The sequence below is a fragment of the Chlorocebus sabaeus genome, chromosome 16 (genome assembly GCF_047675955.1).
Source record: "Chlorocebus sabaeus isolate Y175 chromosome 16, mChlSab1.0.hap1, whole genome shotgun sequence".
Taxonomy (NCBI): Eukaryota; Metazoa; Chordata; class Mammalia; order Primates; family Cercopithecidae; genus Chlorocebus; species Chlorocebus sabaeus.
This window is the reverse complement of record NC_132919.1, coordinates 73,498,388-73,626,750: the sequence shown is the minus strand read 5'-3', so window position 1 is coordinate 73,626,750 and position 128,363 is coordinate 73,498,388. Positions and strand designations below refer to the sequence as shown.

At 42.0% G+C, this 128,363-nt stretch overlaps 1 protein-coding gene across 4 annotated transcripts; it reads right to left on the bottom strand.

The window, feature by feature from the left end:
* Positions 1-20,970: 20,970 nt before the first annotated feature.
* NPEPPS (aminopeptidase puromycin sensitive) lies at positions 20,971-119,792 on the bottom strand. Of its 4 annotated transcripts, XM_073005374.1 has the most exons (24): positions 119,342-119,708; positions 105,949-106,033; positions 79,204-79,281; positions 68,898-69,019; positions 65,536-65,643; positions 62,664-62,864; positions 62,125-62,221; positions 61,979-62,012; positions 61,253-61,367; positions 57,410-57,574; positions 55,751-55,855; positions 55,277-55,337; positions 51,389-51,498; positions 47,172-47,235; positions 42,234-42,373; positions 39,612-39,746; positions 38,112-38,331; positions 31,260-31,402; positions 30,152-30,208; positions 25,718-25,825; positions 25,032-25,187; positions 24,824-24,918; positions 24,411-24,458; positions 22,293-22,468 (listed from the first exon to the last, which is right to left on the bottom strand). In XM_073005374.1, the coding sequence occupies exons 1-24, from the start codon at positions 119,600-119,602 to the stop codon at positions 22,396-22,398; spliced, it is 2,781 nt and encodes a 926-aa protein (XP_072861475.1). In that variant the 5' UTR covers positions 119,603-119,708; the 3' UTR covers positions 22,293-22,395. The 4 variants fall into 4 exon arrangements, with proteins under 4 accessions (XP_008011137.1, XP_072861474.1, XP_072861475.1 ...); XM_008012946.3 differs by lacking the exon at positions 24,824-24,918 and having other exon boundaries at positions 20,971-22,468; positions 119,342-119,792; XM_073005373.1 differs by lacking the exons at positions 24,824-24,918; positions 105,949-106,033; positions 119,342-119,708 and adding an exon at positions 94,208-94,226 and having other exon boundaries at positions 20,971-22,468.
* Between the last annotated feature and the right edge of the window lie 8,571 nt (positions 119,793-128,363).

Below are 128,363 nucleotides of genomic sequence, written 5' to 3'. Positions count from 1 at the left end.
AGATCAAGACCATCCTGGCTAACACGGTGAAACCCCGTCTCTACTAAAAAATACAAAAAACTAGCCGGGCAAGGTGGCGGGCGCCTGTAGTCCCAGCTACTCGGGAGGCTGAGGCAGGAGAATGGCGTGAACCCGGGAGGCGGAGCTTGCAGTGAGCTGAGATCCGGCCGCTGCACTCCAGCCTGGGCAGCAGAGCGAGACTCCGTCTCAAAAAAAAAAAAAAAAAGGTACCTACTGGTAGAATAAACTAAAAGTTGCAAATCATTGAAGTATGTCCACTGGGTCCCAAAACTGTAAGTTCACTGAGGCCTGTCTTCCTGGCCAGGTGTCACAGGGAATCCTGTACTCTGGCCCAGGGCTCTTCTTCTTTTCTGTTTTTATCTTTTTATATGTATAATTGCATAATGCTCTATTTTGATTATCTGCTTTGTACAATTTGTATGTATGCATGTGTCTTTTGTCCTGAGTTAGACTATGACTCAGGGTTTCTCAACCTTGATTATTTTGGACAACATAATTATTTTTTTTGCGGGGGCGGGGGTGGTGGTGGCAGGAAACAGAGTCTCACTCTTGTTCAGACTGGAGTGCTGTGGGTGATCTTGGCTCGCTGTGACCTCTGCCTCCCAGTAGCTGGGTAACCTCCTGAGTAGCTAGGATTACAGGCATGCACCACCACACCTGGCTAATTTTTTATTTTTTGTAGAGATGGGGTTTTGCTGTGTTGCCCAGGCTTGTCTCGAACTCCTGGCCTCAAGTGATCCACCCGTCTCGGTTTCCCAAAGTGCTGGGATTACAGGCGTGAGCCACTGTGCCTGCCCTCACATTATTATTTGGGGGGAAGTTGCCCTGTGCATTTCAGAATGTTTAGCAGCATTTCTGGCCCCTGCCCACTAAGTTCCACTAGCTCCTCTCCCACCAAATCATGGTGGGACAATCAAAAAAGTCTCCAGATGTTACAGAATATATCTCCTAGGAAGGAGTAAATCCCTCACAAACCCTCCCCACAATTGAGAACCACATTTATAGCTCCTCGAGGTTAGAAGCCATGTCATATAAATTCCTGTGTTCCCTACCTAGCACATAGTAAGCATTTTTATTGTCCAAACAATATCATTGCTTCATGAAAATAATAGCTTTTTTTTTTTTTTGAGACCGAGTTTCACTCTTATTGCCCAGGCTGGAGTGCAATGACGTGATCTTGGCTCACCGCAGCCTCCACCTGCTGGGTTCAAGTGATTCTTCTGCCTCAGCCTCCCGAGTAGCTGAGATTACAGGCATGCGTCACCATGCCCGGCTAATTTTTTTGTATTTTTAGTAGAGATGTGGTTTCTCTGTGTTGGTCAGACTGGTCTCGAACTCCCGAAGTCAGGTGATCCTCCCGCCTCAGCCTCCCAAAGTGCTGGGATTACAGGCGTAAGCCACTGCACCCAGACCCCCTTTTTTTTTCTTTTTGAGACAGTGTCTTGCTCCGTCACCCAGGCTGGAGTGCAGTGACGTGATCCTACTGTAACCTTGAACTTCCCGCTCAAGTGATCCTCCCAACTTAGCCTCCTCAGTAGCTGGGACTACAGGTGTGTGCCACCACACCTGGCTAATTTTTGTGTGTGTGTGTTGGGGGGTATTTTTTGTAGAAATGGGGTTTTGTCATGTTGCCCAGGCTGGTCTCAAACACCTAGGCTTAAGTGAACCTCCCACCTCCCAGAGTGCTAGTATTATAGGCATGAGCCACTGCAGGCAGCCTAATGTCTTTAAAACACATACTCTTTGTATTGTTCAAGGCTCTTTACATATAGTGACTCATTTAATCCTCCCAGCAACCCTCCCGAGATAGGTCCTCCTATTGTACCTTTTTTACAGTCAGGAAACTAAGACTTGGCTGGGTGTGGTGGCTCATGCCTGTAATCCTAGCACTTTGGGAGGCCGAGGCGGGTGGATCATGAGGTCAGGAGTTCAAGACCAGTCTGGCCAAGATGATGAAACCCTGTCTCTACTAAAAAATATAAAAAAATTAGCCAGGTGTGGTGGCAGGTGCCTGTAGTGCCAGCTACTTGGGAGGCTGAGGCAGGAGAATTGCTTGAACCCGGGAGGTGGAGGTTGCAGTGAGCCGAGATTGTGTCACTGCACTCCAGCCTGGGCGACAGAGCAAGACTCCGTCCCAAAAATAGACCAAAAAAAAAAAAAAAAAGAAACTAAGGCTCAAAGAGTTTAGGTTAGTTGCTTAAGGTCACCCAGCTGAGAGAGGTAACACCTGGGATCTGAACACTAGCCCAGGTAGTCTGGCTACAGATTCTGGGCTGTCAACCATTTAGCTATATACTGCTTCTAAATACAAAGAAAAGAAATAACTCATGACAGTGCTTTCAAAAAGCCTCATGTTATCCATCTGCCCACAAAATTTGCATAGACAAACATATGGTAAAAATAAAATTTCCTGGCCAGGCGCAGTGGCTCACGCCTATAATCCTAACACTTTGGGAGGCTGAGGCGGACGGATCACCTGAGGTCGGGAATTCAAGACCATCCTGACCAACATGAAGAAACCCCGACTCTACTAAAAATACAAAATTAGCTGGGTGTGGTGGCACATGCCTCTAATCCCAGCTACTTGGGAGGCTGAGGCAGGAAAATCACTTGAACCTGAGAGTCGAAGGTTGCCGTGAGCCAAGATTGCACCAGTGCACTCTAGCCTGAGCAACAAGAGTGAAACTCCATCTCAAAAAAAAAATAAAAATAAAAATAAATAAATAATAAAATTTCCTGTTCTGCCACAAGACACAATACAGTATAGCAAAGCATGTTGCAGTGTTGCTGAAATCTTCTAAGTTGTTTGAATGGCTGCATCCTAGTCTATCAAGAGGATAGACAATAAAGTAACGTAACCAGTCCCTTGTTATTGGGCATATGGGTTGTTGCCGATATTTTATTTGAAACATAACTGTTTTTGAAATATTTATATTTGGTAAAGTGCACCAATTTTAAGAGTACAGTTCAATAAGTTTTGACAAATGTATAAACCTGTGCTACCACTACCACAGTCAAGATGTTGACCATCTGATCACCTTTGTTCCTTTCTGTGGTAATGTGCTGGAGCTGGCTAGTACCAGCTCAGGAGAGCCAAATATGTACATCTCTTCCCAAATCTACATTAGTAACATCATGTTAGTAGCTCAAAGTTGGTCATGGTGGGAGTATTTACACCACAGAAAGCAGTAAGTACCACAAATCCAGGCTTTTTCTTTCTGTTTTTGGGAACCAATTTACCAGCACCATGACTTACCCTCCTTTGCAATCAACCCCCTATATCCTACAGCCACAGTCTCCTTGTGGACATTATTTTATTTTGTGTTCTCTAGAATTTTATATAAGTAAAATCATGCCATATGTACTCTTTGGTGCTTCTTTTCCTCAGTGTGTTTTTGAAATTAATCACGTTGTTGCGCATAGCAGTAGTTCATCCCTTTTCATCGTTTTCAGTTGCATAGATGTACCACACATTTATTCATTCATCTGGTGATGGACATTTGGGTTGTTTCCATTTGGGACTACTATAAATAAACTTGTCATAAACATGTATGTGCCAGTCATTGGGTGGACAAGTTTGAATTATTCTTGGAAAAATAACTAGGAGTAGAGTTGCTGGGTCATATGTTAAGCTTATATTTTTATATAAGGAGCTGCTTAACCTGTTTTCCAAAGCGGTTTGAGACAGGATTTTGCTATGTTGCCCAGCCTGGAGTGCAGTGGCCTACAGCCTCAACCTCCCCAGCCAATCTTCGCACCTCAACACCCCAAGTAACCGGGACCACTGGTGCATGCCACCATGCCTGGCTAATTTTATTTTTTGTAGAGACAGGGTCTCACTGTGTGGCTCAGGCTGATCTCGAACTCCTGGGCTCAAGTGATCCTCTCACCTTGGCCTCCCAAAGTGCTGGAAATACAAGTATGAGTCAATGTACCCAGCCAGTCTTGTCTTTTTAGTTTTAGACATCCTAGTGGGTGGATGTATAGTGTTATCTCATTGTGTTTATTTTTAAATTGCCTTTATTGTGGTATAACATTTTTTTTTAAAATGTAGGTTTTAAGTTTCTATGCTAATCTGATCACCATCACAATCAAGATAGTGAACATTTCTGTCACCCCCAAAAGTTCTTGTGTCATTTCCAAACGACTCTCCTCCTCCACCTCCATCTCTAGGCAACCACCAATCTGTCCTCTGTCAGTATAGATTGGATTTGTCTTTTTTGTCTTTTTTTTTTTTTTTTTTTTTTAGGCAGGGTCTCACTTTGTCACCCAGGCTGGAGTGCAGTGATGCAATCTCGACTCACTGCAACCTCCACTTCCTGGGTCAAGCAGTCCTCCCACCTCAGCCTCCTGAGTAGCTGAAACTATAGGAACGTGCCACCATACCCAGCTAATTTTTGTATTTTTTGTAGAGACAGGGTTTTGCTGTGTTGCCCAGGCTGATCTCAAATGCTGGACTGAAGTGATCCTTCTGCCTTAGCCTCCCCAAAGTGCCAGAATTACAGACATGAGCCACCACACCTGGCCAGATTTGTCTTTTTTAGACTTTTGTACAAATAGAATCATAAAACATGTAGTATTTTTGTGTCTGTTGTCATTTACTTAGTGTGAGATTCATCCAGTTGTTCCATGTATCAATAGTTTGTTCCTTTTTCTTGCTGAGTAATATTCTGTTGTAGGAATTTGCCAGTATTGGCTTAGTCATTCTCCTGTTTATGGACATTTGGATTGTGTCTGGGGCTACTGTGAATTAATGCTGTTTTGAATGTTTTTGTGTAAGTCTTTGTGTGGACATGTGCCTTTATTTTTTTTGAGACGAAGTCTCACTCTGTCATCCAGGCTGGAGTGCAGTAGCGTGGTCTCGGCTCACTGCAACCTCCGCCTTCCAGGTTCAAACAATTCTTCTGCCTCAGCCTCCCAAGTAGTTGGATTACAGGCATGTGCCACCATGCCTAGCTAATTTTTTTTTGTATTTTTTTTTTTTGCAGAGACGGGGTTTCACCATGTTGGCCCAGCTGGTCTTGAACTCCTGACCTCAAGTGATCCACCCACCTCAGCCTCCCAAAGTGCTGGGATTACAGGCATGAGCCACCGTGCCCTGCTTGGACTTATGCTTTTATCTTATTTCCACCTAGGAGTGGAAATGCTAGGTCATATGGTATGCATATATTTATAAGAAACTGCCAAACTCTTTTCCAAAGTTGCTATATTACTGTACATTTCTACCACAGATGTTTGAGAGTTTCAGTTGCTCCACATTCTCATAAACACTTGATATTGTCAGTCTTTTTAATTTTAGCCATTCTAATCATGGTATTTCATTATAGTTTAAATTTGCATTTCTATGATGACCTAATGAGGTCGAATTTTTTTTTTTTTTTTTTTTTAGGTGGAGTCTCGCTCTGTCACCCAGGCTGGAGTGCAGTGGTGCGATCTCGGCTCACTGCAAGCTCCACCTCCCTGGTTCACACCATTCTCCTTCCTCAGCCTCCTAAGTAGCTGGGACTACAGGCACACGCCACCACACCTGGCTAATTTTTTGTATTTTTAGTAGAGACCGGGTTTCACTGTGTTAGCCAGGATGATCTTGATCTCCTGACCTCGTGATCCGTCTGCCTTGGCCTCCCAAAGTGCTGGGATTACAGACGTGAGCCACCACGCCCAGCCAATGATGTTGAACATTTTTTACCAGTCTATTGGCTATTCATATATCTTATGTTGTGAAATATCTGTTTAAATATTTTGCCCATTAAAAAAAACTGATCTAGGCTGGGTGCAGTGACTCACATCTGTAATTCCAGCACTTTGGAAGTCCAAGGGGATTGGATCACCTGAGGTAAGGAGTTTGAGACCAGCCTGGCCAACAGGGTGAAACCCCGTATCTGTTGAAAATACAAAAATTAGCTGGGGGTGGTGGTACGTGCCTGTAATCCCAGCTACAGTGCCTGGAACAGGAAAAAACAAAATCGTTTAGACGACTTTAAACAGAGGATACATATTCTTAGAGATATAACAATGTTGTGTCAATGAAATAAGAACAGGTTGTTTTTTAAAAAGAACATTGGAGAATAAAACATCTAAAAAATATGATAACCATTAACTTTAATCAATGAGTTAGAAGATAAAATTGAGAAAATAGCTTTTTAAAAAACCCTAAAAGCTGGAAAATTTTTTTAAGAACTAAAGGTGGCCCAGTAAGACTAATATTCAGTTAAGAAGCACTACAGAGGGCCGGGTGTGGTGGCTCACGCCTGTAATCCCAGCACTTTGGGAGGCCGAGGTGGGCACATCACAAGGTCAGGAGTTCGATACCAGCCTCACCAACATGGTGAATCCCCATCTCTACTGAAAATACAAGAATTAGCCGGGCATGTTGGTGTGCACCTGTAATCCCAGCTACTTGGGAAGCTGAGGCAGGAGAATTGCTTGAACCTGCGAGGCGGAGGTCACAGTGAGCCGAGACTGCGCCAGTGCACTCCAGCCTGGGCGACAGAGTGAGACTCCGTCTCAAAAAAAAGAAGCATTACAGCTGGGCGCGGTGGCTCAAGCCTGTAATCCCAGCACTTTGGGAGGCCGAGACGGGCGGATCACAAGGTCAGGAGATCGAGACCATCCTGGCTAACACGGTGAAACCCCGTCTCTACTAAAAAATACAAAAAAAACTAGCTGGGCGAGGTGGCGGGCGCCTGTAGTCCCAGCTACTCGGGAGGCTGAGGCAGGAGAATGGCGTGAACCCGGGAGGCGGAGCTTGCAGTGAGCTGAGATCTGGCCACTGCACTCCAGCCTGGGCGGCAGAGCGAGACTCCGTCTCAAAAAAAAAAAAAAAAAAAAAAAAAAAAAAGCATTACAGTGATATGGAACAACATAGAGAAATAGAGAGAAAACAATCATCAAAGGAAAAATTCAAGTAGTCATCTCAGATCTGAATGGCCTAGATTTCCAAAATGAAAGGCCCAGTGAGTACACAATGTAATGGATGAAAACGTTCATTCAAAGACATATTATCATGTCATGCCGTTTCAGATCAATGAGTTAATAGAGGATCCTAAAACGGAAAAAGCAGGTCACATTCAAAGGAACAACGATGAAAATGGCATCATGCTTCTTATTAGCCATGCTGAAGGATAATGTAGGAATGCTTTCCAATAATTTATGATATATAATTTTATAAATTATTTAAATTGTGAATTCAGTAGAGTAAGCATATTTTCAAGGCCAGGTATAGTGGCTCATGCCTGTAATACCAAGCCTTTGGTAAGCCGAAGCTGATGGATCACTTGAGCCTCAGGAGTTCAAGAGCAGCTTGGGCAACATGGTGTAACCCTATCTCTACAGAAAAAAAAAAAAAAAAAAATGGTGTGCGCTTGGACTCCCAGCTGCTTGGGAGGCTACACATGGAGGTTCACCTGAGCCCAGGGAGATAGAGGCTGCCGTGAGCCATGATCATGCCACTGCACTCCAGCATGGGCGACAGAGTGAGACCCTGTCTCAAAAAAATAAAGCATATTTTCAGATATGTGAAATCTTATTTACTATCCGTGTACCCTTTCTCAGGAAACTACTGGAGGATGTGGTGCACCAGAATAAGAGAATAAACCAAGAAACAGGAAGATGTGATCCAGGCAACAGGATATTCCAGTATAGGTGAGAAATAAAGTCTCCAGGATGATAATGAAGGGAAATCCTAGGGTGATAGCTGGCCTGGCAGCAGGCCTAGGGAGCAATCAGTAAGGCTAGAGCCAGAGGACAGAAGCCTCCAGGAGGGAGGTACCCAAGAAATAAGATGAAATGGATACAGGAAAAATCTACAGTTTTAGTGAATGATGGAGAATAAATTCATGATTGGTACATAGAAACTAGCAAATAAATCCCAATTTTGTTTTTATGTATAATTGACTCCATGAAATTTTGTTAACAAAGAAACAAAACATAATCATAGTAGGCTAAATTGCCCAGTGGTGAATAATATTTACAGAGGCATAAACGAGTATGTCAATTTCCACCAAGCCCAGCATAACATGGGCTTTCCTCTTTAAGGTCCAAGATGGCTACTTCCTTTCCAACCACCCTGCCTGCACTCCAGCCAGCATGAGTCCTCTTTGTTCCAGCTATCCTGGGTTTCTTTTGGTTAACTGGGAATTGAATTAATGAAATTCAATTAGTAAATTAAAGCATTAAGTTAATACATGTTTGAATTAAAATATTAGTCTGGGCATGGTGACTCACACCTCTAGTCCCAGATACTTCAGAGGCTGAGGTGGGAGGATCAGTTAAGCCCGAGAGGTAGAGGCTGCCGTGAGCGACTATTGTGCCACTGCACTCCAGCCTGCATGACAGTGGGTGACCCTGTCTCCAAAAAAAAAAAAAAAGCCAGGCACAGTGGCTCACGCCTGTAATCCCGACATTTTGGGAGGCTGAAGTGGGCAGATCCTTTAAGGTCAGTAGTTTGAGACCAGCCTGGCCAACATGGTGAAACCCTGTCTCTACTAAAAATAGAAAAATTAGCTGGGCATGGTGGTACACACCTGTAGTCCCAGCCACTCAGGAGGCTGAAGCAGGAGAATCTCTTGAACCTGGGAGGTGGAGGCTGCAGTGAGCTGAGATCTTACCACCACACTCCAGCCTGGGTGACACAGCTAGGCTCCGTCTCAAAAAAAAAAAAGAGACCCTGTTTCGGGTGGAGTTCGAGAACAGCCAGGCCAACATGGTGAAACCCCGTCTCTACTAAAAATACGAAAATGAGCCGGATGTGGTGGTGGGTACTTGTAATCCCAGCTACTCAGGAGGCTGAGGCAGGAGAATTGCTTGAACCTGGGATGCAGAGGTTGCAGTGAGCCGAGATCGTGCCATTGCACTCCAGCCTGGGTGACAACAAGAAGACTCTGTCTCAAAAAAATAATATAATATAAATGCATCACTGAGTGTCCAGAACAGCAGGGTTTTGACAGAGGTTCCAGTGATGACTTGTGTGACCTTGGGTAAAGCACCCTCTGGGACTCAGGTCCTTTTATGAAAAATGGGAGGGTGGAAGAGATAATAAAAGCATCAACCACAGTGCAGCTCACAAGGATGTGGCAGTGCTGTGTAAGTGACTGAATGCTATGTAACCAGCTCAGCCTTCTGAGTAGCTGGTACCACAGACACGCACCACCATACCCACCTAATTTTTTTTTGAAACAGAGTCTCACTTTGTCACCCAGGCTGGAGTACAGTGGCATGATCTCGGCTCACTCCAACCTCCACCTCCTGGGTTCAAGCAGTTCTCCTGCCTCTGCCTCCCAAGTAGCTGAGACTACAGGTGCGTGCTACCACTTCTGGCTAATTTTTTGTATTTTTAGTAGAGACGGGGTTTTACCATGTTGGCCAGGATGGCCTTAAACTCCTGACCTCAGATGATCCACCCACCTCCACCTCCCCATTGCTGGGATTACAGGCTGAGCCACCGCGCCCGGCCAACCCTGTGGCTCATTTTTAAATTATCTGCAGAGATGAGGTTGTGCTGTGTTGCGCAGGTTGTTCTTGAACTCCTGGGCTCAAGCAAGGAATCATCCCGCCTTGACCTCCCGAAATGCTGGGATTGCAAGCATGAGCTGCTGTGCTTGGTGGTGATTTTTCAAGAAAAGCTAGTAATCTGGATTTTTATTTAAAATACCTTGATTTTTAAAAGCTGGAATGGAAATTTTCAAGCAGATTGAGGATTTTTGGCCTTCCCACATACTGGCCACATGAGAAAATAAAATAAATAAATAAATAAAATTTCAAAAATACTTTGAAAGCATTGTGTAGGTCAAGAAAAAAAATGCAAGTTTGCAACCTCTGGGGTGCAGTACTATAGAACATTTAGAGTAGTCAGTGTCCTCCCTGGGGAAGAACTGTGTCTAGTTTGTTCTACTCAGAGCTAGCAAGAGGGTTGTGGTAATGGTAAATCACATGCCTATCTGGGCAGAAGCTCTGCCCTCCTATCCTTGGGCAATGTTTCATATTTTGCAGGCAGAGAGGAAATGGCCTAAAATGAACCATTATGTTTCTCCACGATGGCATGTCAGGGCTGATCAGATTGGAGAGGTAAACTCCAGGTTTCTCATCCATTCTATGAAATTTGATTACTGGTTGTGCCTACTACTCGAAACCATCATAAGAATAAAATATCACATATTTGGAAATAGGTAGAATTTTCCCTAAAGTGTAATAAAGCAGGTACCAATTGGGATAATAATTTTGCCATGAACAGCTCAGAGGAGTGTAACATTTCTGGAATGATGGCAGCTTCTATAAAGCTGAGCTAGGACCACCCTGGCTAACTTGGTGAAACTCCATTTCTACTAAAAATACAAAAATTAGCTGGATGTGGTGGCACATGCCTGTAGTCCCAGCTACTCAGGAGACTGAGGCAGAAGAATTGCTTGAACCCAGGAGGTGGAGGTTGCAGTGAGCGGAGATCGCACCACTGCACTCCGGCCTGGGCAATAGAGTTAGACTCTGTCAAAAAAAAAAAAAAGCTGGGCTTAAACTTTGGCTATAAGAAATCAACAGGTGGCCGGGCACAGTGGCTCACACCTGTAATCCTGACACTTTGGGGAGGCCGAGGCAGGTGGATCACGAGGTCAGGAGATGGAGACCATCCTGACTAACACAGTGAAATCCCATCTCTACTAAAAATACAAAAAATTAGCTGGGCGTGGTGGCGTACCCATGTAGTCACAGCTACTCGGGAGGCTGAGGCAGAAGAAATTGCTTTAACCCGGGAGGCAGAGGTTGCAGTGAGCTGAGATCACACCACTGCACTCCAGCCTGTGCGACAGAGTGAGACTCTGTCTTAAAAAAAGAAAAAAGAAAGAAATCAAGAGGCAAGAATGCTTTGGTGATTCTGCTCTGGTGGGTTTGAGAAGGAGGCAGGATGATCTTTTCTGGAAGCGGTGTCGGGGAGTTGGTGTAGAGCTGAGAAATCTACATTGCCATAAATGGTGTGATCCTGCTCCAAACAGCTGCGTTCACCCCCAGGCTTCATAAGCCTCATACTGGTAGTTCCAACTGAAATAAACTTATGACCTTTCCATCAGTTCCCTGGAGTAGGTCAGGGTTTTAGAGGGTATTTCATATTCCCATTATGAGGAGATTTGAACTCTTGGGTTCTATTAAGAAAGCAGCACAACTTACTATTACCGATAATATAATCTTAGTAGTATTCCTATAATGCTTTATAACTTAAAAAGACCTTTTATTTGTATTATTCTCATTTTGCTCCCCGGTAACTATGAGATAACTGTTGTTATTCCCACTTTACAGGTAAGGAATCTGATGCTCTCCCATTGTTCCTTAGTTAGAGTTCTGAATATTTTTACTTTTTCCAGAGAATGGAGGCACACTGTGTTTCCTAGGCTAGTCCTGAACTCCTGGGCTCAGGTGATCCTTCCACCTTTGCCTCTCTTAAGTGCTGGGAGTACAGATGTGAGCCACTATGCCTGGCCGAGTTCTGAATCTTTAACAAGGCCCAAGTTCTTGCCAGCCTGGCTCTAGTCTGTCTCTCCAGACCCCTCTTGTACCACTTTCCCAAGAGCTTTCTGTTCTCCTTTCTTTTTTTTTCTCAGTTTTTTTTTTTTTTTTTCTTTTTTTTTGAGACAGTCTCGCTCTTGTCGCCCAGGTTGAAGTGCAATGGCACTATCTAGGCTCACTGCAATCTCTGCCTCCCAGATTCAAGTGATTCTTGTGCCTCAATCTCTAGAGGAGCTGGAATTACAGACGTGCGCCACCACGCCTGGCTAATTTTTTTGTATTTTTAGTAGAGACGGGGTTTTACCATTTTGGCCAGGCTAGTCTCAAAACTCCTGACCTTGGGTGATCTGTCTGCCTTGGCCTCCCAAAGTGCTGAGATTACAGGCATGAGCCACTGCGCCTGGCTGAGTATCCTTATTTATTTATTTATTTTTTTGAGACGGAATCTCACTCTGTCACCAGACTGGAGTGCAGTGGTGCGATCTCAGCTCACTGCAACCTCTGCCTGCTGGGTTCAAGCGATTCTCCTGTCTCAGCCTCCCGAGTAGCTGGGACTGCAGACGTGCACCACCATGCCCAGCTAATTTTTGTATTTTTGGTAGAGACAGGGTTTCACCATGTTGGCTGGGATGGTCTCGATCTCTTGACCTCATGATCCACTCGCCTCAGCCCCTCAAAGTGCTGGGATTACAGGTGTGAGCCACCGCACTCGGCCAAGTATCCTCTTTCTGAGACAGGGTCTTGCTCAGTCACCCAGGCTAGAGTGCAGTGACTGGACCACATCTCACATACCTCAACTTCCTGGGCTCATGCGATCCTTCCACCTCAGCCTCCCAAGTAGTTGGGACTATGGGCACATGCCACCATGCCTAGCTAATTTTTTTTTTTTTTAAGTAGATACTGGGTCTCACTATGTTACCTAGGTTGGTCTTGAACTCCTGGGCTTAAGCGATCCTCCCATCTCAGCCTGACAAAGTGCTGGGATCACAGGTGTGAGCTATTGCACCTGGCCCATCTTGGATTTCTTTTGCTTTTTTTTTTTTTTTTTTTTTTTTTTTTTTGAGATGGAGTTTCGCTCTTGTTGCCCAGGCTGGAGTGCAATGGCACCATCTTGGTTCACTGCAACCTCCACCTCCCAGGTACAAGCGATTCTCCTGCCTCAGCCTCCTGAGTAGCTGGGATTACAGCCACCTGCCACCATGCCTGTCTAATTTTTTGTATTTTTAGTAAAGATGGGTTTTACCATGTTGGCTGGTCTCGAACTCCTGACCTCGGGTGATGTGCCCACCTCGGCCTCCCAAAGTGCTGGGATTACAGGCATGAGCCACCGTGCCCAGCCCTCTTTTGCTTTCTTAAATAGGTCTGCTTCCTTCCTCTTTTTTTTTTTCTTTTGAGACGAAGTCTCGCTCAGTCGCACAGGCTGGAGTGCAGTGGCGCGATCTCGGCTCACTGCAAGCTCCGCCTCCTGGGTTCACGCCATTCTCCTGCCTCAGCCTCCCAAGTAGCTGGCACTACAGGCGCCTGCCGCCACACCTGGCTAATTTTTTGCATTTTTTTTTTAGCAGAGATGGGATTTCACCATGTTAGCCAGGATGGTCTCGATCTCCTGACCTCGTGATCCACCCGCCTCGGCCTCCCAAAGTGCTGGGATTACAGGTGTGAGCCACCGCGCCCGGCCACGTCTGCTTCCTTCTAACTACAGGCCCGTTGCACATGCTGTTTCTTCTGCTAATAACACTTTTTCTCTCCTCTTTGCCTGGCAACTACTCATCTTTCAGGTTTCAGTTTAACATTTTTCCAGGGAGACTTTCCTGAACCTTCAGGCTACTTTGGACTGTCTGGTATAGCACACTGAACTTCCCACTCCAGAGTCGGCACGCTTAAAATTACTCATTCGATATCCCTTGCCCCTGCTAGATCATAAGCTCCATTAGGGCAGAGACCAAGTCTATCTTATTTGATACTGTAGCCTCAGTATCTAGTATAATAGGCATTTCCTTCTGCAGTAAAAGCTTTTGCAACTATTGTCTGCTATCTGAATCCCATAGCCATTGAACAAAACCGTCAGAACCTTGCCTTGAATACTGCACTCAGGTTTAATGCTGTGGGGTTTTTCTGACAAGGTTCTTGCGATAACCAAGGTCTTCTGATCAGTGGCCAAAATGCACACCTGTCACATCAAATAGCAGCCTGTGAGGCTGGAGCACAGTGCCCCTGTATTATTTGATAATGACTAGAAAAGGCCAGTCCCCTTCTCACCAGCCTTCTGTGATGCGTACATACCAATGAGAACCTTTGCCCAGCATCTTACTGGGGATGGCTAAGGTTGGATCCTAAAGAACATTTAAAGCTACCTAGATTTTTCCTATCTCAGGTCTTTCCTGGGTTTAGTGCACACTTGGGTCATTTCTGGATGGGTGGCACATTTGTTTTATTTGTTGGAAGCAGTGAAGTGTAGTCACCAAGCTAATGGGGGCAACCAAGCCTAGGAGTCAGGGCAACACAGTTGCTCAGGCTGGCGTGACAAGCATCAGCAGGTAAGCAAGCCCCAGTGGGAGAAATGCATGGCCTCATTTCAACAGTGTCAGCAAGCTGAGGTCCCTGCACATTGGGAACCTATGAGAAGAGCACCCTCACCCCGCTTTTTTTCAAACCAGTCACATTTCTCTTTACCAAAATCTTTCTGAAATTCATCATCATATAACTTTCTGAATCTAGTTAATGGTGATATTAACCAAAATTTGTAGCTCAACACCCAGGCAATAGTGTATAGGATTGCAAGTGTTAGTTCCAAAAATAGTGCAGTTCACATCTCCAGTAAGGAAAGAACATTGAGTGAATTCATTACATGAGCGACTTAAACTAATTGAGCCAGGAACTTAAAGTCACATTCTTCAAATGTGTACACTCCACAAAACTGGCATTTAACATCAGGAAGTCAGGCTGGAAAACATTCATGAACCAGTGACTCTAAACAAGGAAGAAACACTTCTCAAGGTATGCATTTGCCAGCTTGTTACTTTGTTCACAAGTAGTCTTTAGTGATTAGCTTCATGCCTTAGGACATGGGTGGCAGCTCTGAGCATGGCACATTTAGCTTCATACAGCAAAGACTGAAAACACGTGGCTCTGGTTACATGGTCAGACAAGTGAAGGAGGCACAACCTATCTTCATTACTGAAAATACACAAAATGCATAGAGTATAAAAACGTAGATGAGTTTGTAAGAAGAGAGTCACTTTTTTTCCTTCAATTTTTGGAAAATGAATACAACATGTATTACATTCATGAAAAATAAAATTTTAAATTAATAGTGGTTAGTGATATAATGTTCTTAGATGAACAGCAGTTGGTTACAAGATTAGTAAAAAATGTAACTTTTTTGTTTTTTTGGAGACAGGGTCTCACTCTGTTGCCCAGGCTCTGTAGTGCAGTGGCACAAACATGGCTCACTGCAGCCTCCACCTCTTGGACTCAAGCGATCCCCCAACCTCAGCCTTCTAAGCAGTTGGGGCTACAGGTGTGTGCTACCACACCCAGTTAATTTTTCAAATTTTTTGTAGAGACAGAGTCTCACCATGTTGCCCAGGCTGTTACTTTCAGTGATACACAAAAAAATACACTTGCATATACGAAATGTAGCTCAGGGTGGTCCAACAGAACTTTCCTAAGTGATGAATATGATTTATATCTGTGCTGTCCAATATAGTAGCCACTAGCCTTATGTGGCTGCTGCACAGTTGATAGGTGGCTAGTTCAACCAAGCAACTTTTTTTTTGGAGACAGAGTCTTGCCCTGTTGCCCAGGCTGGAGTGCAGTGGCATGGAGTGCAGTCTCCACCTCCTGGGCTCAAGCAATTCTCCTGCCTCGGCCTCCCTAGTAGTTGGGATTACAGGCATGTGCCTGGTTACTTTTTGTATTTTTAGTAGAGACAGGTTTCGCCATGTTGGCCAGGCTGGTCTTGAACTCAAGTGATCCACCTGCCTTAGCCTCCCAAAGTGCTGGGATTACAGACATGAGCCAGTCCCAAGCAACTTTTTATTTAATTCTAATTAATTTAAATAGCTACATATGGCTAGTAGCTACTGTATTGATCACACAGTTCTTCCATTTGCTGAGAATAAGAAATTAAGAGAGGGCCAGGTTTGGTAGCCAAGAGATCTAAGTCATGTATTATTTCATTATTTATCCAGTAGTCTATCTACTCTGTTACTGTTATAAGAATGAATTAAGAGGCCAGGCACGGTGGCTCACACCTGTAATCCCAGCACTTTGGGAAGCCCAGGCGGGTGGTTCACCTGAGGTCAGGAGTTCAAGACCAGCCTGGCCAGCATGGCAAAACCTCGTGTCTACTAAAAATATAAAAATTAGCCAGACAGGTAGTGTGTGCCTGTAATCCCAGATACCCGAGAGGCTAAGGCAAGAGAATCGCTTGAACCTGGGAGGTGGAGGTTGCAGTGAGCCGAGATCACGCCATTGCATTCCAGCCTGGGCAACAGAGCAAGACTCCATCTCAAAAAAAATAAAAACTAAGGCCGGGCAAGATGGCTCATGCCTGTAATCCCAGCAACTTGGGAGGCTGAGGCGGGTGGATCACTTGAGCCTAGGAGTTCAAGACAAGCCTGGGCAACATGGTGAAACCCCACCTCCACAAAATCAACGAATTAAATTGGTGTGGTGGCACACACCTGTAGGCCTAGCTACTCAGGAGGCTGAGGTGGGAGGATCCCTTGAGCCCGAAGTTCAAGGCTGCAGTGAGCCGGAATCGTGCCACTGCACTCCAGCATGGGTGACAGAGACCATCTCAAGACAAAAAAGAAGAAAACAAAGAACTTCTTTGCACTTGTAGAGGGCACAGTATTAAGTTCATTCTATCACTTCTGTTTACATTCTGACTTACAAGTGCTCTGCTGATAGAAGAGGGAATTGACCTGTTAGAAAAGCAACAGCAATCTCATCCATTCTCATTCATCTCAAATATTTTAAGTGCTTCGTACTTTTTCTTGTAAGTTGTTTCCTTCCATCTCCCTTCTATTATTTTGTATGGTGTTCTTGAGACTTCTCCCACTAACCTAATAGCCATTCCACATACTGCTTTTTTCTTCTCCTTATTTTTATTACTGTTACTTTTGTTTGTTTGAGACAGGGTTTTGCTCTGTCACCCAGGATGGAGTGCAGTGGTACCATCATGGCTCACTGTAGCCTCAACTTACTGGGCTCCAGCAATCCTCCTTCCACCTCAGCCTCCTGAGTAGCTGGGACCACAGGCACATAGCACTATGCCTGGCTTTTTTGTATTTTGTATAACGAGACGGGGTTTCGTTATGTTGCCCAGGCTGGTCTTGATCTCCTGAGCTCAAGCAATCCACCCACCTTGGCTTCCCAAAGTGCTGGGATTACAGGCACAAGCTACCACACCTGACCCTATTATTGAGACAGGGTCTAACTCTCACCCAGCCTGGAATGCAGTGGTGCAATCATAGCTCAGTGCAGCCTCAGCCTCCTGAGTAGCTGGGACTACAGGCACATGCCAACATGCCCAGCTAATTTTTTTACTCTTAGTAAGACAAGGTTTTACCATGTTGACAAGGCTGGTCTCAATCTCCTGAGCTCAAGTTACCTTCCCGCCTTGGCCTCCGAAAGTGCTGGGATTACAGGTGTGAGCTATCATACCTGCACCTCCTTAACTATTTTTTATTTTATTTTTTTGAGATAGGGTCTTGCCTTGTCACCCAGACTGGAGTGCAGTGGCATGATCTCGGCTCACTGCAACCTCCTCCTGCTGGGCTCAAGCGATTCTCCTGCCTCAGCCTCCCAAGTAGCTGGGACTACAGGTGCGTGCCACCACACCCAGCTAATTTTTGTATTTTTGGTAGAGCTGGGGTTTCACTATGTTGCCCAGGCTCATCTCAAACTCCTGGGCTCAAGTGATCCACCTGCCTCAGCCTCCCAAAGTGCTGGGATTACAGGCGTGAGCCACTGTGCCTGGCCCCCTCCTTAACTTTAAAAGTACAAGCTAATAAGCATTAAGGAAGAGAATGTCTAGATTAGTACAAATAATGCAAGGTAATCAGTGCCCTATTAAGAGTTGCCCAAAATTGCAGTGTAATGTAATATACCTGTAAAATTTGTCAAATTGATGATGAAGGTTAAAGTTGGTTAGAGTAGGGGTAGGGGATGTCTCAGAGGACCATACTGGTACTGTCAGTCAAACCATGGCAAGGATTATTTTTTTCTTCCTGGTAGTCATCTTAATTGATGTATAGTATATCTGCTGTTAGCTGCTACAACCTCCCTTAAAAGCACAGATCATGATAGTAAACTATGTTCATTCTCTGCCAATTCCTCCTCAGTGTTGGGAACAGAAGCCCAGTAGTGAAAGCTACAGCTGCCAGATACTTGCAGTGGAATCACAGGAGCAATCAGAGTTCTTTATAAATGGCAGTAACAACTCACTTGACTTTCCTTCACCTGACACTGTCACCTATCACAACATTGGCCATCAAACTGGTAGAACAACCAATCCTCTGATTTGGTTTCCTAGGGAAAGCAGTTGTTCAGCTCAATATTTTGTTAACATCAAGGCTCTTATTCTCACATTTGACACCAAACACCTCAGTCATTTTGCTTGCACCAGGGTTGGTAGAAGAAGGCATGGTCCTTCTTGGGTGGGTATTTGGCATTGTCGCAAACACTCATTTAGAGAAAACCAACTCTGAAACTCTCAAACTAGTATCTAGTAAAGGAAGAGATTCAGTTCTATCAGGCAATATATTATTCAATCAAGAATGATGCTGTAAGTATAGATTCACCAGTATAAACATATTACCAAAAGTTTGGATTTTTATTTTTATTTTATTCATTTTATTTTTGAGATGGAGTTTCACTCTTGTTGCCCAGGCTGGTGTGCAGTGGCGCGATCTTAGCTCACTGCAACCTCTGCCTCCCGGGTTCAAGCGATTATCCTGCCTCAGCCTCCCGAGTAGCTGGGATTACAGGCATGTGCCATCACATCCGGCTTTTCTTTTTTTTTTTTTTTTAAGTAGAGACAGGGTTTCTCCATGTTGGTCAGGCTAGTCTCGAACTCCCTGGGTGAACCGCCCGCCTGGGCCTCCCAAAGTGCTGGGATTACAGGCGTGAGCCACCGCGCCTGCCTTATTTATTTTTAAATTAATTATTTTTTTGAGAGAGAGTCTTACTCTGCCGCCCAGGCTGGAGTGCAGTGGCGCGAGCTCAGCTCACTGCAACCTCCGCCTCCTGGGTTCAAGTAGATTCTCCCACCTCAGCCTCCTGAGTAGCTGGGATTACAGGCGTGCACCACCACACCGGCTAATTTTTCTATTTTTAGTAGAGATGGGGTTTTGCCATGTGGGCCAGGTTGGTCTTCATCTCCTGACCTTAGGTAATCCACCTGCCGTGGCAAGTGTTGGGATTACAGGCATGAGGTACTGTGCCTGGCCCATTTGCTTTTATTTAATGACTTGCTAAAAAACAAAAACAAAAGACATTAGCACTTACATGTGGCTCCATGATGTCTTTCTAGTAATTCTGGAAACTTTTTGGGTTATAGAATTTGAAGAATCTATTTAGAGCTATAGAACTCCTCTTAATCCTCCTCAAATTGTAGTCAACAGATTTATTCCTTGCTCCCTAAAACCTATCCTTAGAAATTGCAAGTTAAGAATTCACCCACCACTGCCCACTGTTCCAAAAAGCTTTACTGAATCTTATTAATGAAAAGTAATGTAAAACTCTCCATAGGAGGCATTAACATACTTGTTTCTTCCAAACCTTCTGATTTCCACTAATATTTGTAACCAAAATATATTAGGAAAAAATAATTAAGCTTTAATGCTATTGCCTGGCCCCATCTATGATCTTTTAATTGTGGAGACATGGCAGTTCCCTGGAAGACCACAGCCTTTGGAGACTAGCAAGCCTGGCTAGATCACTGGTTCTGATAGTTATTTTGCTGTATTAATTTACCTAACTTTTCTGAGTCTGCGTTCTCATCTGTAAAATGGGTGTATGACTTATGATAGGGAGCTACTTGAAAGACAAAACATCTGACACAGAAAAGGCTGGATTAAAAACCTTTAGAGACCCAAAGCAGCAGGGCTATCGTGCCCAAATCACTCAAGGTATTCGTAGGAAAGAACACAAACTGAGGAAGGTTTAATAAAGGACTATTTACAAAGACATGGACAGAGTACAGGAAAATCAATGAAGAATAATGGCATAATCCAGGGCTGGTAACTGAGTTGACCAGGATGGTCTCAAACTCCTGACCTCAGGTGATCTGTCTACCTCAGCCTCCCAAAGTGCTGGGATTACAGGCATGAGTGACTGCGCCCAGCTTGAGTCTTTTTTTTTTTGGAGATGGAGTTTTGTTCTTGTTGCCCAGGCTGGAGTGCAATGGAGTCTCAGCTCACTGCAACCTCCACCTCCTGGGTTCAAGCGATTCACCTGCCTCAGCCTCCCGAGTAGCTGGAATTACAGGCATGCACCACCACACCCAGCTAATTTTTGTATTTGTAGTAGAGACAGGGTTTCACCATCTTGGCCAGGCTGGTCTTGAATTCCTGACCTCAGGTGATCTACCCATCTTGGCCTCCCACAGTGCTGGGATTACAGGCATGAGCCACCACACCCCGCTCTCAAGTTCTCCTTCCTATTCCTAGATGTGAAGGAGCAAAGAGTAGGAGCCAGAAGCTAGAGGGGGCTGCTTGATAAGAGCTGTGGTCTTTGGTAAAGGGACACAGACAGCCTATGTGACCTGGCAATGAGAAAGCCAGAGTACTCTAACCATCTTTTCCTCATGTCTTTTCATCTTCTTTGGATATTACTAATTGGATAAACACAAGCTCAAGTCAGAGGGCAAGGGAGCCATTCATGCAGTCCATGTGGGTCAGCCCCCACTGGGGTCCAGAGTGGATGAAGAGGGGTTCTGAAAGGCAAATGGAAGACATCCAGTATAATCTCTCCCTGAATGTAATTCAAACTACTTATTACACAGAAAAATCATGTGTATGCTGAAAGTAAAATAACCTGTTTCCAGAATTTCTGATTGTAAAATTCTGAGTTCTTCTATTAAAACTGCATTTTTCTCAGTCTTTTTGGTGCCCCTGCTTCACTGGTGCCTTAAGCACATTTGGAGAGCCTGAGGGCAGCCCTGAGCATGGTGCCTGGACTAGGGTGCCTCAAAAGTAGGGACTGAGGAAGTCTCAAGTTCATTCCTGAATGCTGACTCTAAGAGTCTCCGAGAGAGTTTTGAGAATGTAGAACTGATTTAGAATGAATCTCAGGATTTTTCTGTTAGGATCTATAGATTAGGAATTAAGGAACTGGATTTTCTTGAATTTGAAAAATCCTATGATAGTATAACTTTGCATAAGCCTACTGAATAATAGGAAAGTTTTTAGTTTCTTGTCAAAGAGAATAAAGTGAATCAGGACATCAATTTCACATTGACATTTTTATTAACGCCAACTGTTTTTTAATTATTATTTTTTTAAAACAATAGCACAAAAATGTTTCAAGGAAGCAGTCTCACAATCTGATGACCTTCTGAAATACAGTTAAGCCACACCAAATATGAATTTATGTTAATAACACAAAAAAAAATTTTAAGAAAAAAAGAAAAAGGTAGGGAAAGAGGAAGGGAATGAGATTTAAATTTAAAACTCATTGGATTAAATAGGTGAGGCTTGTTAGTAGGATATACTGTTGAAGCAAACAGTGGCACACACAGGCTTACAGTCTGTTTTTTAAACCAGTTACCACTAATGTAGAAGCCCTGCAGCAGTTACCACTGACTTCTTGCACACATAAAATGAACCAGGAGAAACCAGTGTTGACACTGTTATGAAGAGGTTCAATAGTTGGCTTGTCAGACAACTAAGACCATTTTTAGCAGAATAACTCATTCAGAAAGGCCTGGCTGAAGATCTTTTTACTTCTATTGTCTCACCTGTGTGAATTTCAGGGTTCTTATAAGTCATCTTTAAAAAGAAAGAAAAAATAATGTGTATCAGTTTCTCTTATTTAACGTGGCTATGAAAGATGTTTCCTTATTATTTCTTTATCTCTAAGAAGGACACTGGGGAATGGGGGTTGGGGTGGAACTAAAGGGAGGAAAAAAACCAGAACAGGGTAGGTTTTTTAACTTTTTTTTTTTGGCCAAGGGGTCACAAAGAAGGGAAGGCAAGGAGGAAAACTACAATCCTTGGTTCAGATTGAGTTATGCAGGAAAATATATCTTCCTGGCCAGTCCCCATGCCAAAAAAAAAAAAAAAAAGCCACTTGGAATTATGCACTGACTCCAACTATGTTATGCCAGCTATCAGCCTTTTGTGTTTAAACATTCCCAGAAATGGATGCCACCCTTGACTTATAGGCTGCTTGCAGAAACCACTTCACAAAAATCCTCTTCACCAAGAAGCCTCTAGTTTCCTTTTGGTAAGTTATAAAAACAGAACATCTGTCATTAACAGTAGAGTGTTAAATACTTTTAACCACTGACAAGGCTTCAGAAAGTTTCACAGTTTCGTTATGCTCTATTTTATTACTATCATATTTACATTTTTATTTTTTATTTATTTTTTGCTGAATTGCTGATTTTCCTTTTTCAATAGAATTTAATTCTGGAGTGTGAGCAGGAACCAGTTAACTACATTCATTGTCCAACCCCCACTGGTTTGAAAGAAGACTCCAAATTCTTGGCATATGAATCAGCTGTTCAATAGCTCCACCTTATCCCTGCAGCGAAGCAGCACAACCGCCAATGGCGGCACCTCAGGATTCACACTGTAGGTAGTGAGGCCTTCCGCTGAAGGAGGTACTGGTGGATGCTCTCAGCATCTCGCTTTAGCCAAGCAGCATTCAGCAGAATATTTTCACAACACTGCTGGATGGTACGCTCAGCTGAAGGAGCTGGGTGACTCTCGAAGAAAGCCTGGTATAAAACAACCAAGAATGCAGGATCATTACTAGCAATAAGAAGTTAATATTACAGGTTATGAAAAAATAACCACTGGTCTATATGAAGGATGCATAACCTTCAGGCATGAGAATTTACCACTGCCACCCTCAGGCTAAAAGAAAACAAGCAACTGCATATAGGAATTCTCCCCTTAAATATTATATGCTTAACAACCTCATCAAAAGTTAATAAAGAGACAGAACCTACTGCTTTTCTTTTAGGCTAATTGTGTAGTAGTAAATATAGTTTTTGGACTGAAGACTTGGAACTTGACTAGGCTTTGTCATCTACTAGCTTGTGAATGAGAAAATTAACTGTTCTAAGTCTCAGTTTTTTCAACTATGAGAAAATATTTACTCCAGAAGATTAAAGAGACAATCCATATAAACATTTGACAAAACACCTAGCACAGAGTACTTAAGGATTCAACACATTTTGGCTGCTTCAAATAAAGATTAATTTGTAAGAGATGATAATACAAAGAAGTTTAAATTGCTGCTGTGCCCTAATAATTTAACATCCCAGAGTCTTTTTTTTTTTTTTTTTTTTTTTTTTGGAGATAGGGTCTCACTCTGTTGCCCAGGCTAGAGTGCAATGAAGCGATCATGGCTCATCGCAGCCTCAACCTCCTGGGCTCAAGTAAATCTCCCACCTTAGTTTCCTGGGTAGCTGGGACCACAAGCATGCACTCCCAGGCCTAATTTATTTTTCCTTTTTGTAGAGATGGGGTTCTAGCATGTTGCCCAGGCTGGTCTTGAACTCTTGAGCTCAAGCAATCCTCCCACCTCACCCTCCCAAATGCTAGAATTACAGGAATCCAACATTTTTAATACAGTAAAACAATTTCTAAGTTTATATATTTATCACAATGCTTAATGATTAAAAGTTGAATAAACTTTTCTAATGGTTTCACAGAAAACAAAGCAACTCTTAAACACCAACTGGCAAAATGATGGGGCTTTTCCTTTGAATTAGTCACCACAGGAGTGAAAGACAGAATGACTAATCCATCTGATTAAACATATATACCTTTTAGAAATCAATAACCTTATTTACAGAGATGACAATTGCTACTGTTCCAAGACTCCTAAACATGGTTCAGTTCTCAGGGCCTCAAGTCTTTTTCCCTTCCATCTCAGTAAGTAGTACCAACATTTACACACCAGAAACCTGGGGATTATCCTGGCTTGTTTTATGCTCACAACAGAGAAGCCAATCAATAAATATTGTTGAACTAATGGTTAACAAATTCAAGCCCCTGAATCTCCTTCATTACTCCGTCTCCTCCACTACTGCCACGACCCTACTGTAAGCTATTCTATCATTCTTGCTGGGAGAGTTAAGCTTCCCAACATCTTCTCTTCCTCATTCCAAACTATTATCTACATTGCAGCCAGACTGAAATTTTTATAACACAAATCAGATCAAGTCACTGCCTTGTTTATAAACCATTTGAAGGCTTTCCATCATTTTTAGGAATTTTTTTTTTTTTCTTTTTGAGACAGAGTCTCACTCTGTCACCCAGGCTGGAGTGCAATGGCATGATCTCAGCTCACTGCAACCTCTGCCTCCCGGGCTCAAGTGATTCTCCTGCCTCAGCCTCCCGAGTAGCTGGGATTACAGGTGTGCACCACTGTGTCCAGCTAATTTGGAGTTTCACCATGTTGCCCAGGCTGGTCTTCAACTCCTGACCTCAGGTGATCCACCCGCCTCGGCCTCCCAAAGTGCTGAGATTACAGGTGTGAGCTACCATGCCCAGCCATTTTTAGGAAATTCTTACGGCCCTGCATGATGTCTTTCTCTAAACAAAAACACAGAGATGCTACAGTACATTATCCCAACACTATAATTACAATCAGGTTATTGTTTTTACTTACTAGATTGAAAAGTGAAGAGTAAACAGTGTTTTCCTTACCTTAACCTCTCCAGCCATTTTATCAACTGCAAATCCCTCAACTGATAGCTGTAAAACAATGGTTTTAAATAGTAAGTGAAACTAAAAGAGGCTGGGAACAAACTTCCATTTACCCTAAAAACAAATCATTATGTTCTCTGCCAATCTCAGTCTGTTATAAAGGATGTGTGATGGGAGATGGAGAAGTCCTTAAATAAAGCCAGTAACTATTTAAGGAAACTCTTTTTTTTTTTTTTGAGACGGAGTTTCACACTCATTGCCCAGATTGGAGTGCAATAGCCTCATCTCACCACAACCTCCACCTACCAGGTTCAAGCAATTTTCCTGCCTCAGCCTCCCAAGCAGCTGGGATTACAGGCGCATGCCACCACGCTCGGCTAATTTTTGTATTTTTAGTAGGGACAGGGTTTCACCATGTTGGCCAGGCTGGTCTTGAACTCCCGACCTCAGGTGATCTAGCCACCTTGGCCTCCCAAAGTGCTGGAATTACAGGCGTGAGCCACTGTACCTGGCCACAGGAAACTTTTAAAGAGCAAAGACCACAATGTATGGGTGTAGTGAATCATGGATGTCACTCAATAATATCCATGATTAGCAAGCTACTCAAAATTTTTCACATACCTTTATTAGTCTGGATATTAAGAATCCTCCCTGGTATCGGTTATAAAGTTCTTCCCAATTGTCCTTTATGAATTTCCAAGCAGCTTTCCTTCCATGCTTGCTGCCTCCAGCTACTCCACCAATTACCGATACAGTGTCCTGTGGACGTACCTCTTCCTAAAAAAAGAAAGAGCTAAAAGTCTAGTGTACCAAAAACATATTCTGGTACCAGAAAGTGCAACATACTGTTGACACTGAAGTAATCACACTGAAGACACTTATTCCTTGTTTTAGGAATAACTGGCACCAGAAGTTGTCAGCAAAGAGGATAATGTTTAACCTAAAGATCAACCAAAATAAGAATGAGGTACTGAGACAGGTTCAGACAGACAGACTGCTCAACAGATACTTGCTTAGGAGCCTATAGGTTTAAGAAAGGAAGAGACACAAAGTAAGCAAAGGCATAAGCCAGTTTCCCAGTTTTCAAGAGTCCCTGTCCTCACAGTTTCCATTCTGGAGAAAGAATTCTGATTCTCGCCACTAGTGGGAGAAAAACAGAAGTCAGTAACAAAAACTCAAGCCAGTTGATCTGGAAAAGGAAGCTTTAGTTAGGGTTAAGGCAGCTCAAGAGGATCAGAGCTGAATCAGAGACACTTGTCACAGATGGCTAATGATTCACTCTAAATGCAGTTTTCACTGTAACTTACTGAAAGTGCAAACGTGAGGACTTTTTGAATCAGGTCAGGCAAAAGAGTAGCGCCAAGGACTCTTTCGATTCGGTTTTTCTCTTCTTGCATATCTGCTTGTTTATGAAGCTACAGGAAAAAAGATAAAGATTGGAATAGTTAACTCTCCCTTGGATGTTCTGTATATAATTATATGAGCTTCTTCCCCAATAAGGTAAAACTTAGGTTCTATATTCTCACTAGGTAAGAATGGCAGAACATTACATTAACAAAAGAGAATACTTTTCAAGATGCTTTGGGCCGGGCGCGGTGGCTCACACCTGTAATCCCAGCAATTTGGGAGGCCGAGGCAGGTGGATCACCTCAGGTCAAGAGTTCAAGATCAGCCTGGTCAACATGGTGAAACCCCATTTCTACTAAAAATACAAAAAAAAATTAGCCGGGTGTGGTGGTGCCCACCTGTAATCCCAGCTACTCGGGAGGCCAAGGCGGGAGAATTGCTTGAACCTGGGAGGTTGCAGTGAGCCGATATCGTGCCACTGCACTCCAGCCTGGGCAAGAGCGTGAGACTCCGTCTCAAAAAAAAAGAAAAAAATGATGCTTTGGCACTAAATTTGTCATCTGCTGTTACACTAAGTAAATCACTAGATGTAAATGCTCACCAGATGAACAGCCTGTCATTAGTTCAGACTAGTTTAACATCAAGATCTAAGAGGTAAAATCTATCATAGCCAAATTCTTTATATTATTGATATCTGGCTAATGTTCTGTGTTAAAAGAACAAACTAATCATTAGTAATCTTATACCAGTTCATCAAATTAATTTATAATAGTGAAAAACTGAAAATGAATACTGTACTTATAAAAATGCATTACTTAAAGTTATATTTTAAGAATATCTCATGATACAAACATGTTCTTATATTTAAATATATGTAAGAAAGTAGATAAAGGAGAATGATCCTAAATTTAAAAAAATATATATATATATGGCTGGGCACAGTGGTTCACGCCTGTAATCCTAACACTTTGGAATGCTGAGGTGGAGGTTGCAGTGAGCCCGTATTGTACCACTGCACTCCAGTCTGGACATCAGAGCAAGACTGTGTTTCCAAAAAAAAAGGGGTGGGGGAGAACCCCTGGAAATACATCAAAATGGTAGTATTAATTAATGATGGTTTCTGATCAGTGGGATTATGCATCTTCACACTTTTTAACTGCAAAAGCAGCACATACTGAATGCAGAATATCTGAAAGACAGAGAAGCATAAAGAAAAAAATAAAATTACTACTATATGTACATTATCAAATCTGGAATGAGAGCATGTTATACATGCTGTTTTTGCTACCTGCTTTTTAAATTACAGGTAAGTTTTATTTTCCTCTTTACACTTTTCTAGTCTCTAAATCTTCCATAGTAAATATATAAAATCTTTTTTTCATAATCAGAAACAAATGTTATAATTCTTAAAAATTAGAACTATAAATGTATAAGAGCTATGTCTCCAAGACAATTTAGACTCTTTTGATCTTTTCTACCCTTTAAGATTTAACACTGACCAGAGTGTCGTGTCTGGAGACCTCATCAAAGCTCTCAGTTTCTTCTTCCTTTCCTTTGGACACTTTTTTTTTTTCCAATAAACAATTTTATAAGAACTAGAGATGGGGTGTCGCTATGTTGACCAGGCTGGTCTCTCTCTCTCTCTCTCTCTCTCTTTTTTTTCGAGATGGAGTCTTGCTCTGTTGCCCACGCTGGAGTGCAATGGTGTAAGCTCACTACAACCACACCTAGCTAATTTTTCTATTTTTACTAGAGCCGGAGTTTCTCCATGTTGCCCAGGCTGGTCTCGAACTCCTGGCCCCAAGTGATCCTCCCATCTCAGCCTCCCAAACTGCTGGGATTACAGGCATGAACCACACCAAGCCTGGCCCCTTTCGACTCTTGAGAAGCAGTGCAGTAAAACAGAAAGGACCTTGGGAGATCTGGATTCTAGTCCCAGTTTAGCCTCTAGCTGTGTGATCTTGACTAAGTCCTTAATCCCTCTGGGTCTCAGTTTCCCCATGTGTAAAATGATGTGGGCGGACAGATAATTTCTAAGGCCCTTTTCAGCTCCAATATTCAAGGTCTGAACCTCTGGCTTTCAGGAAGCATCCTCCAAAGAGAACCTGTTATTCGAGTCCACTAGATGGCACTCTAACACCATATTTCAAATATACTTTGAATTAATGTTTTTTAACGTTGCCACATTATTCCTAAATTACCATCATAAGACAACTCTCCTCATCTCTTACCAAATGGCTTCTTGAAGAACCATGATTCAGCCTTCATTAGAGCTATTTCCATAGTGAAGCTGATTATCGTGAACTCCCTTGTGTTAAATAAATGCAAACTCTTAATAAATACACATACTTGTGGAAAATCTTAAAAGTGCCATGACATGAAAATGTCAAAGTATCTGCCATGAAATTTTCAAAACCCCTTTTTTCCATATCATCGTGGAATAGATGAAAAAAATATCAAATATCCCATTTCATACATATCATTTATAGTACACAGGTTCACAGAATATTAAGACTGAGAAGGGACCTAATGGTCAGGTGGAAGGTAAACCCAAACTTTTATTTTTTTTTAGGGTCTTTTTTTAGACAGGGTCTTGCTCTGTCACCCGGGATGGAATTCAGTAGTGCAGTCATAGCTCACTGCAGGCTTGAACTCCTGGGCTCAAGAGCTCCTCCTGCCTCGGCCTCCTGAGAAGCTGGAACTACAGGTGCATGCCACCATGTCCAGCTCTCCCAAATATAACTTTTATATTCTTAGAAAGTAGGCCAGGCATGGTGGCTCACGCCTATAATCCTAGCACTTTGGGAGGCTGAGGTGGGCGGATCACAAGGTCAGGAGTTCGAGGCTAGCGTGGTCAATATGGTGAAACCCTGTCTCTACTAAAAATACAGAAATTAGCTGGGTGTGGTGGCAGGTGCCTGTAGTCCCAGCTACTCGGGAGGCTGAGGCAGGAGAATCATGTGAACCCAGGAGACAGAGGTTGAAGTGAGCCGAGATCATGCCACTACACTCCAGCCTGGGCAACAAAGTAAGACTCCGTCTCAAAAAAAAGAAAGTAAATCTATTACAACATGGGTAAAGCAGTACATTTTGAGGCACAGTTTCTTAAAGTTTATCTTTTCAGACATCCTAATCATTTTTCAGAGGATTTGTTTAAAACCAAAATATCAGAATTTAGATCTGCAATTATGATCATTAGAGCTATTTCTACAATGAAGCTGATTATCATGAACTCCCTTGAAGTCAGAAGAGTGTTGTTAATCCATGAAAGGTAGAGATAGTAAAGCACATCCCATTTCTGTCCTAAGCGTGGATCTTTTAACAAATGGGTTTTTAGGCACGTTGTGTACATTTTATTTAATGATTAAAAGTAGATTCGGCTACCTCCACCTCTCATGTAGCCAGTACACTCAAGCCATTTCCTTATAGACCGGTAACTATGGATAGGGACTGGAGATAGCATTTGCTTCACAGTACTACTGTTGATTCAAAGTTTCAAACAGACTGCTGCCATTATGAGGATATGGAAAGTTTTATCTATATTTTGTCTAAGTCAGAGTTTAATTATATGCTAACTACCCTGGGAAAACTAGAGAGGCTATGAAGGCAGGTGAATTAATTTCTTGTCTATTAATAAAGGACCCCAGCATAGCTCAAATGCTTGAGACACTTGATCATCATCTGTCTATCCCTTTTCTAAGCACAAAAACAAACCTCCTAAACACAGAACCTAAGCACAGAAACAAGCCTTTTGCTTACAACGGGCAGAACCCCAAGTTTACACTGAAGATAAAATTTAAAGAAAGTGACTTGTTAATCAAAACGAACATGATTTCAGTGTTAAAATTTCAGCTGGGCACAGTAGCTCATGCCTGTAATCCCAGCACTTTGGGAGGCTGAGGTGGGTGTATCACTTCACCCCAGGAGTTTGAGACCAGCCTAGGCATGGTGAAACCTTGTCTCTACAAAAAACACAAAAATTAGCTGGGTGTGGTTATCACACTCCTATAGTTCCAGCTACTTGGAAGGCTGAGGCAGGAGGATCACTTGAGCCTGGAAGGCTGATGCTGCAGTGATCCATGATTATGTCACTTTAGCCTAGGTGACAGAGTGAGACCCTGTCTCAAAAAAAAAAAAAAAGATTTCAGATGTATAAAGTGAGTAAAAAAGGTAGGGAAAAGTAAGATGTCTTTGGCATCATACTGATAATACTGATATAATAACATATATAGATAGACATATAATTCTCTCACAGTTTTAAAATACTTGCATGTCTACAATATGCATTTTTCTTTTCTAGGACTTTTTTTTTTTTTTTTAAACCATTTAGAGGTGTACTGTGTGTCTATCCAAGTTCAAAAGCAGGAAATGGGAGTCTTCTTAAATATACTTACTTTTAACATAATGTCTAAAGTAGTGCCATCACCATGCTTTAAAACAGTCAGATAGACCTACAAGAGAATACAGGGACAAAAAATAAGTCATTTGATTAAATATACCTTGTTTCAAGTATTCTAATACTAAGAAAAGACAGAAAGCCAGTAAACAATATTGTAAATGTTGGCTTGCTGCGGTGACTCGCGCCTGTAATCCCTGCACTTTGGGAGGCCGAGGCAGGCGGATCACCTGAGGTCAGCAGTTCGAGGACAGCCTGGCCAACATGGCAAAACCCTATCTGTACTAAAAATACAAAAATCAGCTGGGCATGGTAGCAGGCGCCTGTACTCCCAGGTACTCAGGAGGCTGAGGCAGGGAGAACTGCTTGAATCCAGGAGGTGGAGGCTGCAGTGAGCCGAGATCGTGCCACTGCACTCCAGCCTGGGTAACAGAGTGAGACTCTGTCTCAAAAAAAAAAAAGTAAATATTATAAATGTGGATATTACACACGAACTATAGTTAAGGAGCTAGGAGTGCCTGTCAGCAACCACAAAGGTAAATGGCATGTTGTACCAGCAGAGCACAGCAGCTATCATGGGTATGTGCACAGCTAATCACATTTCAGCACTGCAATGCTGACTGAGAAACTTTAAACAAATAAGAAGATGGCTCTAAACCACTTAAATGGTATATATTAAAATAGAGTTAGATGTGGTTTGTGGGTCAGTTCTTAGGTCAATTTTGGCATTTAAAAAAAGTTCCAAGCCAGGCATGGTGGCTCACACCTGTAATCCCAGCACTTTGGGAGGCCAAGGCAGGTGGATCACCTGAGGTCAGGAGTTCGAGACCAGCCTGGCCAACATGGTGAAATCCTGTCTCTACTGAAAATACAAAAATTAGCCGGCCGTGGTGGCGGGTGCCTATAATCCCAACTAGCCAGGAGGCTGAGGCAAAAGAATCACTGGAACTGAGGGGACAGAGGCTGCAGTGAGCCAAGTAGCCACTGCACTCCAGCCTGGGCGACAGAGCAAGACTCCATCTCAAAAAAAAAAAAAAAAAAAGTTCCATGCTTCACAAAATGATGTAGTTACCTATAAGTTAAGGGAATTTATCATGAAAACCTACAGGACTCCTCAGATCAGCGGAGAGAATCTGTTTTCCTTCCACGTGGTCCTTAAACCGACGACGGGCTTCTTCTAACGTTGCCTTATGTCCTGCTTTTCCTAGTTTTCCCAGAACCAAGCCCCTCAGGAGTGCATCTAGATGACCTGATTTGAGAGGTAAAAGAAACATAAGACTACTTGAAAAGCTTATTTTTATAAATTTGTCATCTAGATATCTTATAATTGTGCTATACCAACTCTATGGTCTTGAACAAACGCACTCAATTAACTTAATACCTGAGAGAATACTTGTTTTACGTTTATCAAATCGTAAGAGTGATACGCTAAACAGACTAGACAAGCAAATAAAGTTGCTGACTTTCTCTGCAGTCACAAATGCCAACTATCTGAATTTACTAAATGTTTACTCAGTCTAGTTAACTACTCTGCTAAGGATTATGTGTGAAAAGGACAGGCTTACATCATGTAGTTTTGACCTAAGGTTCAAAGAAAGATCACATATGGTACTAGTATGTTCTATGTATAATAAATTGAAATCTTAGATTTTAAAAATGAAAATCTGATGGGTCCATTCCTCCAAGACACACAAATAGCCAATAAGCATATAAAAAGATGTTTAACATCATTAGTCGTTAGGAAAATGCAAATCAAAACCACAATGAGATACCAATTCATACCCACTATGATGGCTATAATAAAAAAGATAATACCAAGTGTTGGCAAGGATGTGGAGAAATTGGAACCCTCAAACACTGCTGGTGGGAACACAATATGGTATAGCCACTTAGAAAATCAGTCTGGCAGTCCCTCAAAAGGTTAAACATACAGTTATGGTCAGGCACAGTAGCTCATGCCTATAATCTGAGCATTTCTGGATGCCAAGGCAAGAGGATCACTTGAGCCTAGGAGTTCAAGACCAGCCTGAGCAACACAGCAAGACCGTTTCTACAAAAAACTTAGTAATTAACCAAGCATGGTGGCATGTGTCTGTAGGCCTAGTTACACAGGAGGCTGGGGAGGGAGGATCGCTTGACTCCAGGAGGTTGAGGCTGCAAGGAGGTTGAAGCTGCAGTGAGCTATGATCACACTACTGTACTCCAGCCTGGGCACAGAGCAAGACCTTGTCTCTTTTTTTTTCTTTTTTTTGAGATGCAGTCTCACTCTCTTGCCCAAGCTGGAGTGCAGTGGCATGATCTCAGCTCACTGCAGCCTCCGCCTCCCAGGTTCAAGCAATTCTCCACCTCAGTCTCCCGAGTAGCTGGGAATACAGGGGTGTGCCACCATGCCTGGCTAATTTTTTGCATTTTTAGTAGAGACAGGGTTTTGCCATGTTGGCCAGGCTGGTCTCGAACTCCTGACCTCAGGTGATCCACCCAAGTTGGCCTCCCAAAGTGTTGGGATTACAGGCGTGAGTCACTGCCACCCAGCCGATTGTCTCTTAAAAAAAACAAAAGGAAAGACGAGTGGTGGCTCACGCCTGTAATCTCAGCACTTTAGGAGGCCGAGGCAGGTGGAACATGAAGTCAGGAGATCGAGACCATCCTGATCAACATGGTGAAACCCCGTCTCTACTAAAATACAAAAAATTAGGTGTAGTGGCACGGACCTGTAGTCCCAGCTACCCGGAAGGCTGAGGCAGGGGAATCACTTGAACCCGGGAGGTGGAGGTTGCACTGAGCTGAGATCATGCCCACAGCACTCCAGCCTGGAGACAGAGTGAGACTCCGTCTCAAAAACAAAACAAAACAAAACAGTCATCATATGACTCAGCAATTTTGCTCTTAGATATATATCAAAAATAAATGAAAGCATATGTCTACACAAAAACTTGTATACAAATGTGAATAGAATTCATGATAGCCGAAAAGTGGAACCAGTCCAAATGCCCATCAGTTAGTGGATAAATAAAATGTGCTATGTATCTACACAGTGGAATATTGTTCACTTGTAAAAAGGAATGAAAGGGGCTGGATGTAGTGGCTCCCGCCTGTAATCCCAGCACTTTGGGAGGCTAAAGCGGGCGGATCACCCGAGGTCAGGAGTTCAAGACCAGCCTGGTCAACATGGTAAAACCCCGTCTCTACTTAAAATACAAAAATTAGCTAGGCGTGGTGATGCAAGCCCGCAATCCCAGCTACTCGGGAGCCTAAGGCAGGAGAATCTCTTGAGCCCGGGAAGTGGAGGCTGCAGTGAGCCAAGATCATGCCACTGCACTCCAGCCTGGGCGATAGAGCGAGACTCTGTCTCTGAAAAAAAAAAAAGAATGAAAGGTGTGGGCATGGTGGCTCACACCTGTAATCCCAGCACTTCAGGAGGCCAAGGCAGGCAGATAACGAGGTCAAGAGATAGAGACCATCCTGGCCAACATGGTGAAACCCCATCTCTACTAATAATACAAAAATTAGCTGGGTGTGGTGGTGCACACCTGTAGTCCCAGCTACTGGGGAGGCTGAGGCAGAAGAATTGCTTAAACCTGGGAAGCGGAGGTTGCAGTGAGCCGAGATCGCACCACTTCACTCCAGCCTGGCAACAAAGCAAGACTCCCTCACAAAAAAAAAAAAAAAAAGGAATGAAGGACTGATGCATGCTACAACACAGATGAACCTTGAAAATATTATGCTAAGTGAAAGAAGCAGATATAAAAGGCCAAGTATTTTATGATTCTATCTATATGAAATGTTCAGAATAGGTAAACCCATGAAATATAAAGTAAATTTGTGGTTGCCAGGAAATGGAGAGTGACTGCCAGTGGATACAAGGCTTTTTTTTGGTGGAGGGGGAGGGACTGAGAGTGGGGAGGGTGAAGAAATTGTTCTGGAAATATGGAGGTGATAGTTGCACAATCTTGTGAACATACTAACAAATACTGAACTGTATACTTTAAAAGGGTGAATTTTATGGTATGTGAATTATATCTCAAAAAAAGTTAACACCCAGGCAATAAATGATTGAGAAAAAAAAAAAAACAGTTAACGGCACACAAATCTGATGAATTGCAGCGGTACAATGGATAAATAAAATGTAGTATATTCATATGATGAAATACTACTTAGCAATAAAAAGCAACGAACAACCTGGATATATCTCAGAAACATTATGCTGAGTGAGAGAGGTAGGTTTAAGAACAGAACACACATTATATGATTCTATGTATATAAAATAAAAGAGATAAATATTAATGTAGGTGAAAGAAATCAGAATGGCATGTGCCTGTGTGGGGTGGGCAGGGGAGGCTCAAGTAGTAGGGACCAATTAGGAAGGAGCCTCAAGCAGCTTTCTGGGGGATGGAAATGTGGTATGTGTTTGCCGAAAGTCACGGAACTGTAACATTTAGATTATGCATTTTGCTGTATTTAAATCATAATTTAACCAAAAATAATTTTAAGAAAACCATCAGAGATCAATAGATAACTACACATTATTGTGATGATTCTTACAAGAAGTAATTTATAATTCTGGCAGCTAGGAAACTGAAGGCATTCTCCCTATATTGTAAAGATGGTTTTGAAGTCAAAAAGTGTCACATTATCATCATGAAAGAAAAGTGCAACACCCATTAATTTACCTGCATCTGTGTCCATGTACTCCTATCTTGTCACTATTCATCTGTGCTCCTATCTAAAACCAACTCCTTAACTTCTGCACTGGATCTCAACTCCTCTTGATTATTCAGCTGTCACTACAGCAATAACCCCTCTCTCTCACAACATGAATTTTTCCATTACTACTGCATTATGTTCAAATAGTTGCAGAAAAATGTAGTATAAAATCTCCCAACTTAAAAATTCCTTCCTTTATCCCACCTCTCTCTCGCCTACCCCTTCTCTGATCTTCTCAGCAAAACTCCTTTAAAAAGTTGTCTAAGTGTGTTGTCTCCATTTCCTCTCCTTCCATTCTAAAGAACCTGCTGCAAAAGTGGAGAATTCATTATTGTTCCCCACTACTACACAAAAATTGTTAAATGTAATATTGAATTAGGCTTCATCATTCTATTTGATTTAGTGTAGTAGCATCTGACACAGCTGATCACATTCCCTCTGCCTTCATCTACTGTTTCTTTTCATCTACTGTTTATTTAAATTCTGGGATACCCCTTCTCTCTCCTGGCTCTCCTACTTCTACCTTACTGGCCAGTCTGTCTCTTTTGCTGATTCTTCCTCTTCTACACAATCTCTAAATCCTGAACTCAGACCTCTTTTTTCCACTTATACTCAGTCACTGGTTGATCTCACCCAGTTTTGTTTTGATTTTTAAAGACATGAGGTATCACTATGTTGCCCATGCTGGGCTTGAACTCCAGGACTCAAGTAATTCTCCTGTCTTAGCCTCCTGAGTAGCTGGGACTACAGGCGTGAGCCACCATGCCCAGTTAATTTTGTATTTTCAGTAGAGATGGGGTTTCACCATGTTGGCCAGGCTTGTCTCAAACTCCTGACTTCAGGTGTTCCACTCCCCTCAGCCTCCCGAAGTGCTGGGATTACAGGTGTGAGCTACCACGCCTGGCCCTTGATTCCCTTTTACACCCAAATATGCTTCCATGCCAGGCACAGTGGCTCATGGCTGCAATCCCAGCACTTTGGGATGCTGAGGCAGGAGAATTTCTGGAGTCCAGGAGTTCAAGACCAGCCTAGGCAACATAGTGAAATCCCATCTCTACAAAAAAAAAAAAAACAAAAAAACAAAAAAACATAGCTAGGTATGGTGCATGCCTGTAGTCCCAAATACTCAAGAGGCTGAGGCAGCAGGATAGCTTGAACCCAGTAGTTTGAGGCTGCAGTGAGCTATGACTGCACCGCTGCACTCCAGCCTGGGCAACACAGCGAGACTTTGTATCTTTAAAAGAAAAAAATGTTTCTACGGCAGTCTTCCCTATCCCTATACATGGCAACTTCATTCTTCCAGTTCTGCAGGCCAGAATTTGATGACACTTCTCTTTCTTTCCACCACACAGTCCATCCTTCACCAACAGTTTCAGTTCCACCTTCAAAATATACAGAGACTTTACCACCTTTAAGTTCTAGTTGCAACCAGCATCTCAAATGGATTGCTAAAATAGCCTTCTGAATGGTCTCCCTGCCTCCTCTCGTCTTCTTTTAGTCTGTTCTTCAGAAAGCCGAGTAAATCAAATCAAGTTCCCCTGCCCAAAACTCCCTAATTAGCGTGTCATATCACTCAATGTGAAAGTCAAAAAACTTCTCACTGTAGCAAACAGGTTCTATAGGATCAGAAAGGTCTCCCATTGCCCTCTCCTACTCGATCCTGTCCTGAACTCAGCAGCTTTCTTGTTATTCCTCGAATACCCTAAGCATGCTCCCATCTCAGGCCTTTGTACTTGCTGTTTCCTCTATCTGAACCACTTTTCTTCTAGGTATCCTCATAACTCTGTCCTTCATGTCTCAGTTTATGCTCAATATCACCTTATTAGAGACAGTTTCCCCAAACACTTTCTAAAAAACAGTGGCCCAGCACTCCTTATTATCTGACACCTTTATTTTTCTTAATGATACTTCCTGCCACCTAGACCTTATACATTTAATTATTTGCTATGTCTCCTATTAGAATGTAAGCCATATAAGGCAATATTTGGGTTGCTGCTGTATCACCAGCTCTTAGAATAGTATATGGCATTTACTAGCTACATAAATATTTGTTGAATCAATGAAGAAAAGACATAGAAGCTGGGACCAGGTATAGTGGCTCACACCTGTAATACAGCACTTTGGGCAGCCGAGACAAGCAGATCACTTGAGGTCCAGAGTTCAAGACCAGCCTGGCCAACACGATGAAACCTCGTCTCTACTAAAAATACAAAAATTAGCCAGGCGTGGTGGTATGCTACTCGGGAGGCTAAGGCAGGAGAATCGCTTGAACCCAGGAGGCAGAAGTTGTAGTGAGCCAAGATGGCGCCATTGCATTCCAGCCTGAGTGACAAGAGTGAAACTCTAGCTCAAAAAAAAAAAGGACAGAGCTCTAGGTATTGCTACTATTTTTATTACAAAAGACTTCCAGATCAAGACTGATCAGGAGGAAACACCACCTTTAGTTATCAGCAGATGATAAAAAATAATGATATGTGAAACCTTTAAATAATCATTCCCAATATTTCAGTGAGAGCAAAAAGAGTGAATATATGCTTACAGAAATAACCACAGAGCAGAGAACACATGTAGAAAGCAAATAATTTCCTTAATTCAAAAAGCTGACCCCTATGTCTCTCAGCGCCTTTACAAGTTATACATAAAGGTGCCTGGTATTTACGGTAATAATAAATAAAACTTGGGAGGCGGAGGCAGGCAGATCACCTGAGGTCGGGGGTTTGAGACCAGCCTAACCAACATGGTGAAACCTCGTCTCTACTAAAAATACAAAAGTAGCCGAGCGTGGTGGTGCATGCCTGTAATCCCAGCTACTTGGGAGACTGAGGCAGGAGAATCACTTGAACCTAGGAAGCGGAGGTTGCGGTGAGTCGAGATCGCATCATTGCACTACAGCCTAGGCAACAAGAGCAAAACTCCGTCTCAAAAAAATAAAATAAATAAATAAATAAAACAACCTAAAATTCCCTTTAGCTTTTCTTGACTAAAAATAGGCCTTTGGAATTCTGCAAAAGACTTTTATTTCCACCATGTGCACAAATTATATTTAGCAATGAACACACATAACCACTACTGTTTCTATGTTGGTAATCCATGTAACTTCACCAACAGACTTAAAAGACTCAAGTCTTAATTTCTGGCTTGCTGAATATATAGTAACATCCCATAGATATAAAGATGATATTAATTATATTGTTAACCACATAAAAAAGTACCAACTTCTGCCTAATTCTTTCTCCATTTAGTATATGCATTACCTTCTCCAGGTTTGGGGTCCCAGCCCAGTCTCTCCCCTATAGGTGAAAAGACATCTTTCACAAACTCCTGGATTTCCTCATAGAAGTCTGTGTGGGACAAGAGAGTTGAGAGAATCCCCAGGTTACAGCTCAGGTCGCTCCATACAGTATAATTGGGCTCATTCACAAAAGCCTCCATGACTTTTAGAACCTCTACAGTGCTAATGATTCCAGCTCGAGCCTGGGATAGGAAAAAACATAAATTAACCTAGTCTTCAAACAAAACCAAAAAACATCAGCATGCATTTTTGGCATTAACTACTGCTAGCAATTTCTTTGGTTTAAGGAAATGGGACTGTATAAGCTCAGAACACTATTAGAATAAAAATCCTATTCAGACAACATTCCTTCTTTACTCTTTTGTTATTATTATTTTTTTTACAGAAATATTAGAATGAATCATTTGCTATTTATACAAGAACTACTTTAAAAAATTAAACTAAAAGTCCCACCAATTTGAGAACAACAACAAACCAGTTAACTTCTATTTCTACTCAGTTTCTGGGGACTTGGTTTTGTTACTGTTTTGAAATTTTTCATACTTTCAGAAAAACTGCAAAAATAGTTTGAGCTTTAGTTTTTGACATTCTTTCAAAGCTGGACCTGCAAACTGTGTCAACTTAAGCCTCTCCTTTACTCATTTCTAAAAGAACATAAACTAGAAGGCACTACAAATTCAAAGTCCTTTCAAAACTAACAGAGTTAGGAAAAAGAACTTCTGTTACGGCAGCCAGCTGCACAAACAGCTCACTCTCCTGGGACAGGTCTCTCTCGGCAATTAGATCAGCAGATGTGAGGTTTTGTGCATCAATGCTAATCTGTGTTTACACAAAGGCAGAATCCAAAACCAATGACTGCAAAGGGGAGGGAAAATTTCCAGTCCAATTTAAAGGAATACTAGGAGGAATATGACAATTTTATCATAAAGACAATTTTATCTGGAAATTACCTAACCTATGCTGAAGTCATAAAGAAAATAATACTAATTGCTGCTTTAAATCCTTTCTGGAAGAAAGCCAAATATAAATATAATTCTAAAGCTAATGGGATACAATTTGAAATAAGAACACAATGTTTAAAAATTCTAGCTTTCCCAGCAAAGTACAACCACTATTTAGAAAAACATAAAATCACTCTGACTTAATTATTTTAAAAACCTATCAGTAGGGTCATTTCTTCAAGGCTCATATTTATTTCTACTGAAAAGAAAGGAATTTTTGCCTTACAAAGGATAGTTTAATTAAGAGTTTCAGAAAGCTGGCTCAGGAGTAGTGAAATGGGATTTAAATTATATAGCCTCAATCTTGTCATATTAAAAATCAGTCATTTGCTCTAGTCCCAAAGGTGTTTTTAACCTTCATGAAGACCCATATTCTTCTAATTATGTTTCAGACACTCCAGGAAAAACAAAATCTTTTAATCAGCAAAATCCATCATATTACTTAAGTCACAGATGCTTACCAAGGAGAAGAGGTCATTCTGTAATCCAAGTCGATCCACAGGGGGCAGAGAAAGGTCACGAATGCCTGGTAATAAACTTTCCAGCATGGCAGAGCTGTACTGGGTCCGATAAAACCCAACTGTTCCTAAGTTTAACTGCAAAGATATCCAGTAAGTACTATTAAACAGCTCCATTAATTTTTTAAATCAACCTTTTGTATGTTTACAAGGAGTTCTGGTTTTAGATATATATGGATGAAAAACAATTAAGACCATCTATGCCAACTAATGAATTAAAACAAGACAACACATCAAGAAAGAATGAATATGCAGACAAAAGAAAAGGGAAACTTGAAATTGTGGGGGCCAAAGTGAGAGACAGTAGAAAGAATATGGAAGGGACAAAATAATGTGGGTAAGTTTCTATTTCTAACCTCAATTTTAGGTTTACAGAAAATACTTAATATATATAAAAACACTTGGACAGTGGAATCTCTAAGAAAGCTTAGCCCTTTACAAACATTGATCTTATAAGCACAGAGACTGAACAGAATAACAATTTTCAGATCCCAATTTTAAAGAATTACATGGACCTAAAAGGCAATTTCATAAGATTTTTGGCGTGAGGTAATTACTGACTGCATTATTCTTTTATTATAATTTTTTTTTGAGATGGAGTCTTGCTCTGTTACCCCGGCTGGAGGGGAGTGGCGTGATCTCAGCTTACTGAAACTTCCACCTCCCAGGTTCAAGTGATTTTCCTGCCTCAGCCTCCCAAGCAGCTGGGATTACAGGCACCCACCACACCCAGCTAATTTTGTATTTTTAGGAGAGACAGGGTTTCACCATGTTGGCCAGGCTGGTCTTGAACTCCTGACCTCAGGTGATTCATCGCACCTCAGCCTCCCTGGGATTACAGGCATGAGCCACTGCGCCTGGCAACTGCATTATTTTCTATAGGCTATTTACCAATAGCCAAAAAATATTTTTGAGAACATTTATATTCAAAATAGTTTAATGGTAAAACAGTAAGATATAAATATTTTACTATTTATATGTAAATATTTTTAAAACCACCCCTACAATTTTAATGCAACTATCACTTTATCGATTCCCTTTATTTAACTTAATCAAAATTGTAGTGTACATAACTTTTTACTCATTTATAAGAAATTTTTCATATTGCTACAACATAATCTTCCAGATTATAATCTCAAATGGTAATATTCCAGTGAGTTTATTTTAAATATATATTTAAAAAAGTAAAACAATGCCAGGCATGGCGGCTCATGACTATAATCCTAGCTACTCCGGAGCCTGAAGTGGGAGGATCACATGAGCCTAGGAGTTTGAATCTTGCAATATAGTGACACCTCCAACTCAAAAAAAAAAAAAAAGTTGATAAACAGAAAAATGGCTTCTTTTTTTTGGGGGGGGGGGGCGGGAATGGAGTCTCGCCCTGTCATCCAGGCTGGAGTGCAATGGTGCGATCTCAGCTTACTGTAACCTCCGCCTCCTGGGTTCAAGTGATTCTCCTGCCTCAGCCTCCTGACTAGCTGGGATTACAGGCACACGCCATCACAACTAGCTAATTTTTTTTCCGTATCTTTAGTAGAGACAGGGTTTCACCATGTTGGTCAGGCTGGTCTCAAATTCCTGACCTTGTGATGCCTGCCTCGGCCTCCCAAAGTGCGATTACAGGTCTGAGCCACTGCACCTGGCTGGCTTTTTTTTTTTCAAAAAAGCACAAATGTCTGATACAATGTGTAATTCCTATTAGGAACATATAATTAAGAGTTTGTAGTAAATACTTTTATTATGAAAGGTACAGAGTACAGAATAATGAAAAATAATTCTTACCTATTGGTATTTCTGTGAAATGGTTTTGAAATACCAGCTAGGGAATTTTACACTTCAGTGACACAAACCGATTATTATATATGTCTGCTCTCACTGGATTATAGTACTACACATATGGTGACAACACATCATTGAAGTTAACCTTTCATTATAATGGCAGGAGAGTTTGAAGGTGTGAGACTACAAATATTTTGGTTCATATAAGCTTACACTCCATCTACTTTTTTTTTTTTCCCCCTTAGTCCTATGCCTTTGGATCTGCTTCTCTACCACTACCTTCCCTAACATCTGACAAATGTCTGGACAATACTATTTGAAAATTCATCCTGGGCCGGGCGCGGTGGCTCAAGCCTGTAATCCCAGCACTTTGGGAGGCCGAGACGGGCGGCGGATCACGAGGTCAGGAGATCGAGACCATCCTGGCTAACTCGGTGAAACCCCATCTCTACTAAAAAATACAAAAAATTAGCCGGGCGAGGTGGCGGCGCCTGTAGTCCCAGCTACTCAGGAGGCTGAGGCAGGAGAATGGCGGGAACCCGGGAGGCGGAGCTTGCAGTGAGCTGAGATCCGGCCACTGCACTCCAGCCTGGGCGACAGAGCGAGACTCCGTCTCAAAAAAAAAAAAAAAAAAAAAAAGAAAGAAAATTCATCCTAAATTTCACAAAGGAAAGCTTAGTTTTTTTTTTTTTTTCTTTGAAACTACTAACCTGAAGAATTTAAAGCCAGTCATAAGATGTATACATTAAGTGAGAGAAATCTGTTTAGGTAAGATTCTGAACTCACCTTCACCCATTGGTCTGGTTTGACATTTTTCAAAACCACATTCATCTCTGGCTTGTCCATTAGAATTTTTAGTTTGGCCTGGTTGGGGTCTTCACTAGTAGAGATTGTGATAGGGACCATCCACTGGGGACAATCTTCACCTAAGCAAGAGAAGAACAAATAAATTTTGCACTGGGACAAACAGAAGGTAAGGTGGAGAGAGGAGTGGTGGTGTTCTAACCAGCAGCCTAAGCCTAACTGTTAAGTCAGTAGTTCATTCTTAGTGGTACATGAACTCTTCCAGATAACCTGAATAGTATCAGTGCAAAGGAAGGGATAATCTACTAACAAAATCACATGTTGTCTAAAAAAAGAAAGCAGTTAACTCACTTGAAGAATCACAAATGCAATGACTTAAACTTAATTATCATTTTCTCCTTACAGAGCAAAGACAGCAATTTTACTGTTAAATTGTGAGGAGGTAAAGGCTCTCACATAGCATTTATTACTATATATGTATATGTATTTTTTTTTTCCGGAGATAGTTTTGCTCTGTCGCCCAGGCTGCAGTGCAGTGGCGTGATCTCAGCTCACTGCAACCTCCACCTCCCGGGTTCAAGAGGTTCTTGTGCCTCAGTCTCCAGAGTAGTTGGGACTACAGGTGCGTGCCACCATGCCCAAAAACATACAATTTTTTGTGGGTTTTTTTTGTACGTTATTAGTAGAGATGGGGTTTTGCCATGTTGGCCAGGCTGGCCTCGAACTCCTGGCCTCAAGGGATCCACCCACCTCAGCTTCCCAAAGTGCTGGGATTACAGGTGTAAGCCACTATGCCCAGCTTTCATATATCATTTAAAAACAAATTCTAAGGTACAGGCCTTAACAGGTATACACACTGCTGAAATATCAAAGGGTTGATTTTTATTGTTGTGATAGACAGGATACATCCTGGGAGCTGTAATGTTCCATCACAGAGGAATCATATCTAAAAGCCAAAGCTTTTGTAAGGCAGAAACACTGTCTTATATATCAGACAGCAAAACAGACTTGGCATTAAGATGCCAAACAAAAAAGAGTCCTTGCCCAGTACATTAATGGAAATGGAGCTACTTTAATAAATGACATAGCTTTATGCTATCAGGTTAAAACACAAAGTAAAATTTCTGCAATACTGGGATACTGCAAGTTTTAATGTTGCCTCTATTGGTCACAGAGTATTAGAAAAACCCATCAGTACTACAATGTAGATTATAGGTAAGAGGCAGAAAACGGCAACTGTAACACGTACAGATTTATTTGGATAATAAAACTGTCATCTGACTTGTTAGATATTTTTTTTCCCCCCAGACAGGGTCTCGCCCTGTCACCCAGGCTAGAGTGCAATGGCACGATCACGGCTCACTGCAGCCTCAATCTCATGGGCTCAAGCAGTTCTCCAACTCAGGCTCCCAAGTAGCAGGGACTGCAGATGCATGCCACCATGCCAAGCTAATTTTATTTATTTTTTGAGATGAGGTTTTGCCATGTTGCCCAGGCTGGTCTCGAACTCCTGGGCTCAAGCAATCTGCCCACCTTGGCCTCACAATGTACTGACACTACAGGCGTGAACCACTGTGCCCAGTCTTGTTAGATATATTCATTAAAAGAATAATTCTGTAGACGGGCACAGTGGCTCACGCCTGTAATCCCAACACTTTGGGAGGCTGAGGTGGGCAGATCTCGAAGTCAGGAGTTCAAGACCAGCCTGGCCAACATGGTGAAACCCTGTCTCTACTAAAGATACAAAAAATTAGCTGATCATGGTGGTGTGTTCCTGTTAATCCCAGCTACTTGGGAAGCTGAGGCAGGAGAATCGCTTAAACCCAGGAGGCAGAGGTTGCAGTGAGCCAAGATTACGCCATTGCACTCCAGCCTGGGCAACAGGGCAAGACTCAGTCTCAAAAAAAAAAAAAAAAAAAAAAAAAGTAACTCTAGGCTGGGCATGGTGGCTCACGCCTGTAATCCCAGCACTTTGGGAGGAAGCTGAGGCAGGCGGATCACCAGAGGTCAGGAGCTCGAGACCAGCCTGGCCAACATGGCGAAACCCTGTCTCTATTAAAAATACAAAAATAGGCCGGGCGCGGTGGCTCACGCCTGTAATCCCAGCACTTTGGGAGGCCGAGGCGGGCGGATCACAAAGGTCAGGAGATCGAGATCATGGTGAAACCCCGTCTCTACTAAAAAAAAAATAGAAAAAATTAGCCGGGCGCAGTGGCGGGCGCCTGTAGTCCCAGCTACTCGGGAGGCTGAGGCAGGAGAATGGCGTGAACCCGGGAGGCGGAGCTTGCAGTGAGCCGAGATTGCGCCACTGCACTCCAGCCTGGGCGACAGAGCGAGACTCCGTCTCAAAAAACAAAAACAAAAACAAACAAAAAAAAAAATACAAAAATAAGCCGGGGGGTAGTGGCACGCGCCTGTAATCCCAGCTATTCAGGAGGCTGAGGCAGGAGAATGGCTTGAACCTGGGAGGCGGAGGTTGTAGTGAGCCGAGGTTGCACCACTGCACTCCAGCCAGGGCAATAAAGCAAGACGCTGTCTCGCCCAAAAAAAAAAAAAAAATCAGGCCGGGCAGAGTGGCTCATGCCTGTAATCTCAACACTTTGGGAGGCCAAGGCGGGTGGATCACAAGGTCAGAGTTCAAGATCAGCCTGGCCAAGATGGTGAAACCCCGTCTCTACTAAAAATACAAAAATTAGCTGGGCATGGTCATGGGTGCCTATAATCCCAGCTACTCGGGAGGCTGAGGCAGAGAATCGCTTGAACCTGGGAGGCAGAGGTTGCAGTGAGCCGAGATCACGCCACTGCACTCCAGCCTGAAAGATAGAGCGAGACTATGTCTCAAAAAAAAAAAAGAAAAAGAAAAAACTAATTCTAACTGCTAAGGAAGGTTAAGGGCAGAAGGCCATACGTCTTAACTGAGTTAAATGTATCAGATTTTTAGTGGGTGGAACATGACAAGGCATTGATGATTTTCATATATACCTCCCCTTTGTTGAGAACTGTTGTTTTAAAGGAAGCAAGAAAGATATAGACAAACACTTTACTCCTTGATTTTTTCAACTAATCTCTTAATTTCCTGGGTAAAATTTTATAGGTAAAAAGAATCTAATGACATATGGAAATATATGAAAATGGTAGTTAAGAGCATAAATTCATGGAGTCCAATTATTTTGAATTCCCACTCTTTACCTTCTTAGATAGGTGACCTTAAGCAATTTAACTAAGCTATGCTGCAGCTTCCTCATCTGTAAAATAGAAATAATGTGACCTACCTTATAAGGAAGCTGAGAGAGTAAAATAAGAGCCAGTTATAGTATGTAGCACAATGACTGGTATATAATAAATGTAAATAATCACTGGACTTTACTCACTTATTTACTTATTATGCCCAAGCATTAAAAAAAAGAATTACCTACCCCCCCTCCACCTACCCCTCACCCCTGACACATAAAGTCCTCTTTTGGAAGATTAAGGCTAGAGACGTCACTTCCTGGGTATTACTAACTTTCTTCATTCATCATAGCCTCCAATAACACACAGAAACATGGAATTTCAAAAACTAAGAAAGTGACTAAATACTACAAATACCTTGTGAATCTCCTTTTTTATTTCCTAAATTTTTTTCTTTATTTTGAGACAGGGTCTTACTCTGTCACCCAGGCTGGACTGTAGTGGCACAATCATGGCTCACTGCAGCCTTGAACTCCTGGGCTCCAGTAATCTGCCTCCCTCAGCCTCCCAAATACCTAGGACTACAGGTGTGCACCACTATGCCCAGCTAAGATTTCTCTCTTTTTTTCTTGTTTTTTTGAGACAGAGTTTCACTCTTGTTGCCCAGGCTGGAGCACAATGCCTTGATCTTGACTCACTGCAACCTCCGCCTCCTGGGTTCAAGCGATTCTCCTGCCTCAGCCTCCCGAGTAGCTGGGATTACAGACATGTGCCACCACGCCTGGCTAATTTTGTATTTTTAATAGAGACGGAGTTTCACCATGTTGGCCAGGCTGGTCTTGAACTCCTGACCTCAGATGATCTGCCCACTTTGGCCTCCCAAAGTGCTGGGATTACAGGCGTGAGCCACTGCGCCTGGCTTTTTTTTTTTTTAAGAGACAGGGTTTCGCCATTTTGTCCAGCCTGCTCTCAGCCCCTAAATTTATTTTTATTTTTAATTATTTATTTATTTATTTATTTTGAGATGGAGTCTCACTCTGTTGCCCAGGCTGGAATGCAGTGGCATAGTCTCGGCTCACTGCAACCTCCGCCTCCCAGGTTCAAGCGATTCTCCTGCCTCAGCCTCCTGAGTAGCTGGGACTACAGGTGCCTGCCACCACGCCCAGCTGTTTTGTATTTTTAGTAGAGACATAGTTTCACCATGTTGGCCAGGCTGGTCTCGAACCCCTGACCTCTGGCGATCCGCCCGTCTCAGCCTCCCAAAGTGCTGGGATTACAGGCGTAAGCCACCGTGCCCGGCCCTAAATTTCATTTTTTGTTCTAATATCATCATCTTGCTTTTATTTAATTATATTAAAACTTAAAATTTTTCAGCTGGGCACAGTGGCTCACGCCTGTAATCCCAGCACTTTGGGAAGCTGAGGTGGGTGGATCACTCCAGGTCAGGAGTTCAAGACCAGCCTGACCAACATGGTGAAACCCTGTCTCTACTAAAACACAAAAATTACCCGGGCGTGATGGCAGACACCTGTAATCCTAGCTACTAGGGAGGCTGAGGCAGGAGAATTGCTTGAACCCAGGAGGTGGAGGTTGCAGTGAGCCAAGATCACGCCATGGCACTCCAGCCTGGGCAACAGAGTGAGACTCCTTCTCAAAAAAAAAGAAAAATTTCCTATTAGTTGGAATACTACTGGTATTAGTTAATATCCAAATTCATCAATCATATCCCACTTACAGCCATTTACCTACCAACATATGATCCACCGGCACAGAACTTCTTTTGGGACAACCTCAATAATCTGTCATCTTCTACCTAAAGAAGCAGAACAAAGGCTGTAATAGTACTGACACCATTTGGGGTTTTTGTTTTGTTTTTGAAGAGGAGGGAGACAACATTTCTGTGACAAATGCTGGAACTAGCACGACCAAATGTCTCATGAGTATACAAAGTACAATTGTGATGAAGACGGTAATACTACAGAGAAAAGTCCAAATAACTAAAACACCAGAGGCAACAATGGTAAGTACATATGTTTACAAAATACTTCAACAATATGCAGTCATTTGTGTCATTTATTAGTTACCACATCCTGGATTTCAAATAACACAAGATAAAACAGACTTAAGATCACCTAAATCAAATGTAAAATTGGGCTAATGAGCTACATGGACAAACTTACTACAAGAAATAGAATTGAAAAACTAAGAAAAAATTTAAGTGAGAAAGCAATGGCCACTTTGATGCCATAGGGAAACTATTAATGAACGTTAACACTAGAAACTAATTATATAAATAATCAGTTATATATCACACAGATTTCCTTGAAAAAGTTGAAAGCTTTTATATTGATTCAGAATTAGAGCAAAAATATTTAAATTTGGGGAATGTAAAGTGAGAAACAGATCATAATCAAGATATGTTACACAGCTTTCCTATTCTTTTTTTTTTTTTTTTTTTTTTTTTGAGATGGAGTCTGGCTCTGTCGCCCAGGCTGGAGTGCAGTGGCCGGATCTCAGCTCACTGCAAGCTCCGCCTCCCGGGTTTATGCCATTCTCCTGCCTCAACCTCCCGAGTAGCTGGGACTACAGGCACCCGCCACCTCGCCCGGCTAGTTTTTTGTATTTTTTAGTGGAGACGGGGTTTCACCGTGTTCGCCAGGATGGTCTCGATCTCCTGACCTTGTGATCCGCCCGTCTCGGCCTCCCAAAGTGCTGGGATTACAGGCTTGAGCCACCGCGCCCGGCCAGCTTTCCTATTCTTAAAAGAGTTAAGAGTTGGCTGGACACAGTGGCTCACACCTGTAATCCCAGCACTTTGGGAGGCCGGGTGAGTGGATCACAAGGTCAGGAGATCGAGACCATCCTGGCTAACACTGTGAAACCCCGTCTCTAATAAAAAAATATAAAAAATTAGCCAGGCACGGTGATGGGTGCCTGTAGTCCCAGCTACTCGGGAGGCTGAGGCAAGAGAATGGCGTGAACCCGGGAGGTGGAGCTTGCAATGAGCCAAGATCGTGCCACCGCACTCCAGCCTGGGCGACACAGTGAGACTCTGTCTCCAAAAAAAAAAAAAAAAAAAAAAAAGAGCAACAGACAGGCCTTTAATTTAATTAATATATTTTTAATTTATTTTTAGTTTTTTAGAAACAGGGTCTCACTATAATATTGCCCAGGATGATCTCGAACTCCTAGGTTCAAGCAATCCTCCTGCCTTGGCCTCCTAAAGTGCTAGGAGTATAAGTTTGAGCCACTGCACCAGGTCATTGGCCTTTTATTACAATGCAAAATGGAGGAGGAGTTCGGCTGTGCCTCTACACAAAAAACAACAAAAGAAAGCAAGACCTTGAAAGCCCCTGGATGGAAAGAGTTTCAGTAACACTTAGAAGTGTGGCATTAGTGTTCTCTGTTCTAATTGATAAACCATTATTTCTTAAAAGTGTGTTCTGCTTTAAGAAAAAAATTACAGATTAATAATCTGCTTTATGTGTAATCATTAACATTTCAATAGTTTTGGGTTTGTTTTTTTGTTTTGGTAGAGACAGTGTCTTACCATGTTACCCAGGCTGGTCTCAAACTTCAGAACACAAGTGATCCTCCCAAAGTGCTGGGATTACAAATGTGAGCCACTGCAACTGGCCAATAGTTTGTTTGTTTTTTAATACATGGTCTTGTTCTGTTGCCCAGCTCACTGCAGCCTTAACACCTCCTGTGCGCAAGCGATCCTCCCAACTCAGCCTCCCAAGCAGCTGGGACTATAGGCACGTGCCACCATGCCCAGCTAGTTTTTTTTACTTTTAGTAGAGATGAGGTCTCACTATGTTGCCCAGGCTTGTCTTGAACTCCTGAACTCAAGCAGTCCTCCCACCTTGGCCTCCCAGTATTGTAAGTACAGGTGTGAGCCACTGTGCCTGGCCCAGCCAATAGTTTAATAGTTTTGAGGGAATGAAATGCCCAGAGGTGAAAAGTAACAATAATTTTTGTATGTTAATATTCTTTTTTTTTTTTTTTTTTTCAGACGGAGTCTCACTCTGTCGCCCAGGCTGGAGTGCAGTGGCCGGATCTCAGCTCACTGCAAGCTCCGCCTCCCGGGTTTAAGCCATTCTCCTGCCTCAGCCTCCGGAGTAGCTGGGACCACAGGCGCCTGCCACCTCACCCGGCTAGTTTTTTGTACTTTTTAGTAGAGACAGGGTTTCACCGTGTTAGCCAGGATGGTCTCGATCTCCTGACCTCGTGATCCGCCCATCTCGGCCTCCCAAAGTGCTGGGATTACAGGCTTCAGCCACCGCGCCCAGCCTAATATTCTTAAAAGAGTCAGTCTATATGCAGTGTCAACATCAAATTCAATTAGTCATCTCCTATAACAGATTAGTCCCAAGTGCAGAAAAAAGACTGCAAAGAAATAGAATGGTCACAATGGTAGGTCACTAAACTTACAGGTATTCTTTTCCACTAAACATCATCCATCAACTGCTTTCCCTAAATTGCCTTTCCAAGTTATTGCAGCCAATCTAACTGAGAGGTCCTCCAATGTGCACACTTCAGTGTAAAATCCAATCATGTTTAAAGTTAAGATTTGGCTCTGAAAGGGTAATCTGCAAGCTTACATATGAAAATGTTCCATGTAAATTTGGGAGCATTTTGAGTGCAAGAATTGGTTTAAATGTCACCTAGAATACAAAAGTGCAGAAAAGCAAATTTGTAACTTAGAGTGCCACATTGATAAATTATTTGTAAAACATACTTAGCTTTGGCTGGGTGGGCAGTGGCTCACACCTGTAATCCCAGTACTTTTGGGAGGCAGGGATGGAAGGATCACTTGAGCCCAGGGGTTGCAGACCAGGCTGGGCGATATAGTGAGACCTCATCTCAATTTTTTAAAGTATAAAAATAATAATAATAAAATACTTAGCTTTGTGGACAATGTAGGACCACAAGAAAAAACACATACTAAAAAAGAACTATGAATCCACTTCCCTAAAAATGAACAGGAATTAATTCTCCATGCAGCTCACAAAACCATGGCAACGAAATTGAAGAGAACAATTTCATTTAATGAAACTGAGTTAAGATCACTTTTTGGTAGGCATTAAAGGATGATGTGTAATTCTTAGTCCTTTTGAAGTATAGCTCATACTGAAGTACTCCTCTCTGAATTCAGATAACAGTCCAATTAATGAATTGCAATTCTAATCAAAATCACACTGCTGTCCAACCAACATTAAAAATCTACTTTACACAATCGATATTATAAGTGAGTATGAAATTTTACCAAATGTTTTTTTCTACATCTAATCAGTGATGATGTGCTATTTGCATTTGATTCTGTTAATGTAGTGATTATAAATCAATATATTGATTTTTTTTTTTTTTTTTTTTTTTTGAGGCTGAGTCTCACTCTGTTGCCCAGGTTGGAGTGCAGTGGCACAATCTCAGCTCACTGCAGCTTCCACCTCTTGGGTTCAAGCAATTCTCCTGCCTAAGCCTCCCAAGTAGCTGGGATTTCAGGCGTGTGCCACCAAGCCCAGCTAATTTTTGTATTTTTAGTAGAGACAGAGTTTCACTACATTGGCCGAGCTGGTCTCAAACTCCCGACCTCAAGTGATCCACCCGCCTCGGCCTCCCAAAGTGCTGGGATGAGAGGCATAAGCCACCATGCCCAGCCTAATTTTTTAAAAAATGTTAAACCAACCTTGCATTTCTAGAATAAACCATATTTGGTGGTTTTAGAATTATATCAAAAATTTACAGTATTTTCCCCAGAGACAAGACAAGCAGGTAACATTTTATTTTCTATCTTAAGTACATATAACTTTAATGATGCAGGCAGTAAAATTACTGAGAAAAGAGTAACAGCACTGGTTTAAATGTCACTAGAAAACTTAAAGTACAGAAAAGCAAACTTGATACATTGTACTGAATTTCATTTAATACAATATCAGACAAATGGAAAGACTTTATATGTTTACCTGTTCAGCTTCCACATAAATGAGGGGAAATCCCATTTGTTTGGTCCAGGTATTCATCACAGCTGCTATAGGTTTACCACTTGCATTTTCTAAACTTTCCCAGAGATCCTCTAGAAGATAAACAATGATAATCTAAAATGTTTATATTTTTATTTTCCTAAACAAAGCAAAATTTTATTTAACTTTTGACACTACACTGCTGACTAATTCTTTGGTTCTTTCAGGTTCAGGAAACAGTGGGCCAAATTAACATTCCCTTTGCCAGCCCTCTTCTGCAACTAAGTAAATTCTATCATAAAAGCTGGTATTTTTTGAGATAGGGTCTTACTTCGTCACCCAGGCTAGAGTGCAGTGACATAATCACAGCTCACTGCAGCCTTGACCTCCCAGACTCAGGTGATCTTCCCTCCTCAGCCTCCTGAGTAGCTGGGACTACAGGTGCACACCACAACACCTGGCTAATTTTTTTTTTTTTTTTTTAAGATGGAGCCTTGCTCTGTTGCCAGGCTGGAGTGCAGTGGCATGATCTAAGCTCACTGCAACCTCTGCCTCCCAGGGTCAAGCAATTCTCCTGCTTTAGGCGCCTGAGTAGCTGAGATTACAGGAATGCACCACCATACCCGGCTAATTTTTGTACTTTTAGTAGAGATGGGGTTTCACCATGTTGACCAGGTTGGTCTTGAACTCCTGACCTCAGGTGATCCATCGCCTTGGCCTCCCAAAGTGCTGGGATTATTGGCGTGAGCAACTGCACCCAGCCCATAATTTCTTGCAATTTTTGTAGAGATGGGGTTTCACCATGTTGCCCAGGCTGGTCTCAAAGTCCCAGGCTCAAGCAATCCGCCTGCCTTGGCCTCCCAAGGTGCTAGAATTACAGGTGTGAATCATCACACCTGGCCAAAACTGGTCTTTTATTCTGAGATATACTTAATCATTCTAATTTATAAGAAAAATTACAAATTATAATAAATAAACAGATGAGTTAAGGAGAAACAAAGAAAGAAATTGAAACATGTTCAAGATCACGACTAAATAATCACTGACAAACTTAAGACCATTATACCCATTCAATTAACCTCAATTTAAAAATATCCAGGCTGGGCGCAGTGGCTCACGCCTGTAATCCCAGCACTTTGGAAGGCCAAGGCGGAGGGGGGGATCACCTGAGGTTCAGAGTTCAAGACCAACCTGACTAACATGGAGAAACCCCATCTCTACTAAAAATACAAATTTAGGCTGGGTGCGGTGGCTCACACCTGTAATCCCAGCACTTTGGGAGGCCAAGGTGGGCACATCACCTGAGGTCAGGAGTTCAAGACCAGCTTGGCCAACATGGTGAAACCCTGTCTCTACTAAAAACACAAAAATTAGCTGGGCATGGTGGCATGCACCTGTAATCCCAGCTACTTGGGAGGCTAAGACAGGAGAATCACTTGAACCCAGGAGGCGGAGGTTGCAATGAAGCCAAGATCGCACCACTGCAATTTAGCTTGAGAGACAGAGCAAGACCCTGTCTTTAAAAAAAAAAGAAAAAAAATACAAAATTAGCCAGCTGTGGTGGCGCATGCCTGTAATCCCAGCTACTCAGGAGGCTGAGGCAGGAGAATCACTTGAACCCGGGAGGCAGAGGTTGTGGTGAGCCTAGACTGTACCATTGCACTCCAGCCTGGGCAACAAGAGCGAAACTCCGTCTCAAAAATAATAATAATAATAATCGAAAAAAATCAAAAAGTTAAAAAAAAAAAGTAAATTTAAAATGTTACAGTAAGCTAAGGTTAATTTATTATTCAAGAAAGAAAAATTACTTTTATAAATTTAGTGTAGCCTAAGTGTAAAGTATTTATAACGTCTACAGTAGTGTACAGTAATGTCTTAGGCCTTCATATTCACTCACCACTCACTCAACTAGAACAACTTCCAGTCCTATAAGCTGCATTCAGGTGTAGCCCCTTATTTTCTTTTGAGACAGCACCTTGCTGTTGCCCAGATTGGAGTGCAGTGGCCCAATCACAGCTCACTGCAGCCTCGACCTCCCAGGCTCAAGTGATCCTCCTACCTCAGCCTCCTAAGTAGCTGGGACTACAGGTGCATGCCACCACACCTAGCTAAGTTTTGTACTTCTTATAGAGACAAGGTTTTGGCATGATGCCTAGGCTGGTCTTGAACTCCTGGGTTCAAGCAATCCACCTGCCTCGGCCTCCCAAAGTGCTGGGATTGTAGGCATATCAGTCGGCTGGTGGAGCATCTTTAATACCGTATTTTTACTGTACCTTTTCTATATTCAGAAATGTTTAGGTATACAAATACCACTGTGTTATAACTGCCTATGGTATTCAGTATAGTAACATGCTGTACAGGTACTTTACAGCCTAGGAGCAACAGGCTATACCACATAGGCTAGGTGTATATGGCCTAGGACATACTATGTAGGTTTATGTAAGTCCATTCTATGATGTTCACATATTGATGAAATTGCCTGACAACATATTTCTCAGAACATATCCCTGTTGTTAAGCAACACATAACTGTATTCCCTTTATTTTTTATTTTTTCAGAGACAGGGTCTTGTTCTGTTGCCCAGGCTGGAGTGCAGTGGTGCCATGATTGCTCACTGTAACCTCAAACTCCTGGGCTCAAGTGACCCTTCCCACTTAAGCCTCCTGAGTAGCTAGGACCACAGGTACATACCACCACACCCGGCTAATTTTTTTTTGTATTTTTTGTAGAGATGGGGGTCTCGCTATGTTGCAGGCTGGTGTCGAACTCCTGGGCTCAATCAGTCCTCGAATCCTGGCCTCCCAAAGTGCTAGGATTACAGGCGTGAGCCACCATACCCGGCCCAGACTCTTTAAATTGGCAAAATATTCAGTTATGGAAAGCAGAATGCTGGAGGATGACGAAAGGGATAATGAGTCCTGATTCATGTTGACCCAATGACTTGTTGCAGGTTTAGTATCCCTTATCCGAAATGCTTGGGACCAGAAGTGTCTTCAATTTCATATTTTTTTTGGATTTTGGAACATTTGCATTATACTTACTAACTGAGCATCTATAAGTGGAATATCCAAAATCTAAAATGTTCCAATGAGTATTTCCTTTGAGCACCATGTTGGCACTCAGAAAGTTTCAGATTTTGGGTGGAAATTGAACAATGAGAACTGGACACAGGACGGGAACATCACACACCGGGGCCTATCGTGGAGTCGGAAGCTGGGGGAGGGATAGCATTAGGAGAAATACCTAACATAAATGATGAGTTAATGGGTGCAGCAAACCAACATGGCACCATGTATACTGATGTAACAATCTTGCACATTGTACACATGCACCCTAGAACTTTAAAAAAAGAAAAAGAAAGAAAAGAAAAAGTTTGGCCGGGTGCAGTGGCTCACGCCTGTAATCCCAGCACTTTGGGAGGTCGAGGCAGGTGAATCACAAGGTCAGGAGTTCAAGACCAGCCTAGCCAATATGGTGAAACCCTGTCTCTACTAAAAATACAAAAATTAGCCGGGGGGCTCCTGTAGTGGCAGGCGCCTGTAGACCCAGCTCCTTGGGAAGCTGAGGCAGGAGAATCGCTTGAACCCAGGAGGCAGAGGTTGCAGTAAGCTGAGATCGCGCCACTGCACTCCAGCCTGGGCGACAGAGGGAGATTCCGTCTCAAAAAAAGAAAAGAAAAGAAAAGAAAAAGTTTCAGATTCTGGAGCATTTCAAATTTCAGATTTTCAGATTAGAGATATTCAACCTGAACACAGCTTCAAATAAGGCTAATTTATTTATTACATGGATCCTGACCTTGAGTTAAGTATTCAGAACAAAAGTAAAATGTCCCAGCCTGGATAGAATGACAATACTTTCTCTCCATTTCTATCTCAAGCTATTAAAGATTACCTGTGGCAGCATTCTTTTGTTGGAACTTGGTTAAATACATGTTCATTCCTTTCTTAAAGTCCTGAGAAAACACAATTTTTAAAAATCCAGATCTCAGAATTTATAGTATATTTGTATATTAGTAATCAAAAACAAACTTACTCAAATACTCAAGTATCAGATACACTGAAATATATATATCCCTCTGATGCCTACTGCCTTTTATTTAATAATGCATACTCTATGCCTTCTATTCTTGCTCTTAAGTTTTACACCAGCCTCCCATTCCCACTCCTAAACATACTTGCACATCATTCATCTAAGAGACCACACTAGTCAACTTCAAATAATTGAATTCTCATTCTTTTTGGTCATTTAAAAAAAATGACAAGCCAGAAACTATTTGGGAACTTAATCCAAATAAAGTGAGCCTTTTTTTCATGCAAAACTCTATGATTTCACCATAAAAAACGAAATATTAAATTTTTTTTTTACCTTATCCCCAATGTAGTCATGCAGCATTCGGATGACAGATGCACCTTTGCTATATGATATAGCATCAAATATCTCATCAACCTCAGAGGGATGGCCCACACTGACCTGGCAGACAGTGTGATTCAGGGTTATGACAGGAAGCAGACAGCCTGTAATACTGAATTACATAAAACGCTTTCTAGGAAAACCCTTCTAACTTATATTTTTCTGCCTTTAACTCACTCATAATGTATAATGATGGTCCTCAAAAAAATGTAGTAACTAGTAATACTAAAGTTGAATAGAACTTGATTCCTGTCATCCCTTAGAGCCTGGGTTCTAGTCCTGGCTTTGTTCTGCTGGGAGAGAAGCCACTATGGTTCTGTTTATTCTTGGGGTAGTTGCAGAGGAGTGATGAGGAAGACATGGAGGTGAAGAACATTAGATTTCTTGCACTAATTGTAATGACTTACAATTATATGGAGCCTAATAGGATTATAACTCTAGTTCTTTAGATACAAAATTTATATATATAAATTGAACTAGGGATAGGCTAAGTCAAGAGAATTAAAGTATTCACAAAACAGACCCTGACAATAAAATATGTCCAGAATTTTCCTTGATATAAACAATGGAACCACAGTGTTAACCAACACATATGATTTCTCCCATACTATTCTTTTTTTTGGCAGAGTTTTTTGCTTTTGTTGCCCAGGTTGGAGTGCAATGGCACGATCTCGGCTCACCGCAACCTCTGCCTCCCAGGTTCAAGCGATTCTCCTACCTCAGCCTCCCCAGTAGTTGGGATTACAGGTATGCGCCACTGTGCCCAGCTAATTTTATATTTTTAGTAGAGGCGGGGTTTCTCCATGTTGGTCAGGCTGGTCTCGAACTCCTGACCTCAGGTGATCCACCCGCCTCAGCCTCCCAAAGTGCTGGGATTACAGATGTGAGCCACCGGGCCCGGCCTTTTTTTTTTTTTTTTTTTTAAATAGAGATGGGGGTCTCGCTATGTTGACCAGGCTAGTCAAACAATTCCTCAAGTGATCCTCCCATCTTGGCATCCCAAAGCATGAGCCACCGCACTGGCCCTCTCCCATAGTATTCGACAGAAATGTATTTAATGAATGTGTATGGGTACATAGGCCTTGCTCTACAAAGACCAAATTTTTTTTTTTTTTTTTTTTTTGAGGCGGAGTTTCGCTTTTGTTTTCCAGGCTGGAGTTGCAATGGCGCAATCTTGGCTCACCGCAACCTCCGCCTCCCGGATTCAAGCAAACCTCCTGCCTCACCCTCCCGAGTAGCTGGGATTATAAGCATGTGCCACCACACCCAGCTAATTTTGTATTTTTAGTAGAGATGGGATTTCTCCATGTTGGTCAGGCTGGTCTCCAAATCCCGACCTCAGGTGATCCGCCCACCTCAGCCTCCCAAAATGCTGGGATTACAGGCGTGAGCCACTGTACCTGGCCAGACCAATTTTTTTTACTGCCTACCTTAAAAAGAAATGTTAATTAGAACTTAAGACTTATTAGCTTTTCAAGACTAGAAATATGAACTAGTAAAATCACCCATGCTATTTTCTCTTCTTTTCAAAGTCCAAAGTATCTATATAACAAATTATGTATTTCATTGTAAATGAGAGCAGTCATAGGCTAATGGTTAGAAAGTATGGCTCACTTCAATAGGATGGCTGTTATCTAAGGCATCAAGCTCCTGGGCACGGGTGTAATCAGCAGAAACAAACTGAGTCCAGATATCATACTCTGGGAAGCAGTGGTCTACACACAGATACTCAATCCAGGATGCAAAACCTTCATTTAACCAAAGATGAGTCCACCATTCCTAAAAACAAAAGATGAAAATACTTAAAGAAAATGAAATGATTGTCATTCTACTAATCTAAAACACTCACATGTCCCTTCCACTATACTCCAAAACTTACAATTTAATGACCTAAAATTCAGTTCAAAACATTTGGCAAAGAACTCACATTTCTGAAAAAGAGGGAAGACTAAAAGAGATGTCAAGAAAGGCCAACTGGTGATATTAGAATTATATCTGAGAGTCATTTTCTTTTCTTTTCTTTTTTTTTTTTTTGAGACAAAGTCTTGCTCTGTCACCAGGCTGGAGTGTTCCCCAGTAGCTGGGATTACAGGCATGCATCACTATGCCTGGCTAATTTTTGTATCTTTAGTAGAGACGGGGTTTTACCATGTTGGCCAGGCTCGTCTCAAATTTCTGACCTCAAGTGATCTGCCTGCCTCGGCCTCCCAAAGTTCTGGGACTACAGGTGTGAGCCACCACACCTGGCCAAGGGATATTTTTATTTTATTTTTCTTTTTTTGAGACGGAGTCTTGCTCTGTCGCCCAGGCTGGAGTGCAGTAGCCGGAACTCAGCTCACTGCAAGCTCCGCCTCCCGGGTTCACGCCATTCTCCTGCCTCAGCCTCCCAAGTAGCTGGGACTACAGGCGCCTGCCACCTCGCCCGGCTGGTTTTTTGTATTTTTTAGTAGAGACGGGGTTTCACCATGTTAACCAGGATGGTCTCGATCTCCTGACCTCGTGATCCACCCGTCTCGGCCTCCCAAAGTGCTGGGATTACAGGCTTGAGCCACCGCGCCTGGCCGGGATATTTTTAAAACATCGTAAATAACTTATCCCCCAAACCCAGACAGGGTCTCATTCTGTTGCCCAGGTTGGAGTGGCAGTGGCACCATCATAGCTCACTGCACTCCTTGAACTTCTGGGCTCAAAAGTGATCCTCCTGCCTCAGCCTGCCAAAGTGCTGGGATTACACGTGAGCCACTGCACTCAGTCCTAAGTAACTTTTTAAATACCAAAGGTAGAAAAGGAAGAAGAGGGGGAAAAAAATAAGCCCATACATGGAAAAGGAAAAGACAGCAGATAAATATAGGCAAATGGAGGTGGAAAATATAATCATGTAGAATTTAGTATATAGTAAAGGATTATCTCTGAAAAACAAAAAAAGAAAACTATCAGAGCCAAATAAAGAAAAGTAGAAATGACTGGGGAAAACCTCTGACTAATGACTCAAACTGAAAAAGAGTACTGCTTATATAAAAATTATGTGAAATTAAACAGAAACGTAGTTCAGTAATGAATGGTGTTTAGGCACTTATGGAATATAAAATTATCACCTGTTAAATAAGAATGTATAGTAAATGGAATGGACAAAGAATATGAGTGACAGATAAAATCAATTTAAAAAAATTTTAAAGATCTTAATCTAAATTTTATTAAAGTTGATTAAGCCTATTAGTAAAAGAAAGCAGGCCAGGCATAATGGCTCGCTCCTGTAATGCCAATACTCTCGGAGGTCAAGGCAGGAAGATCACTTGAGCCCAGGAGTTTGAGACAAACCTGGGCAACACAGTGAGACTCCGTCTCTAAAAAAAGTTTAAAAAGTAAATAAAAAAATTAGCTGGTCATGGTGACACACACCTGTGTTCCCAGCTACTTGGGAGGCTGAGGTAAGAGGATTAAGTAAGCCCAGGAAGATGAAGCTGCACTGACCCATGATTGTGCCACTGCACTCCAGCTTAGGTGACAAAGTGAGATCCTACTCCTCACCCCCAACCAGTCCCCCCAAAAAAGGCCAGGTGTGGTAGCTGATGCCTGTAATCCCAGCACTTTGGGAGGCTGAGGTGGGAGGATTGCTTGAGCCCAGGAGTTTGAGATCAGTTTAGGCAACCTTGTCTCTACAAAAGGCAACATAGTGAAACCTTGTCTCTACAAAAAGTGCAAAAATTAGCTGGGCATGGTGCCACACACCTGTAATCCCAGCTACTCAGGAGGCAGAGCCAGGAGGATCGCTTGAGCCCAGAGGTCAAGACTATAATGAACCATGATTATGCCACTCCACTCCAGCTTAAGTGACAGAGTGAGACTCTGTCTTAAAAATATATATATATTTTGATATTAAGTGATAAGTGGCTATTTGCCTAGTAGCTTCCTAAAATAAACTGGTATAAAATGAAACTTATTTTCCAACCTATCCCTCAGTCCTTGGAATTTCAGTTCTAATACCTAGAATAGTTACATAAAACCAGTAAAAAGTTGTTTAATAAGAATGTACACATTTCCCCTACTAAAATTTATTGCTTGTAGTTTCAAAATAAAATAATACAGTTCTCTCAAAGCCAAGCAAAAAAATTATGTGGTACAAAGTAGCAAATTTGTTGCATTAGAAGAAAAGGCCATTTCTTCACATATTTGAATACAGGAACCAACACATAGTTTCACATGAAATTATATTTCTTTTCTTTTTTTTTTTTTTTGAGATGGAGTTTCGCTCTTATTGCCCAGGCTGGAGTGCAGTGGCGTGATATTGGCTCACTGCAACCTCTGTCTCCCAGGTTCAAGCGATTCTTCTGCCTCAACCTCCAGAGTTGCTAGGATTACAGGCGCACACCACCACACCCGGCTAATTTTGTGGAGTTTTTTTTTAGTGGAGATGGGGTTTCGCTATGTTGGTCAGGCTGCTCTCGAACTCCTGACCTCAGGTGATCCACCCGCCTCAGCCTCCCAAAGTGCTGGGATTACTGGCGTGAGCCACTGTGCCCAGCCTGAAATTATATTTCAAAGAATTGTTTTCACCTGTAAAATTTTAAACATCTAAAATAAAAGGAAAAGATTTATTTTCAAGGGTTGACTTTCTGTAGAAACTCTCAGACATGTAATAGTTGAACCATATGTCTTATTTATATGACATATGGACTCAATCTACATTCAAATCAGGTTCTGCTCTTTGGCAGCCTAAAATGCTGTCAGGGAATCTAGCTGGCTCCAGAATATCCAGTTATTTAATTGCAGAGGTACATCTAGTTCACTTATTAAATCCTGTGTTCCCAAGCTCTAACACAGTTGGCATTCATAAATAGTATTTATTTAGAGTAAGAGTGAAAAATCAGGACTGAAGGACAGAGATCATTTACTGAAAACATTATAAGGATTTCAAAAGAACAGTTGGAATTGTAATACAGCTTTATTCTGCAGTTACTTTGCAGTTTGTTTACTTTTATTTCATTAAATTTCAACTTAACATTTTAGGCAATGAAAAAACTGACTCCTAAAAACATTTCTCTCTAATTAAAGATCTCAGTTTGTTATTCATCAGGTTACTTTTCAGCTGTGAATCAGATTAACAAGTAAGACTCAAGAAACTACAGTTAGTCTGGAATCTCACTGCATGATTCATTCATCTACACCTAAGAGGAATATTTTTCTCTCACCCAAATTAGTACCTTGACTTTTCCCATTTGCAGACAAATTGTAGAACAGTTTAGGAAGTGTTTGTTGAATAAAGACTGTCCATATGTCCTTGTTCAATGCAGAGATTCTGATAACCCCTTTCAAAGTGGACCTTTTAAAATAATACTTTTCTATCACTCAATCATTTTTTGGCACAGTGTTGCAGCCAAACTTGAAATACTATGTAGTCAAAATATTGTGGAGTAGGATGAAGATAAATATATTTGAGCACTTAAAAATATTAAATACCATAGTAACAAGATTTCCAAACCATTGATGGGCGAGTTCATGTCCCACAACCAGAGCAACCCACTGGCGGGATGAAGAACAGGAATTTTTTGGATCAATAAGCAATGCAGTCTCCCTGTGTTTAAAAAAAAAGAAAATTTAAACAATAAAAGTGGGCATGCATAAGTTGGGAAGATTCAGACAGTAAGTGAGATGGACAAGTTAGGCTTTAGAGATATTAGGAAAATATTTCCTAATGTGACACAAGTTTAATTATCAGTTTGTACACTTAGCTCATCTAAGAAGGCAATTGAAAGTAGAAAGCAAAAACTTGTTTACAGACAGACTCTGCTTTTAAAAGTTATTCAACTCACATGTTTATGTTGTGGTGACAGACATGTAAAAATTTGGCTAGAAGATATGAAATTAGGGAAGGTTCTCCAAGCTGGATAAATAGCTATGAAACTACTGGCAGGAAAGAAAGGCACTGCAATGAGAAACTTAGCCAAGAATATATCTACAAATGCTACTAACGCCAGATGCTCACTTTAAAATCTTATACCCTCAGACAGTAGCACCAAAGGGAGGGGTCTCCATCTGCATTCTTGAAATGTGCATGGACAGGGGGAAGGTAGAAAAATTTACACCAGATCAAAAAGCAGAAGCTACTCAACTGTGATTAGGAGGGAAGCCCTTTTGAAATCAGTGATTGAAAAGATAAGGCAGGGTAATACATCATTAACATACCTATAAGTAACAAGGCCCCAGTTCTCCATGGCACCTTCATAAAATAAATATAAACATTTATTGATATATATACATACTCTTGCATCAAAAGTCACACAATTTTAAAAAGTTATTACAATTCGGCAATAAAATGAAATTTACTTTACCAGCTGCAAAGTCTGCAATAGCAATGAGATCAATTTTAGGTAGAGGATAAGGAACATTGAAGTAGTCCTTATAAAAAGGCAAGGTTTTAGCAGCAACCTATAAAGGTATAAACAAAATAACCATCTAATAAATATTTTATTATAATTCATATTGAAACCCACAAAGGAATCCTGTTGCAAGCCAATGTATCTTAAATTACTAGAAATGAATCCCGGGGAGCCCTACCTCCGAAGACTGCCTTAGCTCCAAACTTTGCATACAATGGTCAAACTTTAATCCACTTATAACTTGATATGAAAAATGTAACTACGTATTTCCCCACCCATTCCCTAGAGAAATCACTCTTATATTCTCTTATTATTTTGTAAAATAACAAAACACCAAGGTTGGCATTTCCAAAATTCTATTAAAAATAAAAACCAAGTAGCACAACTTTCAGATTAAATTATAAATAACTGTACTAATAATTGACCAGAAATGTAAATTCCCCAACCTGGAGTTATGGACTGTTGGAACAATCCTCTTCAAGTACATTTACCTCTAACGCAAATTTTCCTTGCTCTGCTTTGCCAACAGGAGTGTAAACACGGACACACACACCATCTTTTGACCTTGTTTCTACAAAGTCATATTCACCCACAACAAATGCCACCAGATATGTAGACATAACAGGTGTGCGGGCAAACTTCACTTCCACTAAATTTTCATCATCAGGGTATGGTTTCCGGTCAATTACATTCTTTGAGAAATAAAAAAAAAAAAAAAAGAAAAATGTAAATAGGTTTACATTAATACCGTAGAGCAAATACCAGCCCAAAATAGTAGGCTTTATTGCATCTCTTTCCCCCTTTCTATTCTAGCATGGCTTATTTCTCTACCCCAATTCATCCAGTGCTTTTATGCTGTCTTTAAGAAGGAAAGTGGTCTGATAAAACACTCATACTAAAAAGCTGAAGGCTGAAGTGTTAAAACTACCAAGGACCTGTGAAAGAAAAGAGGAATGGACTTTTCTTGAATACTTATTATAAGCCAGGCATTGGGATGATTTAAGTAAGGGCTTCATACTTTTCAACTGACATAAGTTTAGGAGAAAATGACTATTAATAAAAATAAAATAGGGGCCAGGCACAGTGACTCATGCCTGTAATCCCAGCACTTTGGGAGGCCAAGGCAGGCAAATCACGAGTTTAGGAGATCGAGACCATCCTGGCTAACACAGCGAAACCCCATCTCTACTAAAAATACAGAACATTAGTGGGGCGTGGTGGCGTGCGCCTGTAGTCCCAGCTACTTAGGAGGCTGAGGAAGGAGAATGGTGTGAACCAGGGAGGTGGAGCTTGCAGTGAGCTGAGATCGCACCACTGCACTCCAGCCTGGGTGACAGAATGAGACTCCTTCTCAAAAATAAGTAAATAAAATAAAATATAATTGCAGAATCTCCCATTTCAAAGGATACGAACTTCTAGATCTAGGGCATTTTCTACCAAAGTTGGCTCTAAGCTTATTTGAAGAAATTTCAACTTTACCTTTGGAGTCCCTAATTTCCTTTGGTGTTCTCCCTCTTTTTCCTATTCAGGCTCTGTTTCCTCAAGCTCTCTTCTTCCTTCCAAGGAAGACTTATTCAAGAACACACTGATAAATTCACTCAGACTAAAGTGTGAATGAATATTTCCGTTTAATATATTAGCCTCCTCTTCTAAGAATATGTGAGAAGAGAATGACATTCTATTTATGAGATCCTCTCCCCTAGTAAATACGTAAAAGACAGTTATTTTCAGGTGCAGTAGGTTTCTCCATGTCCCCCACACAAGACTGTCCTAGACAATACACTTCAGGTGGCGAATGCTTACCCTGTTTATGAATGAGATCAATAACACTGGTGAAGAGAATACATTCCAAGAATATAAACAGCCAGAAACCTAAATATACTTCAATATGCAGCTGTATCTTTTGAATTGTTTTAACTTTTTAAAAAAATAGAGACAGGGTCTTACTCTGTTGCAACTTTTTTTTTTTTTTGAGACAAAGTCTTACTCTGTCACCCAGGCTGGAGTGGAGTGGCATGATCTCAGCTCACTGCAGCCTCCGCCTCCCAGGCTCAAGCAATTCTCCTGCCTCAGCCTCCCAAGTAGCTGGGATTACAGGCACCTGTCACCATATCTGGCTAATTTTTGTATTTTTAGTAAAGATGGGATTTCACCATGTTGGCCAGGCTGGTCTTGAACTCCTGGTCTCAAATGATCCACCTGCCTCAGCCTCCTGAAGTGCTGGGATTACAGGCATGAGCCACCATGCCTCTATATTTTTTTTAAGAGATGGGGTCTTGTTCTGTCACCCAGGCTGGAATACAGTGGCGCAATCATGGTTCACTGTGGCCTCAAACTCCTAAGTTCGAGAGATCCTCCCATGTTAGCCTCCCAAAGAGTTAGGATTACAGGCATGTGTCACCGTACCTGGCTAATTTTTAAGTTTTAAATTTTTTGTAGAAATGAAGTCTCACTATGTTGCCCAGGCTGGTGTCAAACTCCTGGCCTCAAGCAATCCTCCTGCCTTGGCCTCCCAAAGCACTGAGATTACAAGCAAGAGTCACTGTACCTGGGTTTCTTTTGACATTTAATAAGTCAAGACCTTTTTCTTTTTCTTTTTTTTTTTTTTTTAAGATAGGGTCTGGCTCTGTCACCCAGGCTGGAGTGTAGTAGTGTGATCTCAGCTCACTACAACCTCCGCTTCCTGGGTTCAAGTGATCCTCCCACCTCAGCCTCCCAACTAGCTGGGACCACAGGTATGCGCAACCACACCCAGATAATTTTTGTATTTTTAGTAAAAACGGGATTTCGCCATGTTGGCCAGGCTGGTCTTCAAACTCCTGACCTCAAACGATCTGCCTACCTTGACTTCCCAAAGTGCTTGGATGACAGGTGTGAGCCACCACATCCAGCCCAAGACCTTTTGCTTTAGTTATTATAAATCTATTAAACTTGTCACTTAATTTACCTCTCTAAATTAAAAGAAGTAGATAATCTTATAAATGTATTTAACAAGGAATTTGACAAGGAGGAAAATCCTCCAAAAATAAGGCTATCAAGAAAAAGAGGTCTTGGCTGGGCATGGTGGCTCATGCCTGTAATCCCAGCACTTTGGGAGGCTGAGGCAGGAAGACAGATTGAGCCCAGGAGTTTGAGACCAGCCTGGACAACATAGTGAGACCCCCAACTCTACAGGAGAAAAAAAAAAAAAAAAAGAAAGAAAGAAAGAAAAAGAGGCTTATTGAAAATAAAGAAAACTAATATTTATGTTCCTATAATATACCAGGACCGTGGTAGGTGGTTTCATATTATCCCATCTAATCAGCAAACTAAATCTGGTAAAGCCTATTAAAATTTTAGATAAACTTATAAACACATACATACCATGTTTGATAAAGCTACTCTGTCTTTAGGAACAACCAATGAGATATCAAAAGTTGCTTTGATAGCAGGCTCATCCCAGCAAGGAAAAGCCCTCCGGGCATCAGTAGCCTTAAGAAAGGAATATGAAATATAAATACCTTAGAATTAACCTAACAAGTTATTTCATAAAGCAGTCGCCATTTCCCTCTGTCATTCATTCATTCCCTTGTTCAAATATTTACTTTCTCTTCAGTGCCAGGCAACAAGCTAGGCATTAACTAGAAAGAAAAGACAACACTTGCTACCACTGCCATTCCAGCATAAAAATTATCCAGGAACTGTGTCTGCTATGGATTTTAACAATATATTATAATTATTTACAATTAAATTTTTGTTTACATTTTAACATTTCAAATTTAATGCAAATGCCTTCAAATCAATAATGTTAACATAACAGCACAGAACAGTAAAGAGTATGCTGTAAGAATTCAACGTTGGGAAAACATAGTAAGTTGTCTCTCTGGTTTTTATTTTTTAATTAAAAATAAAAATATTCTTAATCTTTGATGTGCTTTGTTCTTTATCTGGAATGGCAGCAATAGGAATAAAGATAGATACGCTATCAATTCAAAACAGGTCATTCATTTAATGGCACTTGCATGTGCTACACATAAAACTGTCACCTACTTGAATCCTTATTCTTCCATTAAAAATTTTAAGAAGAGCAAACTTATGAAAGCAAAATAAAACTTAGTGGTTCTGCGGGGTATCAGTTATAAAAGAAGGAAACTTTAGTAAACAGAATGTTCCATTTATTTAGTAAATAAAATGGAACCAATGACAAGATTCTGTATCATGAAAAGAAACAACAGGCCAGGTGTGACGGCTCACGCTTGTAATCCCAGCACTTTGGGAGCCAAGGTGGGTGGATCACCTGAGGTCAGGAGTTCGAGACCAGCCTGGTCAACATGGTGAAACCCCCATCTCTACTAAAAATACAAAAATATGCCAGGCGTAGTGACACGTGCCTGTAATCTCAGCTACTCAGGAGGTTGAGGCAGGAGAATGGCTCGAACCTGGGAGGCGGAGGTTGCAGTGAGCCGAGATCCAGCCTGGGTGACAGAGCAAGACTCCGACTCCAAAAAAAAAAAAAAAAGAAAAACGAAGAGGTAGAAAAAGCTTATAGAAAAGGGTTTCTCCAAGGAAAAAATTTTAGATGGCTGACTACATTCTCAAAAACATTAAATAATGAATTCTATCAATGAATAAATAAGACATCTGAAAAGAAGGGAGAGTATATGGAAAGAAATGGCAGCACAGAAGCATTTAAATTAGAAGCAGCAGCAGTAGAGAAATGAATTTATACTAGAGGAAATTAAACTAATGACATAGATAACAAGATTTAAGTTTGAAAATATCTAAAGGACAAAGTGATAAAAGCAATTAAACATACATTTGAGAGACAGATTCTAGAGCTAAACAGTATTAACTGAGAAGGGAATGGAACAGATATCACAGTGAAGATATAACAGAAAAACTCACGCTGAAAAAATATCTGAATCTAAAAATCAATAGGGTTCACCAAGTACTATGCAAAAATCAATGAAAAGTGAACACTTGGTTTAAAAAACAGTTTAATTTTCAAAGTCAAGATATAATTTAACAAGCAAGCAGGAAGAAAATAAAGCAAAATGAAACAACATCTTACCTACAAAGGAAGAAGTAACATTTTAGTCTGTGACCCCTCCTCTTGAAAAGAGATGTAAAAGACTTCGGAACAATATTCACAGACTTTTGAAAGTGAAAAATTGTAACTACTCTTACAATTGAACGAGTTGGGCCTATTACTCATGGCAAGAGATAACTCACACCATAGGAAACCACTGGTGTCTCCGTAAGAATGTAAGAAAGAACCCATCACACGATTTGGGATTTGGTTTACATGATTTGGAAGAGGGTCTAAGTAAGCAGGGATTCACTCTAGACTGAGTGCTGCAAGAAGTCCTATGAGGCAATTCGATGGGTAGGTATCTCAATAAATCTTAACTATACGGAGGCCAGACTAGAGCAAATCTAAAACTAATTGGTAAAGAAGCAGTAGTCACTCATTTTAACTGAGAGATGGAGATGTTTGTTATTTTGCAGGTAGCATAGTGATCTTGTATGCACTGTGCCTAGGCAAAATTATGGATGCCCTTGTCTCACCTTATTACGGTCTCAAGTAGCTTTGTCTAAAGTTGGTATTCTGTAATATTATGTCTAATAGGGAGAATAACATGGGCTAGCTGTGAGTGCCAGACAACTTCTGGATGTCAAAAGTCGCTCTTTTTACTTTTTTTCCATCAACAAATCTATATACCCACTAAATCTGGTCATGTATAAAGGCAAATGAAAAATTTTTCAGATATGCAAAGGCTCAGGAATTACATTACCCACATACCTTCTCCTAAAAAAAATTAAAACAGACATACATCAGCCAACCATTCCAGGATGAAGTGTTCAAAGCAGGTAGAGACAGGCATTGGAATCATTCAAACATAGAATTAAACCTAAGTATCTGTGGCAAATATTATTCTAAACAGAAGGTAACATAAAATTATTGAAAGAGAAGATACATCAGGTAAAACAAATTAGGAGTAAACTGGATAAAAAAGTTCAAGTTATCCCAAACAAGCAAACAATATAGGGATATGGGCAGAAACATAAGAATGGATATCATGAATTATTTCTTTATCCATATTGAAATTTATATAAATAAATTTAATTAGATTTAACACTTAAAAGTACGACTAGCAGATTCAAAACAATTTATATAATTTGCAAATACTTGATAAATAAAAATCACCCTGGCCTACGTAGGACAGTAAATATATATACACACACACACACACACACACAAACACACACAGACACACACGCACACACACACACGGAGAAAAAAGAAAAAAAAATCAAAGACAGCACAGATACTACAGTAAGATAAACAAAAGATGTCAAAGAAGGAAAGGAATGCTAGAAAACAGCTAATAATGCTGTAGGAAAAGCCATAGATATCAAACACTAAGAGGACAATTTTAAGAAAGGTACACAGTTTACAGGCAATTCAGGCATCAAAATGTGTCATGTGTTTCTGTGTGTGTGTGTGTGTGTATAACTGTATATAATCACTCCCCACTCCGTACCCTTAATTCCCTCCTTTCTGTAGGCTAAATATAAAATAAAAATTCTATTTTTATTAGATTGTGAATTATTATTTATTAGTTGTGAATACAATCATGGCCAAGGGCACCTAGCCTCAAATAATCACCCCACATAATAAAACGCAGCTTTGTCAGAATGCCTAATTTAAGAATAATAATATTTTAGAGAAGAAAAACCCATACCTCAAACTGTGTTACAGCAGCATAGCGCACCTCTCCAGAAGGGGTAGTATATTTACTTCTATAGAAACCTTTCATTTTGTCATTCAGCTCTCCAACAAAATCTATCTTTAAGGTTCCTGTACCTGTGATTGAAGATAAATAAAACACACTTTTATGGAGATGTTAAACACAGTTATCAAAAATATATCCTCAAGACACTATATTCAGTTAGCTATTTACAATGTTCAAATCATTCCTTCTTTTTCAAATATTCCTCCTGGCAATGGAGAGAATATAGTACTTACTAAAGTAAAAGGCAGACTAATCCTAAAATAACTCTTGAAAGTCATGTTTAGGGTTACTGCCTAGAAAGTTATTAACTTAGCCTGAAACTACCAATATGTGAAAAGAAGAAGAAGAAAGGAAACAAACATTTATTTTCAAATGCCTGACATGTGCTATTGTGCATGGTGCTTTTAAAATATATATAATTACTTATAAACCTGGAAATAGATATTGTCCCCATTTTTTCAGATGAGGAAACTGAGGCTCAGAAGCTAAATAACTTGCCCAATGTCATACAATTAGTAAGTAATGAGAATAGGATAAAATGTTTAAGTCCAGAATTCATGCTGTCTGTCAATTATACATGTGAATTGGTCCTTTTACACAACTTCATGCATAGAAAGATAAATGTAGCCAATTATTCTATCATCAAGATAAGACACTAAATGTTTACTCCAAATGGAACACTGATTCCATAATTTTGTAAGGAGCTATAGGGAAGACTAATGATCTGATGAGCAACAGGGCATAAAACAAATTCTTACAAGTCACCCCAATCATTTGAAATCTGACAAAGAAATACATTTAATTAATAAATTATTAAATGCAAATAAAAATACAACTTAAATATGTATTCTATTGTTGTATAAGAGCAAAAATAATTTAGACAAAAAATGTGAGCTTTTTTGAGTTTATTAGTTTCTTTTTACAACATAAAAAATTGTAATTATTATCTAGTAATCATCTGCTAAATACAGATGCACGGCAAAACAGTAATCCCATTCTGTGTTTTACAAATCAAGTCACAAAAAAAGTAGAGGAATGTTGACTTTTTAGTTGATCCTTTTAAAGGCCCTACTTATATCAAGATTTAAAGCATGAGAAGTCTAATAAATCAAAGATAGGGCATGACTATAAAGTAATTAACCAATCATACCAAACTTTTATATCCTAATGTTTCAAATTGTCATTTTGGAATGCTGAAGAGCAATAACATTTGACATTGTTCAAAATGTTATGACTTTCTCTTTTTTTTTTTTTTGAGACAGAGGCTCACTCTGTTGCCCAGGCTAGAATACAGTGATGCAATCTCGGCTCACTGCAGCCTCCGCCTCCTGGGTTCAAGCAATTGTTGTGCCTCAGCCTCGTGAGTAACTAGGACTACAGGCGGGTACCACCATGCCTGGCTAATTTTTGTATTTTTAGTAGAAACGGGGTCGCCATATTGGCCAGCTGGTCTCAAACTCCTGGCCTCAAGTGATCCGCCCACCTCGGCCTCCCGAAGTGTGGGATTACAGGAATGAGCCACTGTGCCCGGCCCCTCTGACATTCTTTTGAATGATCTCAAAGTCAAATATTCATCTTATAAAATTGAATTTGCTTTTGGAAAGGACCAAAAGTTACAAGGAGTCTACAGAATAAGTGAATGACAAACTACAAATTGTTTCTAGCATGATGCTTCAAACTGGTTCTGAAAGTAATTTAAGTGAAAATTTCAGACTTTTAGAGCAAAGTCATCACCAACGAAAGTACTATATTCTTAATGATTCTGAGAAAAACACAACTCAATTGAAGCTTAATTGAATAGACATTTGTAATGTTTATTTTTTAAAAATCAGATATTTGTGAATATCTAAAGAGGACAATGAATACTTTTTTCTTTAAAGAGAATGACAGGTTACTGGGACAGTATATATGAATATAGTAAAATCATTGATAATTCTAAACGATGCTAAAAATTAAACTATAAAGCAAAATTTAAATTAAAAATTTTTAATTTCTATTTTCTTTAGAAATTCACTTAGTTTTTTAAAAAAGCAAATGTATTCACATTAATAAAGTTTGCAAAGAAGGTCTAACAGATTATAAAAACCTACTACCTTTAATGGAAACTATATGATGGAATTTTATGTTACAATTCCATAAGTGGAATTGCCCAATCTGTTTCACTAAGTCAATCAACTGTTAAGATGTTTTTTAAAAAATAATTCATATTTCATGGTAAATCTACTTGCATTTTTTCCTAGTTGGAACAAAAGTGGATTTAAAACTCATAACTAAATAAGAAAGGCTGCTTACACTTTTACTCGGTTTTAAATCTCCAAGGCCATCAAACCATAACAAGATATTGACAGTGACCACTTCCAAAAAGTGGCATACTAAACAAAATACAAAGTATTGGAAACCGAGTTATTACCTGAAATTCAAACAAAACACAAGTTAAAGTATTTAAAAATCATTAATAAATTTAATTAGTGTCACATTATATGATACCAATTACAAAGTATTTACTTACTATTCAAATAGTAGAATTTTAGGGCAAGTAGGAGAAAAAAATGACTTTTTAATAAACTTCATTTATCAAATTTACACCATATTAATGAACTGATTGCCAAATTGTCTAATTTTATACCTATCAATACACAAAATTTACACCACTTCCTCAAATTAGATACCTTATTTCATATCCAATGTGTGAAATATTTATCTGTTTGGGGTTATAAACCTTTTGAAACATACATCAAGCTCATTTATAATGTAAACAACTGAAAAATTGGGACTTCCATCAAAAACCTTAAATGTTTAAAGCTTAGGAGAGTATAACAATTGTAAAACCTGGAGTAAATCTTGAAATACTTTAATAATAAGAAATTTAATGAGCCTACTAAATGCTATAAAAATAAAGAGATTAATTTATACAAAAAGGGAATAAAGGTCTTTGCCTTTGTGTCACGACTTCTTTTTTTCTTTTGGAAATGGAGTCTCAGTCTGTCACCCAGGCTAAAGTGCAGTGGTGCAATCTCGGCTCACTGCAACCTTCGGCTCCCGGGTTCAAGCAATTCTCCTGCCTCAGCCTCCTGAGCAGCTGGAACTACAGGCGTGTGCCAACAGGTGTGACTAATTTTTGGTTTCAGTAGAAAAAGGGTTTCGCCATGTATCACCACTTTTTATTACCTTGTTTTTGACTCTTCAAAACGCTGACAACTACCAGTGTTTCTCCATATAAAAGTCATTCTCAGGACCCTTAGCCACTAATTCTAAGGTGGTTAGACCTTACAATAATTATGGTAATTTAATCACTATTCCAGAATGGTGCCAATTTCAGAAAAGTAGGTTTTACTTAGCTGTATAATAGCTTGCATTACTGTTAAATTTGATGACGCTAAACACAAAGGTTATTAATGTCCTCCTAAGATAAGCTCAGTATTTCCTTCAATATCAGATAGATCACTTGTGCAATCTGTCTTGAAAAATATTAACTTCATTCTTAAAGCAAACCTTGGGAAAATGTGAAAGCCAATGATTTCAAGCAGATATTCAATAATTCAATATTGTTGGCCAGGCGTGATGGCTCACACCTGTAATCCCAGCACTCTGGAAGGCCGAGGCGGGCGGATCACGAGGTCAGGAGATCAAGACCATCATGGCTAACACGGTGAAACCCCGTATCTACTAAAACTACAAAAATAAAATTAGCCGGGTTTGGTGGTGGGCACCTGTAGTCCCAGCTACTCGGCAGGATGAGACAGGAGAATGGCGTGAACCCAGGAGGCAGAGTTTGCAGTGAGCTGAGATCATGCCACTGCACTCCAGCCTGGGCAACAGAACAAGACACCGTCTCAAAAGAAAAAATAGTAATAATGACAATAATAATTCAATATTGTCACATCTGCAAGATAATTTTTCTGTTCTAATATTTATATCAGTTGTTATATTAGCTCGAAATTGTTATACTGGCCAATAATGTCAAAAATTATGTTAAATTATACTATACTAATGGTCATAACCTTCTCTGACTTGTTTCTGTTATTATTTGAAATAGCTTCACCATTTAGCATGTCTGCTGTAAACAGACCTTATCAAGAATGATGCATCTCTTATATACTGCTAATAAATGGCCTCCAATATTGACAGTTAAGGGGAAGAGAAGAAAGGTGCAGAACATTATGTATGGCACAGTGATTTCTGTGTTCTTAAAAAGTATAAATGCTTACAAAAGCAGGGTATTGTTTTGAAAGGAAAATTTCATTTCATTCCATTGAGGAATGGAGACGAGAAAGAAGACAGGGTAGAATGGCAAACAAAATTTCACTGATAGCGTTTGAATTTCAAACTATGTAAATGTACTATGTTTTTGAAATATTTAATTTGAAAAATAAAGATAGCACAATGTGGTGGTTAAAAGTGCAGACTTTTGAGTTAAACTGCTTGGGTTTAAATCCCAGCCATGCTACTTACTAGCTATGTTACCTTGGACAAATTATTTAAGTTAATGAAATCATTTTTCTGCCTTAGTTTATCTATAAAATAGAAGTAACAGAATCTGGCTGGCATACTGGCTCATGCCTGTAATCTCAACATTTGGGAGGATGGCAAGATCCTCACTCTGAGGTAGGAGGATCACCTGAGGCCAGGCATTTGAGACCAGCCTAGGCAACATAACGAGACCCTGTCTCTACAAAAAAAGTTTAAAAATTAACCAGATGCAGTGTCATGTGCATGCAGTCCTAGCTACACGGGAGGCTGAAGTGGGAGAATCACTTAAGCCCAGGAGTTTGAGGCTGCAGTGAGGCATGACTGCACCACTACACTCTAGTCTGGGTGACAGAGAGACTTTGACACAAAAAAAATCCACCTCAAAAGGTTGTTGAAAGGATTAAATAAATTAACATTTTCGAGGCACTTAAAACAGTACTTGGCACAGATTATGTCTCGTGTGTGTGCGTGTGTAATACATATGTTCTATCATGTTAGAAGTTTCTGTCTACTCTTCCCTGAATTCTAGCAAATAAACTGATTCTTTTTGATAAATATAGAATGTTTAACTTTTTAAACTGAATGAACAATGGTTACCATATTTCCTAATGCTGAACAATTCAATCTATGCTTTTATTTTCTATACTGGCTAGATTTATATATCTTTTGGGACTATTTTTAAATATCAGTTTTTAAATATTTCTGCCCCTCACTTATTTCATTTGTTTCTGCTCTTAAACCTTTCTTCTGCTTTCTCCAAGTTACCTTTTCTTTTTATGAGTTTAATGATTAGCTAATTAATTTTCAGTCTTTCTTCTTAACTAAATATCCTAACATTTTATCTGCATATGAAACATGTTTATCCCTCATGTTTCATACGTGATAATTTCATTATTCAGTTCTAAATATTTTCTAATTTCCATAACAAGTCTTCTTTGACTCAATTATTCAGAGGTATAATTTTTCCAAATATATAAGAAGGGATTTTTTTCATTTCTCTTTTTCTATTGACTTCTAATTTTTTCACAGTGTAAACACAGAATATATATAGTCTGTAATGATATAGATTTAAAACTCTAAAAATTTTTAAATTTCTGCCAGGCGCGGTGGCTCACGCCTGTAATCCCAGCACTTTGGGAGGCCGAGGTGGGTGGATCATGAGGTCAGGAGATCGAGACCAATCTTGGCTAACACGGTGAAACCCCATCTCTACTAAAAATTCAAAAAATTAGCTGGGCGTGGTGGCGGGCACCTGTAGTCCCAGCTACTCAGGAGGCTGAGGCAGCAGAATGGTGTGAACCCGGGAGGCGGAGCTTGCAGTGAGCCGAGATCGCGCCACTGCACTCCAGCCTGGGCAACAGAGCGAGACTCCGTCTCAAAAAAAAAAAAAATTTAAATTTCTATCAAAGTAACAGTTCATAGTTTAAAATATGTAAGCTCCAGGTCCTGCTCAACACTATCCTACTCCCCACACCCTGCCCTTAGAAGCAACCAATTTCAAACTCTGTGACTTCTAAATGTCTTGCTTACATAGCTCTTTTTTTCTATGACAGAGATAGTCTTACTCTGTCGCCCAGGCTCGAGGGCAGTGGTACAATCACGGCTCACTGCAGCCTTAAACTCCTAGACAAGCAATCCTCCCACCTCAGCCTCCCAAAGTGTTGGGATTACAGGCATGAGCCACCACACACAGCCTATTTCTTCATTTTTCAACTTTAGACATTTTCTCTTTACTGTAGAAAGTCATGCTTTAGCTAACCCATCCCCCACTCCAATATCTTTTACAAAGAATCAAATTTTCCATGACCTTGCAAATCTGAAAATATCTTTATTATACTCTGAAATTCAAAGTTGGGCTAGGCATGCAATCTTAGGCTGAAAATCAGATTCATTTTGTATTTTGAATGAACAGCTTCATTAGAGTCTAAGTTTCCACTGTTTCTAACGGTAAATCTAGGACTACTCTGATTCCTAAATTGTAAAGGTAGTATGCTACCCACTTCCCTCCTATTGCCCCCTATGCCAGACAGGAACTTTTTGAGAGTTTTACTTTATCCTAAAAGTTCTAGAATTTGAGTCAGTGTGGGACTTTTTACATTTTTTAAGCTAGTCTCAATGTTGTACCTTTGCAAACTGAAGGCTCCTGCTCTATCAGTTCAAGGAAAATTTCTTGTCTTTTTCAAAATTTCTCTTCTGGCCAGGTGCAGTGGCACACGCCTGTAATCCGAGCATTTTGAGAGGCCGAAGTGAGCAGATCACCTAACGTCCGGAATTCGAGATCAGTCTGGCCAACATGGTAAAACCCCAACTCTACTAAAAACACAAAAATCAGCTGTGGTGGTGCATACCTGCAATCCCAGCTACCCAGGAGGCTGAGGGAGGAGAATCACCGGAACCCGTGAGGCAGAGGTAGCAGTGAGCCAAGATCGTACCACTGCACTCCAGCCTGGGTGACAGAGTAAGACTCTGTTTCAAAAAAAAAAAAAAAAAAAAAATTCCCCTTCCCATTTTCTCTGCTTTCTGTTTTACTACATGGATGTTGGTTCTGCTGGACTGGTTCTCAAATCTACTTTTCTGTTTTCTATCTGTTTTTCCTACTGCTTAGAAGTTTCCTCAACTTCATCTTTAAAACTTCTACTGGGTTTTTTATACGTATTATAATTTTCAAGTTTTCCTGCTGTTAATTCTTCCTATCTGATGGCATTCTGTCCTGTCCTTGTTTAATGAACGCAATGCTTTCTCTTAACTCTCTAAGGACAGTAATTAGCTTTGGGATTTTTTTTTTTTTTTTTAACTTTCTTTAGATTTGTCTTTGCTTCTTCCAACTTCCTTTATTTCTGTTATACTTAAAGTTTTGCTTTTTGCCCTATCTTTAATTAGAAACTTTCCTCAAACGTCTGCTAAATGCTACCCCAGGGACTCTGGGATTGGTATGCTATTTGTTTTGGCCAATGAAATGTGAGTAGACATCAAGTATAACACCATCATACAGAAGTTTTATTTTTTATTTTATTTTTTATAGAGACAACGTCTCACTGTATTGCCCAGGCTGGTCTCGAACTCCTGGGCTCAAGCAATCCTCCCGCCTCAGCCTCCAAAAATGCTGGGATTACAGGTGTAAGTCACCACGCCTGGCTATGCAGAAGTTTTAAATGTGTCTTTGTGGTCTAGCTTTCTCCCCATACCTAAGCCTCTGCCCTCTGCCATGCATGATACAGACAGAGGCTGCTCACTCACTACGGTCCTGGAAAGACAGTTGGGAGCCAAGTGGAGCCAGCAGAGTTGGTGATATGGCTGCATATGATCAGCAGTCTTCATGGCTCATGTGTAAGAAAGAAATCTCGTGGTTATAAGCCACTAAGATTTGTGATCCTATTTGTGGGTTAAATTACACACATAAATTTATATATACATAGGAATATTTCTAGACAGATTTACCAGACAACGGAAGTAGAAGAAATCAGAGAATCTCCCTCCTTTTCATAATATATTCTTCAATAGCTTTTAACACATGTTCATGGCAAAACATTTTTCATTTTGTTTTGTTTTTTGAGACGGAGTCTCGCTCTGTTGCCCAGGCTGGAGTGCAGTGGCACAATCTCAGCTTACTGCAAACTCCACCTCCCAGGTTCATGCCATTCTCCTGCCTCAGCCTCCCAAGTAGCTGGGACTACAGGCACCCACCACCACACCTGCCTAATGTTTTGTGTTTTTAGTAGAGATGGGGTTTCACCATGTTAGCCAGGATGGTCTTGATCTCCTGACCTTGTGATTCGCCCACCTTGGCCTCCCAAAGTACTAGGATAACAGGCGTGAGCCACTACGCCCGGCCCATTTATTTTTATAATAATTACACATAAAAGGCCTCCAAGAGCACTGAAATAAAAGACTAAACATCTCTGATTTAAGTTTTTTTCTAAAAATAATTTTATATTAATTCAATAGAATCTCAGTAGGAAAATTCTGAAAATCAGATAAAAGACATAAATAAGAATAAAAATCACCAATTATGTCAATACCCAGACATAACCCAGACATAATTATCATTTTATTTGTGCCATTTAGAGACATGATTCATCACCTTAAATATGTAATTTTATATTCTGCTTTTCAATTTTACATTGTAATAAGCACTTTACAGTGTTAAGAATTCACAAACCTCACTTTTAATTGCTAAGTATATTTTACTATATAGATATGTCATTCCTGGCTTAATCATTTTCTTAGTGTTGAACAAATATATTAATTATAATTTTTTACTACCATAAGTAATATCTCAGACACATCTGGGCATAAAGTATTTTCTGTATTTATGACTTTTCCTTGGGATATATATATTCCTATTAGCAGAATTGCTGGGTCAAAAGACGTGAGCATATTTAGGCTCTGGATATATTGCCAGGACACTTTTCAAAAAAATTACATGGATTTATACTCCCCCCAGCAATATCAAGGCAGCCATATCATTGGGAATTTTAAAAATTTCAGCTCACATGAGAAGCAAAAATTTCTCGTTACTAAGAGGCTCAATATCTTTTCACATGTTTATTAGTCATTTACATTTTTTTCTTTTGAATTATCTGTTCCTTTTCATTTGTTCATTCATCAAAGTCTTAGTACTTCACCAACTGATTTATATATAATTTCTTCCACATACACTAAGCTCAGAAAGTCTATTTCTTTGTGCTTTTATACCTAACAATAGTAACATATCAACATATCTTTCTTTCTGTGCACTCTGTAACATAATACCTATCTGATCTCTGGTTGTACATTAAAATCATCTGTGACCATGCACTTCGGGGATTTGGATTCAATTAGTAGAAGATGGGGAGCTAGGTAAAGGTATTTTGTTTGTTTATTTTAGACAGAGTCACACTCTATCACCCAGGCTGGAGTGCAGCGGCACGATCTCGGTTCACTGCAACCTCCACCTCCTGGGTTCTGGCGATTTTCCTGCCTCAGCCTTCCGAGTAGCTGGGATTATAAGGATGCACCACCACACCGGGTAATTTTTGTATTTTTTGGTAGAGACGAGGTTTTGCCATGTTGACCAGGCTGGTCTCTAACTCCTGGCCTCAAGTGGTCTGCCCACCTTCGCCTCCCAAAGCGCTGGGATTGCAGGTGTAAGCCACCACGCCTGGCCTAGGTAAAGGTATTTTTAAAAAGGTAAAACTGAAAAACAATCCATTACATTCTAGAGTAGAATGATCTTTAGTTTTTGTCCTGTTTTTCTCGGCTTGTTTGTTTAAAGAGAACATAGAGTGACAGGAGGTGGAAATCTTGCTTTTCGTAGCCCAACTTCCGTAGAAGGAAATGCTGGTGGCCCAAAAGTTGCAATAAAACTCTTTAAAAAGCTCTTAATATGGCTGGGCACGGTGGCTTATGCCTGTAATCCCAACACTTTGGGAGGCCAGGGCGGGCAGACTGCTTGAGATCAGGAGTTCAAGACCAGCTTGGCCAACATGGTGAAACCTTGTCTCTACTAAAAACACAAAAAAATTAGCCAGTGTGGTGGCAGGCGCCTGTAATCCCAGCTACTCAGGAGGCTGAGGCAGGAGAATTGCTCAAACATGGAAGGTGGAGGTTGTAGTGAGCCAAGATCATGCCACTACACTCCAGCCTGGGCAACACAGTGAGACTCTGTCAAAAAAAAAAAAAACAGCTCTTAATACTTTATCTGTTAATAACAATGAGGGAAAAAATGGCATGCAATAAATTTCTCTGGAAGAAGTCAGATGTCACTGTATTCATCATGAGATTTTACAAAAGCCATGTCTCTCACCTGTTTGCAGAGTACTAGGGAAAGACAAGGTGACTTTTTCATCCTCATTCTGATAGTTAAATCCTGTAGCATGTATTTCTGGAATAAGAAAAAAAAAATTACTTCACAATTCTGACTGGCCTGACAAGAAGAAATCAAGATTGTAACATTTTCAAAAGCAAAATCTCTACAAAGACTAAATATTCTTAATTTGGTGAATTAAGTTCCTATTAGCAAGAGTTTCATTTCAAATTAGCCTATTCTAGGCTGCATTACCTACATTAAATATGCTCCTTAAAAATAACTACAAATTCTTTATAAATTCACAAATATCAGTGATGTACAAGAAACAAGGCTTTATAAATGTGATGCTTTTCTATCAGATTCCTGTGTGACAATAATATTGTGATATTGCCATCTTACTCATGAACATTTGAGACGTGGCAACTTGCCAAGATTTCAGTGGTAAAGATACATCAAGAAAAGGTCTGTTCCCCCAAAGATAAGTAGCAATTCAAACTAAGATATAAATCATACCCACTTCTGGTAAAATTCTTTGTTGTGGCTGGGCGCAGTGGCTCACACCTGTAATCCCAGCACTTTGGGAGGCCAAGTCAGGCAGGTCACCTGGGGTCAGGAGTTCAAGACCAGCCTGACCAACACAGAGAAACTCCGTCTCTACTAAAAAATACAAAACTAGCCAGTTGTGGTGGTGCATGCCTGTAATCCCAGCTACTTGGGAGGCTAAGGCAGGAGAATCGCTTGAACCCAGGAGGCAGAGGTGGCAGTGGGCCAAGATCGCATCATTGTACTCCAGCTTAAACAGCAGCAGCCAAACTCCGCCTCAAAAAATATATATATATATGATTTGTTGTTACATTAAAACAGGTGTGCAAATTGAATTAAGGCTTTGACTTACTTTCTGCCAGGAATGAGAAGACACTGCTTATTTGACTTATTTGGATGCTTGGACATGTTAGGGAAATAACCAAAGAGACCAACTTCCAACTATGTCCTATCCCCATTCCAAATGAAAAGCTGGCCAATCAGGCCAGAAACGATGGCTCACACCTATAATCCCAGCATTTTGGGAAGCCAAGGAGTGTGGATCACCTGAGGTCAGGAGTTCGAGAACAGCCTGGCCAACATGGCAAAACCCCATTTTTACTAAAAATACAAAACTTAGCCAGGTATGGTGGCAAACGCCTGTAGTCCTAGCTATGTGGGAGGCTAAGGCATGATAATTTAGAATCACTTGAACCCAGGAGGCAGAGGTTGCAGTGAGCCAAGATTGTGCCGCTGCACTCCAGCCTGGCTGACAGAACAAGACTCTGTCTCAAAAAAAGAAAAAAAAAAAAGTATAAGGGATGATGTAGAAAAGCTGGAGCATATATTGCTAGTGGGAATGTAAAATGGTGCAGCCACTTTTGGAAAACAGTTTGGCAATTCCTCAAAAGGTTAAATATAGAGGTATCATGTGATACAGAAATCCCATTCCTAAGTATATATCCAAGAGAAATGAAAACACATGTCCACATAATGTTTGTATACAAATGTTCACAGTAGCATTATTTATAATAGCCCCACAATTAAAACAACTCAAATGTCCATCAACTGATGGAATAGATAAAATGTGGTATATCCATACAACTGAATGTTATTTGACAATAAAAAGAAATGAAATAGCTGACACATGCTACAACGTGAATAACCTTGAAAACATTATACTAAGAAACCAGCCACATATTTGTCCATAACAGGGCAATCTATGGAGGCTGGTAGATTCATGGTTGCCTAGGGCTAGGTGATAGAGGGGAAACAGGGAGGGTACTTTCTTTCTGTAGAGTAAAAAAGTGTTCTAAAATTGATTCTGATGACGGCTGTATAACTCTGTAAATAGACTAAAAACTACTGAATTGTATGCTTTAAATATTAATAGATTACATGTATGGTATGTGAATTATACATCGATAAAGCTATTATTGAGGCGGGGAGAAGGGAAAGTATTACAGAAAGACAAGGGAGGGGAGGTGGGCATGAGTACCTTATCAGTCACAGGATGATATGGGTAACAATGATTCAGATTACGTAACGTATTACAGGCAAGACGCCCATAATTCTTCCTTTCTTTTATGAATCACCCAAACATAGCATTTCAAATGTTTCTATTGTCACTATGGTTCACACATTTTTATAAAGCCAAAATCTCTACAAAACCAATTAAGAAACTATAATTTCAGATTTTAAAAGGCCTTTAATAAATCCTCGAATCAAATCTTCCTCATTTTATAGTGAAGAAAATGAGACGTATAAAGTTAATGGTTTGTCAAATGTTAACTAGCTAGACTACAACTCAGTTTCCTTACTTCTATTGCCAAAATTATTCCTACAGTCATAAGCTAGCTCCTAAATTTGTTTGGTTTTGTTTTGTTTTTTTGAGACAGGATCTCACTTTGGTTGCCCAGGCTGGAGTACAGTGGCGCTATCTCAACTCACTGCAGCCTTTCCCATCAGGTTCGGGAGATTCTACCACCTCAGCCTCCAGGGTAGCTGGGACTACAGGCGTGGGGTGCCACTAGGCCCATCTAATTTTTTGTGTTTTTAGTAGACACAGGGTTTCACCATGTGGCCCAGCCTGGTCTCAAACTCCTGGACTCAAGCAATCTACCCACCTCAGCCTCCCAAAGTGCTGGAATTACAGGGGTGAGCCACAGTGCCTGGTCCAGCTCCTAAATTTGAATAGAAATCAAATTTGACAAGAATCACTTCAATGCTTAAGAATGTTCCTTTCTGGGCTGGGTGCGGTGGCTCACGCCTGTAATCCCAGCACTTTGGGAGGCCAAGGTGGGTGGACCATGCATGCGTGGTGGTGCATGCCTATTAGCTACTCGGGAGGCTGAGGCAGGAGAATCGCTTGAACCTGGGAGGCGGAGGTTGCAGTGAGCCGAGACTGCGCCATTGCACTCCAGCCCGGGAGACAGAGTGAGACTCCGCATCAAAAAAAAAAAAAAAGAAAGAAAGAAAGAAAAATACCTACAGCTATTGAATAAAAAGGTAAACCACCCAATTTAAAAATGGCAAGACTTACACTTCACAAGCGAAAATATATAAATGGCCAAAAAAAAAAAAAGCACATAAAAAAAGTGTTCAACATCATTAGTCATTAAGGAAAGGCAAATTAAAATCACAACGACATATCACTACACATCCACTATTAAATGACTGACAAGGCCGGGCGCGGTGGCTCAAGCCTGTAATCCCAGCACTTTGGGAGGCCGAGACGGGCGGATCACAAGGTCAGAAGATCGAGGCCATCCTGGCTAACACGATGAAACCCCGTCTCTACTAAAAAATACAAAAAAACTAGCTGGGCGAGGTGACAGGCGCCTGTAATCCCAGCTACTCGGGAGGCTGAGGCGGGAGAATGGCGTAAACCCAGGAGGCGGAGCTTGCAGTGAGCTGAGATCCGGCCACTGCACTCCAGCCCAGGCGACAGAGCGAGACTCCGTCTCAAAAAAAAATAAAAAAATAAAAAATAAAAAATAAATGACTGACAATAAAAATGTTGCCCAGGGCCAGGCATGGTGGCTCTTGCCTGAAATCCCAGCACTTTGGGAGGCCAAGGCAGGAGGATCGCTTGAGCCTAGGAGTTCAAAACCAGCCAGGGCAACACAGGAAAAATAAAAAAAAATTAGTCAGACATAGTGGCACAAACCTATGATTGCAGCTACTCCAAAGGCAGAGACAAGAGCATTGCTGAAGCCTACGAGTTTGAAGCTAGAGTGAGCCCTGAGCATGCCACTGCACTCCCATCTAGGTGACAGAGTGAGACCCTGTCTCAAAAGAGAAAAAAAAAAAAATGTGCAGGGTGTAGCACAATAACTAGAAGTCATGCTGCTGGTGCCTCTTTTACGATTCAAAGACCGCAAGCATTTTCCAACCCCAGGGTTTCTGAAACTGCTTGCAAAGTCTTTCTCCAGATATCTAAACACTTTATGTCATTCAGGCCTCTGCTGAAATCACTCTTTTTTTTTTTTTTTGGAGACAGGGTCTCACTCTGTTGCCCAACCTGGAGTACAGTGGTACCATCTCAGCTCACTGCAACTTTGACCTCTCAGGTTCAAGTGTTCCTATCAACCCAGTCTCCCAAATAGCTGGGACTACAGGCTCCCACCACCACACCCGACTAATTTTTTTATAGACATGGGGTTTCACCATGTTGCCCAGGCTGGCCTCAAACTCCCGAGCTCAAGCGATCCTCCTGCCTCAGCCTCCCAAAGTGCAGGGATTACAGGCATGAACCACCACACAAAGCCTCAAATCACTTTTTTTTTTTGAGACGGAGTCTCGCTACGTCGCCCAGGCTGGCATGATGTCGGCTCACTGCAACCTCCACCTCCCAGGTTCAAGCGCTTCTGCCTCAGTCTCCCAAGTACCTGGGACTACAGGCGCACACCACCACGCCTGGCTAATTTTTGTATTTTTAGTAGAGACAGGGTGTCAGCACGTTGGCCAGGACGGTCTTGGTCTCTTGACTTCATAATCTGCCTGCCTCGGCCTCCCAATGTGCTGGGATTACAGGCGTGAGCCACTGCACCCGGCCTCAAATCACTTATTTAAAGATCTGTTTTAGGCCAGGCGCAGTGGCTCAAGCCTGTAATCCCAGCACTTTGGGAGGCCGAGATGGGCGGATCACGAGGTCAGGAGATCGAGACCATCCTGGCTAACACAGTGAAACCCAGTCTCTACTAAAAAAAAAAATACAAAAAAACTAGCCGGGCGAGGTGGCGGGCGCCTGTAGTCCCAGCTACTCGGAAGGCTGAGGCAGGAGAATGGCGAAAACGCAGGAGGCGGAGCTTGCAGTGAGCTGAGATCCGGCCACTGCACTCCAGCCCGGGTGACAGAGTGAGACTCCGTCTCCAAAAAAAAAAAAAAAAGATCTGTTTTATCAACTTGAAGAACAATCCTCACTCTATACCCTCTTGTGATTTTACAGCACTTATCACTACTTTATATCGCATATTTGCTTGTTGCCTATCTTCTTAAATATCAGAAATGTTGATGCTTGGTTTTGTTCACAGCTCTACTTCCAATGCTAGCGGTTTCTGGCACATAGTGTGTGTTCTGTAAATAGCTGTAGAATGAATGAATCATTCAAAAGCAACAGACTAAGTAATTATGTCATGGAGATCATTAATGTTACTCATACGAAATATATTAATGAAAAATCACATTTACTAATGTTATGTGAATAGAGACATGGCAAGGGATAAAATTTCCAGTCACAACATAATATATGGATTCAAATAAGGATCTCTCTCAAACACCTTAGAAGATAATAATTGCTCTGGAACTGTTAGATTGTCAAAGAGTAGAAACCCATAAATATTGAAGATGCATATGAGAAGTCTGAGGAGGTTTCACTGGAGAAAAAAGTATTTCTAAATTAATGTTTACATTAATACTAATATGCAATTAGTATATATATTATAGTAATACATAATACTGATGATAAATGAATATTCACTAATAACTAATATAGTTTGCAATATATTCATATTTGGAAATGTATACATATGTAAATTAAGCATTGTAAATAGCCACTTTATATAGTGTATCAGTACAACTTAAACTTGATCAAAAACTTTTTAAAATGTAATATGACGGAATCTTATAAGGTATACATGATTATTCAATTCACTAAGCCTCTGTTTCCACACCTATAAAATTAAAATCATATCATTACCTAATTCTTTCTTTTTAAAATTGAGAGAAAGGTCTCACTATGTTGTGCAGGCTGGTCTCAAACTCCTGGGCTCAAGCACTGGCAATCCTCCTACCTCAGTCTCCTGAGTAGCTGAGATTATAGGAGTATACCATTGTGCCTGGCACCTGCTTCTTAATTAAAGATTGGGGGCCAGGCACGGTGGCTCACACCTGTAATCCCAGCACTTTGGGAGACTGAGGTGGGAGGATCACTTGAGGTCAGGAGTTTGAGTCCAGTCTGGCTAACATGGTAAAACTAAACATAAGAAAATTAGCAGGGCACAGTGGTGTGCACCTGATCCCAACTGCTTGGTTGGCTGAGGCAGGAGAATCGCTTGAACCTGGGAGGTAGACGCTGCAGTGAGCTGAGATCGCACCACTGCACTCAGTCTGGGCAACAGAGTGAGACTCCATCTCAAAGAAAAAAAAAATTATGTAACACACACAGCACAGTTTCTGGTTATTGTTAAGAAACACTTTTCAGGGCCGGGCGCAGTGGCTCACGCCTGTAATCCCAGCACTTTGGGAGGGCGAGGCGGGTGGATCACAAGGTCAAGAAATCGAGACCATCCTGGCCAACATGGTGAAACCCCGTGTCTACTGAAAATACAAAAAATTAGCTAGGTGTGGTGGCACGTGCCTGTAGTCCCAGCTGCTCGGGAGCCTGAGGCAGGAGAATGGCGTGAACTCGGGAGTCAGAGCTTGCAGTGAGCCGAGATCGCGCCACTGCACTCCAGCCTGGGCGACAGAGCGGGACTCCGTCTCAAAAAACAAACAAACAAACAAAAAAAACATGGCATTATAAAATGACCATAAGCAAAATCAAAAGAAGAATTAAATACTGGGGAAAAAAATGCTCCAACTCATGATGGAAGGTTAATTTCACTCACATATAAAGACATCGTTTTAAAAAATCAATAACAAGAATAACACTTCAATTAAAAATGGACAAATATGAATAAATTACAGAAAAAGGAAATACAAATGGTTTTTTAAATATAATGAAAAGATTTTTTTTACAATTAACTAATTTTTTTTTACAATTAACTAAAGTTGGTATTTCACTAGGACGATTTAGCAGATGAAAAGGGTTTAAGTTTAAAACACCATTTCTTCTTCCTTATTACATTTCACTTTTTAAGGTTAGCCCTCTAGAAACACATACATATATATACACACACATACACTCTGCATCAAAAAAGCCTTCCTACATTAATACTTGAGCATGATAACCTTACAATGAAAGGTAAATCATTAGTTGAATCTTGTGGAGAAAAATCAAATTGCTTTTCCTCTGCTCTTACACCACAATCATCAACACAGTAGACTTCTGTGACCAAATGTGTGGGGATTTCTCCCCACCAACAAGCAAGCAATCAGTTCTGCAGCAGATACCACCAGCTGAGCACCTTCTAATCCAATTCAATGTTAATGCTATCTACCTGGAAATAGCATTAGATCCCACAGGCTGAGAGAGGGCTCAGTCCCACAAGACTTTCAGACACTAGTTGTAAGGCCAGGCCTCATCCAGAACTTCTCACGAACCAGCTTCAAGTCAGTATTCCCATGATCCCCTTCTTAGGTTTGATTAATTTGCTAAAGCAGTGCCCAGAACTCAGGAAAACACATGTACTGGTTTATCATAAAGAATAGTACAAAGAATGCAGATGAAGAGGTGCACAGAATAAGGCATGTGGGAAGGGGTGCAGAGACCTCATACCCTCTCTGGGTGCACCACTCTCTAGGCCCCTTCGCATGTTCAGCTATCCGGAAGCTCTCTGTACCCTGTCCAGGACTTCACTGGACAGTCATGACCGAAGCACGGATAACCATGTAGAAATATGATTGGACAAAAGTAGGATCTAATGCTAACAGACTGAGTGGGGAAACCCAGCAAGGCCTCTCTGTTCAGATTCTTCTTGGCCTCTCTGTGCAACATTCTTTCCTCCCAAGTATGGGACAGGACCCCTTCTGAAATGGGGGTCTTATGACCTCCAATCAGACAAGGTAGGTCAGATCATTTCTTTGTGGTCAGCTCCAAGACAGAATGTTGGGGGATGATTAGAGTATATTTTTAGTTTATATGGCCTGCTTGGGGAGAAAAAGGAGCAGGCAAAAGGCAGGCAAGAAAAGGTCAGAGAGAGATTGCTTTCTGAAGCCTGCTTCTGAGGTCTAAAGTGCCTCAACATTATTACAAAAGACCGTCTTTCACTTTTATTGTTCTGAAGTTGTTCCGAAGCCACTTCAAAAACCAAGAATAAAAGGCCAAATATTTCAGCAAAATATGTTTATTGTTTTAGTTACGTAGGAAATAACAGGGACTATGGGTGTTCTATGACAGAAACTGGACAAAAACCAACATATATATCATAATATCATAACTACCCCCAACCATTTTTTTTTTTTTTTTCCGAGACGGAGTCTCTCGCTCTGTCGCCCAGGCTGGAGTGCAATGGCCGGATCTCAGCTCACTGCAAGCTCCGCCTCCCGGGTTTACGCCATTCTCCTGCCTCAGCCTCCCCAGTAGCTGGGACTACAGGTGCCCACCACCTCGCCCGGCTAGTGTTTTGTATTTTTAGTAGAGACGGGGTTTCACCGTGTTAGCCAGGATGGTCTCGATCTCCTGACCTCGTGATCCGCCGGTCTCGGCCTCCCAAAGTGCTGGGATTACAGGCTTAAGCCACCACGCCCAGCCCCCTTTTTTTTTTTGAGACGGGGTCTCACTGCATTGCCTAGGCTGGACTTGAACTCCTGGGTTCAAGCAATCCTCGTGCCTCAGCCTCCCAAAATGCTGAGATTGCAGGCATGAGCCACTGTGCCAGGCCCCCTTTATGTCTATACATGATAAAACTTAATCACATAGAAGGAGGTATAGGGAAAATGAGAAGTACAAGATGGTATTCTCAAGAGGCCACATTAAAAAAGATTGAAATTGGCCGAGACGGGCGGATCACGAGGTCAGGAGATCGAGACCATCCTGGCTAACACAGTGAAACCCCGTCTCTACTAAAAACACAAAAAACTAGCCGGGCGAGGTGGCGGGCGCCTGTAGTCCCCGCTACTCGGGAGGCTGAGGCAGGAGAATGGCGTAAACCCGGGAGGCGGAGCTTGCAGTGAGCTGAGATCCGGCCACTGCACTCCAGCCCGGGCGACAGAGCAAGACTCCGTCTCAAAAAAAAAAAAAAAAAAGATTGAAATTTTTAAAAATAGCTGAAATATTTATTGCTTACACCATCTATACAAGCATCTAGTGGATTCTGTCTTGGCATTACATTGAGATACAGAAATAAAATCTTCTAAAATTCCAGTATCAGAAGTGCCAAGTCAACCGTACTTCAAATTTTCCTTTACAAATTATCTATTTGAAACTCAGAATGTGTTTTCCTCCAAGCCACTGCTATACTTAAACAACAAGTAACCTAAATCACAAAACGCTATATAGCCCACATATACCAGTGTAGCTCAGTACTAGATCAAACACATTGTGAGGTTTTGTTTTTTTATTCAGATGGCAACTTTCCTATCATATTGTTTATGTGGTTTTAGAAAGCAGTTCATGGTGCACAAAAATAAGGTTCACAGTTCAAAGAAGGCCTACAGTGACCACCTGCTACTTGGAACATACTTTGTTTCTCCACAACGCTGAAAATAATGTTGCAATGGGAAAGAAAACACACCATTCTGGAGGATATCCAAGGGGGATTCAAGTTAAAAATGGAACCAAGAACTTACTTTACTGTAAAGTTTCAAGGTGACCTCCTTCTCACCCTAGGGCATAAAAAGCCAATCAGATATATGCATAGTTACAGTTCAAGCAGTACCTATACTGACAGTCTCGTATTTTCAAATAGATTTCATATTTATATAACATAGTGATGGCCCTATCTTATTAGGCTATCTAAAAAGTCTAAAAAGAATGAGTATGTGCCAAATATAAATCTGGTTCAATAGAACCAAAAAATTCCTTCTAGGGTGCCCCTGCTCTTAATAAATGACTGTGAACTATTTCGTTAAAATCACTCAGGATTCTGGACCAGGATTTCCATTGATTATGTGGTCTTACACTGTTACTTAATTTGTCTAGGTCTCAGTTGATCTTTTTTTTTTTTTTTTTTTTTTAAAGGACTTCATTTCAGGTAATGGAGGAGTATATAACTCAAACTAATTCTCTCTCTTCTACTTGACACCCACAAAACTAAAAAAGCTGGAAGGAAGGGAAAACCTCTTCAAAGAATTATAGAACAAGATAAGGTGATCAAGATGAAGAGGAGGATGAAATTCCATAAAGAGGAAGCTTTGCATTCTAGGCCGTTTTTGCTCTGGGGTCATTTGCTGATCTAGCAGAGATATAGCAGATTTGGAAGTGAGGCTGTAGGCCCAGGGACAAAAATGAGAATCCAGGGCCCATCAACACTGGAGGCTTTGTGGCTGGGTGGGCACTGTGAGGTGTAAGCCACCTCACAGCGTGAGCCACCACACACGGCCGCAAGACCCTATCTTAACAAAAAAAAGAAGCCGGGAGCGGTGGCTCACGCCTGTAATCCCAGCACTTTGGGAGGCCGAGGCAGGAGGATCACAAGGTCAAGAGATCAAGACCATCCTGGCCAACATGGTGAAACTCCATCTCTACTAAAAATACAAAAATTTAGCCGGGCGTGGTGGCACATGCCTGTAGTCCCAGCTACTCAGGAGGCTGAGGGAAGAGAATCGCTTGAACCCAGGAGGCAGAGGTTGCAGTGAGTTGAGACTGCGCCACTGCACTCCAGCCTGGGTGATAGAGCAAGGCTCCGTCTCAAAAAAAAAAAAAAAAAAGAAAGAAAGAAAAAGGAAAAAGAAAATATACCCTCATAGACAATCCTTTTTTTTTCCAGCTGCTTAGTCAATAAGTTCATTGCCTTTATCTGAAAAATCCTCACATACAATTGTTTGATTTAGCTCTCAGCAGCCTCTTCTAAGCTCGAGGAAGTTTGCCTTCTTTTGAGCTACCCAATCTTTCTTCTGGGGAAGGGACATTTTGGGACTGTTCCACCTCTTTGTTTTAACTTCTTTCCTCCTTTCCATGCCAATCCTACTGAGAAGCCTGCCGGCCAGCATAGGCTGGTTCAACATACTGCAGCATAATTTGTCAGGTCAACCTTCATACCATATTTTGGCAGTTTGTGTGCATTCACTGTGCAGATTATCATATCCTCTTCTATATGGGTGTAAGCAACTTGACAAATGGTTTCTGTTTGTTACGCAAACTATCATCCTGTAGTTGGGTGTGTTGTATTTATTTTTATCCTGTATCACCAAGCATTTCCAAGCATAGCTATCAGTTTTATCCTCTCATCATCTTCTAAATTTCACTTGGTATCTCTTAAAGTAGGCCACATTCTCGACAATTTTAACAAACCCCATCCTAAAGAACAGAGATGACTTGACACAGTCCTCTCCCTCACAGACAATCTTAAAAGCACATTAGATACAGTTAAAGAAAGAATTCATGAGTTGAAAGATAAATCAGAATGAAGATCCAAAATAAAACACACGGTGGCAAAAAAGATTAAAAACACAGAGGAGGAAAAAAAGATGCAGGATACTGTTAGAAAGCCAAACATAAATTTAAAAAAGCATGTAAAAAAGATACAATTATGGCAGGGCACGTTGGCTCACGCCTGTTATACTTTGGGAGGCCAAGGCAGGCAGATCACAAGGTCAGGAATTCCAGACCAGCCTGACCAATATGGTGAAACCCCATCTCTACTAAAAATACAAAAATTAGCCTGGCATGGTGGCGCACACCTGTAATCCCAGCTACTCAGAAGGCTGAGGCAGGAGAATCACTTGAACTGGGAGGTGGAGGCTGCAGTGAGACAAGATCATGCCACTGCACTCCAGCATGGGTGACAGAGCGAGACTCTGTCTCAAAAAAATAATGATGATAATAGTAATAATAATTACAGTTGGACACGGTGTCTCACACCTGTAATCCCAGTACTTTGGGAGACTCAGGCTGGAGGACTGTTTGAGCCTTGGAGATCAAGACCAGCCAAGGCAACATAGTAAGACCCTGTCTCTACAAAATTTTTTTTAAATTAGCCAGGCATGGTGGCACACATCTGTAGTCCCAGGTACTCAGAAGGCTGGGGTTGGAGGATCACTTGCACCCAGGAGGTCAGAGCTGCAGTGAGCTGTGATTGTACCACTGCACTCCAGCCTGAGCAACAGAGTGAGACCCTGTCTCAAAAGAAACAAACAACAACAAAAACACTACCTGTTAAAAAACATGGAAATCGCCACGTGCAGTGGCTCACGCCTATAATCCCAGCACTCTGGGAGGCCAAAGCAAACAGATCACCTAAGGATAGGAATTCAAGAACAGCCTGGCCCACATGGTGAAACCCTGTCTCTACAAAAACACAAAAATTAGCCAGGTGTGGTGGTGAATACATGTAATTCCAGCTACTTGGGAGACTGAAACAGGAGAATCACTTGAACCTGGGAGGCAGAGATTGCAGCGAGCCGAGATCTAGCCACCACACTCCAGCATGGGTGACAGAGCGAGACTCTGTTTCAAAAAAAAAAAAAGTGGGGGGTGGGCTGGGTGTGGTGGCTCACACCTGTAATCCCAGCACTTTGGAGGCTGAAGCAGGTGGATCACTTGAGGTCAGGAGCTCAAGACCAGCCTAGCCAACATGGTGAAACCCCATCTCTACTAAAAATACAAAAAATTAGCCAGAAATGGTGGCACAAGGCTGTAATCCTAGCTATTTGGGAGGCTGAGGCAGGAGAACCGTTTGAACCTGGGAGGCAGAGGTTGCAGTGAGCCGAGATCACACCACTGCACCCCAGCCTGGGCAGCAGAGCGAGACTCTATCTCTAAAAAAATAAATAAATAAATAAATAAAAATTAACTAATTAATACAAATAAAAACCCACAAAAATTAGCCAAGTATAGTGGCGTACACCTGAATTCCCAGTTACTCAAGAGGCTGAGGCATGAGAATTGCTTGAACCCAGGAGGAAGAGGTAGCAGTGGGTTGAGATAGAGCCACTGCACCCCAGCCTGGGTGTCAGAGTGAGACTCTATCCAACAAAAAAAAAAAAAAAAAACATGGAATCAAAGGGGAGAAAAGGATTATAAAGGGGCATGAGGAAATGTTCTGGGGTGATGAATATGTTCATTATCCTGGTTACATTTATGACAAAACTTACCAAATTACATATTTTAAGATGTACCCTTTACAGTGTGTCAACATTACAAGTACTCTCACAAAGCTATCAAAAAGAGGAAAGAAGCAGCAGTAAGCAACAACAGCCATAACTACTGCCTGGAGAATTTCCCCCAAAACAAACAAACTAAAAAAAGTGTGGGCTGCAGCTAAAAGTAGTATATTTTTAGGATGAAAATTTATAATTTAAATGAATATACAGAAAGAAGGACTGAAAAGTAACAAGCCAAACATCCACCTCAAGACTTCTGTTTGTTTTTTGTTTTTTTGTAACGGTAGTCAAGTGAAGCAGTGGGAGTGGAGAAGGAATAAATAAATCTGTAACTGGCTATGATTGATAAATTATAAACACCACTGCACTGGGACCAGCCTAAAGAAGATTTTTAAAATCTGCAAAGTAGACCGGGCACGCTGGCAGTGGCTCACACCTGTAATCCCAGCACTTTGGGAAGCCAAGGTGAATGGATCACTTGAGGTCAGGAGTTTGAGACCAGCCTGACCAACGTGGTAAAACCCCGCCTCTACTAAAAACACAAAAATGAGCTGGGTGTGGTGGCACATGCCTGTAATCCTAGCTACTCAGGAGGCTGAGGCATAAGAATCGCTTGAAACCAGGAGGCAGGGATTGCAGTGAGCTAAGACCATGCCACTGCACTCCAGCCTGGGCAACAGAGCAAGACTCCATCTCAAAAAAAAAAAAAAAAAAAAAAAAAAACCCTTGCAAAGTAAACCCAAAGGAAGTAGAAGTTAATAAAGAAATAATAGTCAACTGAGGTCTAGAAATCGATGGTTAGTTCTTTGGAAAAAAAAAAAAAAAAGCAAGAAAACTGAAAAAGATCTGGGGATCAAGAAAAAAGTAAAACAGGCCGGGTGTGGTGGCTCAGGCCTGTAATCCCAGCACTTTGGGAGGCCATAGCAGGTGGATCACAAGGTCAGGAGTTCAAGACCAGCCTGGCCAACATGGGGAAACCCCATCTCTACTAAAAACACAAAAATTAGCCAGGCGTGGTGGCCCGCATCTGTAGTCCCAGCTACTTGGGAGGCAGAGGCAGGATAATTGCTTGAACCCGGAAGGCAGAGGTTGCAGTGAGCCAAGATCACGTCAGCACGAGACCCCACCTCAAAAAAAAAAGGAAAACAGAAGGCACAAATAAATAAAATGAGCACTGACTATACTACCTAACTTCCCTTCTAATTCTATTAACTTGAAACTCTATAGCAGAGCTTCCCTAACTGTGGCAGATCCAAACATGGATTATAGGTTTATCAAGATAATTCCCTCGGCCCTTGGATCAGCCTGGTAGAGCCTAGAACAATGAGAGATCTCTGATACCCTCCAGTTGTGAGCCTCCTCTTCCTTAAGTACCAGGAAAACATCAGTTTCTACTAATGCCTTGAAAAAAAAAGGAAGCATTGATTTGGAGAACAATTAACTCTTACAGCTTCGCACTTAAGAACAGCATATGTGGCTGGGCGTGGTGGCTTGCGCCTGTAATCCCAGCACTGCGGGAGGCTGAGGGCGGGAGGATCACCTGTGGTCGGGGGTTCAAGACCAGCCTGACCAACATGGAGAAACCCCATCTCTACTAAAAATACAAAATTAGCCGGGCATGGTGGCGCATGCCTGTAATCCCAGCTACTCAGGAGGCAGGAGAATCGCTTGAACCCGGGTTGAGGTTCATGGTGAGGTTATGGTGAGCTGAAATCATGCCACTGCACTCCAGCCTGGGCAATAAGAGCGAAACCCCATCTCAAAAAAAAAAAAAAAAAAAAAGAACAGCATACACTACAATGTTATTAATATGATTCAATGTTTCCTCTCCATTTAATGCAAAAACTACATAATTTACAGCAGTTTTTTATGCTTTCCATTTTCCAAATATTTAAAACACTGTAAAGAATCTTTACAATTAGTAAATAACATGATGGTATTCCTCAAAGGGAGTTAAAATACAAGTTAAAGCTGGTAACAAAATAATCCCAAATACAAAATAATTTTGTTACCCATAAAGTTAACAGAATAGAGCACATGAAGAAATGCATACCTGACAAGTCCCCCCTTATCCACAGTTTCACTTGCCATAGTTTCAATACCTAGAGTCAACCACAGTCTGAAAATATTAAATGGAAAATTCCAGAAACAAACAATTCATAAGTTTTAAACTGTACTGTTCTGAGCAGTGTGATGAAATCTTGTGCCCTCCCATTCCATCCTGCCCAGAACATGAATCATCGCTTTCTCCGACCTATCCATGCTGTATATGCTACCAGTCCATTAGTCACCTCGTAGCCATCTCAGTTATCAGATTCACTGTCAATGTATCACAAGGCTTGTGTTCAAGTAACCTTTATTGTACTTAATAATGGCCTCAAAGCACAAGAGTAGTGATGCTCGCAGTTTGGAAATGTCAAAGAAGAAGCGTGAGTACAGTACAATAAGATACTATAAGAGAGGCTGGGCACAGTGGCTCATGCCTGTAATCCTAGCACTTTGGGAGGCTGAGGTAGGAGGATCGCTTGAAGCCAGGAGTTCAAGACCAACTTCAGCAACAAAGCCAGACCTGACTCACAAAAAATTTTTTAAAATTAGCTTGGTGTGTTGGTGCATACCTATAGTCCTAGCTAACTGGGAGACTGAAGCAGGAGGATCACTTGAGCCCAGCAGTATGAGGCTGCAGTGAGATATGATGGCACCACTGCACTCCAACCTGGAAAACAGAGCAAGACTCTGCCTCTAAAAATAAATAAATGAAATAAATTTTTTTAAAAAGAAGATATTGGCTAGGCACAGTGGCTCACGCCTGTAATCCCAACACTTTAGGAGGCCGAGCAGGGAGGATCACCTGAGGTCAGGAGTCTGCGACCAGCCTGACCAACATGGAATAACCCTGTCTCTACTAAATATACAAAATTAGCCAGGTGTGGTGGCGCATGCCTGTAATCCCAGCTACTCAGGAGGCTGAGGCAGGAGAATTGCTTGAACCCGGAAGGCAGAGGTTGCAGTGAGCTGAGATCAGACCACCGCACTCCAGCCTGGGCAACAAGAGTGAAACTCCACTTCAAAAAAAAAAAAAAAAAAGATACTGTGACTGGGCGCAGTGGCTCACACCTGTAATCCCAGCACTTTGGGAGGCCAAGACAGGCGGATCACGAGGTCAGAAGACGGAGACCATCCTGGCTAACACGGTAAAACTCCGTCTCTACTAAAAACACAAAAAATTAGCCGGGTGTGGTGGCATGCAACTGTAGTCCCAGCTACTCAGGAGGCTGAGACAGGAGAATCACTTGAACCCGGGAGGCAGAGGTTGCAGTGAGCTGAGATCACACTACTGCACTCTAGCCTGGGTGACAGAGCAAGACTCCATCTCCAAAAAAAAAAAAAAAAAAAAAAAAAAAAGATATTCTAATTGGGAGGCCGAGGTGGGCAGATTACCTGAGGTCAAGAGTTGCCTGGCCAACATAGTGATTACCTGAGGTCAAGAGTTACCTGGCCAATATGGTGAAACCCCATCTCTACTAAAAATACAAAAATATTAGCCAGGCATGGTGACGCGTGCCTGTAATCCCAGCTACTCAGGAGGCTGAGGCAGGAGAACTGCTTGAACCCCGGAGGCAGAGGTTGCAGTCAGCTGAGATCACACCATTGCACTCCAGCCTGGGCAACAGAGCAACGTCTCAAAAAAAAAAAAAGAGAGAGAGAGAGACACACACACACATAATATTCACGTAACTTTTATTACAGTATATTGTTATAATGGTTCTATTTTTTATTAAAGTTAATTTCTTACTATTTCTAATGTAAAAATTAAACTTTATCACAGTACATATGTATAAGGAAAAACATAGTGTATGTAAGTTTTGGTACTATCTGTGGTTTCAGGCATACCATTGGGGGTCTTAGAATACAACCACCATAGATAAGGAGGAACTACTGTATGACAGACTTACTCCATTTATCTAAATTTTCTTCATTTCATTCAATGTATATTTATTAAATCCCTACTATATGTCAGATACCAGGGAAAACTACAAATGAAAAAAGAATGAATCACGATTACTGGTCCTCAAGGATCTTTTTTTTTTTTTGAGACAAAGTCTCGCTCTTGTCCCCCAGGCTGGAGTGCAATGGCGCGATCTTGGCTCACTGCAACCTCCGCCTCCCGGGTTCAAATGATTCTCCTGCCTCAGCCTCCCGAGTAGCTGGGATTACAGGAGCCTATCACCATGCCTGGCTAATTTTTGTACTTTTTTTTTTAGTAGAGATGGGGTTTCACCACGTTGGCCAGGCTGGTCTCGAACTCCTGACCTCAGGTGAGTCGCCTGCCTCAGCCTCCCAAAGTGATGGGATTACAGCCATGAGCTACCATGCCTGACCCCTCAAGGATCTTAAGATTCCATTGAAAAGCAGTACATGGCTGGGCACAGTGGCTCACGCCTGTAATCCCAGCACTTTGGGAGGCCGAGGTGGGCGGATCACGAGATCAGGAGATCGAGACTATCCTGGCTAACACAGTGAAACCCCGTCTCTACTAAAAATACAAAAAATTAGCCGGGCTTGGTGCTGGGCGCCTGTAGTCCCAGCTACTCAGGAGGCTGAGGCAGGAGAATGGCGTGAACCTGGGAGGCGGAGCTTGCAGTGAGCCAAGATCGTGCCACTGCACTCGAGCCTGGGCGACAAAGCGAGACTCCATCTCAAAAAAAAAACAAGAATAGTAGTACAGACATGACACAAACAAATAAATGCAATATGGTATGGTTACATTAATGACAGGCAATACAGTGGCAAGTACATGGACCCTAGATCCAAACCGCCTGGGTTTGAATCCTGGCTCTAACATTTATCAGCTTTATTACCCAAAGTAAATTAGATAACCTCTCTGTGCCTAGGATTGTTCTCTATATGAACATGTAATGCACTTAGTGCCTGGTATAGAGTGAACACTGAACCCATCATTATTTTTATAATTATCACTATTAAACCTTATATTATGAAAAAAGTTTCACTTGGTTAGGCACCTAACCTGAACTGGTTCCCTCTATAATCAGTAACATAAAACATTCCCTCTATAATCAGTAATAAGCCAACTAAATTCCTAAAACAGCAGTCACTAAAGCAATCCATATCACCTTAAGGCTATTTAAATAATGTTTTAAAACTTACCAAATATAACCAAGACAAAATTTAAAACTATTCTACACTCATATACTTTGTATATAGCCATATGGAAACCTACACAGGTTCTTTATCAGACAGCCCCTGAATATTATTCAAAACCAACAAATGTAAAAGGGAAAGAATGCAAATACACTGTAAACTTCATGTTCTTTATCTCTGATTTGCACTAAAAAGGAATAAAGGGGCTGGCTAACTATCATTTGCTCCTTCTAACGCTGATATTTCTTTATTTGACTCCAGTTTGAACTAATGATACTTAAGCGTTGTTTATTTGAGAATGGATCCATCCTGCATAGAAAACAGAATACATTTCACAGATAAGTGTAGAAATCCAAACAAGGGCCAGGTACAGTGGCTCACTTCTGTAATCCCAGCACTTCGGGAAGCTGAGGTAGGAGGACTGCTTGAGTCTTGGAGTTTGAGACCAGCCTGGGGAACATTGTGAAAAACCATCCCCACAAAAATTAAAAAATTAGCCAGGTGTGGTGGCACATGCGTGCCATCCCAGCTCTTCAGGAGGCTGTGGTGGGAGAGTAACTTGAGCCCAGGAGGCTGCAGTAAGCCATGATTGCGCCACTGCATTTTAGTCTGGATGACAGAGAAAGGCCCGTCTCAAAAAAAGAAAAGAAAAGAAAGAAATTCCAACAAACAAGATCAGAAATTAGAAACTTAAGATTTCTGTCTTAATGTTAACACTATATAAACTATTCCTCTTTGAAAAATATGCCTTCTGTTTGTCACTATTGTCTTGGCAATTAGTTATAGCTTCTGGCAAGCAAAGAAACCTATTTCAGACTTGCGTTCACACATTAAACTATCACTTAAACAGGAGTATTTAAGGTCTGGTGTAGTGGCTCACGTCTGTAATACCAGCACTTTGGGAGGCCAAAGTGGGCAGATCACCTGAGGTCTAGAGTTTGAGACCAGCCTGGCCAAAATGGGGAAACCCCATCTCTACTAAAAATACTAAAATTAGACAGGTTTGGTGGCACACATCTGTAATCCCAGCTACTTGGGAGGCTGAGGCACGAGAATCACTTCAACCCAGGAGACAGAGGCTGCAGTGAGCCGAGATCGCACCACTGCACTCCAGCCTGGGCGATGAGTGAGACTCTGTCTCAAATAATAATGATAATAGGCCGGGTGCGGTGGCTCACGCCTGTAATCCCAGCACTTTGGGAGGCCGAGACGGGCGGATCACGAGGTCAAGAGATCGAGACCATCCTGGCTAACCCGGTGAAACCCCGTCTCTACTAAAAAAATACAAAAAACTAGCCGGGCGGGGTGGCGGCGCCTGTAGTTCCAGCTACTCGGGAGGCTGAGGCAGGAGAATGGCGTAACCCGGGAGGTGGAGCTTGCAGTGAGCTGAGATTGTGCCACTGCACTCCAGCCTGGGCGACAGAGCGAGACTCCGTCTCAAAAAAATAAAAAATAAAAAAAATAATGATAATAATATTTAATGAAAACTCCTTGAATGACACAAATTACTACTTAAGCAAAAAGAACCTTGATATTTACAGGGGTAAAAAGTTCAAATAAATACTAAATTTCATTTACTATTATACATAAGCCAAGGGAATTTACTATATGCAAGAGAATCACTGTTCAGACAGTGAGCTGAGGGGCCAGAATTTGTGAGATAGAAGGGGTCCTTTTCACACAGTATTTACTTGAAGTTTCACAATAATCAAAGGTATCTGCTTCTAGCCCAATTATTCATGCATACACATCAACAAGATTTAAATTAACCAAAATGTTAAATGTGTATTAAGCAGCCACCATATAATGTAGGTTTGGGAACCAGTATTTAAATGGAAGAGTGTATATTCAGAGTAAAGTTCCACTGAGAAATAGAAAAGTCTGTAAAAACCGGTCTTGTCTTATACAAGAAACTGATGCTGACTTCTGTAATATAGCTAAATAGTCTCTTGATGTGTAGTTGGCACAATTCCAGAAATCTAAACTGCTAGCAAATTTGCTTACATCTGGTATAACTGTTACTATATCTAAAGAAAGGGATGAGAAACAAACCTTTAATCTCTACTTGAAATGATCTCTTTTATTTTTGCAAAGCGAAAAGGGTACACAACTAATATCCAAACAGAGTTAACAAAAGGCCTATTAAGGATTATTTTAAAACAAATTCTTTACAAAAAAACAGAAAAGAAAGTTCTACTAGTTCTAGAATAAGTCCCAAGATTATTCAGTGACTAGATGGTCACAAAATGTTAATTAGGAGTTCTAATTTGTAGACTTATAATACCATATATTAAATCAAGTTTAGAAACTTTAAAGAGTATAAAAATCTAAAAAGATAGCACAAAAGAGAACTCAAGCTGAAGATGCAAAATATCCTTTTAGTAAGTCAAAGACTAACCATGAAAGTGGAAACCTAATTTAAAATTCAGTCAGCCAGGAGTGGTGGCTCACGTCTGTAATCTTAGCACTTTGGAAGGCCAAGGCAGGTGGATCACCTGAGGTCAGGAGTTTGAGACTAGCCTAACATGGTGAAACCCTGTCTCTACTAAAAATACAAAAATTAGCCCAGCATGGTGGTGCGTGCCTGTAATCCCAGCTACTCCAGAGGCAGGAGAATCGCTTGAACCCGGGAGGCGGAGGTTGCAGTGAGCCGAAATTGTGCCACTGTAGTCTAGCCTGGGCAATACAGCAAGACTCTGTCTCAAATAAAAAAAAACAAAACAGAGACATATGCCCATAGGTCTTTCAGGATGACTGCACATATCACAAAAAAATGGCCTTTTTCTTCAAATAAAAACTTACACGAAGAAGCAACAATTTCATGCCTTAAAAGTAATTTTCTGATTTTACTTTTAAAGTGCCAAGATTTAGTGGCTGCATATACCTAAATCACTCTTGCAGAAGGCAATCATAAGTATCAACAGGCACTAGATGAGATTAGCTGGGTTTAAAAATGACTTTTCCTATTGACTCATTTATTCCCATCACCAGCATACAATCCTGGAAAGAACTAACAAATTCGTAACTCCCAGTTTCTGAAGAAACATGTTATAATCTCACATAAGGTAAAAATAATGAAATGCTACCATGTCCAAAGGCAAAAGTAAGCTCTGTGTGTGTGTGTATGTGTGTGTATATATATGTGTGTGTATATATATGTGTGTGTATATATGTGTGTGTGTGTATATATGTGTGTGTGTGTATATATATATATATATATGTGGAAAGCCAAATCTATCCCTGTTCCCGATCCAAACTTTTTTTTTGTTTTTGAGAGTCTTGCTCTGTCACCCAGGCTGGAGTGCAGTGGCACAATCTCGGCTCACTGCAACTTCCGCCTCCCGGGGTCAGGGGATTCTCCTGCCTTCAGGCTCCCAAGTAGCTGGAATTACAGGCGCCCGCCACCACGCCCAGCTAATTTTTTTTTTTTTTTTTTTTTTTTTTGAGACGGAGTCTTGCTGTGCCGCCCAGGGTGGAGTGCAGTGGCACAATCTCGGCTCACTGCAAGCTCTGCCTCCTGGGTTCACGCCATTCTCCTGCCCCAGCCTCCCGAGTAGCTGGTACTACAGGGGCCCACCACTACGCCTGACTAATTTTTTTGTATTTTTAGTAGAGACAGGGTTTCACTGTGTTAGCCAGGATGGTCTGGATCTCCTGACCTCGTGATCCGCCCACCTCGGCCTCCCAAAGTGCTGGGATTACAGGCGTAAGCCACCGCACCCGGCCGCCCCCAATTCAAACTTTAACAACTCATACAACTTCCCATTCTCTTAAACTGTAAAATTACATGGGCTTACACATGATTCCAGGTTTTTCCTGCTGCTGTGGTAGAAAAGTGTTGAGAAGCCGGGCGCGGTGGCTCAAGCCTGTAATCCCAGCACTTTGGGAGGCCGAGATGGGCGGATCACGAGGTCAGGAGATCGAGACCATCCTGGCGAACACGGTGAAACCCTGTCTCTACTAAAAAGTACAAAAAAACTAGCCAGGCGAGGTGGCGGGCGCCTGTAGTCCCGGCTACTCGGGAGGCTGAGGCAGGAGAATGGCGTAAACCAGGGAGGCGGAGCTTGCAGTGAGCTGAGATCCGGCCACTGCACTCCCGCCTAGGCGACAGAGTGAGACTCTGTCTCAAAAAAAAAAAAAAAGTGTTGAGAAATGTACCTTAGCTAGTTCTGAAGGAAAATATTTTTTTTTGAGACAGAGTCTCTCTCTGTCGCCCAGGCTGGAGTGCAGTGGCGCGATCCCAGCTCACTGCAACCTCCATCTCCCTGTTCAAGCAATTCTCTGCCTCAGCGTCCCGAGTGTTGCGGGAAGTCAGGGACCCCGAACAGAGGGACCAGTTGAAGCCGTGGCAGAAAAACATAAATTGTGAAGATTTCATGGGCATTTATTAGTTCCCCAAAATTAATACTTTTATAATTTCTTATGCCTGTCTTTACTGCAATCTCGGAACATAAATTGTGAAGATTTCATGGACACTTATAACTTTCCCAATCAATACCCTTGTGATTTCCTATGCCTGTCTTTTTTTTTTTTTTTTGAGACGGAGTCTGGCTCTGTCGCCCAGGCTGGAGTGCAGTGGCCGGATCTCAGCTCACTACAAGCTCCGCCTCCCGGGTTTACGCCATTCTCCTGCCTCAGCCTCCGGAGTAGCTGGGACTACAGGCGCCCGCCACCTCGCCCGGCTAGTTTTTTGTATTTTTAGTAGAGGCGGGGTTTCACCGTGTTCGCCAGGATGGTCTCGATCTCCTGACCTCGTGATCCGCCCGTCTCGGCCTCCCAAAGTGCTGGGATTACAGGCTTGAGCCACCGAGCCCGGCCGCCTGTCTTTAATCTATTAATCCCATCATCTTCTTTGTAAACTGAGGAGGATATATGTCACTTCAGGACCCTGTAATGATTGCGTTAACTGTACAAATTGTTTGTAGACCGTGTGTGTTTAAAACTTGCTGGTTTTACAGCTCGGGGAGCATCACGGAACCTGCCGACATGTGATGTCTCCCCCAGACATCCAGCTTTAAATTTCTCTCTCTTGTGCTCTTTCCCTTTATTTTTCAACCCAGCCAAGACACTTAGGGAAAGAGAAAAGAACCCACGTTAAATATCGGGGGTGGGGTTTCACCCGATACCTGAGTAGCTGGGATTACAGGCACCCGCCGCCACACCCAGCTAATTTTTATATTTTTAGCAGAGATGGAGTTTCACCATCTTGGCCAGGCTGGTCTTGAACTCCTGACCTCATGATCCACCTGCCACAGCCTCCCAAAGTGCTGGGATTACAGGTGTGAGCCACTGCCCCTGCATTGAATACATATTATGTATCCAAAATAATTTAATGTTTTATCAGAATCTCTCTCCAAATCTTCTTTTCCATTAAGTTTTCATCACTCTCTTGACTCTCTTAGTAAGAACACTAACTGGGCTTCCGTGATATACAAATCATTATGAGCTTAGCACCATTCAGTTATGCATATTCAAAACTTTTCAGTCAGGTCGGGCACAGAGGCTCACACCTGTAATCCCAACACTTTGGGAGGCTGAGGCAGGTGGATCACAAGGCCAGGAGCTCAAGACCAGCCTGACCAACATGGTGAAACTCCATCTCTACTAAAAATACAAAAATTAGCCGGGCGTGGTGGCACATGCCTGTAATCCCAGCTAATCAGAAGGATGAGGCAGGAGAATTGCTCAAACTCAGGAGGCGAAAGTTGCAGCAAGCCAAGACTGTTGGGTGACAGAGCAAGACTCCATCTCAAAAAAAAAAAAAAAAAACAAAACTTTTCAGTCACCTGAATTCTATCGACATTTTTAGTACAGGAAGATAAAAAACAAACTTGAGCTGAAACCATGCCAGCTGGAAGGTGCACATTTATATTATTAGATCTACTGATCTACATACCACTTTAAAACCATACATCAAATTTAAACATTCTCTACCTGCAACAAAGAAAGCCTTGTTGATTTGATATACCTGGCTAGAGTACTTCTATTTTTCTCCACAGTTAAAGAAATTAAATCATCGCTCTTTCATTTACCAGACAATTTTTTAAAAGCTGGCATGCACTCAAGTCCATTTGAAGAATGTTTTCCCAGCAGTTTGATCTAATTTACAATGAATTGAACTTAAGTACTTCTTGGGAATAGTATGTTCAACTGCTACTACTTTGACTTTCTGTAGACAAAACAGTTTAAGAAAAAAATCATAAATGTTATGAGGCCTTAAAATGAAACTTCTTTTCAGTATAATGTAGAGAAAATCAAAATATAAAATGTAAGTTAAAAGATCAAATTTGTAAATTATTTTATATCAAAGAAGTCTCAGAGTAACCAATAAACCATTTTGACAAGGAATGTCTAGTTGAAATCAAAACTAAAAAGGCGACCAGGTGTGGTGGCTCTTGCCTGTAATCCCAGCAACCTGGGAGGCTGAAGAGGTCAGATGCTGGCCGGGCGCGGTGGCTCAAGCCTGTAATCCCAGCACTTTGGGAGGCCGAGACGGGCGGATCACGAGGTCAAGAGATCGAGACCATCCTGGTTAACACGGTGAAACCCCGTCTCTACTAAAAAATACAAAAAACTAGCCGGGCGAGGTGGCGGGCACTTGTAGTCCCAGCTACTTGGGAGGCTGAGGCCGGAGAATGGCATGAACCCGGGAGGCGGAACTTGCAGTGAGCTGAGATCTGGCCACTGCACTCCAGCCTGGGCGACAGAGCTACACTTCGCCTCAAAAAAAAAAAAAAAAAAAAAAAAAAAAAGAGGTCAGATGCCTTGAGCCCAGGGGTTCAAGACCAGCCTGGGCAATATAGTGAGACCCCATATCTACAAAAAAATACAAATATGAATATTAGCCAGGCGCAGTGGTACACGCCTGTAGTATCAGCTGCTTGGGAAGGTGAGGTGGGATGATGGCTTGAGACCAGGAGACAGAGGTTGTGGTAGTTGAGATCATGCCACTGCGCCCCAGCCTGGGTGACAGAGCAAGACTGTCTCAAAAAAAAAAAAAAAAAAAAAAAGTAAAAAGCAATTCAGCTTCAATACTGATGTACTTGTAAGAGTTTATGCCAAACTTGGTATCTATTTAAAAAGCAGCTTATATGGGAATAAGATTTCCAGTCAAAATGGACTGCTTTCATACTAAAATTATAAGGTCTAAAATAGTTCGCATTTTATAGACACTAACGGAGTTCCACATTCTATACCATGTTTCTTTTTTTTTTTTTTTTTGAGACGGAGTCTCGCTCTGTCGCCCAGGCTGGAGTGCAGTGGCCGGATCTCAGCTCACTGCAAGCTCCGCCTCCTGGGTTTACGCCATTCTTCTGCCTCAGCCTCCCGAGTAACTGGGACTACAGGCGCCCGCCATCTCGCCTGGCTAGTTTTTTGTACTTTTTAGTAGAGACGGGGTTTCACCGTGTTAGCCAGGATGGTCTCGATCTCCTGACCTCGTGATCCGCCCGTCTCGGCCTCCCAGAGTGCTGGGATTACCATGTTTCTTTTTAACATGTTCTTCCCCTATAACTAACTCCATTATCTAGCTTCTAATCTTCATATTGTCTCATAAAGCAAATGTTTTTCTCCCAATTATGAGTATGACTTATCTCAATTTTAAACTATAGTACAAAAAGGAAAAAAAAAACTTTAAGAAAAACATAAAAACGAAGCCTCTTTAAGGAGACTTTCATGTTCAAAGTACTTAATTTTTCGAATAACTCATCAGCTTTATTATGCATATTATATCCATTTTATATGTATGAAAATGTGATTTCCCTAATATCACAAAATAAGTTAATTTTGGAAATAGAATTTAAATTGTGACATTTGGCCGGGTGTGGTGGCTCACGTTTGTAATCCCAGCACTTTGGGAGGCAGGCAGATCACCTGAGTTCAGGAGTTCAAGACCAGCCTGGCCAACATGACAAAACCCTGTCTCTACTAAATATACAAAAATTAGCTGGGTATGGTGGCAGGCACCTGTAATCCCAGCTACTCAGGAGGCTGAGGCAGGGAGAACTGCTTGAACCCAGGAGGCAGAGATAGCAGTGATCTGAGATCACGGCACTGCATTCCAGCATGGGTGACAGAGCAAGACTCTGTCTCAAAAAAAATAAAAATAAAAATAAATTTAAAAATAAAATAAATTGTGACATTTATTTTATTTCACAATCCTGTTAGGTTATACTATTCAATATTTCCCATAAACATTTACCCCTCTTTTTTTTTCTTTTTCTTTTTTTGAGTCAGGGTCTCACTCTGTTGCACAGGCTGGAGTGCAGTAGTACAATCATGGCTCCCTACAGCCTCAGCCACCGGGGCTCAATAGATCCTCCCACCTCAGCCTCCCAAGTGGCTGGGACTACAGGCACACCCCACTATGCCTAGCTAATATTTGTTTGTTTGTCTGTTTGTTTTTGTTTCGTCATGTGGCCCAGGCTGGTCTCAAACTCATGGGCTCAAGGATTTGCTCGCCTCGGCCTCCCAAATTGCTGGGATTACAGGCGTGAACCACTTCACCCAGCTGAATTTACCCATTTCTAAAGTAACAAACATTGAAATCTTAACCTGAAAATATCTCTCTCTCTTACTTACACACACACATGCACATGCAGACAGCAAATTAAAATGGAAAACAGCTCTTACCTTCATCTCCTTCTGGTGCATATGAAGCTGTAATAATATCAATATCAGCACAATTCATCACAATCTGATTAGTTGCCTGCCTCACCTAAGGGGAAAAGAAAAACCAACAGTGTCAGAAACAGCCTACATTAACAGTATATACAACTTGACCAGGTGTGTTGGCACACACCTGTAATCCCAGCACTTTGGGAGGCCAAGCAAAGAGGATCGCGTGAGCCCAGGAGTTTGAGACCAGCCTAGACAACATGGCGAAACCCTGTCTCTACAAAAAATACAAAAATTGGCCAGGTGTTGTCATGTGTGCCTATAGTCCCAGCTACTTGGGAAGTTGAAGTGGGAGGACTGCTTGAGCCCAGGAGGTTGAGGCTGCAATAAGCTGTGATCGTACAGCTGCACTCCATCCTGGGCAACTGAGCAAGACTCTGTGTCTCTCAAATAATAATAATAATGATAATAGTAACAGACTTGGACTAATATCAGAGTCAATTTTTTAAAATCCAGACTTTGCTAAAACATACTGAGAATTTATGCATCAATGGTATAAATAAATGAAGTTTTAATAATCCAAAACAACTCATATTTTCCAAATTATATTAAATAATGAATGTTTAAGTATTTCACATCACTTACATCTAACCAATGAGCCAAATAAAACAATGTTTTCTATTTAAACCTTTATTTTAAACTATTAAAGGGCTGGGCACAGTGGCTCATGCCTGTAATCCCAACACTTTGGGAGGCTGAGGCAGGAGTATTGCTTGAGGTCAAAAATTCAAGACCAGCTTGGGCAACATAGAGACAAAAAAATTTTTTTTAATTAGGTGGCTGTGATGGTACACACCTATAGTCCTAACTACTGGAGAGGCTGAGGGAGGAGGATCCCTTAAGCCCAGGAGGTCAAGCGAGGCTGCAGTGAGCTATGATTATACCACTGACCTCCAGCCTGAACAACAGAGACTCTACCTCAAAAAATAAAAGTAGGTTGGTGGCTCACACCTGTAATCTTGGCACCTTGGGAGGCTGAGGCAGGCGGACCACTTGAAGTCAGGAGTTTGAGATCAGCCTGTCCAATATGGTGAAACCCCATCTCTAATAAAAATTATCCGGGTTGGCTGGGCACAGTGGCTCATGCCTGTAATCCCAGCACTTCGGAAGGCCGAGGCAGGCGGATCGTGAGGTCAGGAGATCGTGACCATCCTGGCTAACACGGTGAAACCCCGTCTCTACCAAAAATACAAAAACTTTGCCATGCGTCATGGCGGGTGCCTGTAGCCCCAGCTACTCGGGAGGCTGAGGCAGGAGAATTGCTTGAACCCAGGAGGCAGAGGTTGCAGTGAGTCGAGATCGTGCCATTGCACTCCCACCTGAGTGACAGAGAAACACTCCGTCTAAAAAAAAAAAAATTATCCAGGCCTGGTGGCACACAACTGTAATCCCACCTACTCAGGATGCAGAGGCAGAAGAATCACTTGAACCCAGGAGTTGAGGTTGCAATGGACCGAGATCGCACCATTGCACTGCAGACTGGGCAACAGAGTGAGGCTACGTCTCAAAAAAAAAAAAAAAATACAAAAATTAGCCAGGCAAGGTGGCACAGGCCTGTAATTCCAGCTACTCAGGGAACTGAGGCACGACAATTGCTTAAACCCAGGAGGCGGAGATTGCAGTGGGCTGAAATCGTACCACTGCACTCCAGCCTGGATTACAGAGTGAGACTCTATCTCAAAAATAAATAAATAAATACTTTCAATTTCATAAAAATCTTCATTAGGAAACATTTCTTAAAACATATTGCAATAATTATATATTTTAATCTGCATATCAAACTCACCATGAGGCCTTCTGTGAGGATAGAGGAAGAAGGCTGAGACCATAACTTTATGTTAAAACTTTATACGATAACCCTTACCGCCGAGTGCAGTGGCTCACACCTGTAATCCTAGCACTTTTAGAGGGTCAGGCGGGCAGATCACTTGAGGCCAGGAGTTTAAGCCCAGCCTGGCTGACATAGTTAAGACCCCATCTCTACTAAAAATACAAAAATTAAGGCCGGGCGTGGTGGCTCACACCTGTAATCCCAGCACTGTGGGAGGCCGAGGCGGGCGGATCATGAGATCAGGAGATCGAGACCATCCTGGCTAAAATGGTGAAACCCCATCTCTAGTAAAAATACAAAAAATTAGCTGGGCATGCTGGCGGGCCCCTGTAGTACCAGTTACTCGGGAGGCTGAGGCAGGAGAATGGCGTGAACCCGGGAGGTGGAGCCTGCACTGAGCCGAGATAGTGCCACTGCACTCCAGCCTGGGCAACAGAGCAAGACTCAGTCTCAAAAAAAAAAAAAAAAAAAAAACTTAGCCGAGCATGGCGGCACACGCTTGTACTCCCAGCTACTTGGGAGGTTAACACATGAGAATCACTTGAATCCAGGAGGCAGAAGTTGCAGTGAGTCGAGATCATGCCGCTGCACTCCAGCCTGGGCAACAGAGCATGACTTTGTCTCAAAAACGAAACAAAACAAAACTTCATAAAATACTCTTTAATTTTTTTATTTAGATTTAAATGTAAATCTAAAATTGAATCGAAATTTTTTAAATTTAAAAATCTTTTAATTTTATTTTCCCAAAGAGACATTTCAGACGTAATACATACTAATGACCCACCACCCAAATTAAATCAACTTTTAAGATTTTGTCGCTGGGCATGGTGGCTCATGCCTGTAATCCCCGCACTTTGGGAGGCCGAGGCAGGTGGATCACAAGGTCAGGAGATCGAGACCATCCTGGCTAACACGGTGAAACCCTGTCTCTACTAAAAATACAAAAATTTAGCAGGGCATGGTGGCGGGCGCCTGTAGTCCCAGCTATTCAGGAGGCTGAGGCAGGAGAATGGCGTGAACCTGGGAGGCGGAGCTTGCAGTGAGCGGAGATCGTGCCACTGCACTCCAGCCTGGGCAACACAGCGAGACTCTGTCTCAAAAATAAACAAACAAACAAACAAACGAGCATCTTGGTCCATGTTTTCCTGTGCACACGTGAGAGAATTTTTCCAGGGAAAGAAACCAAATAGTGGACTTTCTGGATTCTTGGACATAAATCTTCAACTTTACCAAGAACTGCCAAATTATCTTCTAGACTGGTGTCAGTTGACATTCCCATGAGCAAAGAATAAAGAAATCCCACTTTCAGCATGTTCTGAAAAACTTTAATATTTTTGACAATCTAATGGGTATTAAATGATAGTCCTGGCCAGGCACAGTGGATCACGCCTGTAATCGAAGCACTCTGGGAGGCTAAGGCAGGTAGATTACTTCAGGTCAGGAATTCAACACCAGCCTGACCAACATGGTGAAACCCCGTCTCTACTAAAAAAAAAAAAAAAAAAAAAGGCCGGGCACGGTGGCTCACGCCTGTATTCCCAGCACTTTGGGAGGCCGAGGTTGGCGGATCACGAGGTCAGGAGATTGAGACCATCTTGGCTAACATGGTGAAACCCTGTCTCTACTAAAAATACAAAAAATCAGCCGGGTGTGGTGGTGGGCGCCTGTAGTCCCAGCTACTCAGGAAGCTAAGGTAGGAGAATGGCGTGAAACTGTGAGGCGGAGCTCGCGGTGAGCCGAGGTCGCGCCACTGTACTCCAGCCTGGGCGACAGAGCAAGACTCCGTCTCAAAAAAACAAAAAAAAAAAAAAAAAAAAAAGAAATACAAAATTAGCCAGGCATGTGGTGCATGCCTGTAATCCCAGCTACTTGGAAGCCTGAAGCAGGAGAATCACTTGAACCCGGGCAGTGGAGGTTGCACTGAGCTGAGATTGAGCCATTGCACTCCAGCCTGGGAAACAAGAGCACAACTCTGTCTCAAAAATAAAAAAATAAAAAAATTTTTAATGATAGCCCATTGGTTTAATCAGAATTTTCCTGATTACTAATAACATTGGTTACTATGCATCTTTTCTCATATACATATGTGTGTGTGTGTGTTTCATTAAGTTTTTCCACTGTGAATTGCTTGTTTAAAACTCTTGTGCATTTTTTGTTGTTGTTGTTGTTGTTGTTTTTGAGATGGAGTCTCGCTCTCTCACTCAGGCTGGAGTGCAATGATGCTATCTTGGCTCACTGCAACCTCCACCTCCTGGGTTCAAGCGATTCTCCTGCCTCAGCCTCCTGAGTAGCTGGGATTACAGGTGTATGCCACCATGCCCATCTAATTTTTGTATTTTTAGTAGAGATAGGGTTTCACCATGTTGGTCAGGCTGGTCTCGAACTCCTGACCTCGTTATCCACCCACCTCAGCCTCCCAAAGTGCTAAGATTACAGGCGTGAGCCACCGCGCCTGGCTGCTTGTGCATTTTTCAATTTAGTCATGACCTTGCCTATATGCATTTATTTTGCTGTTTTAAACACAACTTCAAATTCATTTCCAGACATCTGAATGTTCTAAATCTAAAATAACAAAAACACAGATGCCCTAAATCACAAAGAAATGCCTCCAGAAGTAGGTAAGTACAGCAAGCCATGTGGAAGCTGTGCACAACCCCTTAAAAGGAGGAGATGGTAGCCATTTATTGCAGCCAATGAATTACTGCTATGGTGACTGGCAGGTTTAGTGCTGACAGATCTTCCAATTTTTTTTTTTTTTTGAGACGGAGTTTCGCTCTTGTTGCCCAGGCTGGAGTACAGTGGCGCGATCTCGGCTCACTGCAACCTCTGCCTCCCAGGTTCAAGCGATTCTCCTGCCTCAGTCTCCCTAGTAGCTGGGATTACAGGCATGTGCCACCATGCCCGGGTAATTTTTGTATTTTTAGTAGAGACGGGGTTTCTCCATGTTGGTCAGGCTGGTCTTAAACTCCCTACCTAAGGCGATCCGCCCCCCTCGGCCTCCCAAAGTGCTGGGATTACAGGCATGAGTTACCGCACACAGCCTGATCTTCCAACTTTTTTAGAAAAAACTATAAATTCAGATTTCATGTGCAATATCTCAATTTTTTATTAATGGTAACTAATTAAAGTTTTCAGAAACCTTGTATAGACCAAACAAAATCTGTGTGCAGGTCAACAATGCTCTTAGACAACTGAACATACCACAAAACTAAGAACATCAGAGTAATATGATACCTGCATGAAAAATCTATATATGAGTAACCATTTTATTAACAACCAATACATATTTAAACATGATTAGCTGGCAACTAAAATTACCTGACCTAAATGAGAGAGAGTAAGTTACAAGTCTACAACGAGCTATTCAAAATATCTAACACATAAAGTGAAAATACCTTGGCTCACCAAAAAAAAAAAAAAATGCTTCTCATAAATCTTCATGTTTCAAAACAAAGATGTCACTTCATGAATGGCTTATCTTTAAAGTGGCAATATTCCTTCACACTGTTTATTTCACCAAAACATACCTAAACAATACTAAAACCTATGTGTCCAACTGGCCATTTTTAGCACTACAGTTGAACAAAAAACAAAAAGAATTCTTGGCCTATTCAGAAGTTGACTTAAAAATTCCACAACACGGCCGGGCGCGGTGGCTCAAGCCTGTAATCCCAGCACTTTGGGAGGCCGAGACGGGCGGATCATGAGGTCAGGAGATCGAGACCATCCTGGCTAACACGGTGAAACCCCGTCTCTACTAAAAAATACAAAAAATTAGCCGGGCGTGGTGGCGGCGCCTGTGGTCCCAGCTACTCGGGAGGCTGAGGCAGGAGAATGGCTCGAACCCGGGAGGCGGAGCTTGCAGTGAGCAGAGTCCGCGCCACTGCACTCCAGTCTGGGCGACAGAGCGAGACTCCGTCTCAAAAAAAAAAAAAAAAAAAAAAATTCCACAACACAAGTTGCAGGGCACAGTGGCTCACGCCTGTAATCCCAGCACTTTGGGAGGCCGAGGCGGGCGGATCACGAGATCATGGGTTCAAGACCAGCCTGGCCAACATGGTGAAACCCCATCTCTACTATAAATACAAAAATTAGCTGGGCGTGGTGGCAGGCGCCTGTAATCCCAGCTACTCGGGAGGCTGAGGCAGGAGAATCGCTTGAACCCGGGAGGCAGAGGTTGCAGTGAGCCGAAATCGCGCCATTGCACTCCAGCCTGGGTGACAAAAGCAAGACTGTATCTTAAAAAAAAAAAAAAAAATCAGGCCGGGCGCGGTGGCTCAAGCCTGTAATCCCAGCACTTTGGGAGGCCGAGATGGGCGGATCACGAGGTCAGGAGATCGAGACCATCCTGGCTAACTCGGTGAAACCCTGTCTCTACTAAAAAATACAAAAAACTAGCCGGGCAAGATGGCGGGCGCCTGTAGTCCCAGCTACTCGGGAGGCTGAGGCAGGAGAATGGCATAAACCCAGGAGGCGGAGCTTGCAGTGAGCTGAGATCCGGCCACTGCAGTCCAGCCTGAGAGACAGAGCGAGACTCCGTCTCAAAAAAAAAAAAAAAAAAAAAAAAAAAAAAAATTAGAAACACAAAAGAAAAGAAGAACTTACTGGGGTATGCTCCAATGGGTAAAATGAATAAAAACCTTTCTGAGTTTGAAGTGTATGCCAGCAAAATAATAACCATGGTTTAGTCACTGGTCTTAATCATTATCTAGGCAACCACACTTTCACCCATCAACATCTACAGTGAATTTCACAGTAGCCAAGCAGTTAATCCACCAATGTCAAGATACCTGTACAACATTATACATGCCAAATCACACTGTGCATTACTATTGCAACCATCTGAGAGAAAGTATTTGTGCATTTTGGAAAGGCACCATGCACAACATCCAATTACAAGTTCCAACTCCTCCTGTGTTTAAGGGAAACTCATCTGTTTACACTAATGAATTAAGCTGTTTCTTGAATTGCTACTAATTTTTTTTTCCAGGATACTACCACTTCTGGAAGGGTGGGAGGGAGGAACCAAAGGAACAAAGGTACTTATATTAAAAATAGAAATCCATTCAAATTTTAAAAATTGGTCAGTATCCTATCTCATTAGAGATGCACTGATTTAAAAGTTGACCAATAATGGGATAATCTACGGAAAGTGTCTGTTTTAGCACTTAGTGCCTCATATGTAGTCATCACTTAACAGATGTTAAGACACACACACACACAGGTTAAACTGTACTCTCATATCATCTAACAGCACTCACCTAACAGTTTATAAAGCTTCTGATCAGAATGATATGAAGTTTAAAAACAATGTATTGTATTATATGGCACTTTGGATATCAGCATACGTGTACTACCCCAAGAAGGTAATTTCAAATATCTGTTTGGACATAAGTGTATGTGCTGACTACAACACAGTATAACACTGCTCTTTGTGATGCTGCTCTTCCCAACAGTAGTGCTGACCTGATGATGTAGTACATGATTTCTCACCTTTGACACCTTCATGATAGTAAATATTAGCTGTGTGTTCCACTATCGAAAAAAACAGGTAATAATTCAAAGAAATTTCAGCATTAAAATCTTCAGTTTCCAAGTTTAAAACAGAAGTAAAACAAGGTTGGCATATAAAAGTACATTGATAACAAGCTCATTTTCAATTTTTCTACTTGATGTTATTAAAGAATACAATGTTAGTGTATCCTTGCTTTGTTTCAAACCCAGGGTTAAGTCTTGTTGGCCTCCTATATAGACTGTACTTCAACTGAGTCAAATACTAAGTAAGGGCTGTACCAAAGAGGCAGCTTGACACCTGGTAACAACTTTACAATGGAAGTTTCCTATGAGCTAGGGAGGCGAAATCAGAGATAACATTTTCCTGAATGAATCTTTACTACAGTCACTCAGGAACGTATCTTACATTTACTACAGTAAGACTCAAGAGGGGTTTTTCCTGATTGCTAATGTCCTGAGATTTTAGTAAAAGAAAATCTCCAGTGTGACAATTCCAAATGCCAATCAGTATGAAGCCTGAGTCACTTTTGCCTAATAAAACTGATTTCACCATTAAAATAGCAATAATTGTCGCCTTGGTGGAACAGTTTTATAATAGCTAAAGACAGTAAGAAGCAAATAATCAGTAAACTCAAGTTGAGCCAAGTTTTCCAACAAGAGACATTGAAAAGAGCCACTTGCAGGAGGTCAAAAATAATTGCCATTAATGTAAAAATGCAAAACGCACAGAATATTGGTATGTGATGTTTGTGGCTACTAAAATGCAACTAGACTTTTAAACTATACATAGGAATGAAAATAAATAATTACGCACCTACCTGAAGACAGAAGTTACTTCTAGGGGTGGGGTGGAAAGAGATGGAAATGGGTACTGGTATCTGTGACATTTTATTCCCCCCCAAAAAAGCATGCACAGTCTGATGAAAATGGGGCAAAATGTTAATATCTGTTTAATCTCATAGTGTGTGACTTTCTTGTATTTCTAAAATATTTCCTAACTTAAAATAAAATTTTAAAGAGATTACAAGTGACCAAATAAACCAAGAACCACATACTTGCATGGTGTTCAAAACGAAATCACTAAAATCTAGAGAACTAATCTCAGTTAACAACAAAAGCCATTAGAAGGCTCAGTTCTTTCCCACTGACTCACATACAGATTAGAGTAAGATTTACTTTACAATAAGAGCAGGCTCATTTATGTGGCAAAGTTCAGAGAAGCTTCACAGATAATTTACTACTCAAGACCACATTTACCCAGGTTGTATCAGAGTATCAGTTATATCTAGAACCAGGAAGTTAAAAAAAAAAAAAAAAAAAAAAAGGCCTGGAGGAAAAGCCAAAATAGGTGATACAAAGTCCATACAATAAAACGCATATCCTTCACTCAGAAGAGAATCCAACAAACTCTCACATAGAGATTGATTTTTTAGCCCAAACAAGCTTGTTTATCTGGCTACTAAGGCTTCTTCAGATGAAGTTTAGTAAAATACGAGAGGGAAGAAATTGCACAATAGGCAGCAATAAGGCACAATAAGCAGCAAGAAGAATATGAGGATAAGGAAAACAAAACAACTTTAAAGAACAGATATGGGCTGGCCGGGTAATACAGATAATACAGACATGGGCTGGCCGGGTAATACAGGCTCAGGCCTGTAATACAAAAATTAGCTGGCCTTGGTGGTGCACACCTGTAATCCTAGCTACTCTGGAGGCTGAGGCAGGAGAAACGGTTGAGCCCGGGGGGCAGAGGCTGCAGTGAGCCAAGATCGCGCCATTGCACTCCAGCCTGGGCAACAAGAGCAAAACTCCGACTCAAAAAAAAAAAAAAAAAAAAAAGAAGCTGGGCGCGGTGGCTCACGCTCGTAATCCCAGCACTTTGGGAGGCTGAAGCCGGTGGATCACCTGAGGTCAGGAGTTCAAGACCGGCCATGGAGAAACCCAGTCTCTACTAAAAATAGAAAAAATTAGCTGGGCGTGGTGGTGCATGCCTGTAATCCCAGCTACTTGAGAGGCTGAGGCAGGAGAATTGCTTAAACCTGGGAGGCGGAGGTTGCAGTGAGCCGAGATCGTGCCATTGAACTCCAGCCTGGGCAACAAAAGCAAAACTCCATCTCAAAAAAAAAAAGAAAGAAAGAAAATATGCAGAATTTGGGCAAAAAATTTGTAATACAGGATTGACAATAACCATTTAGGTGCCAAATTTTTCATCTGCCAAACAAACTACTATATCAGCAGCAACTCTTCACGTAGTGCCAATTTGGTTATCTCCAACATGAATATTTTGTCAGTAGAGGCCAGGGGTTGGCTAGGATATCCTGATTTCTGGCCTTGAATGATAAACTTAGTTTCTCTGACACAGGTAAAATATTTCCATAAGAGAAAGCCCAGCTGGGCACGGTGACTCACGCCTGTAATCCCAACACTTTGGGAGGCCGAGGAAGACAGAATGAGGTCAGGAGATCAAGATCACCCTGGCCAATATGGTGAAACCCCGTTTCCAGTAAAAATACAAAAAAATTAGCCAGGCATGGCGGCGCGTGCCTGTAGTCCCAGCGACTCAGGAGGTTGAGGCAGGAGAACTGCTTGAACCCGGGAGGCAGAGGCTACAGTCAGCCAAGATCGTGCCACTGCACTCCAGCCTGGGCAAGAGCAAGACTCCGTCTCAAAAAAAAAAAAAAAGAGAATGCCCAATTATTGTACCAACCACTACACACTCATAATCATTAATAGTAGTCACACACAGAAACTTGTAATTCATTTTAATTAATTATCCACAAAGGGAGAGGATCAAAATATGAAATATCTACAAAAGTCCACTGTTCTCAAGTATCCAGTGTAAAGGGAGGAGACAGGGAATGAAATAAATTTTGGGCCTAGAGAAACTTCTGTATAATAACAAATTTTCAAAACCAGATAAATCACACTAATGTGAAAGACAACTAATTTTTCAACCACTGACATGGACTAATTTCTTCACCTTCTCCAGCAGTCCACACCCCAGTCTAGGTTAAAAATCCACTAAGTTGGCTGGGCATGGTGGTTCATGCCTATAATCCCAGCCCTTTGGGAGGCCAAGGGAAGGGGATCACCTGAGGTCAGGAGTTCGAGACCAGCCTGGCCAATGTGGCAAAACCCCGTCTCTACTAAAAATACAAAAATTAGCTGGTGGCACACACCTGCAGTCCCAGCTACCCGGGAGGCTGAGGCAGGAAGACTCGCTTGAATCTGGCGAGGGGGCAGGGTGGAGGCTGCAGTGAGTCAAGATCATATCACTCACTCCAGCCTGGGCGAAAGAGCTAAACTCCATCTCAAAAAAATAAAAATAAAAAATAAAATAAAATAAATCCACTAAGTTTCTAATATGTAACCTGTACAAATACTCTGGGCTTATCATAAAATTCTGTAACTAAAGCAACTAAGCAACTTGCATGTTTTGCGTTACGTGATTCCAACTGTTACAAAACTGACCCAATATCAGTTATAAATATGTTTCCACAGATAAGAATTTTGTCAATATTTTTAAATTCCCACAAGATACCACCTAATGCCACAATTTAAATGTACTGCTCTAATTCATGGATTTCAAAAACTTTAATATATGCTTTTTACTTCTTACCAATGTTAATTCCTCTTTTACCCTTCCAAACATGTCAATTAGTACAATTTAAAAATCCAATCATCCTTTAATAAAACCTGTTGGAATTCACTATTGTGTCATCCTTGTGTTGCCATCTAGCCTGAAAAGAATTTCTGGAAAAAAAGTGTTTTAAAAAGTTCATGTTACTTAAAAAAATCCATTTATTTCCTTCCATCAAATTAACAAGGCCCTGTTAATATCTAGTATATCACCATATGCTCCCTCAATGGCACAAACCAGTCTTCCACAAAAGTAGAAAAGAGGTAAGGAGAAACATGTTACTGCTTCTTGTTCTATCCCGATACTTAAACCAAACTCAGTTATTTAATAAGTAATCATTTAAAAAGCTGTACTTTTTTCTGGACTTTTCCCAAAATATGTTTGCCTAGGAAAATTATGAACCCATTTTGGCAACTAATAGGGTGAATAAACAAATGTTTTTTTAATGTTAGTCTTTTCACATAATGCAAACCACTAGGTTCTCTTTCCCAAAGGTTTGCCAAGTCACAAGACACACTACTGTTTACAATCCCTCCCATCTGCCCCTTGCCAATATATATCAAACACTCTAGTCACTTGGCTTAAACCATAGTTTCCCAAATAACCTTCTCAAATTCTAATTTAGACCCAAGATTCATTCATTCTGATTCATATTCTTAATGGAAAATTTTTAAATCACCTGATTTTCACTAAGTTCTGCCTTTTGATGCTGCCAAATCCTAGAGCCCTCTTGCTTTCACACCAGTGCCTCAAATGAGACAGCTATGTTATCTGTCACAGATAAGTATATAGATAACTGTACTTTTAAATTATGTACTTTTAGACATATTTTTAGTCTGAATACCGTACCCTCTTGGCTTTCAAAGACAACTACCAACATTCAATTCATTCGAGTACCAGTCTTCATTTCCTTCATTTCATTGCTATATACACCATGTTCTTTAAGGCTGGAGCCTACTGATTTCCCCCCACCCCAGACTGCAGTAGGAAGAGAAATGAAACAAAATATATTTACTAACATTCTATTTACAGATAACTATCAAACAGTTCCCATTTTTATTACAGGCTTCCTATTACATAGTATCATAAATGCCTATTGTTCAGGATGTTTGTCGGGTATCTATACTGATGGTCTCCAAAATCAAACAGATAATGCTGCGGGGAGGAGGGAGGGAAGTATGATTCACCAAAAACTGCAGTGAAGAGTAATGGAATATTTTCACCAGTGGTATGTTATAACTAATAGCTTCTTTCTTTCTTTCCTTTTTTTTCTTTTTTTCTTTTTTGAGACAGAGTCTCACTTTGTCGCCCAGGCTGGAGAGTGCAGTGGCGCGATCTCGACTCTACAACCTCTGCCTCCCAGGTTCAAGTGATTCTCCTGCCTCAGCCTCCCCGGAAGCTGAGATTACAGCGGCCCACTACCAAGCCCTGCTAATTTTTAGTAGACACGGGGATTTCACCATTTGGTCAGGCTGGTCTCGAACTCCTGACCTATAGTGTGCCCGCCTCGGCCTCCCAAAGTGCTGGGATTACAGGTATGAGCCACCGCGCCCAGCCAGCTTCTTAGAGGAAGGTACTGCTAAGCAACCATCACGGTAGCAATAAATCCACCAGCTTCGAAGGCGGCAAAGCTAGGAAGATGGGAGGAAAAGCGGAGATGGGGTCCTCCCGCAGCTTCTCTAGAGGTTAGAAGAGAACAAAGTCACTGCTGCACTGTCACTTGAGGGAAAGGGGGAGGGGGCGGATCATCTTGGAAACCCAGCCCCTGGGCTGGAGCAGGCGGGGAGAAGTCAGCGAGGCTGCCTGGGATTAACATTCTCGTTCTCACCCTCTTCCCCTTCTAGAAGCTCCCCTCCTCGCTCCAGCACGGCGGCCAGAGTCCCAGATGACCACCCCCTCCAATGTATCACTCAAGGGGTGTTGAGAGAAACCAAAGAAAGAACTGAGTCAGGTGGTTGAGGCAGAGCGGGGACTCCCATGACCTCTCCGTCCTCCCTCAACACCCTCCAGCCTCCCCCGGAACACTATCAAGCACAGAAGGGTCCGGGGCGGGGGGAAAAGCCCCACACAGGTGTGCTCGCCAGGGAGGGGCGCAAGGGCCGGGCCGCGGACTCCACAGAGCTCCCGCAGCGCGGCCCCAGCCGAAGCCCCAGCCCCAGTCTCAGCTCCGGCCCCAGCCCCTGCCACGGCCCCAACCCCAGCCCCAACCGAGCAAGGCAGAGCACGCCGACCCCGGCGCCCCGCGGCCGCCCAGCCCCGACCCGAGGCCCGCCCGCCCTCCCGGCCGGGCCCTGAGTCCAGTCCGCGGGCGCGGCCTAACTGCTCGCCCCGCAGCTTGCCCCGGCGCCCGAGGGTCGCTGTACCTGGGCGGCGGCCTCCAGCTTGCCCTCGAAGGTGAAGTCCAGCAAGTCGGGCTTGAGGCAAAGGCTGTAGTTGATGGGGGAGACATCGGCAGGCAGCCGCTCGAAGGGCCTCTTCTCCGGCATCGCGGCGAGGCCCAGGCTGTGGAGGCGGCGGCGGCGGCGAGAGGAGCGGCTGAAGAGGAGAAGGAGGAGGGGAGGAGGCGGAGGGCCGAGGAAGAGCAGGCGGCGAGCGAGGGAGGGGGCGGCAGCTGCCAGCCACATCCACCGAGCGCGGGCGACCGCCGGAGGAGAGCGACCTGGGGAGCCTGGGGGGCGGGGGAGAGACCCAGCCGGAGCGCTAAGGGCTGGGTGGGAGGCGGTGCGGGCGGACTGGCGGGCGGGCTGCCTACGGGGAAGGGGGCGGAGGGGAGGGAAGGGGAGGAGGGCCCGCAAGGAGGGAGGGAGAGAGGGAGGGGGTGGCGGCGGCGGCTGCGTGCGCGGCCCCGCCGGCCGAGCGCGCCCCCGTGGAGGGCGCGCGCACGCCGGGGCAGAGGGCGGAGCGGCGAGGGCGAGGGCGAGGGCGCGGCCGGCGGGGCGGGCGGGCGCAGGGTCTCCCGCGCGAGCGCGGGGCGGTAGGCTGATCCCGGCGCTGCACCTGTCGGCGCCGCTCAGGACTGGGGGCGGCCTTCCAACTGGAAGGAGCCGGGAAGGGCTTGATCAGAGGAAGGAAAGGCTTAAGGGGCCCTTGGGCTGCCTCGGGAAGTTGAAGCCTACGCAGTTGGTCAGTTCAGCCAGGGTCGCATGCATAAAATACCAGTTACAAGCAAAACCCCAAACTGGATTCTGCCTCCAGGTCAGCGAAAAGCCCTGACTTGAGGCTCTTTGTCCTCAATTCCTGTTAAGTAGCAAATTCAAAGGATGATTTGAAAATGTTTTGTCATAAAACCTTTAATAATCTAGGTTATATCAACCAATGAGATTTGGACTTTCGAGGGAGTGATTTCAAAAACTAGATTTTTGTTTCCATGATTTAATGTTTAAAATGGGATGTTTCGGCAGGGCGCGGTGGCTCACGCCTGTAATCCCAGCACTTTGGGAGGCCAAGGTGGGCGGATCACAAGGTCAGGAGTTGGAGACCAGCCTGGCCAATCACGTGAAACCCTATCTCTACTAAAAATACAAAAATTAGCCTGGTATGGTGTCATGAGCCTGTAGTCCCAGCTACTTGGGAGGCTGAGGCAGGAGAATCGCTTGAATCGAGGAGGCAGAGGTTGCAGTGAGCCGAGACATCACTACACTCCAGCCTCAGCGACAGAGCGAGATTCCGTCTCAAAAAAAAAAAAAAAGTGGGCCTAGGTGTAGTGACATGTGCCTATGATCCCAGCTACTCAGGAGGCTGAGACGAGAGGATCACTTGAGCCCAGGAGGTGGAGGCTGCAGTGAGCTGTAATGGTGCCACTGCCCTCCAGGTGACAGAGTGAGGCCGTGTCTCAAAAAAAAAAATGAAATAACATTTTTTAAATGTTATTTAAAGTGTCATAGGCAAGGAGATTTATTCATAATCCCCATATTTCTTTACAGAAATTTCTCAGAACCCTGTAATTTCCAAAACTGAATGTAGTATGTTGTAATGGACCAGTACTGTCCAGCAGAAACATACTGTGAACCACTAGGTAGTATTAAATCTTATAGTACCCGCATCACAAAAAAGTAAAAAGGAAACAAATGAAAACACATCTTATTTAACCCAACATATCCAAAATATCATCATTTCAACATGTAATCAATATAAAAAAATATTAATGAGGTTGGGCACGGTGGCTCACGCCTGTGATCCCAGCACTTTGGGAGGCCAAGGCAGGTGAATCACCTGAGGTCAGAAGTTCAAGGCCAGCCTGACCAACATAGTGAAATCCCGTCTCTACTAAAAATACAAAAAGTAGCCGGGCATGGTGGTGCATGCCTGTAATCCTAGCCAGCTACTCTGGAGGCTGAGGCAGGAGAATCACTTGAACGCAGGAGGCAGAGGTTGCAATTAGCTAAGATCATGCCACTGCACTCCAACCTGGGCAAAAAGAGTACAACTCTGTCTCAAAAAAAAAAAAAAGTAATGAGATATTTTACTTATTTTGTTCACACCAACTTTGAAATCCAGCGTGTACTTTACATTTATAGCACATCTAAATTCTGCCTATCCACATTTCACGTGATCCATAGTCACATGTGGTTAGTAGCTCTTGTACTGGGCAGCACAGTTTTGGACTCTGGGCCTGGCCTCTTAGCCTCTGAATCCTACATATTTTTCAGAAAGGCAGACCGAAAAGCTGCAATCCTTTCAAATTAAGGTGTGAGATGGGACCTTTTGTTATATATATGTAGTTCTATGACCACTTACTGGTCTGAGAAATAATAATTTAAATAACTTTTTTTTTTTTTTTTTTGAGCTGGAGTCTCCTCTGTCACCCAGGCTGGAGTGCAGTGGCATGATCTCAGCTCATTGCAACCTCCATCTCATGGGTTCAAGCAATTCTCCTGCCCCAGCCTCCTGCGTAGCTAGGATTACAGGCACCCACCACCATGCCCAACTAATTTTTGTATTTTTAGTACAGATGGGGTTTCACTGTGTTAGCCAGGCTGGTCTCAAACTCCTGACCTCAAGTGATCTGCCCACCTAAGCCTCCCAAAGGGCTGGGATTACAGACATGAACCACCGTGCCCAGCCCACATAATAATAATTTAAGGCCGGGCGCGGTGGCTCAAGCCTGTAATCCCAGCCCTTTGGGAGGCTGAGGCGGGCGGATCACAAGGTCAGGAGATCGAGACCATCCTGGCTAACACGGTGAAACCCCGTCTCTACTAAAAACACAAAAAACTAGCCGGGCGAGGTGGCGGGCGCCTGTGGTCCCAGCTACTCGGGAGGCTGAGGCAGGAGAATGGCGTAAACCCAGGAGGCGGAGCTTGCAGTGAGCCGAGATCGCACCACTGCACTCCAGCCTGGGGGACAGAGCAAGACTCCGTCTCAAAAAATAATAATAATAATAATAATAATTTAATTAACTGTAATTGAATATGTATCGAGTTATTGCACTAAACACTTTTTTTTTTTTTTTTTGAGATGGAGTTTCGCTCTTGTTGCCCAGGCTGGATTTCTATGGCATGATCTTGGCTCATGCAACCTCTGCCTCCTGGGTTTAAGAGACTCTCCTTCCCCAGCCTCCTAAGTAGCTGGGATTACAGGCCCCCGCCACCATGCCCGGCTAATTTTTGTATTTTTAGTTTTGTTTCTTTCTTTTGTTTTGTTTTGTTTTTCTTATTTCTTTTTTTCTTTTTATTTCTTTTTCTCTTTTTAATTTTTATATTTTTAGTAGAAACGGAGTTTCACCATGTTGGCCAGGCTGGTCTCAAACTCCTGACCTCAGGTGATCCACCCACCTTGGCCCCCCAAAGGGCTGGGATTACAGGCATGAGGCACCGCGTCCAGCCCATATAATAATAATTTAATTAACTGTAATTGAATGTTTATCAAGTGCTTACTAAACACTTTGGTTTGTTTTGTTTTGTTTTGGGTTTGTTTTTTTTTTTTGAGATGGAGTTTCGCTCCTGTTGCTCAGGCTGGATTGCGATGGCGTGAGCTCGGCTCACTGCAACCTCCACCCCCTGGGTTCAAGCGATTCTCCTGCCTCAGCCACCCAAGTAGCTGGGATTACAGGTGCCCGCCACCATGCCTGGCTAATTTTTTTTGTATTTTTAGTAGAGACAGGGTTTCACCGGGTTGGCCAGGCTGGTCTCGAACTCCTGTCCTCAAGTGATCTGTCCACCGGCCTCCCAAAGTGCTGGGATTACAAGCGTGAGCCACCATGCCCAGCCAACACTTTTCATGTATTAGTTCATTTAATTCTTCTCAACAACTCTGTGAGGCGGAAATCTTTATCCCCATTTCACATTTGAGGAAATAGGCACACAGAAATTCAAGAACTTGCCTAAGGTCATACACTAATAATTGGCAGAGCTACAGTTAGGACCTAGGCATTTTTTTTTCTCTCCTGAGAATCTTGCAGCAGATTCCCTGTTGTTCTAACTCTCCAGTTTATTTTGTTTTGTTTTAATTTGTTTTGTTTTAGAGAAGGAGTCCCGCTCTGCCGCCCAGGCTGGAATGCAGTGGCAATCTCAGCTCATTGCAAGCTCCACCTCCCAGGTTCACGCCATTCTCCTGCCTCAGCCTCGCGAGCAGCTGGGACTACAGGCACCCGCCACCAGGCCCAGCTAAGTTTTTGTATTTTTAGTAGAGACGGGGTTTCACTTTGTTAGCCAGGATGGTCTCAATCTCCTGACATCGTGATCCCCTGCCTCAGCCTCCCAGAGTGCTGGGATTACAGGCATGAGCCACCACACCCAGTCCTAACTCTCCAGTTTTATTTTATTATAGTTCATCTGTTTCTCGGCTTCTCAAAATGTTATTTTCATTATGTCTGTTAAAGCAAATTTCATTCATAACCATTTAAGGCTCTCCATGAACTGTCCTTATCATTTTCCCAGACTTGTTTTTTCTTATCCTTTAACATATATTCTCCAGTCTGAACCAGCTAACCAGTTTAATGCTTGGCCCTTACAACTTGCTTATTCTTCTCTTCTCTACCACTGCTCATGCATTATTGCTGGAATGACCTCCTCATCCTTTTCCGCAAACCGGGACCCTTCCCTTCCTTCAAAACTCACCTTTTCCAGAAAGTCCTCATTGACTAACTCCACCCAACTCTACTCTTTTCCCATCAGTTCACAAGTACTGGCTTGTGCTGATTTATTTGTACTTGTTCTGTCTGTTACTCTGTAATTGTGTCATTGTTTTTGTTCTAGTTTTTTTGAGACAGAGTTTTGCTTTTGCTGCCCAGGCTGGAGTGCAATGGCACGATGTCGACTCACCACAACCTCCACCTCCCGGGTTCAAGCGATTCTCCTGCCTCAGTCTCCTGAGTAGCTGGAATTACAAGCATGCGCCACCACGTTCCGCTAATTTTTTGTGTTTTTAGTAGAGACGGGGTTTCTCCATGTTGGTCAGGCTGATCTCGAACTCCCAACCTCAGGTGATCCGCCCACCTTGGCCTCCCAAAGTGCTGGGATTACAAGTGTGAGCCACCACACCCAGCCTGTAATTGTGTTTTAAATTTATTTTATATGTGTACCTTTGCAAGATGTACTACTAGTAAGAGCTTGTTTTCTAATTCCTTTATTACTCTCAGTACTGGACCCTGCACAAAGTACATCTCAATTGTTATTGAGCTGACTAACCAATTAACCAAGAGAAAATAATTTACTCAGTCTGTAGCCTTTCCTGTATGTACAAGATGTGTGCCCCATAGAGAAACTACGTGAACCTAAGACTAGAGGCAAATTTCTTTTATAAAATCATAGAAAAGATTAAAAACAAAACACTAGGCCAGGCACCATGCCTCACACCTGTAATCTCAGCACTATGGGAGGCCAAGGTGGGCGGATCATCTGAGGTTGGGAGTTCAAGACCAGCCTGACCAATATAGAGAAACCCCATCTCTACCAAAAATACAAAATTAGTTGGGTGTGGTGGTGCATGCCTGTAATCCCAGCTACTCCAGAGGCTGAGGCAGGAGAATCGCTTAAACCCAGGAGGCGGAGGTTGCAGTGAGCCAAGATCACGCCATTTCACTCCAGCCTGGGCAACAAGAGTGAAAGTCCCTCTCAAACAAAAACAAAAACAAAACACTAGGGCCACAGACTTCATGGCAGCAATGATTTTTGATCCTGCTGAGGAGAAAGAAGAGAACCTTACTTGGCCCCATCCTTGTTCCCATGATTCAGGAGATTCCAATGCAGCAAGTCAAGAATAAACCCACACTTAGAACTCGGGATAGAGAAATGGAAGGTAACACACAGTTCCCTTAAATATGACTGGATGACTACCTAACATATGCTCCATACAGGCTTCTCTGAAATAACTGAAATTAGAAGAACACAAGGGCCCTTGGAAATTCATTTCCCTCCATGGTGCTTCAGGAGGAATGGGAAAGTCAGTAATGTCTCAAGATCCTTAGCCCTACTTTTAACAGGCTTCTAGGCTTCTCTGTTTACCAAGCCTTTGAAAATCTGCAAATGAAAAACCTATGGAAGTTCATATATATCAATAAAAAGTTAACAAAGATTTGGGAGACTGATGACTTGAGGCCAGGAGTTCAAGATCACTCTGGGCATCATAGTGAGACTCCCATCTCTACAAAATAAAAATAAAAATAAAAATAAATTGGCCAGGTGCAGTATCTCACGCCTGTAATCCCAGCACTTTGGGAGGCCGAAGTGGGTAGATCACGAGGTCAGGAGTTCGAGACCATCCTGGCCAACACGGTGAAACCACATCTCTACTAAAAATACAAAGAAAAAAAAAATTAGCCAGGCGTGGGGCTGGTGCTCGTAGTCCCAGCTACTCAGGAGGCTGAGGCAGCAGAATGGTGTGAACCTGGGAGGCAGAGCTTACAGTGAGTCGAGATCACGCCACTGCACTCCAGCCTGGGCGACAGTGTGAGACTCCATCTCAAAAAAAAAAAAATTGTTTTCAATTAGCTGGGTGTGGTGGCCTATGCCTATAGTCCTAGCTACTTGAGAGGCTAAAGTGGGAGGATTCCTTGAACCCAGGAGTGTGAGGCTGCAGTAAGCTATGACTATATCACTGCAGTCCAGCCTGGGCAACAGAGTGAAATCCTGTCTCTGTTTGGTTTGGGTTTTTTTGAGATAAAGTTTTGCTCTTGTTGCCCAGGCTGGAGTGCAGAGGCACAATCTCGGCTCACTGTAACCCCTGCCTCCCGGGGGTGGAGGCGATTTTCCTGCCTCAGCCTCCCAAGTAGCTGGAATTACAGGTGCCTGCCACCATGCCCAGCTAATTTTTTGTATTTTTAGTAGAGAGGGGGTTTCACCGTGTTGGCCAGGCTGGTCTCGAACTCCTGACCTCAGGTGATCCACCCGCCTCGGCCTCCCAAAGTGCAGGGATTACAGGCTTGAGCCACCGTGCCTGGCCAAAATCCTGTGACTTAAAAAAAAAAAAAAAAGAAGTTTAAGAAAGAAAAGAAAGGAAAAAAACAATCAGTCATTCTAGCCAGAGCCACTATTGTTTTCAGTTTTCAAGTACTAGCCTGACAAATATGAGGACACAAAAATAAATAGTTTCAATATCATCACTGACTTTATGACCTAAAACAAGTCCTATCAATTCTCTGCCTCAGTTTCCCCATATGTAAAGCAGATATGGGCATAATGCATGCTTATCTCAAAGAAAAGTATGATTTCTCCAGTGGTTTGAGAATTTCTTAAAAAGCCTATTTTTGGGCCGAGCGCGGTGGTTCATGCTTATAATCCTAGCACTTTGGGAGGCCGAGGCGGGCAGATCACTTGAGGTCGGGAGTTCAAGACCAGCCTGGCGAACATGGTGAAACCCCATTTCTACTAAAAATACAAAAAAATTAGCCGGGCATGGTGGTGGGTGCCTGTAATCCCAGCTACTTGGGAAGCTGAGGCAGGAGAATTATTTGAACCCAGGAGGCGGAGTTTGCAGTGAGTCAGGATCACACCATTGCACTCCAGCCTGGGTGACAAAACGAGACTCCATCACAAAAAAAAAAAAGCATATTATTTTCTTAATGTGAGAATGGTCTTTGTAGCAGGACTAGTAAAAAGTTGAAGGCCGGGCACGGTGGCTCAAGCCTATAATCCCAGCACTTTGGGAGGCTGAGACGGGCGGATCACGAGGTCAGGAGATCGAGACCATCCTGGCTAACACGGTGAAACTCCATCTCTACTAAAAAAAATACAAAAAACGACTGGGTGCGGTGGCTCATGCCTGTAATCCCAGCACTTTGGGAGGCCGAGGCGGGCGGATCACGAGGTCAGGAGTTCAAGACCAGCATGACCAACATGGTGAAATCCGTCTCTACTGAAGAATACAAAAATTAGCTGGGTGTGGTGGCACACGCCTGTAATCCCAGCTACTCAGTAGGCTGAGGCAGGAGACTCACTTGAACACGGGAGGCAAAGGTTGCAGTGAGCCAAGATTGCACCACTGCACTCCAGCCTGGGTGACAGACTGAGACTCTATCTCAACAACAACAACAACAACAACAACAACAACAAAAACTAGCCGGGCGTGGTGGCGGGCGCCTGTAGTCCCAGCTACTCTGCACGGAGGCTGAGGCAGGAGAATGGCGTAAACCCGGGAGGTGGAGCTTGCAGTGAGCTGAGATCCGGCCACTGGACTCCAGCCTGGGCAACAGAGAGAGACTCCGTCTCAAAAAAAAAAAAAAGTTGAAGTATAGAGAGAGAGCAAATGTAAGTCATCGAAAGAAGTATTTCAGAGCAAAGATAATGTAAAGGAATTGGACTAGGGAGCCAAAACATTCAGGCAGGAAAGAGAAAAACCCCAGCTGTGGAACACAGAAAGAGAATGATGTGGAGAGTTTGAGAGAACCATTACAAAACCACAAAGTTAGATCAAAACAAAGCATTACAGTTACTATTTAGCCTCTCTGACTTACAAATTATGGCCTTCAATGTCAATTTCAAGCATACAAATTATAATTCAAATTCCACTAATATGTGTATTACCTGTGGAATATGATGAAGGGGTTCCAAAGGCCAGGAACACAAAAAGTAGGAGAGCAATCCATGGAAAGTGATGCCATGAGGTCCCAGCCTTGTCTCTTCTGTAACTTAAAATGGCTGTTGAAATGACAGTTGGAAATGTGAGTAGATGGAATGCTGCCTACCCATCCTGTGTTCTTCATGAAAGGAAAGTAGATTAATTTCACGTGCTTTAAAATGTTTTTAAAATGCTATACTGATTGATAACTTAGTTTGTCATAATAATATAGATTAGATAGACTGATGGATAGATACATAGTTTTATTTATTTGGGGATAGCAATATGACATTATGCACATAAAAATGTGGCCAAAGGAAGGTCCTATCTGGTCAGAGTTTTATTTCTCTTGGTATCTTTCCATCAGGAAGTTGAAAAAGTCATACATTT

Excerpts from the sequence above, each read along its gene's own strand:
- NPEPPS (XM_073005374.1), bottom strand. The coding sequence starts at position 119,602 with ATGTGGCTGGCAGCTGCCGCCCCCTCCCTCGCTCGCCGCCTGCTCTTC. Across the intron at positions 62,865-65,535 it reads GAGTAGCTTTATCAAACATG|AATGTAATTGACCGGAAACC; the intron begins GTATGTATGTGT and ends TATTTCTCAAAG. Across the intron at positions 24,919-25,031 it reads TAATATCCAGACTAATAAAG|GTACAGTGGCTCACGCCTGT; the intron begins GTATGTGAAAAA and ends TCCTGTGGCCAG.